Source organism: Schistocerca piceifrons, chromosome 3, assembly GCF_021461385.2.
Source record: "Schistocerca piceifrons isolate TAMUIC-IGC-003096 chromosome 3, iqSchPice1.1, whole genome shotgun sequence".
Classification (NCBI taxonomy): Eukaryota; Metazoa; Arthropoda; class Insecta; order Orthoptera; family Acrididae; genus Schistocerca; species Schistocerca piceifrons.
In genome coordinates this window covers 127,919,149-128,063,327 of record NC_060140.1, presented here as the reverse complement: position 1 = coordinate 128,063,327, position 144,179 = coordinate 127,919,149, and positions in this window count along the sequence as shown.

Sequence of the window (144,179 nt, the reverse complement as noted above, 5' to 3'; positions counted from 1 at the left end):
CATACGGGGAAGAATGCTCCCCATAGCACATTGTCTTCTTCTGTGGGTAATACGCGAACAATAGACATGCCTACACAGACACAGACATACATACATATTCAGCAATGAGAGACGAAAAACAATGGGCACAATTAATCGTATTAACGAACGGTATTTAAAAAACAACTTACGAAGGGTTCCTGTGGACACGACATAACAGACATCCCTATATGCAGCCGGCCTGGGTGGCCGATCGGTTCTAGACGCTATAGTCTGGAACCGCGCGACCGCTACGGTCACAGGTTCGAATCCTGCCTCGGGCATGGACGTGTGTGATGTCCTTAGGTTAGTTAGCTTTAAGTACTCTAAGTTCCAAGGGACTGATGACCTCAGAAGTTAAGTCCCATAGTGCTCAGAGCCATGCCTATATGCGACGTAACAACAATCTCCAGAGAATGGACACCGACACCCACAATAACAGTGAAAACATTGATAGTGAAGAGAAAGAGGGGGATGAGGAAGATGAGATGTACCAATAAATAAGACACCTAGAATTATGAATCAGATATAGCATGCCAAAAGGCACTGACAGAGTGTACGTACCAGTCAAACAATAGTAAAGGATAGCGAATGTCAGAGTAATATAATGTTGTACACGAATGAGTACCTGATGTTAGTGCAGAGGGTTAGCAGTACCATTTCTCTACTACCAACTATGAACTATTTTGTTGTGACTGGCGGTCAATAGCTCGAAGAAACGATTCCTGAGGTATTCACTGCCAGTCACAATCGGTGATGACACTAACAAATCTCTCCTCTATCGCATAATCTTCTTACAACGTTCTTAAAAACAAAACAAAATTTATGTTTTAGCCTCAAATTATTGTTATTTTTAAAAAGTACTATTCTTTGTCAAATGTTGCAGATAAAAAGCAAAACAAAAAACTATAAAAAGGCTGATAAACGGAAACTATAATATGTATGACCTGTTTTAAAATACCAGGTAAAGGGTACTTAAATTTGCAATAAATAAATACGGTGGTTTTGTGACAGAAGAAATGCACCGATTTCTGCGCAAATGAGCCTTGAATGTAACTACTACTACAACAACTCCCTGAACGTAAGTCTGCAAGTGCTAAGTAATGGCTTGTTTGTATTTTTGGCAAACGGGGAGTGAGCTAGAGAGTTTTGTGATACAGAGCAGATATAATGGAGTCAGCACACACCCTTGGACCTGATTGAGCAAATCAAACGGAAATAGTTTGTGCTCGTCACGAGGATGAATCAGTTGCTGATTCAGTGGTTTCAAGTGTTCACTGTCCTTTGAGTTCTTATGACTACGCCCGAGGTTCAGTTAATATTTCTTTTGCCATTCTCTTATTTGTGTGAACTTCCACACAGGTAGTTTTGCATAAGACGTTACTCGGACACAGACGACGGGAGATTGGTAGTGTTGTTCGTAGTTAGTGTCTTAGATGACCGGTCCGGTAGTAATACTAGAGCAAGGTGTGCTTACAGGCTATATTACTGATCTCTAGATAAGTTAGATATCCTTTGGCGTTGTTAGTTTTTTGTTGTTGTTTATACTGTAGCAGAGTGACAAAAATTTAAATGCATTTTGCCACCTGGTGAACCAGTTTATGACCAGATTGAATTTGTTCAATATCTAATTGTATTCCGTTTTTGTCAGAAGGTATGTTGTACATGGTTATTGTAGCCCTGCTTAAGTCTTTCGGACTATAGAGAATTATATACATTTTATTGTGTTTTCTGTTTAATTAATTGAAAGTTTTTATGATAAGTAACATAAAGAAAAGTAATTCGTAGCGGGCCGCATCAAACATGTCAAAAGACTGATGACCCAAAAAATATATTTTTTTAAATTTTCAGTTTCTCTGAGTGCTATTCGAGAAAGTAATGGTAGACAAATAATTCGAAATTCGTAGTATGGAAAGCGCCAAACACTCAAGTTTGTTTTGCGGAGAAGTCGTGTAGATGTAGATGTAGATATAGATGTTGACGTAGGCAACCGCACCTTCCAAATCACCCACTCGCCTCGCTCAGCAGTGTCGCGGGATATTAAAGTTGAATATTACCGTGTCCATTACGGCACAAATTATTCAGTACCGTGACCGTCACTGCATTTTTAATAATAAAACAAATAACGAACAATAATTTTTATGTTAAAGGCATAAAAAAAGGAGAAAGAGAGAAATTTATATTGATGTCCGCTAGTACTGGTCGGCAGTCTGAATCCGAAAGAATCGTTTCAGAGAAGTGCTTCATCACGTCGAGTGTCATACACTTGATCGCAATAGAGGGTTTAGTTTTCTACTTCTATTACCAACCTGTTGACACCACATATTTCACAACAGCAGCATTAATGATCCATTAACAATGAAGATACGTTACATGGAGTACTCAACGATCATGATTACTAACTTCCGCCTAGTACAATTATTGACACTGACACATTTTCTAAGCTGGCACGGAAAGTAAGAAGAGGTACAACAGACAAGAGACCATAGGTCGTAATATGTCAAAACTAAAGCCAACTATCAACCAGACTCAGTTTTGGATGGGTAGTATTAAGTACGTACGACCGGTATACTTGTCTAGCGTAGCGGTAGCAAAGACCTTCTTTGTGAATCATCCTGTTTGTGAAAACTGTATCAAAACTCCGAAATCAGTTCCTGAGATTACACTTCACATACAAACAGAGAAACTCGCCGGGGAACTTTTTAATTAATAATACGAGGGCCGTTCAGTAAGTAATGCAAAACCGTTTTATGAAAGCAGGTTGGTTTCATTCATTATTCAAATATATATATTATTTCACACACATCTGGCTACATCTACATCTACATGGCTACTCTACAAATCACATTTAAGAGCCTGACAGAGTGTTCCACCTCCACACTAATTCTCTATTATTATACCCTTGAAGAGCGCCCGTATAAAACGAAAACCTACTGTCTATCTTTCCGTGCGAGCTCTGAGTTCCATTATTCTGTTATGGTGTTTGTTTCTCCCTAGGATAGGTCGGCGTCGACAAAATATTTTGTCATTCATAGGAGAAAGTTCGTGATTAAAATTTCGTGAGAAGATCCCGCCGCAACCGGAAACGTCTTTATTTTAATAATTTCCAACCCAAATCCTGTATCATGCCCGTGACACTCTTTGACCTATTTCTCGAAAATACAATACGTGCCGTTCTTTGAAATTTCTCGATATACTCCGTTAATCCTATCTGGTAAGGCTCCTACACAGCGCGGTCGATGTCTCGCTTCCCGCGCGCGGGGTCCCGGGCTTGACTCCCGGCGGGGTCAGGAATTTTTTCTCCCTCGAGATGACTGGGTGTTGTTGTGTCGCCTTCATCATTATCATTCATCCCCATTACGGTTGGAGAAAGGCAATGGCAAACCACCTCCGCTAAGACCTTGCTAGTACGGCGGTGCGGGTCTCCCGCATCGTTCTCTACGCTCCTCGGAGTATGGGACCTCATCATCATCACTACTTCGAGGACATCTACTTCGAAGTTATTCATGCTGTCAGCTGTTCTTGATTCGAATTCTGGAATATTTACTTCGTATTCTTTGGTGAAGTTATTCCAGAGAGATGTGTTTAGTAATTCTGCTTAAGCAGCACTGCTATCTACAGTATTTCCTTTGCTATCACGTAAAGAAGATATTGATTGTGTCTTGTGGCTAGCACACTTTGCCTATAACCAAAATCTCTTAGGATTTTGTGCCAAGTTTACACACAAATTTTCGTGAAAACTACGGAAAGTCTGCGCTTCTGTAACAGATTTCCAGTCTCTGGTATTTAGCGTTCGTTTAAACTTAGCATGGTTTCCTCGTTGTTTCTGCAACAGTATTTAGACATATCTTGTGTGCCATGCAGGATGACCTCCGTCCTTTGTTAAATTATGTAGTATACATTTATCAATTGCTGTCGATATTATTTTCTTGAATTCAAGCCACGTCTGGTCTACACTTACATCGTTAATTAGGAAAGAGTGGAGGTTGTTTCTCTGGTAGGCATCAAGCGACATTTATTTCTTCTTCTTTGAACAGGTATATTATTCGTTTATTTTTGGCGATTTTAAGCGTTACGGTATTCAGTCTCGCTACGTCAACACTGTGTTCATTACCCCTAGTATCCGTTCTGACACTCATTACTAGCTCAGTATTATTTGTTTGCTAAGGGGTCAAGTGTGTTTTGCAACCGTTAACTATTCGAGTTGGCTCATGAACTAACTGCTCGAAATAATTTTCATAGAATGCGTTTAGCACAATTGCGGGTAATGTTGTATGTGTACCGCCAGATATACACACGTATTTTCGCCAACGTACTGAGGGTAAACTGGCGTCCCCACCAACTACAATGTATGAATCGGATACGTGTTTGGAATTAGACTCAAGTTTTCTTTGAATCTTCCAGCAATTATATCATCCGATTTGGGAGGTCGGTAAAAGGATACAATTATTATGCTATTGCGATTGCCAGGAATGACCTCTACCCGTACTAACTCACTGGAGCAATTTATTTCGACTGCGCTACAAGATAAACTACTAACAGCAACAAATACGTCACCACCAACTTTATGAACACCATTAGGTCCTTCACAAAAATTTCGATTTAATTTATCTCTGGTTGTAGTCAGTTTTCAGTGCTGGTAGTGATTTGAGCAGCAGTGTTTTGTATTACCACTTGTAGCTCTGGTGGTTTCACAATACAACTACGACAATTTACAACTGTTATATTGGTGGTTCTTGTGTTGGACCTCCACTCTTTGAGACTGAAGCCCTTTTTGTGTTCCATCGAGACCCTATAACCTAAAACCGCGCAGTAGATGCCACACAGCCGCCAGTACCCATGTAGGCGACTCCTGCATGTAATGTACTCTTGACGTGTTTAGCGGAACCCGAAATCCCACCACCCTATCGCGCAAGTCGAGGAATCTGCAGCCTACACTGTGGCAGAACCGACTGAGCCTTTGGTACAGACCCACCACTCGGCTCTGTACCAGCAGCGCGCAGTCGGTCCTGTCGACTATGCTGCGATTGTGAGCTCTAATTTAATCTCGCAATCGCGACTGGCAGCCTTTATCACTTCAGATAGCCGGTCGAAACCAGAGAGAAACTCTTCCAATCCAAAGCGACACATATCATTGGTACTGACGCGAGCCACCATGTGCTGCTGGCTGCACCCTGTGCTCTTCATGACATACGCAAAGACCCCTTCCACGTCTGGAATGATTCCACCTGATATGCACACTGTGAAAGTTCTTCATTGAAAAGAGTATGTCTGTATTTAAATTGCAGAATGTCTGAGAAGATGAAACTGCTACGTTATTTGATTCGGAAAAAGGTGAGTAAAACTGAACGTATCGAGCCCGTTTTCTCTTTACTTTTTCTTATGATGTTAACAGTGACCCACAATATTCTAGCGCAACGCAACCTGACTGCTCAAGGAAAGGATAACCTGACTTCCAATAATTAATACAAACGAATGGCCGTAACAAAAATAAATCTTAACAATAACCTATACATTTCATTAAGCACTTACCTCACAAAAATCTTCATTATGTAAACTACTGCACTACAGCGAGCATCAATACTGCCAGCTCAATAAAGGATTCTAACCACTAAAGCCACTAACTACTAATAGGCATGCGGCTAGCAAAGGAAAGATTTTGTTGCAAACCAAATAATGTATATTTACCTTAATAATGTGACATCCAGTTCAAACACGAATATAAATCGTCATTGACATACAGTACAAAGATATATAATATACTTCCAGTTCGTTAGCCTACGCTAATACTTCAGACCCTCCATCAATGCTAACTTCTCACATTTTACATCCATCACTGCTGGCTGTTCCCCTCCAACTGTCCAACAGTACTTCCATCACTGCTGGCGACTAACTTCCAAGTGCCCAACAGTACTGGCGATTAACTTCCAACAACGAGTCCGACCAGCCACAGAGTGTCTTACAAAGCGTAGTCAGAGATCCAATGCAAAGCGCTACACAGCGCTGCCGACACAGAAGCAGCTCACTTACGAGTGCACACTGGCGTCCTTGCCCTCCTTAGTGTGGATGTCCCTACGAGGTCGCATAACGCACGTAAGATTAGAGTTCTGAATTACCAATAATCTCACCCTTTGTGACTGCCTGAGTCTTTCAGACAGAGAGGTTTCCTGTCAAACAAGAGAAATGACTGCATCTCCCTGGAGCTGAGAGCAGTGTCACCAACTGAACTCGCATCTGCACACAGTAATCACAGTTCCTATCCATACTAAAGTCGGTGTAAAACCATACTACACAGACGAACAAACAACTATCAATATACCCCGTGGAACTCTGCTGTAGACACTGACGAAAACGCGAGAACCGTGTCTAGTAAATTAGATTAACATAGGGAGATTCAAAACTGAACTACCAAAGCACTCAAGTGAGACTCAGTATTTCGCTTCTGGTTAGGAACTCGAAAAATATCACAAAATCGGTTACTACACTGTTGCTGCTGTGGCTTGGCCAGTAGCTGCTGTCTGTCTGACCAGGCTACTGCCTATGAGCGACCCCTAACTTTCAAAACAGTCGCCTATCGACATGCACTGTGAAACTCTACTGTAGACATTGGTGAAAACGCAAGAATTGTGTCCTGTACGTTGGATTAACACTCGGAGATTCAAAGACTGAACTACCGAAACACACAGGTGAGACTCAGTAATTCGCTGCCCAGAATTATTCCGGGTTGTATGGACGTCGTCCATGGAACGCTTCTGTCCCTGACATTTCGTCCAAAGCTACGTTGGACATCTTCGGAAGTGCTCCTGGTTGTGCTGAGTCTTTCCGACTCGGCAAGACTTAGCGCAACCAGTAGCACCTCCGAAGATGTCCAACGTAGCTTTGGACGAAACGTCACGGATGGAAGAGTTCCATGGACGACGTCCATACAACCCGGAATAAATCTCGGCAGCTGAAACATCCGGTCGTGAAAGCCTTTATTGTATCAATAATTCGCTCCTGGTTAGGAACTTGTAAAATGTCGCAAAATCGGATACTTTCCGACACAAATGACAATACGAGAAATGTTTCTAGTAAATTAAGTTAACACGCAGAAATTGAAAACCAAAACCGACCAATCTCTCAGTTGAACCTTTATCACTCGCCACCAGTTGGGAACTCGTAAAACTTCGCAACATCTATTACTTCCCTGTTGCTGCTGTTGCTCGGCCAGTAGCTAGTATCCGTAATACCCTATTTTTCAACATAATCTCCGTTCAGTGTGACAGCCTTACGCCACATTGCTGACCACGCCTGGGCCTGCATGCCAGAATTGCACCAATCTACTGGTCGACATCGCTGCATCAGTAACCTCCCCGTCATCCACGTACTGTTTCCCGCAAAGTGCATCCTTCAATGGGCCAAACAGATAGTTTTTGAGATCCATTCGGTAGGGTTGATCAGGGAAAACAGTCCAACGAAGTTTTGGGAGGTCCTCTTGGCTGCACAGAGTTGTGTGAGCCCATGTGCTATCGTGGAGAAGGACAAGTTCTTTTGTATATTTCTGACCATGAACACGCTGAATTCATTTCTTCAACTCCCTGTAGCTAGCAGAATAAACTTCAGAGATGATCGTTGCACCACGAGGGAGGACATCAAACAAACCAACCCCTTCAGAGTCCCAGTCCTGGCTGAGATGCGGCTTTGAACTTTTTATGCGCAGGAGAGAAGTGCGGCATGACTCCATGGGTTTCTGTTCCTTTTTTTATCCACTTTGAAGTAAGAAATCTATCTTTCATTGCCTGTGACAATGTTCGATAAAAATAGACGTGATCAGCCTCGTAACACGCACAAACGGTCCTTTGTTGCCCCTTATGATCTTCAGTTACGCGGCGAGGAACCAGCAGGTACAGAACTTTTGAGTACTCCAACTGATGGACGAGTGTATCATCAATACCAGCAGAAACGTCCAGTTGTGCATCGAGGTGTTTGATCGTGATAGGTGAATCACATCGGATGAGAGTGCTCGCATGTTCCGACACTGCAGAAGTCACGGCTCCGTGCGGCCTGTAGGCCCGTTGAGGATTTGCGCGACCAGGTTGCCATGATCACAGACGCCTTCCCCTACCACTCACCATTCTTTTTTCTCACTGCCGGGTCTCCTTAGGCTTTCAGCAAGTCTCAATGAGAGCTGTCGGCTTGGAACACTGTGTATGGTATTGCCGCCTGTCGGAACCATGAAACTATAGGGGCTGAAGTTGGAATGCTCCACGCATTTTTCCACCTAAACTGGCCGAGAAAGAAAACTGTGTTGCGATACTTCCTGAATGCCATCCGTATATATATACAACGCTTATATGGATGTTCAGATTCAGCTCAAGTGTCATTGATCTCTGGAGCCGCGACGCATGTTTACTTTGCTCGTTTTCGTCCCAGATACCGCTTCCTCTCAGTCTGATCGACTCGTAACTCCCATCGTTGCCACAACTTGTCATTCAAAACGCCATTTACATATGGAGCAGATACCAATACATACATTACACGTTCATCATTTCTAGAATAATAACAAACATTCCTCGTGGGTCAGTCTATCAGTGGAAACAGAATCAAAGTCCGTATTGTACTTCCTTTTCACATAAAGAAAGAAAGAAAAAAAAACACAGGAGGGATATTTGAGTTTGTATTGTGTTCAGACTAGGCGTATCACACTGTTAGCATATTTGTGAAATAATATTTGTACAGCTTCTCTACTTCTCTAGATGGTCTCAGAGCATGCTGTGGAATCTCCGACTGTAGTGGGCGGGGGTTGGAAGTGTGAACTGGAAACAGCGGGCTTGGCGGGATGCCAGCCTGCCCCCTCCCCTTACCCCTTATCACCCACGGCTGACTTCTCTCGGACAAAGGCTGCCGAACACCAGCCACCAGCAGCTGCGAGACAGCAGACACCGGACAGCTGCCAGTTCTAATTTCTTTCGTGCCGGAAACGTTCTTCCCCAATCGACACACAATACCAGCACAACTGCATGACACTCTTCAGTCTTTCACTTTGTCTCTGGATGTCCTACATTCTACTGACTATTTATTTATCTGCTTTTTAGAGACACCTGAGTGCACGAGGATAGATAGCGCAGTTAATATTGTTTACTGCAGTTTTTGATATCTAAAAACTTACAACTTATTTGAAATTATTTACTAGTGATACACAAATCTGACTGAAGTGTAACATGCAGTTGCATAGACACCATTGTGTAGTGCAAGCTGACTACCAGATGTCACGACAGGCAGACTATCCAGAATAAATCAGTCTGAAATACTGTTTTGTCAGCAGAGCAGTAATAACGGCAGAGTGTGTAGCTCATCTTAAGATTGGAGCTGGATGTCAACTGAATAACAAATACATTATGTAAATTTTGACCCTTCTTAAAGCTGCCTAAATTGACTGTCGGCGATGGGATTGTCAAGTGTAACGAACAAGGAGCACCCAAAGCTAAACCAAGACCTAGCAGATATCATGTATTGACTGACACCCCAAGCCTCGAGCATTGCTTAGGGTGGTCATAAAATGTGGCATGAAATCAACCGAAGGAATCAGTTGTGGGTTCTCCAAGGGCTACCAGCAATGCAATGACCACAATGGCTGTGCTTAGGAAGTAAAAAGAAGTGAGTATAGTCGCCAAGCAATTCCACATAAGATACACTTTTCTGGAGTCAGTGACAACTAATGCTTGAAGTGATGTGTAAAGGGATCGATCGATTTCGGGCGATGAATCACGCTGTTCCCTGTGGCTAACCGATGGATGGATTCAGCTTTGCCGAATGCCTGTAGAATTTTACCTGCCATCATGTGTAGTAACAACAGCGAAGTATGGAAGACTTCGTGTTACGGTATGCGCGATTTTTCCGATACTTTCACTCGTTTAATTATTGGTTGTTATATTCAAATATGATTCCAGACTGTACGTCTAGAGGGGTAAAGTTTTACTAAAGCCGAAAAGATCATTCTTTTAATTATAACTTTGAAGTTATTAGTTTAATGAACTTAAGTCCATAGAACAATGAAATTACGATTGATAATGAAATTAATCTCATTGTTAAAATTATGCCGCTCATATGAAGAATGAATCTCGATCTGGGACTTAATTTTTGTTGATCATGAGTTCGTTAAGCTATGATTCACCTATTACGAAGATTGTATTATTGGTTCTCTGTTGTGGCTGGTAATTTGTTGATGGTTTGTTCTCTTTTAATTTGTTTGTTAATTAGGTTGCTTAGTTCGTTTGTCATTTGGGACTTGTAACCATTCTCTCTGGCTACTTTGTGTATTGTATTTAGTTCCTGTGTGTAGTTGTGTTTGTCCAGTGCAGTTCTGTTGAGCCTGTGTAGCATGTGTCTGAAACATGAGAGTTTGTGTGCTTGGGGGGTGGTTGGAGTTGATGTGAATGGTTGTACTTGTGGCTGTTTGTTTCCTGAATATTCCAAACTTACGTTTGTTGTTAATTCTGTGTATCGTAATGTCTAAGAAATGAACCTTCCTTTCCACTTCTGTCTGAATGGTGAATTTTATTTTTGGGGTGAAATGTATTTATGTCACTGTGTAATTGTTTTTTCAGGTATCTGTTTCATCAGTCAAGTAAATGATGTCATCTATATATCAGTTGTTGTTGTTGTGGTCTTCAGTCCTGAGACTGGTTTGATGCAGCTCTCCATGCTACTCTATCCTGTGCAAGCTTCTTCGTCTCCCAGTACCTACTGCAAACTACATCCTTCTGAATCTGCTTAGTGTATTCATCTCTTGGTCTCCCCCTACGATTTTTACCCTCCACGCTGTCCTCCAATACTAAATTGGTGATCCCTTGATGCCTCAGAACATGTCCTACCAGCCGATCCCTTCTTCTGGTCAAGTTGTGCCACAAACTTCTCCCCAATCCTATTCAATACTTCTTCATTAGTTATGTGATCTACCCATCTAATCTTCAGCATTCTTCTGTAGCACCACATTTCGAAAGCTTCTATTCTCTTCTTGTCCAAACTATTTATCGTACATGTTTCACTTCCATACATGCCTACACTCCATACAAATACTTTGAGAAATGACTTCCTGACGCTTAAATCTATACTCGATGTTAACAAATTTGTCTTCTTCAGAAACGCTTTCCTTGCCATTGCCAGTCTACATTTTATATCCTCTCTACTTCGACCATCATCAGCTATTTTGCTCCCCAAATAGCAAAACTCCTTTACTACTTTAAGTGTCTCATTTCCTAATCTAATACCCTCAACATCACCCGACATAATTCGAATACATTCCATTATCCTCGTTTTGCTTTTGTTGATGTTTTCTTATATCCTCCCTTCAAGACACCATCCATTCTGTTCAACTGCTCTTCCAAGTCCTTTGCTGTCTCTGACAGAATTACAATGTCATCGGCGAACCTCAAAGTTTTTATTTCTTCTCCATGGATTTTAATACCTACTCCGAATTTTTCTTTTGTTTCCTTTACTGCTTGCTTAATATATAGATTGAATAACATCGGGGAGAGGCTACAACCCTGTCTTACTCCCTTCCGAACCACTGCTTCCCTTTCATGTCCCTCGACTCTTATAACTGCCATCTGGTTTCTGTACAAATTGTAAATAGCCTTTCGCTCCCTGTATTTTACCCCTGCCACCTTTAGAATTTGAAAAAGAGTATTCCAGTCAACATTGTCAAAAGCTTTCTCTAAGTCTACAAATGCTAGAAACGTAGGTTTGCCTTTCCTTAATCTTTCTTCTAAGATAAGTCGTAAGGTCAGTATTGCCTCACGTGTTCCAGTATTTTTACGGGATCCAAACTGATCTTTCTAGAGATGGGCTTCTACTAGTTTTTCCATTCGTCTGTAAAGAATTCGTGTTAGTATTTTGCAGCTGTGGCTTATTAAACTGATTGTTCGGTAATTCTCACATCTGTCAACACCTGCTTTCTTTGGGATTGGAATTATTATATTCTTCTTGAAGTCTGAGGGTATTTCGCCTGTTTCATACATTTTGCTCACCAGATGGTAGAGTTTTGTCAGGACTGGCTCTCCCAAGGCCGTCAGTAGTTCCAATGGATTGTTGTCTACTCCGGGGGCCATGTTTCGGCTCAGGTCTTTCAGTGCTCTGTCAAACTCTTCACGCAGTATCGTATCTCTCATTTCATCTTCATCTACATCCTCTTCCATTTCCATAATATTGTCCTGAAGTACATCGCCCTTGTATAGACACTCTATATACTCCCTCCAGCTTTCTGCTCTCCCTTCTTTGCTTAGAACTGGGTTTCCATCAGAGCTCTTGATGTTCATACAAGTGGTTCTCTTATCTCCAAACGTCTCTTTAATTTTCCTGTAGGCAGTATCTATCTTACCCCTAGTGAGATAAGCCTCTACATCCTTACATTTGTCCTCTAGCCATCCCTGCTTAGCCATTCTGCACGTCCTGTCGATATCATTTTTGAGACGTTTGTATTAATTTTTACCTGCTTCATTTACTGCATTTTTACATTTTCTCCTTTCATCAATTAAATTCAATATTTCTTCTGTGACCCAAGGATTTCTACTAGCCCTCGTCTTTTTACCTACTTGATCCTCTGCTGCCTTCACTACTTCATCCCCCAAAGCTACCCATTCTTCTTCTGCTGTATTTCTTTCCCCCATTCCTGTCAATTGTTCCCTTATGCACTCCCTGAAACTCTGTACAACCTCTGGTTCTTTCAGTTTATCCACGTCCCATCTCCTTAAACTCCCACCTTTTTGCAGTATCTTCAGTTTTAATCTACAGGTCATAACCAATAGATTGTGGTCGGAGTCCACATCTGCCCCTGGAAATGTCTTACAATTTAAAACCTGGTTCCTAAATCTCTGTCTTACCATTATATAATCTATCTGATACCTTTTAGTATCTCCAGGGTTCTTCCATGTATACAACCTTCTATCATGATTCTCAAACCAAGTGTTAGCTATGATTAAGTTGTGCTCTGTGCAAAATTCTACCAGGCGGCTTCCTCTTTCATTTCTTCCCCCCAATCCATATTCACCTACTACGTTTCCTTCTTTCCCTTTTCCTACACTCGAATTCCAGTCACCCATGACTACTATATTTTCGTCTCCCTTCACTGTCTGAATAATTTCTTTTATTTCATCATACATTTCTTCAATTTCTTCGTCGTCTGCAGAGCTAGTTGGCATATAAACTTGTACTACTGTAGTAGGTGTGGGCTTCGTATCTATCTTGGCCACTATAATGCGTTCACTATGATGTTTGTAGTAGCTTACCCGCATTCCTATTTTCCTGTTCATCATTAAACCTACTCCTGCGTTACCCCTATTTCACTTTGTGTTTATGACCCTGTAGTCACCTGACCAGAAGTCTTGTTCCTCCTGCCACCGAACTTCACTAATTCCCACTATATCTAATTTTAACCTATCCATTTCCCTTTTTAAATTTTCTAACCTACCTGCCCGATTAAGGGATCTGACATTCCACGCTCCGATCCGTAGAACGCCAGTTTCCTTTCTTCTGATAACGACATCCTCTTGAGTAGTCCCCGCCCGGAGATCCGAATGGGGGACTCTTTTACCTCCGGAATATTTTACCCAAGAGGACGCCATCATCATTTAATCATACAGTAAAGCTGCATGCCCTCGGGAAAAATTACGGCCGTAGTTTCCCCTTGCTTTCAGCCGTTCGCAATACCAGCACAGCAAGGCCGTTTTGGTTAATGTTACAAGGCCAGATCAGTCAATCATCCAGACTGTTGCCCTTGCAACTACTGAAAAGACTGCTGCCCCTCTTCAGGAACCACATGTTTGTCTGGCCCCTCAATAGATACCCCTCCGTTGTGGTTGTACCTACGGTACGGCTACCTGTATCGTTGAGACACGCAAGCCTCCCCACCAACGGCAAGGTCCATGGTTCATGGGGGAGTACGTATCAGTACCAATACATAATTTTGTACTGTTTTGGATGTATGAATTCATTGAATAATTTTTTTTTCAGTGTGGTTTACAAATATGTTTCCAAGAAGAACATTGATGGGTGAGCCCAGAGGTAGGCCATCATTTTGCAGACATAACTCTTACTTGAAAGTGAAGTATTCAGTTCTGTTACTATCTGTAGGGTGGCTTCTACTTCATCTATGTGAGTATTGCCGGTCGTGGTGGCCGAGCGGTTCTAGGCGCTCAGTCCGGAACCGCGCGACTGCTACGGTCGCAGGTTCGAATCCTGCCTCGGGCATGGATGTATGTGATGTCCTTAGGTTAGTTAGGTTTAACTAGTTCTAAGTTCTAGGGGACTGATGACCACAGATGTTAAGTCCCATAGTGCTCAGAACCATGTGTGTATGTGAGTACTTGTTATGTCCATACTGTAGCTGTTTATTAACAATGGTAATTGTTTCTCCTACTGGCACATTTGTGTACATGGATGCAATGTCAAAAGACTCCAGGATTGCTGTTTTGATGGTTGTTTATATCTTTTATCTTTCTTTCAGTTCACTGTTATCTTTTAGGTTTCTGGTGTTTGTGAAAGTGTCTAATTTCTGTAATAATGTATGTAAGTGTCTAGCTAGGTGGCAAGATGGTGCATTTATGAAATTGATTATGGGCCTGACTGAACAGTTATTTTTACGTATCTTAAGCTTTGAAGCTCCTCTTTTCGATCTTCCATGTTATCGATTTAAAAACTGGGTGCTTTGCGATTCTTTTGTCATGTATTTTGCGCGAGTTTCCACAGAGTAACACTGAGGGTTTTTAAGAGTTTTTGAATGTTTCTTTGTTACCTCATGCTAGGATCATTGATTAATTTGATGATGTTGTTCTATTCTTGCTTGACTTGGCTTTGAAATACCTATTTATTAAGGCTTGAAGCTCCTCTTTTCGTTCTTCCGTGTTCCCGATTTAAAAACTGGGTTGTTATGGAAATCAGCCTAATGCAAACACAATTACTTTATATTTATATTTACCCAGACATGTTTCGGCACCAATGCGTCATCTTCTGTGGGTCAAATTTTTATTTATGTAAAGTGCAATATCACATTTGTAATAATTTAACTGCTGTAGGTCTAAGAAATACAATATTTGCTATTTGCTTCGTTTCGTTTAGACACTCTCCTTAAAATTACATTGTTCACTGAATTGTATTATTACACATCACTGCTGACAATTCATACCCAACTTCCATTAGTGCTGGCTGTTCACCTCCAACTGCTATCACTGCTGACTATACACCTCTAATAGCGAGTCTGACCAGTCACAGTGTCTCTTACACAGTGCACATGGCACTGTCAGAATTATTAATGGGAAACGCTACATAGCACTGCCAACGTACAAACACATAAACAGCCTACTTACAAAACTTGTGACACATTTCCACCAATGGCTGATTTTTGGTCAGTAATATTTCGTATCGCCAGCAATCAGTTTTGACGAGGTATTATACGTAGTGGTAGGGGATGTGTGACAGCTTTGCCTTAGACATCAGGCTTACAAAGTATGTGTTTGTATTCAGATATGTACAAAGGAAGGTTTGAATTTGACGTGGAATACTGTGATAGTAAAGGGAACATTAAGTCAGGTCATAAGAATGGTATAGATATTTCTATTTCCAGAGCCACAGCCGTCAGCAGGGTGTATTTCCGATACTTCGCTCATTGTCAAATGTCGTTCAATTTAGACCTTTATCATAACATTTAATTGTAAGTACAATGATAAAACATATATGTGAGCGGTTTTCTAGGATGATTCTGGCTATGGTACTTGCTATGCTGTGCCGGTGACGGAATGATTCACGTTTCCCGTTAACGGTAGGAGCTGTCCGAATGGAAAGGGTTGTTGGAGAGTAGGAATGTAGCTGACTTAACCGTGTAGTCCTCTAGACGCCTGAATAGCGAACTATTACTTAGTATGTGTTGGACAGCTTTAGTGATCGCTTGGAAATTTGAGAAGGTTCAATATGGACGTGTGTTTGCACTGGGCCATTTTTCCTGCCCATGTAAATTGCTCAGTTGACTGCCTCTTCACATTTCGCGTATTTATTTAGTTGCGAGAACATCGATTGTGGCGTGTGCATCTAGCAGGTAGAAGACACGTTTGCTGGTTCACTAGACATGAGAAAGACGTTATTTGTCTTTATAAATTATAGGGACGATTTGGAATCTGTTACATCACCGACATAGGTATTAGTGAGTGGAAATATCAGTTTACTCTATTTTTCTTTTGTCGAGTATTTTCACGTAAAGATCTTCTCAGACAGGGTAAGTTTCTACTTACTCTATGGTTTACAGGACGCTCCACCTAGCTAAGGTTTGAGGTTTCTAGGGGAATAATTTCTAGTCTATATCTTCAAAATTATATCGGGCGAGCAGTATTGCTATGTAAGTGATATTGATATGTGTTTGATATCGAGAAGTACCGCGAAAATGGTGTGATATTCTAGCAAACCATGCGAAATTGGATAAGTTATTGTAATCACAGAATCCGGGGATGTGTGTAGAAAAGCGAACAAGCAAGCAGGTTCGGACAAGAAACAGTAATGCATTTTGGCAGAGGGGGAAACGAGTAAGTCTTTGCAGAACAGTTCTGAGAGTGACTTTGATTCGCTCAGGGCCCTCTGGTCATGTGTTGGAATTGGATAATTGCCAGACCTTGCGGAAAATATCTAGTGCCGCGAGTATACCTACGGTACATGTGCTTATGTTGTATGTCTTTGCGATATATGTACGAATGATGTAAAAGGGGTGATTTTGTATGACACACAATACGAATTGTATATTTACTACATCGAAATGATACACGGTGATATATTGCTGGCTTGGAGATCGGTTTCACACTGTAATATTCAAGCTTTCGTCCTCAGTCTGATCGCAGTGTAATTGAGTAAGAGTGTATTCGTATTTGAATATGTAGGTCACTTTACAATGTTTAATTGTGGGTGCATTATGGCTATCTGTATAAAATTGTTTTTGCAGCTGATTGTCTCGTGTACAGAAAAGAAAAAAAAAGCAGACGGTGCTTCCACACCGGCGGTATCAGTAATTTGGCGGGTAAATTCGGTAAGAGCCAATCATAATCCCCCATTCGTTCACAAGACATCCTTTGTGCTGGGATACAGGAGTCTCTATATAGTGGGGAGAACGTTTGTGTATGTTGAAAGCAGGACGGGTAAGACGTGATGACCTTAGGCCCATCAGGAGGAATGCATACGGCGTTATTCCGCGCTATTTCCGTAAACAGATTCTGTTCGGCCAAGAATTTCCATGCGGACAAGCTGAGACACCATAAAAGCTCCTACAAAAGCGACCCTTATCTATTTCCGGGACACTATACAATTTCTGAGAGGTCGACTTGGCTCTTATTTTACATAGCCATGTGATGTCGGTGTAACACTGAAAACCTTTTAGATGGTCAGTCGCCTCGTGGACATTTTGCAGCGATACTTCAGTCACGCTGGGGCAAGTGAGCACAGCTAACTGCAGCTCGTATGTCCCGTTAGGATCGCTAGGGAGAAATCAGCCGGTGCTACTTTGGAACAGATTTCTGTACAGCGATCTGTGACGTCAGTATCCACGGGTATAGCTCCAGCAACAATAGCCACATGTGCTCCCCAGAGGCATTTCGCGTATGGAGTCGGTGTGAGCGCGCCTTGGACTTCTGTGGTGAAGTGGACAGGGGTGTGTGCTGTACCTCACGTGATCAGCGAGGACGTGACGCCAGAGGACGAGACGCTGCAGAGTCGGGCCGCTGCGAGCAGCCTGGTTGCTGCTGCCATAACCCGCTAGCCTGAGGGAAGGTCGCTCATGGAGGCCAGAACGATGCTGTGGCGGTCGCGGACAGGGCAGGGTCAGGGCTGGGGGCAGCGGCGGCGGCGGCGGAGGCGTGGGCGGCGGCAGCGGCGTCGGGAGTTGGGTGGAGGGATGTGTTTTTTACCAGCGGTCTATTGTTTATACTGTATTCCATCGATTTCACCGAACAATAGAATGCTGTGAATTAAAAGAACTACACCATACATGTGAAAAATATCGATTAAATTAATTTGCATACATTTCTTATATCACCGTGGTGCTAGCTGTAAGGAGAGGGTGTGTGTGAGCATGGGACGTGGAGCAGAACAGCAGATAAAATGCAGAACAATATGTTAATTGGCATATTTTTTAGTGCAAAAGGCAGTACAATAGTTTACCGAGGTGGGTGACAAAGGAGAATGCGTCAGAAATGGTGGTCAAAAGTGTGGTGTCACCGCCAGACACCACACTTGTTAGGTGGTAGCCTTTAAATCGGCCGCGGTCCGTTAGTATACGTCGGACCCGCGTGTCGCCACTATCAGTGATTGCAGACCGAGCACCGCCACACGGCAGGTCTAGAGAGACTTCCTAGCACTCGCCCCAATTGTACAACCGACTTTGCTAGCAATGGTTCACTGACAAACTACGCTCTCATTTGCCGAGACGATAGTTAGCATAGCCTTCAGCTACGTCATTTGCTACGACCTAGCAAGGCGCCATTACCAGTTACTATTGATACTGAATTATGTACAGTCAAGAGCGACGTTCATCATTAATGGATTAAAGTTAAGCATTCCACCAGCTACGTCCGTTTTTCTAAAGTCTAATTTCCTTGTCCTGTTCCAGAACTGACACCAGCCTGCGTGAGCTAAAACGCGTGCCTTTCGGCTTCCTCTAGTAATGCGGTGTTGGCTCTCCTGCCAACCCATAACAAAAAGCATATGAAATTCGAAAAGTGTACCAGAAAATGGTGGGACGACATAACTACTTACTTAATTTGGCATCAAAGCGGGTATAATAGTTTAAGGAAGTGGGAGTCACATGGAAAAGCATTTAACAGAATAATAAGTTAAGTGCCGACAAATGGCGGTGCAATAGTTTAAGGAAATTTTTCACCAGGACAGTGTTCGTCTACACATGGAATCAGCGTAATGCTGTGGTGCTCCAGAGGCCAAGTGGATTGCTAGATACGTCTCCGATACAGCATACGCGGGAACAGTTCGAACATCTATTCGGTCTCACTGCCATCACGCAACACGTCAATAACCCTTTACAATATTCGTGGGACAGCTTGCATCAGGAGAGTCCACGACAAATTTATCACAGCTTTCCAAACCAAATCAGCTCTTGCACCCAGGCCAGATGGGGGTGTAAAGTCCATTTGATAAATGGACCAGTATTTAGAAAAACGTTGTAAGTCCGTCTCAATTCTGCAAACACTGAATTAACATCACATCATTCTCAACCTTTGAATTTTCATTTCGGTCCCGCCTCTCCTTCTGGATGCTTTACTTTTTCAAAGGCGACGTATATTACGTAAGTGGTGATGTGCGGGACTTACGTGGAGTGGGGTTTGGGATGTGGCTGTGTAGAAGTGGGCTGAATCTGAATACCAACTTATTAAACATGGAAGGTATCAATGTACAAAATATAAATTGCTCTAGCAAAACAATCAAGTACTTTTTCGCTCAAATAAACGTTAGCATGGATCAAATGTAACATAAAATATCCCCTTAAGAATAGCAATATCCACTAGACAAAGTGTTTATAAGTGTCGATAATTCCATTGGTCACTGAGGACGGTAAGTGGAAGAATATTACATAAGTATTTATGTAATTTGCAGACTAAAAATTACAGATATTACAAGTTGTACGTAATTAGGTTAGTTAGTATCTCTAGGTACATATGGCAACAGCAAGCCAATCCTTTCCCTGCAATGGACATGAGTACTCCTCTTGTTCTGCCTTTTTCCGGGTGCTGTGAACGTGCATATGCGCGCCGCTTGGGTTCTGTAAAGTGCTATGAACGTTTGCATGAGTCCTGGGCTGCAGACCTCTCACTGCTGAAGACGAGTTACTTCCGCATATCGGTGAGTAAGAAAGTTTCGAATGATTATCACACAATGTATGTGCCTCACTGCGCGTACTATCACTTGCAAAAAGCCTCGTTTTGATATCTCGAATAGTTTATATGACGATTGTAATGACCACATTGTTATGCTTCTGGCACCACTTGTTAGCAGCAGACACAATGGCTGCGCCAAAGACTGAGACGGCGTGGAGTTTTACAATTATTTATTGAACTTTCTTTACAATTTCTCCCTCGTCGTCCCTGCCCAACACTGCGGATCCCTCCACCTTGGCTGCTGCTGTGTAGATTCTCCGACAATGCGTGCAACGCGCGCCGCTGATCGAACTCGGGAGCCTCAGGCCACCAGTGCTCCGCTGAAGCCAGGATGCCGTGTGGTGGAGATGAATTCGTCGTCGCTCGGTGCCCCTGTACGGGCACGCCGACGGAGTTGCGTCGCCGTGAGGTCAGATTCCGACGCCTGCTGCACTGGCAGCTGGGAAGCCGTCAGTCGCGATGTCCGCGTGGTCCCATCAGAGACGGACTACGTGCCGTAGTGCCGGGTTTCCATGAAGTCCGGGCGTCATTCCCCGGCGGCGCCTGTGACCAAGACCGCGCTGCGACCGGTCCTGCTGGAAGTTCTCGCTGTAGTTAGTCAGCCATAGTGCCGACCGAACTAGGGCCAACCTCCAGAGCAGGAGTTGACGTCTGGCGGCGAACGGATGACTCCTGCAAGCTGGAACAGACTTCCGGAACCGTCACCTACGAAGATTGAACATTCAGACACGGACCACATCCGTCCTCAGATCCAAACTGCTTCCTAATGGCTTCTGTCTGTCGCTGCCGGCGCTCCAATATTTATATCCGGCACGAGGACGTTTTATATCCTCAGTTGTAGCTTTTTGTTATTGCTCCCGCAGTATATGTCAGCGTAACTTGGCGTGCTGGCCTCAGTTCCCCTTACTCAGCACTCTCCAGGCTTCGCTCGGCGCTCGGTCTGTGTGCGCCCTTGCGTCAGCCTGTAGGTAGACTGCTGCTGTCAGCAAGGCTATCTGTGCCTACCTACTTCGCAACGCCTGTCTTGCCATTCTCCACTGTGTGAAGCAACACTTACTACATGTGGCCGCAACAACATGATTCGCGATGTGGAAGGACGTGAATGGGCGCGTCCCATGCAACCGTCCATTGTATAGAACGCAGTAACTCGAGAAAGAAGTGAGATATTGTTCTGCTCTCAATTTTTGATAAAGTTTCGATATCTCAGCTACTTATCATTCACTGCAATGTGTGAGCTATAATCCGCCATACCCAAAGTTTATGCAAGGCGCTTATACCTCTGCACTATCCTCAAAATTACGAGCATGTTTTGCTTAATTTGATGCTGCGCAGTAACTACGTCCTACAACGGAAGGGAATCCAGTTCTTTTATTGAGCGTAGAAGTCAGACTGCAAGTTGTGAAAACCCAATTGGTTTTTTAAAATCAGATGCCCAGTACTTCATATTGGCCGGAACGTCCTCTCTCCGCACAGGCACCAGCAGCATTGACCAGCAGTTCAGCCGTAACAAAAAGCAACACTCAGCACGGAATGCAGAGAGCACGTCTGTGGCAGCGGAAAGGTTAATGCTTAATTTCCCCTGGGCAGAAGTTCAGTTGTTGAAGTGCGGACGCATGGACGCGAAACGTAAGTCTATACTGGCAGGGGTACTTTACTTAGTACAGTACGACCGTACAGGAGACATCAGGTCGTAAAGCTTGGGACGTGTTGCGGAAAGACTGTACGATGCAGGAAAAGAAAAATCAATCAACACATTGATGTGTGTACGCATTAAGGTACCGCTAATAAAACTATCTGCGTTTATACCAGTTACAACCGATCAGGCGCTAAATCAGGCGATGGGTATAACATAACAAATAACAGTATATCGTCCTCGGTCCTCAGCAGTCGTGACAGTAGGAAGTCCTTATACTAGGAAACACATATCTAGGAGAGGAATTAAATGATAGTCCACTAATTACTCCGTACTGTATTACTACTGATACTGGTTACACACAGTCAACAAGACGTCAACTAGTACCTCTTCCCACAGTCCCCCACTTATGTACAAATGAACATTAATCTAGCTGCACGTGAGATAAATGAGTCGAAAGTGAAATTCTATGAACCGACTTGACATAAAATCCTAGGAAGTTCTGGTCTTACGTTAAATCAGTAAATGGATCGAAACAGCATATCCAGACACTCTGGGATGATAACGGCATTGAAACAGAGGATGACACGCGTAAGGCTGAAATACTAAACACCTTTTTCCAAAGCTGTTTCACAGAGGAAGACCGCACTGCAGTTCCTTCTCTAAATCCTTTCACGAATGAAAAAATGGCTGACATCGAAATAAGTGTCCAAGGAATAGAAAAGCAACTTAAATCACTCAACAGAGGAAAATCCACTGGACATGACGGGATACCATTTCGATTCTACACAGAGTACGCGAAAGAACTTGCCCCCTTCTAACAGCCATGCACGGCAAGTCTCTAGAGGAACGGAAGGTTCAAAATGATTGGAAAAGAGCACAGGTAGTTCCAGTTTTCAAGAAGGGTCGTCGAGCAGATGCGCAAAACTATGGGCCTATATCTCTGACGCCGATGTGTTGTAGAATTTTAGAACATGTCTTTTTATTGTGTATCATGTCATTCTTGAAAACCCAGAATCTACTCTGTAGGAATCAACATGGATTCCGGAAAGAGCGATCGTGTGAGACCCAACTCGCTTTATTTGTTCATGAGACCCAGATAATATTAGATACAGACTCCCAGGTAGATGCCATTTTCCTTGACTTCTGGAAGGCGTTCGATACAGTTCCGCACTGTCGCCTGATAAACGAAGTAAGAGCCTACGGAATATCAGACCAGCTGTGTGGCCGGATTGAAGAGTTTTTAGCAAACAGAGCACAGCATGTTGTTCTCAATGGAGAGATGTCTACAGACGTTAAAGTAACTTCTGGCGTCACAGGGGAGTGTTATGGGACCATTGCTTCTCACAAAATATATAAATGACGTAGTAGATAATGTCGGAAGTTCCATGTGGCTTTTCGCGGATGATGCTGTAGTATACAGAGAAGTTGCAGCACTAAAAAATTGCAGCAAAATAGAGGAAGATCTGCAGCGGATAGGCACTTGGTGCAGGGAGTGGAAACTGACCATTAACATAACCAAAAGTAATGTATTGTGAACACATAGAAAGAAGGATCCTTCATTGTATGATTATATGATAGCGGAACAACCACTGGTAGCAGCTACTTCTGTAAAATATCTGGGAGTATGCGTACGGAACGATTTGAAGTGCAATGATCATATAAAATTAATTGTTGGTAAGGCGAGTGCCAGGTTTAGATTCATTGGGAGAGTCCCTAGAAAATGTAGTCCATCAACAAAGGAGGTGTCTTACAAAACACTCGTTCAACCTATACTTGAGTACTGCTCATCAGTGTGGGATCTGTACCAGGTCAGGTTGACAGAGGAGATAGAGAAGATCCAAAGAAGAGCGGTGCTTTTCGTCACAGGGTTATTTGGTAAGCGTGATAGCGTTACGGAGATGTTTAGCAAACTCAACTGTCAGACTCTGGAAGAGAGGCGCTCTGGATCGCGGTGTAGTTTGCTGTCCAGGTTTCAAGAGGGTGAGTTTCTGGATGAGGTATCGAATATATTGCTTCCCCCTACTTATACCTCCCGAGGAGATCACAAATGTAAAATTACAGAGATTCGAGCGCGCACGGAGGCTTTCCGGCAGTCTTTCTTCCCGCGAACCATACGCGACTGGAACAGGAAAGGGAGTTAATGACAGTGGCACGTAAAGTGCCCTCCGCCACACACCGTTGGGTGGCTTGCGGAGTATAAATGTTGATGTAGATAAGACAATATAACAATTTTCAGTACACTTAAGTGAACCTCTGACTTGCTCGATATCTACAAATTGTCGATGGCTTCCGCACACTAGTAATAACCTCGTTTCGTCGTCCTAACGAAGCCGTTATCCCTTTGAGCGCTGCAGACGTGAAATACCGCCGCTCTACATCTTTCCGCAGGGGCTGCAGACGTTGTTAGCCGCTGCAGTGGTATTTCCCGTGGGCGCTGTGGACGGCATACACCGTCGCGGCCCGGCCGATACCTGAGCCCTAATTGACGGCGTCTACCGTCAGCCGGTTCCGTTAGCTGCGGTCCTCCGGACTTCTATAGCCGCTCAACGGTATTCACATTGGATTTCACAGTTGGTGTTCGACATTCATGCTAGCTGGTTAGTGTGATCATCTTCATTCCGCTTCTGTAATGTCGTTTAGCTTTCTGACTGTTCATCAGCATTTTTAAAGTTCTATCACTTTTGAGTTCCACAAGTAAATGGCACGTCGGCGTGCTTGCACTGACGAAGAGATACTGGAGATACTCACTAAGTATAACAGTGACAATGAGTGTGGCATCTTTAATGACTGCAGTGCTGATGATGATAAATCTTCACATAGTAATGAAGCAGCAAAATTTTGTCGACTAGAAGGCGAGTATGGGCGCAGTAGATCGCTCTGACAAGCCGTTAAGCTCAGTTGGATCTTTGCGTAAATCTGTTAAATGATTGTATATATGTTGTATGTTAAGCGGGGACCTGGAAACGACGCAGGGGCTCCGTCCCCGCCGCAACCGCAGTGGTCCACAACCCTGCGACGATTACCGCAGTCCACTTCACCGCCCCCCCCCCTCCCGCCTCCCCACACCGAACTCAGGGTTATTGTGCGGTTCGGCCCCCGCTGGACCCCCCTATGTTTGCGTGGTAGAGTAATGATGGTGTACGCGTACATGGAGAACTTGTTTGCGCAGCAAACATGGAATTGGTCCGCCTCTACCAGTCCATCGGTCACCGAATCTGTTGTTGAGAAGCGTACGAACACTTCGACTGAAATGTGCAGCAGCTCCATCCTGCATGAACCATATGTTGTGTCGTAATTGTAAAGGCACATGTTCTAGCAGCACAGGTAGAGTATCCCGTATGAAATCATGATAACGTGCTCCATCGAGCGTAGGTGGAAGAACATGGGGCCCAATCAAGACATCACCAACAATGCCTGCTCAAACGTTCACAGAAAGTCTGTGTTGATGTCGTGATTGCACAACTGCGTGCGGATTCTCGTCAGCCCACACATGTTGATTGTGAAAATTTACAATTTGATCACGTTGTAATGAAACCTCATCCGTAAAGAGAACACTTGCACTGAAATGAGGATTGACACATTGTTGGATGAACCTTTCGCAGAAGTTTACCCGTGGAGGCCAATCAGCTGCTGATAGTGCCTGCACACGATGTACATGGTACGGAAACAATTGGTTCCCCCGTAGCACTCTCCATGCAGTGACGTGGTCAACGTTACCTTGTACAGCAGCAACTTCTCTGACGCTGACATTAGGGTTATCGTCAACTGCACGAAGAATTGCCTCGTCCATTGCGGGTGTCCTCGTCGTTGTAGGTCTTCCCCAGTCGCGAGTCATAGGCTGGAATTTTCCGTGCTCCCTAAGACGCCGATCAATTGCTTCGAACGTCTTCCTGTCGGGACACCTTCGTTCTGGAAATCTGTCTCGATGCAAACGTACCGCGCCACGGCTATTGCCCCGTGCTAATCCATACATCAAATGGGCATCTGGCAACTCCGCATTTGTAAACATTGCACTGACTGCAAAACCACGTTCGTGATGAACACTAACCTGTTGATGCTACGTACTGATGTGCAATGAGTCGCATGTCAACACAAGCACCGAAGTCCACATTATCCTTCCTTCAATTGAACCAACTGGCGGTGAATCGAGGAAGTACAGTACATACTGACGAAACTAAAATGAGCTCTAACATGGAATTAAGCGTTTCCGGACACATGTCCACATAACATTTCTTTATTTGTGTGTGAGGAATGTTTCCTGAAAGTTTGGCCGTACCTTTTTGTAACACCCTGTATATCATTATGTGCTTTTCTCTTCGTATATATTTCCACGGCCGATTTTAGCTGTATGTTAACGCACAAAATAAACATATTGTTGTACACAGTTCCCGTACTGTACCGAAAGTCTTCGATGAATTTCGGAACCTGATACGCCTACCACAAGAAACGAATCACTGAACGTTGCTCTTCTTTGGTGTATGTAGACAGCGGAGCGCTCATGATTAACAGCACGGCAGCGATAACGAAACTAACCTAGCACCTTGAAAATTGCAAAGATATGACGACAAATAAACAAAGCATGCGTCATCAACGTAAAACGACCGTAGTACCAAAATAAACAAAAATATAACTAAATTGGGGATAATAATTGACTTACCCTCGTATACGATACTGTATGTAAGTTCTGTTGGAAGGTGATGTATCGAACATGAAATGCAGACTTGATAACTTCGTCGGGTATAAGGCGCTGAAACACCTAATCTGCTACTAAACTGAGAAATTGAGCAGCTATAAAGTTCTGAAACTTCCGTCTCTTAACTGTGTTGCAGAAAAGAGTAATACAATCACGAAATACAAATGTCCGACAGAATAGACATCACACATTCATCTAAATAGTTCACCTCGAGGGGCAGTCTTCAGTGTGGATATAGATTTGCATCTATGTCCAGCGGAGACCTAAAGTTAGAGAGGACGTTGGACGCGAACAGGGACTGCGAACAGTTGGCATTAGGTGGAAGTGTGAGTCGACCGCGAGGCGTGCCCGGATAGTCCACGCACTTCCCATAACCATTGTTTCCGGACGTCACAGTGGTTAACGCAACTGCCCAGTACGCAGAAAGTTACAGGCCTGGGTGCCGGTACGGCACACATTTTCATTCGTCGCCGCTCATTCTTGATGCAGCTGATATCATTAGTTCATTCCCTTTCCTTTATCTCCCCTCCCCCTTGAGTTTACATAAAATAATACGGCGCCATACGAGCTAAATCATATGTTAGATTATAAATTACGAGAAGGTTTTCGATACATTGTAATGTGATATGTTTCACCTCAGCCTTCCTCTTACTCGATATAATCTAACTTACAACAAGTACTAGCACATGAAATGTATTGGTAGTTGCGAATACGAAGAACCATCAGCTTTATAATGGAATGACGACAGTGCAAATTTGTATCGGAGTGGATTTACCGATTTACGTTGGCGATCGCCGTAACAACTTCGGCTACCCATGCACGACTCACGGCGATACCCAAACTTCTAGAAGTCGTCGATCCTGCGTCAAAACCTATAGTCGTACACAGATTATGTAATTCCTGTACAGGGGACGACATTTTAATTGAGTGTCGCTGTCTGTTGTGGGCAAGCATGCATGGATGCGTGTATGTCCGAAGGAACATCGCAACTTTCTTCTTAACAACACAGACACTGCAATATCGTAAATACTAGCACGTTCCTGATAATCTTGCGCACAGATTTCCCACTTCTGTGAAATGGCTGATTTTACTAGTATGAGCCGTTGTGCATCTTTCTCGAAAGTGTAACGCGGAGTGAGTATTTAATATCGTGCTTATTTGCCAAGAAATCGTGCAGTAGCGAAAGCAGAACGCGCTTTAGCAATCCACACTGTTGCGACTGACAGAATAGCTACTCTGACTCTCACGGAACGTAAAATTCGTTTGTGAAACTAAAAACAAATGATACAATTCTCTATTTGTGACATTTATTTTCAGCTCTACAAGTCACTCCTCAACTCAAGATAAAGCTACATTTGGCGTAGACTTTTATTTACAAGAAATATATCGAGCAATAAAATAATTTTACCGTTAGTACTTAACTAGAGCGAACTCTAAGGAAATGGCTGTAGCCTTGTAAATACAAGAAACTTTTTATTTTCGACTATTTTTACGTCTGTAATTACATATTTTTCTTTTCATCGCTACGAGGAATTAAACCACTCGGTTGAGACCTGCAGCTTGGTTTTATAGAGTTTTATTTTCAGTAAGTACCCAGTACTACTTGTAAAATTACATTAGCTCGTACCCCCTGAAATTATACTACGAAACCTAGGACTGTGTCCTAATTTGCCAGCGTTGTTTTACGATTGCCGTCCGACACTTAGGACGTCTGGCACATCTTTTCCGCCAGAATACGAGCCATTCTGCCTAGTGCAATTAGGGAGTTACGTCTCTGGCAAACTCGACCTTATGGCGATCACTTTTTGTCACAAACGACCCACTGTGCCAGACCGTAAATCGCGTTCTGTTCCTTCAGCGTAAAGGCGACGGCCGATTTATTGCCCCGCCGCCTGCATTTCTCTGAGACGGAGCTAAAGAGACGTGGCCCTTCCGTTGAGGATAGTTATCCGGGTCTTTACGGCGGCATCAAACCGCCCGTACGCGGCGGATTTGTGGCGGCGGCGGCGGCGTAGGCGGCGGCGGTGGTGTCTGTCTGCCCCCCAGGTGCATAGCTATACAGCGCCCGTTTACGATGGCAGCGGTTACGGCATCATTAAAAGGCGCGGCCGTTGCTGAGACCGTACAGAAAGAGTTCGGCGGCCGTAAATTCAGAATAGCGGGATTCAGAATAGCGGGAGCTCCCTGTTTAGGCAGTCCTGTTTCAATTCCTGGAAACGACCAAAGACGGTTGTGCGTCTTCAGCAAAGAGACTGCAGACGGCAGGGTTGTACTACTACTGGTATTCCGACGGCAGAATGGCAAGTAGTGCCTCGCCACGAACAGACAGCAGCACGGATCTTAGCACAGTCCTCGGAGTCGCTGCTGCCTACACATTTAAGCGGAACACGTTGATTAGATTATTTGCGTAGTCATCCACCACGTGACACAAATAGCACAAGACGAATATCGCGTTCTCGGAAACTTTTTTCGCTTCCTTGTTCGCCTGCCAGGTATAAATCGAATTTTGCAAGTCCAGTCAACTACATACTCTACTGGCCATTAAAATTGCTACACCACGAAGACGACATGCTACAGACGCGATATTTAACCGACAGGAAGAAGATGCTGGGATATGCAAATGATTAGCTTTTCAGAGCATTCACACAAGGTTGGCGCCGGTGGCGACACCTACAACGTGCTGACATGAGGAAAGTTTCCAACCGATTTCTCATACACAAACGGCAGTTGACAGGCGTTGCCTGGTGAAACGTTGTTGTGATGCCTCGTGTAAGGAGAAGATATGCGTACCATCACGTTTCCGACTTTGATAAAGGTCGGATTGTAGCCTATCGCGATTGCGGTTTATCGTATCACGACATTGTTGCTCGCGTTGGTCGACATCCAATGACTGTTGGAAGAATATGGAATCGGTGGGTTCAGGAGGGTAATACGCTACGCCGTGCTGGATCCCAAAGGCCTCGTAACACTAGCAGTCGAGATGACAGGCATCTTATCCGCATGGCTGTAACGGATCGTGAACCACGTCTCGATCCCTGAGTCAACGGATGGGAACGTTTGCAAGACAACAACCATCTGGACGAACAGTTCGACGACGTTTGCAGCATCATGTACTATCAGCTCGGAGACCACTGCTGCGGTTACCCTTGACGCTGCATCACAGTCAGGAGCGCCTACAATGGTGTACTGAACAACGAACCTGGGTGCACGAATGGCAAAACATCATTTTCTCGGATGAATCCAGGTTCTGTTTACAGCATCACGATGGTCGCATACATGTTTCACGACATCGTGGTGAACGCACATTGGAAGCGAGTATTTGTCATCGCCATACTGGCATATCACACGGCGTGATGGTATGGGGTGCCACGTCTCGGTCACCTCTTGTTGGCAATGACGGCACTTTCAACAGTGGGCGTTACATTTCAGATATACTACGACCCGTGGCTGTACCCTTCATTCGATCCCTGCGAAACCCTACATTCGAGCAGGATAATGCACGACCGTATGTTGCAGGTCCTGTACGGGCCTTTCTGGATACAGAAAATGTTCGACTGCTGCCCTGGATAGCACATTCTCCAGATCTCTCACCAATGGAAATCGTCTGGTCAATGGTGGCCGAGCAACTTCTTGTCACAATACGCCAGTCACTACTCTTGATGAACTGTGGTATGGTATTGAAGCTACATGGGCAGCTGTACCTATGCACGCCATCCAAGCTCTGTTTGTCTCAATACCCAGACGTATCAAGGCCGCTATTACGGCCAGAGGTGGTTGTTGTGGATACTGATTTCTCAGGATCTAAGCACCCAAATTGCGTGAACATGTAATCACATGTCAGTTCTAGTATAATATATTTGTCCAATGAATACCTGTTTATCATCTGCATTTCTTCTTGGTGTAGAAATTTTAATGGACAGTAGTGTAGATATCTCCGCGGAAAGTGAGTTCTTCACCCTGCCGACCACGCCCTGTGCTGAGTATTTCTGGAGCCAGGGCAGTCGCGACTGTCTGGCAGCCTGAGTTTCATCGCCGACGTTACAAATAAATATGTGGATACTTATCCCATAACTTTGAATCTGGAGATGGACTGCTCGACAGACATAATGAACATTGAAACTGCACATGCTGCTAACATGTAACTCCGCATCAAAGGCTTTCTTTCATTTGCAGTTTGTTCTTGCGAATCTTCATAAGGCCTCTGTATGAATCTGAGTTTTACTTGACATACTGACACTTGATTATCCGGGTTTTGTACGTTACATAGAATGTAAAATCAGGAGAATCCATAGCGATCAAATGTTGATGTTCGTCTGTACTGGAACAATAAATCGTCCACAAACCACTTCCGAGGGAAGCGTGTGTATGCCGAGACACGCTTTCGAAGCTAATCACTATATTTTGAGCTCATTAACTCAATAAATTATCCTCAGGGAAACTCAAAAGCCAAAAACGCAATGTTTCTGAATTCTTTTTATACGGCACGGAATTGTTATTATAGAGTAAAGATAAACGACGATGTGTATCTTTTGTTTAAGAATTCGATAAGGAATTACTACAGTTTCTACACTAACTAATTAAACGTAACCCTTTATTTCCAATGACTTTTGTGCGTCAGAAACGGGCGAGTGTGTGCAACTGACCATCGTCTAATGAAATTAACATTCACTGTGTTTTTATATGAACTGCAGGTGTGGTAGTCCCACTAAAACCAAAAAATGGCTTAACCGAGTTGGATGATTTTTTTTGTAGCGTTCATAAGTGTTAAGGCAAGAACTGCGTGAATCAAATGTTCAGAAAAGTCGCCTAGAAAATTGGAAAATTCTGGAAATACTGAAAGAGCGGTTCTCTATGGGATTTTCCCGAGTTTTGTTATTCACGATTGAAACGATCGATATGAATAATTATTTTTTTCTTTTGTTCATTATGGTGCTGGACTTGAAGCATATAACTTTTGTTTGTCAGCACAGTCTGAATGTAAAATTGTAGGGCAATCATATAATGTTACAAGTGTTTCGCCACAACAGAGTGTCTACGAATGGATTGAAAAATTCCGAAATGGTCACACGATGGAGGAGCCGGACAACCGTTTACCGCCACAAATGAAGAAACCATTGGGCGTTCACGTGAAATGAATCTCGTAGACAGACGATTAACTATTGACGAAGTGGCACATCGTCTGCAAATCAATCACGGCTCTACCTACGAAATCATCCATAAAAGGCTTGGGTTTCATAAAGTTTGTGCAAGATAGCTCCCAAAACAACTCACACAGTTGCATAAATAAACGCGATTGGATATTTGATAAAACCATTTGGATCGCTTTTGTAAAGAAGGGGACAACGTCTTAGACAGGATCATTACTGGTAACCAAACGTGGATCCATCATTACGAGCCGGACAGTAAACGGCAGAGTACAAACAAACATCCAAATTCGCAGTGCAAGAAAAAGTTCAGGACCAAACCGTCCGCAGAAAAACGGATGGTTATGGTTTTTCGGGACGCATAAGATCCAGTACTGGAACATTATGGGAAAAGGGGCACAACAATAAACAGTGTACGTTACAATGAGATACTTACTGCCAGGCTGAAGCCTGCAATTCGAAGCAAATGCCGAGGATAGCTGTCAAAACGTATTGTGTTGTTGCACTACAATGCCCGTACACATACTGCTGCCCACACTGCTGAAACACTCCAGAAACTCAAATCAGAAGTACTGGATCATCCTCCATATTGTCCCGATCTCGCCCCTTCTATCACTTGTTCGGTCCAATCAAACAGGAAGTAAGGGGCCGTCGATTTGCCTCGGACGAAGCAGTGAAAGAAGCGGCGCATTCCTGGCTCGCAGCTCAACCGAAAACCTTTTATGAGGGCATCAGAAAGCTTGTACAACGATGGACCAAGTGCGTTGAAACGCAAGGTGACTATGTCGAAAAATGGTGTTCTCGTAATTTTCCTATCTGATTACAACAAAATTTTATAACTATTTTGCGGATAATAATTGACTTACCCTCGTATTTCGTAAAATATTCTTGCGTTAAGTATTTGACACCTTAGGACCTCAAAACATAGTCCCTTTTTCTTAATCTCGATGTTTCTGCCCGTAAATGTAGTTTACGAAACTACACTGTCATTACTCTGTCAGTATTTCCTGTAGAATACAGTGTTTAACCAGTCCCCGTATGAGAACGGATAGTTTCTTTAATGCTAAATGTGAGATTAAAAGTACGGAACAATAACGTACGCTTTCACAATTCTTCTGCGTGTTCTAGACGTTGTAGAACGAAATGCAAGCATGGCTCATATGGAAGAAAACCGAATGAAGATAACTACTAGGCTTGCAGTGGTCGCTGATGCCTAACACCACATGTGAAAAGAACGAAATAGTCAACTGGATTAGAATTAGAATGGTACTGTTGAATCGCCTCTTATAATCAACTTCGAATTAGGCACATGTTTCCAGAAACATAGCGATATGGCACTTTTTCTCACTACTAGCACTTATGATTTTATGAAGTGAAAACGCAAATACTAATCATAAATCTTTCGTATCGGATACATAGCTAGGTAGAGAAATTCTGGAACCATCATAGCTCAATCAGTAAGTCACTTTGATATAAACAATCTATTACCAACAATATTTAATCAGGTGGAGGAATCTCTTACAAGGCATACAGGTATGTGTTTCAATTTACATTAATAAGCACAACATATTATTAGAAAATACGCATATCACTAACTAAATATGCCGATATCGGAGTTATTATAGTGAAGTTCAGAAAAGGTTTCGATAAATCAAGTGGCACAAAACACATTTAAGTGATTTCTGTTTCTGCTCTTAAGGTCCCTGGAGGTACCTTTCCATTCTTACAGATCACTCTATACAACCGTATATGTCCCTACGTCCATGATTGTACTGTGTCCCTTGCTAGCGTTTGATAATACGTATTGCTCCAATTTTTTGTAGTCATCTTTTTGATGTAACATTAGGCTTTTTTCTTTTTAATTGTAACATACACCTACATTTCCATTCATTACTCCTCAAGCCATCACACACTGTATGGTGGAAAATACCTTGCACCACAACTAGTCATTTGTTATCATTTTCCACTCGCAATTAGAGCGGGCCAAAAGCGTCTTACCATAATCTTTCATACCTACCCTAATCTCCCTTATCTTGCCCTTGTGGTCCTTAGGTGAAATGGACATTGGGAGCAGCAGAATCGTTCTGCAGTCAGTGGGAAATGTGAGTTCTCTAAATTGTCTCAACAGTGTTTCGCGAAAAGACTGTCGTCTTCTGTCTAGGGATTCTCTTTTTGATTCACAAAGTATCCGTAATACCCGCATTCTTATCAGGCAGATCGCTAAGAGATACAGCAGCACGCAAATGAAAATGCTTCAATCTCTTACTTTAATCCGATCATGTGGCGGTCCGAAGCATTTGGATCGTGCTTAAGAATGGACCGCACCAGTGTTCTATACACGATCCGCACTACAGATGAGCTACACTTTCGTAAAATTCTCCCAAGAAATCGAATGCAACACTTACTCTTCCCTACTACCTATTATTATGCCTGTTCCATTTCCTACCGCTGTGAACCCGAATGCCAACATATTTCATCGAAGCGACTGTGTCAAATAGCATACAGCGAATACTTTACTTAAATATTACGGGAATAATTTCCCTACTCATCTGCTTCCACTTATATTTTTCCATATTTTCAGCCAGCTCTCATTCATTACACGAACTAGAAATTCTGTATGAGTCATCCTGCATCCTTCTACAGTTACTCAATGCCGTTACTTTTCCGTACACTGCAGCATCATCGACAAACAATCACGGATTGCTGCTCATCCTGTCTGTGGTATATGATGAGTTGAAAATAAGTTCCGTATGTCAAATATTAACTCATTTCATGTAAAAGGTTCGTAATGTGCAACCAAACATTTGTTCTGAATTTCGAACTGTTAATAATTTTTATTTCGTTTATGTATTACCTCTTTTTCCAAACGAGTTTAGAAGGAAGTCAGATATTTACGTTTAGTAATCGTCCCTTTACAATATACAATTATTTATAACGTCCCTCTTCATACTCTTTTGACAGAAGAACTGGAATGACATACCTCCCTAAACTAAATGCAAGCCTCCGGGAGCCCTATGACCCGTAGATGATGTTATCCTCATGATAACATTAAGGATCGTAAATAAAAGACTTGCCGAAGAAGAATCTGGGTTTAGAAGAAATGAAGTAACGAGGGTTGCAACATGAATCTTACATTCTAAGAAAGTGGCGCTCCGAAGCATTTGGATCATGCTCAAGAATGTTCTATACACGATCCGCACTACAGATGAGCTACACTTTCGTAAAATTCTCCCAGCAGTAAAGGCATATAATATGTTTTCATAGACTCCGAGAAAGCTTTTGACAATATGAACTGCAGAAAGCTTGCGAATAAATTGCTGAATGAGCATGGAAAGTAGACTGCTTGGACATTCGTTGTATCTAAATCAGAACGTTACGGTAAGATTAAAAGGAGGCAATAACAAAGGAACAAAATTTGAGAAAGTTGTGGCACAAGGTTATTGCCTATCTCTTACATCAAAGCACGTTCGAAAAATATGATTTAGTTACATGCACTATGGTCAAAGTCGATGGTCGAAAAGCATGATGTTTTAAATTCGCAGACAATATTGTTGTTTTATCGATGTTTGAGAAAGATCTCCAAGAAAACATAGAGGAGATGAAAACTGCAATATGAAAATATTGTGGAAAATAAAAAACGGAAATAAAATAAAAATAGTGGCAATAATGAGAAGAGATAGAAGGATAAAGGGGCACCAACTTATCACTGTCTAAGGAATTCGTGGGCTGAAGACCAATTGACACCGTTGTTCCACAAATAGAGCGGACTCTGGGTACTATACGAATGTGGTCTTAAGTCGGTACTAAGAAAATTGAAGTTACACGCGTGTTTCGCACAGGTAATTATAGATTTCCTAACTTTTATAAACAGAAAAATGAACGACACAAACAGCAACAGTTTACAGTGAACGAACATCATTTAGCACGGAAAAACGAATACTTATAGCCATTTCTCGTGGATGTCGAGGTCAACAGAGACGGAGCATTAGGTCGGCAAAAACAGATGTGCCGAAAGGTGTCCATCTTAGTCTTGCTGAAGAATACCTTGCGATATTTTTTATTAGAAGACAGAAAAGCTAGAGGAAAATCTGAATCCTGATATATATAAAGGGATTTGAACTGAAATAAATGAAAAATGAGAGAATATGATGAATTTCAGACCCAGCTCTCCCCTCAAGACTAACACAGTAGAATTACATATGACAGAGGTGTCTAACAGCTAATTTGTTTCAAACGTTGTGCAGATTCAAGTTTCCATGTTGTCCAGACGTGCACATGCTCCATTATGTATTGCTCAGTTTCGTATCTGCTCGGTCCGTTACACAGAGCGAGGTGGCGCAGTGGTTAGCACACTGGAACCGCATTCGGGAGGACAACGGTTTTCCTAAATCGTACAGGCAAATGCCGGAATGATTCCTTTGGAAGGGCACGGTCGATTTTATTTCCCCTCCTTGACACAATCTGAGCTTGTGCTCCGCCTCTGATGACCTCGATGACGACGGGACGTTAAACCCAGTCTTCCTTCCTTTCTTCCTTCCGTTCGCTACATATCTTTCTAGTAGATAAGTGCTTTTTCATCCGTTCAATTTTTTACGAATTCCAAATGATGAAAAAATGAGCAAAATGTGCCTTACAAAAGATTGTTTATTACTCTACACACAGGGACAGTAAATCAGGTGGTTGAAGTAGCACCTATGGCGAAACACTTTAGCAGAAGATCGGAAAAGAAAAAGGGAGAGTAAAGGTATATGCGAGACACACTTTGACGGTAACAGCAGCAAAAAGAGGAACCGTAAATACTAAACGTAGCGAGCATAATCATGAACCTTCGGTGTGAATAATACGCAGAGATTAAGAAGACATCAATTGAACAAACTGGAATAAGGATGATATCAGAAGAAACTTTGGCGATTACAAAAGAATATGAATAATTAATTAAGATAGGAAAATTCATAACACAGTTTTCTATTTCAAGTTTCGAATATCTGAAGCCATCACTTGAGTAAACCAAGAACTGAAACTGCTGAGAAATTTTACTTTCTGCAATGGAGGAACCAACATGCCAAGATGAAACGCTGTCATAAGCTAAACATATTTATGACAGAAAAAATCTCTGTCTGATTAACTGTTAAATCGTTGTTATGAATATCGACGTTCAGAACTGAGTACGCGTTACCTGCCCTCGTATTAATAGTCGAAACTTATAACGGCAAAATAAAACAAATTCTAGGGAATGAGAACCTGAAACATATGTGAGATACTTTCAGTGTCCACAGGAACGAAAATTTTGTCTCACCTCTACGCTTTTTCTTTCATAGGCTTGATTCCTTCTACATTCACTATGTTATGTGGGTCAATATTGACCCACCATTTTTCGAATCGTTGGACTGTAATAGTTGAAGATATCTGTAAATACCAGAGGTGCCAGCAAATTAAACTTCACTGCTGTATGTAAAATGGATGACAAATCAATGCCTTAGTTTCTATCTTAATTTCGTATAACAATCGAGATACCGAAAACGATAAATAAATAATTAAACATGAGTAATTAACTTAATCGGCAATAAAGTCATGCAGCGTAATTGCTTTAAAAAAGGCGTGGAATAATTTCAGGTAAGACGAGTTCTTGGTAGATGAAAGGCGAATAAAACAAGTAGGATAAAATAAATAACACTGATTCGTACATCCATGGTGAGGCCATTCTCGTGGATGTTGAACTTGCCGGAAAAATAAAATAGAGAATATATGTTTCAGAGAAGAGTCGATACGATTAAATTTTAATTTCATTCTGTTGATGTTAGTGAAATGGACCTTTAGGATCTGGGAAAATGTAGAAATATCATTCAAACAAAATTCCATCCAGAAATGAAAGCAGTAATTTTTTCATGCAGATACCGTTAACATACTAATGCGCTTAAAACATTTGCTAGAGTATTGTAGCCAATATTCCTCATATGCAAACATCTACAACACTTAATAATACTGGTTATTATTATTATTATTCACGTTTGGGCCCTACTGGACCACGCGAAGTACAATCACGGGGCATTCAGTTATTTTCTTTTAGACTTTCTCTCTGCCCAAGTTGTTTTCATTCTCTCGGAATGAGCTCTTTTCCTTTCATCAGACCATGTGGTTCCAGTTTTCTTTGGTTTTTCAGCTTGACCAACTACCCAGTCATGAATTTTTTGCCCAAATAATTTTCTGTCTTGAATTTCATCTTGTTTTATATCTGCCTCTTTCATGTCCTCTTTTATAGCAGCAATCCATTTTATTGTCTCAAATTTAGCTTTACTTCGATTTTCGTAGAATTCCACTACTTGTTTAGTTAGTCTGGTAGCATCCATTCTTTTAATATGCCCATAAAATTTTAATCTGCGTTTTTTCATATCCGAATATATGCTGGTGTATTGTTGAATTTCACTATTTGCTCTTAGCCTGTATGTTCCTTCTTCAGTATATTTTGGACCTAGAATTTTTCTGATTACTTTTCTTTCTCTTTTTTGGATTTCTTGAATGTCCTTTTTTCTGTTTAAAATTAGCGTTTCTGCCCCATAAAGGCACTCTGGTTTTATGACCGTGTTGTAATGTCTCAATTTAGAGTACCTCGAGAGACATTTTTTGTTGTAGATGTCTTTTGTAAGTCTAAAAGCTGTCTCCATCTTTTGACAACGAATTTCATTTCCAATTTTTTCTAGACCAGTCTCTGAGATTGTTTCACCTAAATATTTGAATTGCGAAACTCTTTTGATTTTTCCATACTTAGTTTCCAAAAGTTTGGGTGCCAGTTTGTTGCTAGTCATATACTGTGTTTTTTCAAATGAGATTTGGAGACCTACTCTTTCTGCTGTTTCTTTAAGAATTTCTATTTGTTTCTGAGCAATTTGGATGTCCTGCGTTAGAATAACCAAGTCGTCTGCAAAGGCCAAACAGTCTATTCGAATATTTGTTCGTCCTAATTTCACTGGTTGGTCAATTTTGAACTACAATTTTCGTTCGCGCCACTCTTGTATTACTTTTTCTAGAACGCAGTTAAATAGCAACGGAGAGAGTCCATCACCTTGCCTCACGCCTGTTTTTATTTCAAAGGATTCTGAAATTTCTCCTCTGAACTTTACTTTTGATTTTGTACCAGTTAGCGTGTCTCTGATAATTGCCGTGGTTTTAGGATCCAGGCCTTGTTCTTTCACAATTTGGAAAAGAGATTCACGATCCACTGAGTCATAAGCCTTTCTAAAATCTACAAAGGTACAAACTAGTTTTTTATTGTAAATTTTTTGATGTCTGAGAATTAGTTTGAGGACTAGAATCTGTTCTGGGCAAGATCTATTTCGCCTGAAACCTGCTTGATATTCGCCAATTTTCCATTCAAGTTGTTGTTGTGCTCGGTTCAGAAGACATTGAGAGAGGATTTTGTATGTGACTGGAAGAAGAGAAATTCCTCTGTAATTATTAACATCAGTTTTGTCTCCCTTCTTATGAAGTGGGTGAATCAAGGCGGTTTTCCATTCATCAGGAATTTTTTCAGTTTGCCAAATGTTTTGCATGATTGAAGTAATTTCTTTAACGGTTTTTGGACCAGCTGCCTTTAAAAGTTCCGCAACAATTCCATCTTCACCAGATGCTTTGTTGTTTTTCAACCTATGAATTTCTTTAATGATTTCCTCTTCATTTGGTGCAAGTGAAACTGGATTGCATTGTTGGGGAATTTTTGGTGGAAATCTTTCTGTGGGCTCGGGGCAATTTAGAAGATTCTTAAAATATTTAGAAAGTTCTTTGCAATTTTCTTGGTTGTTAAGAGCCAACTGTCCATTTTCCTTCTTGAAGCAAAGATTCTGGGGTTGGTACCCCTTTATTTTGGTTTTAAAAGTTTTATAAAAATTTCTGGTATTGTATTTCTGAAAATCTTCTTCAATTTCTAAGAGTTGACTATTCTCATATTGTCTTTTTGTTTGTCTAATTAGTTTTGAAGTGTCTTTTCTAGTTGTCAGGAATGTATCATATGTGTCTTCTGTCTTGTTGCTATTCCATGCTTTAAATGTCTCTTGTCTGGCTTTGATTGCATGATCACAGTTTTCATTCCACCAAGCATGTTTCTTGTGTTTTCGTAAAGGAATTTGATCTTGAGCTGTTTTGATAATCTTGTGTTTGAGTTGTTCCCAATTTTGTGCACTTGTTTTGTCAAATTCGTCTGCTAATAATGATGGTTGGATTTTACTGGTGTCAAATTTGGGGATTAATGGTGTCCTTTTGTTGAAATTTTGGGGGTTTTAGCTTTAGTTTCACACGGGTTAAGTAATGGTCTGAGTCAATATTGGCGCCTTTACGAACTTGAACATTTAAAATTTCTTTGTGACATGGACACGAGATTGCAATATGGTCAATTTGGAATTCACCTATCTCCTTGTTAGGTGATCGCCATGTCTTTTGTTTTGAAGGTTTTTTCTTAAAATTACTTGACATAATTTTGAGATTGAAATTTCTGCAAAATTCTACCAGCCTCTTTCCATTTTGATTGGTCCATTTATGTGCAGGGAATTCACCGACCGTTTTTCTAAATTTTCTCTCTTTCTCTAACTGTGCATTAAAATCACCCATTAAAATCTTTACATAATTTTGAGGAATTTTGGAGACTGTATTCTCTAACACTTCCCATGACTTATTTACTTTTTCTGGATTTGTTTTATTCTCCTGGTTGATAGGCATGTGTGCGTTAATTAAACAGTACATTTTATTTGCACATTTCATGGAAATTGTCATTAGTCTGTTGTTTACTGGATTTACTTCGATTACGGAGCCAAGAATGTCTTGCGAAATTGCGAATGCAACACCCAGATGCGGAGTGTTTTTAAGAATTCTTTTGTCTGTTTTACTTTTAAACAATCGGTAGTTTCCAAAATCCATGGTATTCTCATCAGGCAACCTTGTTTCTTGCAGGGCTAAAATTCTGATATTTTGTTCTTTTAGTGTGTCTCCTAATTTATAGAGTTTTCCTAGTGTCAAGAGAGAGTTAATATTGATAGTTCCAAAAAATGTTTCGACCTTGGGCATGAGTCGGTCAAAAGACTTCGATTTCCTCTGGTTTGGGATATAGCGTTTCAGCCTAGTCTCCCCAGAATCCGATAGACTAGTTGCGCCACTGATGGCGGAGGATTTGTTACCACCTGGGGTAATTTTGTAATTACTAAAACGCTCCATAATAGTACTTAGAATCAAAGAGTTGAGCTCAGAAAAGCTCAGTGGTTAAGACTGGAGTGGTTAGTTCCAGAATTTGTATTACGGCCGCACCTCTGGTGAACAGACGCCGACCACAGTGCCGCTTGTTACAAGTCAGACGCAAGGTGGATTTATTGTATTATGTGCCTCTTCCGCTAGTTCCACCGTACCGAGATTCGTTCTCTCCGCCTTCACTACCGTTGAGGTCTTCGCTGTAACCCTAGCAAAGGGGCCCTGACAGAGTACTATCACCCGGGCCAGGTGAACTCTGGTTTTTTAAACGAGGTTGTTACTCCTCCCCCTCCTCCTTCCTCATCACTTGCATAATGAGGCCCCGGGCTTGGGACCGGTACAGCGGAGTTAATACTGGTTATACTGTATATATTAAACAATGAGCCTAATATGAGGTAGAATATTTTCCCATAGCAATAAATTTTGTTGGGAAATTCGACCTTAAAGTATAATTTGGCCATTAATAAAACATTCACTCTCTTCATAAACTGTATTTAGTTGGTAACTAAGTCTTTTGTGGTAGCTGTGTAATTTTATGTTAGTGTTATCGTCGAATGCGGGGTTCTATTCTTGTCTGTAGTAAATTTCTTACAGACTTTATGTTGAAAAGTATTATTACTAGAATGGATTTTTGTGATCTGAGCTGACAGATGGAACAAGGCAGATGCTAGTGAAAAGAAAGTTTACTTAGGGGCCGTTTCCAGAACAAATTACTCGATGACATTCTTAGCAAAAGTAATCCATGTAGCTGTCTTTCCTACTGATCAGACTTATCTTGAGAATGTGACAGTACAGAATGCAATTTACCAAGTATGTTACCCTGAACGTTTTATCGACGTGTATTTCTGAAGAATATCACACTGTAAATAACGATTTTTCCAGGCGTTCCACTACCATTATGAAATAGGAGTCACAGATTAATTTATTATCATGTAACAATTACAAGCATTTAAAATCGCTGATCCCTTCTATTTCCACATCATATTTTGTGGGTGTACTGAGAGGAAACCAACTAAAATTTAAGTATTCCATGTAGTGAGAGATTTAGAAGTTTAACTATATTAAACTTTATTTATTTATTACTTATTAGGTTCCATGAGACTATGCCGGCCGGTGGTACATTGTCACAGAAAGAGTTAGTATGTAGACCACTGAACGGGTATTAGAAAATGTGTAATTACAAGGAACTGCAGAATTACCAAAGCTTGGAAAAGAAAACAGTGACACATTAAAGATAAAAGTTCTCAACCACTCCCAGGAAATCCGGCACGGAACAGGAATGTGACGCAAGAAAACCAGAACTTGGCGTTATCATGTTTGTAGGACTGGTGGAAGTCTGCTGACGCCAAGTTTAAATCGTTTCTTCCGTCTCGTGTTCACCGAACGAATGTTACAGTTGTTCTCTCCAACAACAATGTCAACGATGGACTACACATACAGGAAGGGCAGAATCAAATTTATCAGAAATTTGAACAGCGGCCTATATGAAGTTTGTTAGTTGATATCACAAACCTGCGTTACCGGCCTTTTCTGGACTGACAGTATTTTTGCTGTGAACCATAGGTTGATGTGGAGTGAATTCTGGGTTAAGTGAGTGCAGTGTGACATTTCCAAAGATTTGTTACTTAAATTCACACAGCATATTTAATAAAACAGAGAAAGTGTCAATTAATAAGTTACATTAGGGAACCGTACATTTAAAGGAAATTTCTATGTTTCGGTTAATAGAGGTTCTGTTGAAAACATGTCACAAACAATTTCCACAAGACCGATTAATACACGCATGAACCATGATTTGGAGCAAAGCCGTTGTGACACAACCATACCAGTTTTGTTTGAGATTGGCAACAAAATACAAGTAATATGCCAACAGATTCTGTAAAGAGGATAATACTAGTATTTACAGATACAACAAATTACACAGCCTCGCACCAATTCGCTTAAACGAGCTTCACTTCCTTATTCTATGGTCACCCAATGCATGACTGAAAGAAAATTCCCCATTAACCTCAAATATATGACACTCTCATTACACTGTGGCGTCCAAGCCTTACAACAAAATGAAATTAAAATCCCTTTACGAAAACATTGACAATACTTACCTGAATTAATAACTGTAAAATCTGTTCACATGAGGTACCTCAGACACACACAAGGCAATCACCTAACACAGCAGATATAATAAGGACCAAGAAACTTACAGAATTAAGACTAAATTACAATGTGTGGCATAATGGCAACACATTACCGCTTACAGTACTGTCTCCCACCACAAGTAAAGCAATGGGCAATAAAATTATTAATGTAACAGTGACACGTATACACCCACGGAAGGAACCATATTACCAAATGCAGTCGCGGTGGTACTCGCTTGCTTCAGAACCAACTGAGTTTCTCATTGGTAGACTTCGTACTAGAACCATTAATTGAAGTTAGTATGCAGGAGCAAAAAAATATTATTCTAGTTAACCTAATCACACCAGTTCAGACATAACAAGAGTTAACACGTAACTTCAGTCTTATAAAGTGCTAAATTCCATATCCAGCCTAGTTTCATCCGTATCACTTTAGTTAAGAGAAAAGAAATATTGTTCAGTTTAACCCGGCGATTTCCAAGCCTAGAATTCTGACACCAGTGGCGTGTGAGGTGTAGTACACCCCACGTAGGTTTTGATATAGTTCGAATATGTTAACATTGAAGTTAGTCATTTAATAAGCTGTAAGTTATTATGCATTAATGTTATTGTATATTATCAATGTACAGTAACAAATACAAAACAGAAAAAATATTTTCTCAACAGCGATTGTTCTTACAGTGAAGACAAAGTCTTGAACGTTGTACGCGTACTTTCAAGGAATTCCTGTACCCTCAGTCCTAAGAATAGAAATGGTCGACTTCACTGATTGTTTGACCATAGTCAGAGAGAAATTTTGCTTTTACTAGAGTTCGGTCTCAGAAACAGTATGAAGTGTGTTTTGCTGCAGTTAAGCGTTGTCCAGTTGTCTGAAAGCATAGTGCTGAAATTACCGACTAACTTGTTATTTATCATAACATTTGTATCATCTACTAACAGAAAATGTTTTGAATCATCTGTCATGTTTAGTGTCAGCTAAAGCGTATTGATATTCATGTAAATTTCTTACCAATCAGACCCAAAACTAGGTTCTTTACAATTTGTTCAACATGTGTATCAAAAATGAATCTGGCTGAGCGTTCAGAAATTCATCTGATGAAACGAAATCAAACTGCACAACAATTGGAAAGAACTGAGAGGAGGAAAAAGTCTGAGTGATGCTACAATTACTGTAAAGGCTTCCCATTTGCATGAAAATATTTAATTTTGAGTTGATGGCTGACTCAGTGTCAGAGAGAATATTACAAAAGGTATCTACATTTCACTAATTCTAAACGGACAGATAAGACTGAAACACTATGCACTCAGGAGCGGATGTTGTACCGCGATAGAATCCGGCAGCAAACTTCTAGACCTTCGCTGCCATCTTGCGGTGGCTGATGGAAACACTTGCGGGCGGTAGCTAGTGGCTGTACTGTCGCGCCCTCAGCAGGGGATCTCGTAAGTTATTGAGAGCTTTTTATGTGACGCGCGCAAAATGCACCTCCCTCGCGATGTATATTCGCTGTTAGCAATCTAAAAGACGCCAGGGAGCGAATACAAAGAGAAGTGCCTCAATAAAACAGGCCACGTCATACCCACATCTGCTGTTCTGCGTTGAATTGTGCATATGATGAACTGTTACTGACATAGCAGTCACTTCAGTTTTAAATTTTTAGTCTTACGGGGAAAACAAAGAGACTATGATGGAATAAGTAGTACTAAATGAAAACATCAAAGATTGATTAAGCACGGAGTCTGGCTTTATCAGAAGATTCCGAGTTTCTTAAATGTGAAACGACCCTCTAATGAAAGAATTTAACACAGTAACAAGAGGCGTACAGACACTCCACATCCAGCAACTTGGTTTCATTGTATAGTTATAATGTTGTATAGGATTGACGATCCATACACAAATATCTCATGAAGATTGAACTTCTGTCAGAAAATAAAGCTAAAGTGACATTCATTTGCCAGTATTATTTGACTTTTTATAATGTTTGAAGTGTTTCTGTGACGGCATACAAGCAGTGCTTGATTTGCAGAAAGAGAGAGGTTCCGGTACTGTGACATTCCAAGGGGTATTTTTGAAATTTAGATTTCTTAAAACTCCATTTTAACACTTTTCTGAGCGTTTTAGAACTGTACATACAGCATTTGCTTTACTTCATTTCAACTGCAGAAAAAGTTATATCGTATCGCATCTCAAATTCTGCGGTTCTGATATTTTTTCGCCAGAGGTACCGTTAGGGCAAACTGTTGAGTATCGTCACAAACCATGCACTGCATACAAGCACCTTTCTTTATCCTTCGTTTGTCCCCTTTACTGCTGCGTTGTAGTAAAGACATCAGAAGGAAGAACAGCAGATACAGTTGAAAGGGGAAGCTAGAAGCAATTGCTGGCGACGTGTTTGGGAAAATACTTTACGCACTCTCTTGAAATGATCCCCGAGAATGGATGTTAACAAAAATTACGATTACCCAACAGTGGACGGAAATCACATTTTCTGGACAGAAAGTCAATGAATGAACTCTTGTGTTACACACTTCCATATGTAAATAAAAATACCTAATCGTTACAGAACATTAGTACAAACTGCAGTTTGAAGTCACGTTTTCTGGACAGGAAACAAATGAATAAACTCTGTGTTACACCTCTCCATACGTAAATCATCGTTTGCAGAACATCAGCACAATAGCGCCGTCAGTAAGTCATAAAATTTGTTCTTCTATTTTCTTTCTGTCGCTGCAACAATGCTGTCTGTCTTTAAAAAGACAGCTCCTTGCTTTCCAAACAAGGAGGTGTCTTCTCCACGCACACAAAGCATTAACACAAAGTAAACAGTCGTTCATTGACCAAATAAATATTGCAAACCGGATTCTATGTAAAATACCTAATGAAATTACATGAAAAAGAGAGGAGCTTTTTCTTTCCTTCACCCTTTTCCACATTCCCACCCAATTCTCCCCAACCCCCATCGCAATTTCATTTCACTTCTTGCTCCTCATCTTCTTCTCCAACTCAACTCCATCACATTACTATACATTTACAGTATGTCCATTCACCATGGCTTCTCCCTCCCCAAACCAAAAAAGGACTCCATCATTATTCCTTCACTACTCTTAAGCAGAATATAAATAGTAACATAATTAAACAGAATTACACACATACAACAAACTAGAGAAAATGGTGTGAATCAAAGACAAACTAGTGGCAATGTTATGTTGGCAACACTACAAAAGACAAACCACAATACATGCTTAGAACTATAAAAATAAACAGAAAACAGTGGTGTGAGAAAAAGGGTGCTGTGTAAAATATTAAAAAAATGCATAGTTCTACACAACAACTAACAGTTAGCCAACAAGTATCATTGTCTTCAGTGGGGTGATCTTCATACTTTTCGTCACAAATTAGGCAGTAATACTCATTTTCCATCGCAGCTTCTTCACTGCCCTTTTTCTTCTTGCGAGGTATGTCGTTTCCTTGAACCCTCATTTTGATGTTATCATCTGCAAATGCTCAAAGGTTCTTCAGATCTTTCTTACCTTTAGTGAAACGTACAGTTTTCTCACTTTTTTCATCTACTCCTTATTGTTTTTTCTTTCTCCTATTTATCCTATAACACCTTTTACAGGATCACTGGCTATTGTAGCTGAATGTCACATTTGCTATACTTTTCGGATGCGATGGTTTGGAAACATCAGGCCTAACGATATCTCAGTGTCGAACTGATTTGTGCAAAACTGCTACAGTGGTTACTGACCTCTGCTGCACATTTAATGTCGACCCTAGTCCAATCTGCGTATCAAGTGTCACTGCTCTTTGCGTATTTGACGTCACTTCTAGCCATGAGTCAGGTTCAAATGGCTCTGAGCACTATGGGACTTAACATCTGAGGTCTTCAGTCCCCTAGAACTTAGAACTACTTAAACCTAACTAACCTAAGGACATCACACACACCCATGCCCGAGGCAGGATTCGAACCTGCGACCGGAGCGGTCGCGCGGTTCCAGACTGTAGCGCCTAGAACCGCTCGGCCACACCGGCCGGCCATGAATCAGATGTCACTGATGTCACACCTACGAAATTTTCATCAAATTTAGTTGTATCTATTGGCCAAATACAGCTCCCCAGAAACCGTTTGATGCTATCTCTATATTGCATACGCGACTGAAGCCCTTCGTGACAAGTGTGACAAATTCATAGTGTGTAATTCGTCGGCTACATTTGAAGCCATCTGCAAGTCGCATTCTCTGTTATACGAAACCATGAGAGATCCAAAATATGTCCTGCCCACTGGTTGCGTAGTTGTGATGTGTAATATGAAAGGGGTAATTATATTATTCCATTCTGGCGCCTAAGCAGATACCAGGTAAGACTAATGTGACACTTGTGATTGTATAAAATAAGTACAAATGGTTTTGGAACAGTTGGCTTAGCATAGGAGATGAAGTGGTGGAGCCAATCTACGAACAAATTCTCGTTAATCCAATCCGAATCGATAATTGCAGCTAGCCTTACAGTATTACCTCCACGCTATAACCGAGCTCTCATTCGCTTCCTCTTAAAAATTAGAAATGGAGGAACACACTTTCTCTAGATGCGCAGAAAACTGTTGTTGTGGTGCTTCTTTCAACACTTGTTGCAGTGCCTGAAGTGACATCAGAAAGAAACTTATTTTACTACTTATGATTTATTAATAAACAAGGACATAATAACATATTATTAATTATACGTAATTTGAATTAATGAAGATTAGGTCGCTGCTGCTGACGCATTTGTTTTATATTTGTCGTCGGAGGAAACCTGTTTAAAAATTCGGGCCTAGTTTTCATGTAAGAATGGACCTTATCACATGATTTGTTGATGTTAAACTTGATAATCAAAATGGCTTTCAAAAGTGAGATATTTAACTGTGTTTTGTCACTTGCCCATATCTCATTCATTAGAGAAAAAACTCTTTCGACAGGTGCGTTACTTCCTCAAACATATATCCGCGCGGGATTAGCCGAGCGGTCTGGGCGCTGCAGTCATGGACTGTGAGGCTGGCCCCGGCGGGGGTTCGAGTCCTCCCTCGGGCATGGGTGTGTGTGTGTGTTTGTCCTTAGGATACTTTAGGTTAAGTAGTGTGTAAGCTTAGGGACTGATGACCGTAGCAGTTAAGTCCCATAATATTTCACACACATCTGAAGATTCCTCATAAACATAAAACGCATTCAATCATTATACGAAATTTCGTACAGTTCAGATTGTTGTCACGGAATTGTGTGAACAACTTCACCAAACGCTCTTCAGTAGCAACATTTTTAGCTTTCCAGCTTGTTATATTTTCATCTGTGACGTAGTTGTAAATAAGCGAAAACTTAGTTGCTGCTAACGAATCTTTGCAAATCAGCAAATCCGTCACATTCTGTATTTCTTCCCGCGTGGGTACTTTCGTCAAAGTCGCCCATTCAAACACTTCTAAGTCTGCATTGGACTGACACCAAGTATGCTTTGCTAATCTTATAAAATTCAGCCGCCGCCGTTTCTACATCCTGAACAACAGCGTCAGTTTTTTGTAATGTTGTTATTAGATTACGTACGATGTGGAGAAGAAAAAGAAACTTACTTTACGTGGCAAGTTATCTCGGAGACGCTTCGTTTCCTTTGTAGACACGCATTGTGCTTCAAGTTTTAACACTGTTTGCCACGCGGAATTAGCCGAGCGATCTAGGGCGCAGCAGTCATGGACTGTGCGGCTGATCCCGGCGGAGGTTCGAGTACTCCCTCGGGCAAGGGTGTGTGTGTTTGTTCTTAGGATAATTTGGTAAGTAGTGCGTAAGCTTAGGGACTGATGACCTTAGCAGTTAAGTCCCATAAGATTTCACACACATTTGAAAATTTAACACTGTTTGATGGAAAGTCGCTGCGTGTGCATGCAGAAAGTATTACCATAATTCAGAGGTGGGTTTTTCGGAAAATGTTTTTAAAATAGTTGAGCATTTGTCGATGCTCAGAAAATAACTTTTTTGGTGCTGAAATATTTTTAAAATTCTTTCAAGCGCCGGTATTAACGTGGGCCACCTGGTTTTCTGTAGCCCAGCAGTTACTGAAACCTGTGTCAATTGAATCATGCATCTACATCTACATCTACATGATTACTCTGCAATTCACATTTAAGTGCTTGGCAGAGGGTTCATCGAACCATAATCATACTATCTCTCTACCATTCCACTCCCGAACAGCGCGCTGGAAAAACAAACACCTAAACCTTTCTGTTCGACCTCTGATTTTTCTTATTTTATTTTGATGATCATTCCTACCTATGTAGGTTGGGCTCAACAAAATATTTTCGCATCCTGAAGAGAAAGTTGGTGACTGAAATTTCGTAAATAGATCTCGCCGCAACGAAGAACGTCTTTGCTTTAAAGACTTCCATCCCAACTCGCGTATCATATCTGCCACACTCTCTACCCTATTACGTGATAATACAAACCGAGCTGCCCTTTTTTGCACCATTTCGATGTCCTCCGTCAATCCCACCTGGTAAGAATCCCTCACCGCGCAGCAATGTTCTAACAGAGGACGAACGAGTGTAGTGTAAGCTGTCTCTTTAGTGGACTTGTTGCATCTTCTAAGTGTCCTGTCAATGAAACGAAACCTTTGGCTCGCCTTCCACACAATATTTTCTATGTGGTCTTTCCAACTGAAGTTGTTCGTAATTTTAACACCCAGGTACTTAGTTGAATTGACAGCCTTGAGAGTTGTACTATTTATCGAGTAATCGAATTCCAACGGATTTCTTTTGGAACTCATGTGGATCACCTCACACTTTTCGTTATTTAGCGTCAACTGCCACCTGCCACACCATACAGAAATCCTTTCTAAATCGCTTTGCAACTGATACTGGTCTTCGGATGACCTTACTAGACGGTAAATTACAGCATCATCTGCGAATAACCTAAGAGAGCTGCTCAGATTGTCACCCGGTCATTTATATAGATCAGGAACAGCAGAGGTCCCACGACGCTTCCCTGGGGAACACCTGATATCACTTCAGTTTTACTCGATGATTTGTCGTCTTCTACTCAAACGCTGTAGACGCAAAAAAAGAAGTAAATTTTCACAACGATAAATTCGACAATCTGTAGGTATTCTGATAGCGATGTGAACTATGTGGGCTCTACATCCAACCCCAATGAGCTGCCTTCCGAGTATTAGATTCAACTTTGCGAAAACATTATTATTTTCTTCTTTCCTCCAAAATTGCAGTTAATATTATCTCCACAAGATGCCACAATTTCCTTATTTAAATCATTGCACGACAATACCTCCTTCAAATGGTCGACAACAACATCCTATGTTTCACACGGCTGCTCTCGAAACTTGAAACACTTGACTTTCACACGTTCACAAGATAAAAAATATCGAATCAAAACAGGGAATAATTTTACTGAACCGTTATTTGAATCATCCGTTTGTAGAGATATGCGGTGGGCTTCACAAAGATGCTCTTGCAATTCATCCACCGCTATAGGTGCCAGAAAATTTACAACAATAGCCTAGGATTTTGTGCGAACACATGTACTGTTTTTTCTCAAAACATGTCTGAATTAAATTGGAAGCACAGTCACTGTGGTGTCACCGCCAGACACCACACTTGCTAGGTGGTAGCCTTTAAATCGGCCGCGGTTCGTCGTTAGTATTCGTCGGACCCGCGTGTCGCCACTATCAGTGATTGCAGACCGAGCGCCGCCACACGGCAAGTCTAGAGAGACTTCCTAGCACTCGCCCCAGTTGTACAACCGACATTGCTAGCGATGGTTCACTGACAAAATACGCTCTCAGTTGCCGAGACGATAGTTAGCATAGCCTTCAGGTACGTCATTTGCTACGACCTAGCAAGGCGCCATTACCAGTTACTATTGATACTGAATTATGTACAGTCAAGAGCGACGCTCCACATTAATGGATTAAAGTTAAGTATTCCACCCGCTACGTCCGTTTTTCTAAAGTCTAATTTCCTTGTCCTGTTCCAGACCTCACGCCAACCTGCGTGAGCTAAAACGCGTGCCTTTCGGCTTCCTCTAATAATACGGTGTTGGCTCTCCTGCCAACCCACAACAGTCACTTCAGAGGAATCTATGGTTATCTCGAACTGGGCGATGCGTTCTTGCACCTTCCGCTGCAGCTACATCCAAATCCTACAAAGTCGGCGAGTCGGTTCTTTTGAATGAAACAAGCATTAACGAGATGGAAGCAGCAGCTTGTTCGGAATGCCTGTGTTTTCCGATTTTAAATATTTCTCAGTATCGCTGGCACTGCCATGACGAATACTAAAATCAGTGGGACACTTTTTACACGTAACATCTGCTGCAGCACTTCTTTGTTTTGTAAATGGATACTTATTCTTGAAAGTAATATTAAAGGTACAGTTGCGTTTAGGCCTTTTTCTAATGTTACAGACACACAAACACGAAAATATTGAATGAGTTGTTTGACTGAAGACGTGTGCCCGAACATTGCAGTACAAACTAAAACTAAACAATGCTGCCGCACGTCAAGTTCGCAATAGCGCGATGTGACTGTTGGCTGAACTGAGCGGCAGCATCTATCTGTCTCGCCCTCGCATGTTACTCGCTCATCCCCACGCCGCCTGCGCTGCCGCCGTCACCCGTGCGTTTCGAAAGCAATAAACATAGGCAGCTAGTGGGTACGTCTATCAATTATCGTTTGATCTGTTGGGAAAAGCGGTTAGCGGCACTGGGACGGACGTCTGACAGCGGGACTGTACCGCTCAAAGCGGGACGTGTCGCCACTTTAGCCTTGCCCACTTGCTTCCGACCCTTTGGTGCTAAATCCTTGACCTTCTTTGGACATTAGAAATGCCTGTCTCGTTAACAATGTAAATACCGTGGCTATGATGGCTTTCCCGGCGTAATAATGTTCTCGGGTATGCAGCCGGATCATAACGTCTTCATGACACAATATTTCCGCGATCCAACTGGCCGCCATCTTCAGGTGAGAGTGCTGGTGCACGATCTCGCCGGAACTGACTTCCTAGCGCAAACTGCGGCCCCTATATAGGCAGCAGAAGACCCGCAACGCGCGCGCGAGAAGGTGCCGTAACTGCCCTCTAGCGCAGTAAACATACCGCGCCGCCATTGGTGGAAATAGGCGAAATCGAGATATCGCTGTCAAAAATTAAAAATTTTTTTATTCCGACGGCACCTTCTCGCGCACGCGTTCTGGGTCTTCTGCGGCCTATATAGGGGCCCCAGCTGGCGCTAGGAAGTCAGTTCCGGCGAGATCGTGCACCAGCACTCTCACCTTAAGATGGCGGCCAGTTGGACCGCGGAAATATTGTGTCATGAAGACGTTATGATCCGGCTGCATACCCGAGAAGAATATTATCAATTATTACGCCGGGAATTCCTTCGTAGCCACATCGGAAGCCTCTACGGGGTGGAGATGGTGGAACGTGTGAAGAAGTTTGATAAATTTCGTAAGAAGAAGGGCAAGTTGCTGAGTGCCATCGCCTTTTTGCTGAGATGCCACGATGGAAGAGTAATACCTAAGTTTGCTAGATTTGTGCATTCTATTGATACGAAAACGGCCAACAACATCAAAAAGCGTGCCAGTTTCGCCTTAGTCAAGGAGCGCATTCGCTTCACTCGAAGACAACTGGATCTCATATCCAAGGATTTACTTTTCTTGCACTTGGAGTTATCGTCGCTGCTGTCGGACGCATCCTGGGAATGGGTGGATGGTTCTTGGGCACTATAAGATTGGACGCATAGGAGCGCCGTCATGAAACAGTCTTCGAAGGTTCAACGGCTTTCTTCTCAACCCACGACATCTGATGACGACACCCGTCGACGGACAGTGATTAACCTCACGAGTAAAGAACTGGACGACGCCACGCTGTCAGTGTTGGAGAAAGGCCTGAATTTTGCCCTTACACCGAGGAATGTGCCTATCACCGAAATCATCTGCGCAGTCGAACAAGCAGTGTCCAGCTTTTCGGAGGACCAAGCTGAAGAGATTAGGCAAGAGGTCTCACATACTTTGCGGCGGGCGCGGACTCCACGGAGTAACATCTCCTCTCTCGAAAGGGCAGCCGTCCGGTCCATTAGAGAAGACGAAGATCTGATAGTTCTACCAGCAGACAAAGGCAACGCAACGGTTCTTCTGTCACGTGATGACTATCTGGGAAAGATGGATCTCTTACTTGAAGACTCAACATACAGAACATTGCTGGACGACCCAACTGAACGGATAAAACGGAAGACGAGTTCTTTACCTGACGACTTTCTCAAAAACTTCGTCCTGGTGCTGCCGTGCCACCGAGATTATACGGTCTACCCAAGATTCATAAGAAAGGGGTCCCGCTTCGTCCGATCGTGAGTAATTTGTGTGCTCCTATCTACAATCTAGCCAAGTATTTAGCATCTGTTCTTGGCCCTCACGTCGGTAAATGCGAACATCACATTTCCAATTCTATGGTGTTTATTCAGAGATTGAAGTCCTTGTCTCTTAGTCCCTCGGATTTACTTGTGAGCTTTGACGTCTTGTCGCTTTTTACCCGGGTTCCTCTGGAAGAATCCTTGGAATCAATTGGTGACAAACTGGATGAGGAAACAACCAGGCTTTGTCGCCACGTGCTGACGTCGACGTACTCTTTATTTAATGACAAATATTTTGAACAGACTGACGGAGCGGCTATGGGGAGCCCGTTGTCCCCGATAGTCGCCAATCTTTTTGTGGAAGATTTTGAGGACATGGTGCTGAAGACGGCGTCCTTAAAACCAACTTGTCTCTGGAGGTACGTTGACGATACGTTTATGGCGTGGTCTCATGGGAGAGAAGCTCTTGACCGCCTCCTAGATCATTTTAATTCCCTGCATCCTAGCATCAAGGTTACCATGGAGGTGGAAAGTGATGGAAAGCTTCCGTTTCTGGATGTTCTGGTGTACAGAAAGGATGATGGGACACTGGGACACAGTGTTTATCGAAAGCCAACGCACACGGACCGTTACCTGCATGCTTCTAGCTGTCATCCATCGTTCCAGCGTACAGGGGTCCTGTGGACGTTGGCGAGAAGAGCTCATGCCATTTCAGATGGAGAAAGCTTGACACAAGAATTGGACCATCTTAAGGTTGTGTTCAAGCAGAATGTCTATACAGATAAACCGATCCGTCGTGCTTTCCAGTTTGGACCAACGCCTGAACCACCAGAAGATACCTGCAAATCGGTGGATTTTCTGCCTTTTGCTGGGAGCATTTCCTCGAAGATAGGAAGAATTCTGAAAAGATACCATATCAAAAGTATTTCTCGTCCGTCAGCCAAGATTAGAGCGCTCCTTGGCTCTGTAAAGGATGACTTGGGTTTGAGGAAGCCCGGTGTGTACAAGATCCCTTGCCACTGTGGGAAGGCTTATATTGGGCAGACAATCCGGACCATTCAGGACCGATGTGTTGAGCATCAGTGGCACACACGGCTGCTTGAACCTGAGAAATCTTCAGTGGCGGAGCACTGTCTCACCGAGGGACACAGAATGCTCTATGACGAGACACTAATGGTTGCCCCTGCATCTCGCTATTGGGACTGTGTTTCAAAAGAATCCATAGAGATTCGTTTATCTCACAATTTTATTAATAGAGAAAAGGGCTATCCTTTAAGTAAGATTTGGGACCCGGTGTTATCTGACATCAAAAAACAACGGTCTGTGTTTCGATCGTCGGAATAAAAAAATTTTTAATTCTTTACAGCGATATCTCGATTTCGCCTCTTTCCACCACTGGCGGCGCGGTATGTTTACTGCGCTAGAGGGCAGCTACGGCACCTTCTCGCGCACGCGTTGCGGGTCTTCTGCGGCCTATATAGGGGCCGCAGCTTGCGCTAGGAAGTCAGTTCCGGCGAGATCGTGGACCAGCACTCTCACCTGAAGATGGCGGCCAGTTGGACCGCGGAAATATTGTGTCATGAAGACGTTATGATCCGGCTGCATACCCGAGAAGAATATTATCAATGTAAATACCATTAGCATCGAAGTAATATTTTTTATGCAAAGCTTGCGGGATGTTGAAGAACATCTTCACATTCGTTTAATTAAAACATTAATATCAGAAATTGAGTCCGCCTTGATGCAAAACACCTTTTTACTCGTTTATGTCTTTATTTTCCCAAACTAGTTTCGGTGTCAAATACCACCATCATCAGTGGGATTTTGAAGACGAATAGTAAAAATGTGATAATGTGTTACTGTGTTTGTATAACAATGCTATTTTCTGCTTGTTTTATATTTAAAAACCCCACTGATGATGGTGATATTTGTCACCGAAACTAGTTTGGGATAATAAAGAAATAAACGAATAACAAGGTGTTTTGCATCAAGGCGGACTTAATTTCTGATATTAATGTTTTCTAATGCAAACACGGACCAAATGGAACAGTTTCAAGATAAAATCATTGTTTCATTAAAAGCCATAGTTATACTGATGGAAGTGGACTAAGGTTTTCACAACGACATATTACGACGCTCCCCTTTTCTAAATTCGAAGAATTATTTTTCTTGCCATTTGGAATGTTTTGTCAAATTATGCTGCAAATTATTTACTTCAGAATATTTGAAAGCTATTTCCCGCAACATTTGCATCGTTAACCCATAAAACAATTTACTGCGCTTTGAGATATGTCCTTGTAATTCCCTTTCTTGTTCTTCGGAAAATGTACTCTTACGCCCAGGTTTCGGTTGCTGTATAGCTTCTTTCTTCAGATGGTCGTGTATCGTTCTTTTTGGAACGGAAAAAAAGCTGCCGCGGCTTGTCGTAGTGATTGCGTTTTGTTGTTGACGGCCGTAATGACTCTGTCGATGTCATCTGGTTTGTATTTGGTCTCCGTCTTTCTCTGGTAATTTCGTGACATCTGCAACAGATGTGATTAACTGCGTAGAGGTAATTACGGGAGGTCGGGATTACCCCACTCAAAATGTCCAGCATTACCCAACACAAACGGTAACGCAAAGCAAAGTTTTTATTTGAGGTTAAATCGCATGGTGCAGGCGGTGGTTATATTAAACATTAGTTCTCAAAAATGATACAGTGTTTCTATGTTACACCTAAAATATTATACACCTGTTTAGGCGCTCTCATCGTTATGTGCAATTATTGAAAAAATATACCCTGTCCAGTGAGAGAGGCGTCGATTCACAACTGTTTTTTCGGAGCCGGGTTCAGGCTCGACTCACGATTGCGCCACTGGAAATACCTTCGGTCCTTTGCTAACGTAGGCAAACACGTGTCCGCCATAACCGAACGGTCATCTTCCCCGTCTCTCCCCTATACATCATCTGGGGGGTATTTAAATCATTGGATTTGCAGTTCTGTGTGACAGGTACAGTGAACACCAACAGAGTGCATCAATGTCGTTTGTTTTTACCGTTGTTACAACGGCTGATGGAGTATTCAAGGGCCGTAAACAGCGTTAGATGTTGGGTGTGGAGATCAAAGATGAGCTCGCTTTAAAGTCGCCACCAAGTCGCTCAGAAAGAAGAGCGAGTACACGAGTCCTCAAGTATAACCACGGACTTGCGGCATTCCCGCTACACACGCTACCGTTTTGAAAGAAATTTCCGCCACTAAACTATAAATTACTATTAATTTACTTCACACAGTCAAGATTTTGGCTTTACAGACATGCGAAAGGGCAGGTTGAAAGCCACAAAATTTCTGCCCTGCCTTAATGTCAGAAGCCAGTTATATACAGTAAAACTTGCTCAGAACGGAATCAGATGGGGCTAAAATAATTTTACAAACTGAGCAAGATTCCAAATTACACAAAACTCACCAGGTTTCATAAACTTTCTTGGGTATGGTACACAAAGGTATTTATGTACATATTTACGTACCTTCACTCTTGCACAATAAATTTTTATTTACTGTATACTGTAGAACAGAACACAAGTGTATTGCTCTAATACATAAATAATACGGCATTCCTGCATTTTTAACCTTACTTTAAATTATTTTATTGTTGTATGTGAATACACGTTATTCCCGTGTTTATTTGCTCTACATTTCACTTCTTTCGTCACATATAAAGGATGGGAACCAGTCTGAATAATTTCATGTTCGAAATAGTTTTCTAATAAATTTTTTAAACTATACAACAGTTCCTACAGCCTGCGACAGTTTGTGTGTGCTGCAAATTGCATAACATCGGTTATGCACGCAATAGCTTCTTCAGCGTATTAATTTTTCTAGGGACATCATTTTGCTCCTAATCTTGTTGCTTTGGTTCTTCCTGATTAGCTTATGTATTGCAATTTCTGCTAAATCGGTTGCTACAATAAGAGTGAGTAGACAGAAAGGCATGACTTCGTATGTAGTCAAATGTTCTACGTGAAATGTTTCGCATTTAAATGAATGCAGCAACTGATGGTTAATTTTCTTGAGCTTCTATAGCCACAGCATTGTCTTGTTCTTGACGTCCAAACCCCGCTTTGTTGAAGCATTGGTAACAATTTCGGGATTCATTTCCGTTACTGCCAAGCCGACCCAATTTACTGCATCCAAGGCAGAAACTAACACTGCAAGAGCAAATGCGATTTCGGCTCCTTTAGCACTAAGTGTAAGAGACTGCGCCAGTAATCGCTTATAAAGAGACTTGAATGTGTAAATAACCGCCCGGTCCATGGGTTCTGTGTGTGAGGTGGTTTGAGCCTCTTTAATAACTTGACTTTCAGTCGACAAGTTACATTGTCTAGGAAAAGGAGAACCTGATAATATCCCTTATACATTTTGGCACTGAAATGGCTCAGCCTTCTACCATAAGACCACTCATCATCCTCGCCATTTTATTGCTTCGCCATGTGAGTGGAAGCTTGCTACGGTTTTCAAACAACGTGGTTTTGCCGTCTTACCAATCGCCTGTGGCTTCTACATTTCACCTAACATGTTTCCACACAGCTATACAGTGTGCCCTTCCTTCGAGATTTTTCCACCGGTGCACTTTTCACCCCCCAATTCATTTTGAAGCGAGTGCGCGATAAAACAGTCGCGTTTCATCGGCATTGAACACGTCTTTCCGATCGTGATTTTCAGAAGAATGGTCTTCCATTCTGTTGCTACACTTTGCCGCACATCCTTACCTTCCCCAAAAACTTAATTCCACTTGATGTAGTTCCTAGCTCTGAAACTGTCCAGACATTATCTGGGTGCCTTGAACTAGCCTCACTCTGCAACATGTGTTCAGACAAAGGCAAGATTTTTGTCCGCACACTTACGAATGATTGCACACTACCTCGTAAATTTTTTTCATTTCCCATCTTCTTCTCCTTTCTTTTCATTTGCCCATTCCCTTAATTCCATTCACCCCTTATCTTATCCTTATTCCTTTTAAGTATCATATATCTGTGTTTTACCGCGTTTGCAGGGCAGCACTATTTCGCGCACAGAGAGTTCGTCTTCCCACTTGCCTCTATTATCTTCTTGTTAAGTGAAACGAAGCACACTTTTCGTTTGACGTCATGTTAGCACTTAAAAAGCTACTAGTCAACTAAAAGAGGCCGAAAATGATGGAGGTAGTGCATTTCTTTGGAATGCTTGACCTTGCCAGGTAAAACCATTGTTCAACGGAACAACACCAACCTATTTCACTTAGCAGATTCCAGCAGTGTTCGCAAGCGCACAGCGAGTTCCAGTGTGGGCTCGCAAGCGTCACTTACGAGGGGGTATGGAAACCTTAAATTTGTAATAACAAATCGAAATTTCGCGCCGTTATCCTCTAAGTTGGTAAGCGTGCTACAAACAGCGTGAAGAACGGCCTGTAGGTGGCAGCATAGTGCAGATGCACACAAACCGTCGCAGTATCAGTATAAAGATGGCCGCCCCATTTGCGACTTGCACCAGGGAAGAACAGCGTTCTGCTATTCGGTTTTTGCGTAGTGAAGGTGTGAAACCTATTGAAATTCATCGACGAATCAAGGTTCAGTACGGTGATGCATATTTGGCACAGCAGCAAGTCTACGAGTGGAGCAGGAAGTTCGCAAATGGTGTGACTTCAGTGGAAGATGCTCCTCGTCCAGGTCAGTCACAAAGAGTTGTGCCTCCGCAGAACATTGCAGTAGTTGAACCCATAGTGAAGGAAAACCGCAGAGTGATACTGAATGACACTGCAGCATGTTTACAGATTAGTCGTGGGTCAACACACCACATTGTGCATGATGTGCTCCAGTTTCACAAAGGGTCTGCAAGATGGGTGCCACGGCAGCTGACTCCTGGAACGAGAGAACGACGTGTTGATGCTTGTGAAGAACTTCACGGCGCTTAGAACTGGAAGGTGATGGCTTCCTTGCAAGAATCGTTGCTGGGGACGAAACGTGGGTTCACTTCCACCAACGGGAAAAGAAGAGAACGAGCAACGAATGGCGTCATTCCTCGCCACCAAAACCAAAGAAGTTTCGAACAGAACCATCAGCAGGGAAGTTTATGCTGACTCTCTTTTGGGGCGAAGAAAGCGTCATTTTGGAGCATTGCGTGCCTAGAGGGACCACTGTCACCAGTGCATCATACACTGATCTCCTAAAAAATCATCTGCAGCCTGCAATCAAATCAAAGCGACGTGGATTGCTGTCAGCAGGTGTCCATTTGCAACATGACATTGCAAGGCCCCACACTGCCCGTACAACAGTTGCAATAATCACAGACCTGCATTTCGAGTGTCTTCCTCATCGACCATACTCACCAGACCTTGCCCCAAGTGATTTCCATATGTTTGAACCACTCAAAGACGCAATGGGAGCAAAGAAGTTCCCTTCTGATGAAGAGGTACACCACGCGGTGCATGAGTGGTTGCGCAGACTAGGAAAAGAATTTTTTTCTAAAGGAATTTATGCACTTTGTAAGCGCTGGAGGACTTGCATGGAGCGTGGGGGAGATTTTGATGAAAAGTGGTACAGCTTTGTACCACGTCTGCACAATAAATAATATTTTTAAAAAAAATATTTGAGGTTTTCATTTGACTCACCCTTGTATAATGGAAAACGAGAAGCACCGAAAAACAAGGCGCTCACACACGAATCATTTCGTTTGACATGCCGATACTGCGGGTAACTTGATCGTTGATGCAGACAGCGACGCGGTTTGAGGTCCAAACGCGCAGCGCCAAGCTGCGCCGAAATTATTTTCTTCATTTTGCGCCACTAAATAATATTGTAAGGACTGTACAGTCTTTATGTCAAAAGTAATGTCCTTGTAGAGTTGTCAGCAACTGATGTATACTGTAATACAGTAGTGCTGTATAAGCTCTTTTCCGCATTATACAGTGAATTATTACGTAAGTCTTGCTTTCCGTTTCCGCGATAATCAAGAAATTAGTATATATAGCTGAAGTGGATGGGTTAGGACTTCGCTTGTACGGTTTGCGCAATTTCCGAATCATACAGGCTTCGCTTTGATCAAGTTTCACTGTAGCAATATAACGACTGATCGGTTAGCAGTTATTAGTATTCTCTTTATACCTACGTTTATATAAACAGAACTTTTTCGAAGACGGCTGTAAGTTTATTTTAATATTTGACATTTACTCCGAGAATGTCGAACGATTACGTTGACATACACACTTTCCAGGCGTTACCGAGTGCGTGATGACAGTACCACGTAACGTGACGTATGGATTAACAGCAATCTCTAAACGGTGATAATTATTAAAATAAATAACGGAAATGAATGATAAGCTTCACAATTCGCTCTTAGTCCATAAACTCGAGATGCCATTACGAAACGAAGCAGCGCGTTTTCTTATCGCAGGCATATAACAATGACTTTGCTGCACACTCAGTTTTCGTTTGACGCAGCACATATGTTTCCTCGTGTGGAGGTGAAATAAACGAGAATAAAACCATTTTGTTTACAATGGACGAAATTTGTATCTGTCATCTCCTCTTCCACCACATCTATTAGAGCCAAGACGCGTAACTTTTACGGGTTGTGTCCCGCACACGTATTGTTAAACAGATCAGTTAGCTATTTCGCATTCTGTGTGTCGCTGCCTAACGTATTGTAATAAACTGATTCATTTTCTACATTTTTATCACGTGCTTTTTGATGTTTCAAAATCTCTGCAACAACTGAATTTTTAATATCACCTTACATTTCTGATCATGACTGCAAATGCAGAACATGTTATGTGTTCAAATAAATTGAGGTGTATCCGTTACTGTGAATGGTACGATTCATTTTTTATGACATGTTTTGGCAAACAGATAGCCACGTTCTGTCGTTCTTTTCATAGTAAGGAATAATTAACATCGAGTTTTATTCGTTACGCAATTTTCTAATACTTTTGAGATGATGATGTACTTAGGGGTTTTCACAAACCTATGCAGAATGGGGCGCTCAATGTAAACCATCTTATCATAACGCATCACTAGGTTCATAAGATTTCCGGAATTCAAGTGGAACTACATCTTTGTGATCTTTTAATATTTCAGATGCCAACCTGAATTACCGAGAAGTAAAGGGTTAGAGATTTATAAATGATTTTAAAATTTATAAGGTTGAATTTTATGAATGTTTAACATGCAATAAATTTGATTTTCATAGTTTTATAAGATTAAAAACAGGAAAATTAAATGGAAAAATTAAAACATTAAAACCACATTCAACAATAATTAAAATACGACGTAAAATAGTGATATAAAATCTACGTACTCCACTTTCGCTAATAGAGAAGGACGAGCACCTTGGAGAAGATGATCTGTTGTTGTAAAGAGACAGATGTTCGCTAGGCTAAGATTGTTTGGGTACTCTTGTAAGCCTGAGTAATATCTCTGGAGAAGGAGTGGATGTTGGGAAGACTAGAATGGAAGAGTAATGGGTAAGGTTATATTAAGAAAGGGAAACAGTGGTAGGAACGCTGGGGATGGAAGGGGAAAATGAGTAGGCAAAGATAGGGAGGGAAAGGAGAATGGTGAAGCACTGATGAGGTAGGTTGAATGGGCTTGAGCTATAGTCTGTAAGATGGGTAAATGTCAGGATTTCTTTGTCTAGTAGAGAGGGAATGTGGAAATTTTGTTACAGAACTGGTGTGGCTCTTGCGTAATGTATAACTCTTTAATTATGTTCTCGTGGAGTTATTTTTCTATCGCGTGTTTATATAAACTGTAATAGAAGACAGTATTACTCTGTGTTAGGTTTAAAAAGATGGGCCCACGTGGATAAGGATATCCAGTTGCGGTTCTCACATCCTTGAAACCCCGTTCAAATTAATCCCTCTCTCTGTTAAAAATTGGTAACCAGGATCTGTTGATCACATTAGTTGCTTACCGCTGTAGTAAAATTCAGAATTTGATAGGGTTTGTCTGTCATTTGAGGTGGTTTACAGGGTGCTATTAGGGCTGTCTGTCATGACTGTAACCAAAGTGTATGAATGTGTGGTGTTTGTTCCTCCGGACATGTAACAGTAGCGAGCATGGCGTTCATGGACAGCGACTGCAGATGGGTGGCGCTGGGTGGAAGTAGGGCTTGGCTGTGAGGCGTGCACAGGTAGGCCGCACAAAGTGCGATAGACAAAGAGTCCGGGCGGCTCTGCGATTAACGCAACTGCCTACTAAGCAGGAGATCCCGCGTTCTAATCTGGTCCCACACACAATTTCGGATGTAGCCGCTTATTCTGCACGAAGTCCTAATGAATTTGAAATCAATAGTTCCTTGACATTATTTTCCGTTATCCCCTCCCCCCTCCGTCATATGTAATCAGAGCACTTTAACCTCAGATCGCCTTTACAGAAAAATCATCTTTCGTCCATTTTGCCTCTGTGTGAGTATGAAACCACATAGCTTTGCGGTTCCACAGCTAGTACCGGCTTCTTCACGACTCTCCGTCCCATTTAACGGCTCTCTTGCTACACGCTTTATTTCTTTATTTCACCTCGCACTATGCTTTGTCATACGCATTACTTCCATTTACAAGGAATTGGGTCACTGATTTAAGTCTCGCTGGCAGCCACAGTCTGAGCAATCTTTTACATAATTTCATCGATAATTTTTAGGACTTCCAACTTCGTATTCCTGTACATGTACATTCCGGTTGCACAAACTGCAATGAGATTGTCACTGCCCAAGTTATCTCATGTTAAAGGGGCGAGTCTTTACGTGAGGATTCCATTAGCGTTGCAGACTTCTATGCGAATTACATAAAATCAGTTTCCTTCAGAAACACATCTGTGTAATCTACACAAATCATCTCGGTTCCGAGAGTTCCAGAACCTGAGCAGAAAATTGGAATAGTAATCAACATAAATATCATTGCCACCCATTTTATTGCTAATGGAAACCACACATGGCATGTTGTACCACCATACAGAGACACCTTCTGAGGTGATGATCCAAATTGCTGTACACACCGGTACTTCTGGTACCTAGTAAAATTTCCTCTTGCATTGTTGCATGCCTGTATTTGTCGTGGCATATTATCCACATGCTCATCAAGGCACTTTTGGTCCAGATTGTCCCACTGCTCAACGGCGACTCGGCGTAGATCCCTCAGAGTGGTTGGTGGGTCACGTCGTCCATAAACCGCCCTTTTCAATTTATCCCGGGTATGTTCGATACGTTTCATGTCTGGTAAACATGCTAGCCACTCTAGGTGAGCGATGTCGTTAACATGAATGAAGCCATTCACCAGATGTGCAAGGTGGGGGCGCGCATTCATGAAGACTAATGCTTCGCCAATATACTGCCGATATGGTTGCACTATCGGTCGGAGGACTGCGTTCGCGTATCGTACAGCCGTTACGGCGCCTTCCACGACCACCAGCGGCGGACGTCGGCCCCACATAACGGCACTCGAAAACGGCAGGTAACTTCCACCTTGCTGCACTCGCTGGACAGTATATCTAGGCAGGGCGTTCAGCCTGACCTGGTTGCCTCCAAAAACGTCTCTGACGATTGTCTCGTTGAAGGCATATGCGACACTTGATGCCAATCCTGAGCGGTCCATTCGGCATGTTGTTGGTCCCATCTGTACCGTGCTGCATGTTGTCGTGGTTGCGAAGATGGACCTCGCCATGGACGTCGGGAGTGAAGTTGCGCATCATGCTGCCTGTTGCGCACAGTTTGAGTCGTAACATTACGTCCTGTGGCTGCACTAAAAGCATTATTCAAAATGGTGGCGCTGCTGTCACGGTTCCTCCGAGCCATAATCCGTATCCACTGCAGTAGCAGCCCTTGGACGGCCCGAGAGAGGCGTGCACCGACAGTTTCTGTCTTTCTGTGTCTCCTCCATCGCTTTGTTTCACTCCGAGATGCTTGGAAACTTCCCTTGTTGAGAATCCTTCCTGGCACAAAGTAACAATAAGGACGCAATAGAACCGCAGTATTGAGCGTCTAGGTATGGTTGAACTACAGACAACACGAGCCGTGTACCTCCTTCCTGGTGGAATGACTGGAACTGATCGGCTGTCGGACCCCCTCCATCTAAAAGGCGCTGCTCATGCATGGTTGTTTACATCTCTGGGCGGTTTTAATCACAACTCTGAACTGTCAAAGGGACAGTGTCTGTGATACGGTATCCACAATCAACGTCTATCTTCAGGAGTTCTGGGAATCGTGTGATGCGAAACCTTTTTTGATGTGTGTACATTATGCTATTGAAAAATCAACCATTTGTTGTTAATACAGGAAATGTATTCGCAGTCACGACTACGGACAACAATCAGTTGTATAATGGAATGTCAACAATGAAAATTTGTGCCAGACTGGGACGCAAAACCGGTTTCCCACTTATCGCGAGTGGTCACCTTGCCACAGGGATATCCGAGGGCGACTCACAGGCGGACTCGTCAATCATGCGTCGTATACGTCGTTAAATCGTTTCGAGTCAAATAGCGTTATCACAAGGTTAGCGAGTGAGAAAAGGGCACAAAATTTCTTTTACAATTTCTGGGGGCATTTGAGTGAAGTTGCAACACAATGATTAGTTGTCAGTTGGATTAACCTGTTAGCTTTCTTTGCAACTTCGGCATCTCGTGATTACTCATACGTACATTACTCAATTTCACTGGAAATTGATTACCTATAAGTGTTAATCCTGTTAGGTTAGGTTTCAATGTTTACACTGCACGACAGACGACATGTTGAGTACAGCAATCAAGTTGCTTTAGCGTTTATATTGCGTGAGAGAGAACATGTTGAGTGTAACACATTTCATACTATAATAGAACATTTTAGAATTCATAGACTTTGCAGTTACGAAATACACAACTGAAAAAGATTAATGACTCATAGGTGGTCTGAAATAACACAATATCAATAGTGAGAAATAAAGTAACTAACACAGCTGGGTATTGTACAATGTAGTTCACAAAATTTTAAAAAACTGTCCAACAACGCCCACATAAAACATTTATAAACCCGTTTACTTGTGATGTAAGTATGTCTCTCAATCTCCAGGAAGTTAACTTAAAAATAATAACCAAAAAAATCTAGCGGATACACCTGGGTTCAGATCGTAGCTGCTGCTGTTTTGACTGCATTTGGTAGTCCCTTATAAATATCAACGTAAACGTAAATACTTATTGTGTTAACCGTTGTGCGCACGATAACTGGATTAAAACTTGGTAGGTAATGGATAAGCAGTAGTACTGCCACAATCCTTATGGGAACGAAGAGAACTTTACGAGTAGTGAATGCAGTGCGTACGAGTTGTTCAGTGCACGTTTTAAGGAATGAAGTGACACCAGTGAATACTGAATATACGTATTGACATTATCAAACGTCTTCTTCATGTGTGTGTGTGTGTGTGTGTGCGTGTGTGTGTGTGTGTTTGTGTGTGTGGAAAATTAATTCGAGAATGAGAGAACCTTCACTGTTACTAGCGCTGTAATCTGTTGGAATCTTTAGGGAGGTACTGTTGCGGCGTTGTTATTCATAAGATTTTTAATAATAGTTCACACGTTTTCAAGTGTCCTGACATAGTCGCCGAATTACTCGGATTGATCGCAATCGCAGACTTCGGATTTTGACAAAAATGCACAATATATTATGGCCTGTCTGAAGAAGCACTCCAAACCTGAGATCTATTGGAAAAAAGTGAAAGTGAAGGCCTAAGGTAATATTATTTATAGAAAGACAATGTTGTAGCTCGTTGCAACCTCTCAGACACTGTTTAATACAGGTAGATACGCGAAAGGTAGAATGCAATTGAATTTTTGGCTACTCGAACGTGGTAGTAATTACGTACGTATTGAGTGTTAAGAGTGTGGTACTGGAGTCACTGAACCGGTAGAAGTACGTAATTTTTAAATGAGTGTATCTTCACTCACTAAATAATAATTAGAAAGGTGAGCCCTCATTCCAACTGCTAACGCTTCACCTACAGTATTGTAGGGTGCACGCGTTGCATAAAGGGTGTCATTTGTGTACTTTCGACACCAGCGATCACGTGTGCACAGAGGAGGAGAATAGCGCAAACACAATTTCTGCGCGCTTACATTAATCACACTGCCAGTACGTATGCCACACTATCTCCAGTTTCGGTGTAACAAAGCAGCGGTTGCACAGATACATTTGGCATTCTGTTCATTTGCTGAGAAGTGATTGCTCACCGGCTATGAAGTATCAACGTACAGTCCGTTAACAATCCGCTAGCAGTAGCTTAGCCACACACGTCCTATTAACCTATCTGTTATATTAGAGAAGTGCTTATTGTAGGTATATGTTACTATCTAGTAGAGAACGTGTTTTTTATTGGGTAATATTGTTATTATTCAGACCCTTAGTCTGTCACAGACGGCAAAGAGATGATGGATTGAACTGCGTCGATATTGTGTAAACACTAATAAAGTTAGAAACCATAGTACTGGGTGTAGTATAATATCTGAGTATACTAATTTAGAAAATGAGACACTTAATGTAGTTTAGTATGTTGACACCAAAATAACCGATGGTGGCTGCAGTACTAAATCATAAAATGCATACTGGTAACAGTAGTAAAACATTTCCGAAAAGAAAAAAATGTGTATAAGATTTGACAGAAATTTGAGTACAGTCATGTGCTTTCCAACAGTTGTATTGCACGATGTTTGTGTTCCTGTTGGATAGCTGAATGGAGATATTGACTTGTGACATGTCGTTTGATAGCGGTTATGGTTCATTACTCACATCATTATCATGTCACAATACACAAGAAGACGGTCTGTTTATGACTGAAACGCGTTATGTAATGACTCGATGAACACACCACTGTGTTCAATCATGATTTTTCAATAGCTTTTACAAGTTGAGATTCATCGTTTTCTCAAAATAAAAGTGTCAACGCCGAATTTAAGGTTAGCATCAAGAATTTTTTTTCTGAAAGTTTTTTTCTCGAGCGTATCCTTGTAAGAAAATGAAACGATGGCAATAAACGCTTCAGAAACGGATAGGTGCTTTAGAAATATGGAATCAGAGAAGAATGCTATAGATTAGGTAGGTAGATCGTATAACTAGGGAAGAGGTACTGGATCAAATCAGGAAGAAAAGAAGAAGCGACAGATTCACAGACACATCACAAAGCTCGAAAGTGTTGTTAAATGCTGGTGCTGATTCCACATTTAACATTTGACGATGCCACTATGGCTGCAGTACATTAGGACTTTGTTTTTATGAAACAGATCTGATGATGGTCATTAAAGACCGAAACCGGTAATCTCTTAACAAAAAGTTTGTGACCATAGACGTAAATTAAAGGAAACTTATTACATATACGGGTCACTGTTTTTTCGCAACGATGTCGCAGCTTGTGATTTATGTATATGTTACATCAAACAGCGTGGTTGCACAGATAACACGTTACGTAAAAACAGGCAAAGAAATTCTACGGAATAAATATAGAGAACATCTATTCTGGTGTTACACACTGACCTGGATAACATGACATTCCAAATATAAAAAAGTTTTGTTAGTTCGGCAATGTACACTAACTGACAATAGTAACAAACAGAAAACTTCGCATGAACTCCCGAGGTTATGCGCCACACGACTGAACAGCGCAGGCTGAGAAGTCAACGTCAGCACGAAAGTATGTGTTATGGATATGGCCATTAAAATAGTTCTCATGTGTAAGCACTGTGCATATACCACCACTCGTCCACCTGCGGCGGCATTTATCTGGTCATCGCTAGTTTGTAGTTCCAAGAAAATGAATACTGAATTAATGACGAACAGCCCGCTGTTATAGACTCCAGTAAAAGGTTTCAAATCCGAACAAATCTTTAGTACCCGTTATGCAGACAAGCAGGTGTTCATTCTGTAGTATTTTCGTACTACGTACTCCAGTCCCTAAGTGTCTTTGTGTATGTTTCACTCCTATCTTACTGATTTTGGACACTCATAACATTTACAACAGTATCGTCTGTACCAGCGGAAACGTCATCGTATGAAATACCGATTTTCTGCAGACTGATAATTCTAAATTCCATGCTGTGGCTCCAGACTTTTCCTAGCGCCAGTCACAGAAGGAAAAAATAAATGATGAAAATTGTGGGTCCTCACTCTCAGAACTTTAATTTTCCGACAAATTCTCTGTATTGTTCACGACACTCTTCGAAAACTTGAAATTTAACTCTGGGAATAAAAACTGAGTATGTTTTGAACACGGGCGCTGATATGAAAAATTCTTGATGCAGATGATTTCGAAAATATGTCTACATTTCTACTTCTTTTCCTGTCTCTTTTCCCTCTCATGTTGAGTCGAAGGTATGGACAAATCTTCGTTGTTTTTGGTCTCAGACTTCTCTTTCTCTCTAAAATGCTCTCGTACACAATCCATTCATCACCTTCTTGGTCTTTCTCTGTCATCTTCCACTACCATTTCTACCCTTCTATTGCCAACAAATCTGTCATCCCATATCATGAAGTGTCCATACCATTGCAGTCTGCTCTCTTAAAGCTTCTTTGATATAACCGTCTGCCTCTTATACTCTCGTTTATGATCCTGCAAACTCTGATGACTACACAAATCTTCTCAACAATCTCATCTCAGATCGAGCTTCTGCATTTACCTTTTCTGATTTTCCAGCTTTTGCACCTCGTTCAAGCTTATGACGTTTCGTGCTCCTACTCGTAGACCGTTTTCCTTTCGTTTGTTATTAAGTCTTTTTCTCATGGTCACCTCCTCCTTGGCAGCTTGGCGGTCCCCTCCCGGATATCTGAAAGGGGAATTATTCCGAAATCTTTTGGTGATGAAGAGATCATCATGACATTTTTCATTACAACCTACATGTCCTGTCGATACACATTATGTGTCTTTAATGAAGTGGTTTCCATTGCCTTATACTTTCCCTTGTAGGTTCTCATACTCAATACGGGAATTCTGATCTCACAGTTGACTTATGCACCATCCTTTTAATCTTATGATTTATTCATCTGTCACACCTTTCCCATTTCGACTCATCTGCCTGCACTGTACCGGCTATTAACATAATTAAATTTCCATCACCAGACACCGTTGATAGCTATCTTCTTGTCCAACCAGCTGGATTACTTCTACCCGTTGTTCTCCTAGGTACACCGTTTTCTTCCTACTGATTTACGTTCCTCTGCCTTCCAAAACTTGTCTCCAACTTTCCGATATCATTCTTCGCACATCATTGTTGGTGTTACGTAACACCATTTCATCTGTGAACATCGTATACCATGAAGTGTGCGATCAGCTTCAGAGCATCAGTATGCCCAGTAACTAATTAAAGACGTACTTCTCTGTCTATGCAGCATGCTGACAGCATGTACCTAAATACACTGCGCACCAGAATTAAGTGATTACTTTTTGTCGTATTTCGTAAATTGTCTCCCATTGTGATGTATAAGTTTGAAGGTTTCTGAAAGGTGCATTTGTAACGTGTTCATCAAATGTGCCTGAGTGGTGCCGAGGGTGTTGCAGAAATGGGGGTCTTAGAGCGAAGGTTTTCTGTTTTATTGACGCACCTGTTAATGTTGCATTGCCACGTGATCGCGCGACGGAAGGGAGGAAAACACGAGTGTTTAAATAAAGTAAGTATCCTCTGCTGCTTCAGATCACGTTCATATTTCGCCCAATGGTTTCGAATAGTCCCTAGGGGCTCCAACCTGTGTGCGAGAGCAAAAATTGCTGTCGCGCTGCTCTCCAAACGGGTACGCGCACGTTCAATGAGGATACAGCCGCTCAACGTCCTTAGAGAAGGGTTGTTCGAGGGTGTAAAATTTTGTCAATAACAACGTTCGTGGCTAATTGCACTGTGAACTTTTTCGACCGCGAACCGTGTGGAAATCAGTGCCCTAGAGGAAAGTGTGGTTCCAACGATACCTTTCATGACACCCCTGACGCTTTTTTGTGTCGATTCTGAGCGGAGGTGTGGCTAAAAATATTTACCTCGGCCACCCTCGGTGTCGCAGCGTGTCGCGGTTCTGACCTAAATCGCAGAGATGCCAAAAGAAGGGTGAAATGTGGGTAAAAGGAGCTTCTCACAGTGTGATACCTTCACAGTGGCGTTGCGCACAATTGTGGCGAGATTTTGTGTCAATGTGACATCATTAACCCACTTTACAGTTCACGCGATCTTCTGAGCTCTGGCCTTTTCTCGCATGTGTTGACAGCCTGTTGTTTGTAGCATCGACGAGCCCAGGGGTGACGTCGTAGGGCGTCACGCTTTTGCACTATTATAGGGAAAGGGAAAGGTTGTAGGCGCCCTTGAGCCAAATTTCAAATTTTTGCCTGAGATAGGAGACAAAGAAATCCTTTAATTTCGTCGCACAGTGTAGCTGTTGTTAACAGTTAAGGTACAAAATAAAACAGTCATAGTCGCAAAACAAAATTTTTATTTTATCTTGCCGAAAGTAGCCTTACACTGGACTGGGACTGATATTAGCGTGGACTGATTGCTATCCAACACATGGTAGGACAAGGTAATCACAACTATAAAATGCCACCTGAAAAATAATGAACAACACATTTCTACACTGAAAATTAGTGTATTAGGTACTTGCGTAGACAACATAAGACTAAGTGTTAATCACTAGACATATGCTCTAGAAAAACCGATTCACGATGCATATTTCACTCTAGCAGCAAGATTTAATCACCAGAAAACACAACAGTCAAAACAGTACCAACTATATACGCCCAAAGTAGTGGCTCAAGACAATTCGTATTTCCGATATAAGCTGCCAGGTGAAACACTGTTTGATTCTAATTAACATACGTTTTTATTCAAATTCAATAAACATGTGAACAATTATCTTATATTTATATAAGTTGGCACTTCAGGTACTTTACCAGTAGCAGCCCAAATGCAATACTAGTTCCGGCTTTCTATTTGGTGTAAATTACGACGAAGACCCACATGTTTAGGCATCCCTGGATCTCTGCAATCGCAGTGAACTGTTACACGTCTTCCTATTCTGTGTAACTGGATGAGATGAGGACCATGTAAAGTAATGAAGTGTACCGCTCTCTTAATCAGGTCATCGGGCGCGATCGGAGTCTGTCTGTGACGTTTGGGAAATATTATACACAAGCCCGGCGATATTCCTATCGTTTCTGTCATCCTGTTCGCTCTGCTTGCATTTCTCATATGTTCTCATTTCGCCAAGTCTTCCGAGAACCTCTTTATCCTTACCTTATCTGTCGACTTAACTTTGAAATGCGTGTACAGCACCACTTTTGAATCGCGTCGCTTGTCAGCTTTTCCGGTTTTCTAACTGTCCGTGACTCATTACCACTCAGTGGTGGGCTCCAAATGTACATCCTCCGAAATCTCTTCCTCATATTACGACTTGTTATTTGATACTAGTAGCCTTTTTTTTGTTTACCAGAAATACCCTCTTTGCCTGAGACAGTTTGCACTTTATGTCCACCTTGATTTGTTCGTCATACGTTGTTTCCGAGGTAGCAGAATTCCGTCGCTTCGGCTACTCCTTGGTCACTTTTTTGTGCTAAGTTTGTCGCTAATCTCATTTCTGCTCTACCTATTTACTTTAGTATTTCTTCTATTTACTCTCAATCCATAGACTGTGCTACGCATTTCATTCAGCGGATCCTGCAATTCCTCCTTACTTTACCGACAAAGGTGGTGCAGTCGTTAGCACACTGGACTCGCATTCGGCAGGACGGCGGTGAAAACCCACTTCCGGCCATCCTGATTTAGATTTACCGTGATTTCTCTAAATCGCTTCAGGCAAATGCCAGGATGATTCCTATGAAAGAATACGGCCGACTTCCTTCCCCATCCTTCCCCAATACGGTGGGACTGATGGATTCTCTATTTTTACCCCTCCCGCAAATCAACCAACCAACCAATCTTCATTACTTTCACTGAGGATAGCAATGTCAGTGAATCTTATCATCGACATCCATTCACCGTCAATTTTATTCCCACTGCTGAAAGCTTCTGTTATTAATATTTGCTTCTCAGTCACTTGAAATCTCTCAAATCTGATTCGATTTAACCCTTTCAGACCGTTTGATTACAATTGCGTACTGAGTCTTAGCTGCAACAGAATTACTTTTTGCCATTCGAAATTTGAGGTACACATTTGTGAATGTTCAACCTTTTCATCATGCGCAAGTGCTGCAAAGTGTAGGGAATCACTATGAAAATATCAGCGACTCACTGTAGCAGCGCGCAGCAGCCCTCGACGGCAGAATATACGTATGTGGTTGGTTCATTGTATTCTAATTAACATACGTTTTTATTCAAATTCCTCTGTATGATTGGATATTGTTATTGTTATTTTGCATGGGAATTATTGAATAATCATTCTCTTATTCACTACAGTTCCGAATATTTCGTAATTAATTATTGTAGTCCATAAAATGAAGGCAAGTGCACAAAGCTTGTTTTGTAAACAGGTACATATTTTTGTATAAATCTTACATCGAAAATCGTTAAAAAAATCACCTAAGAGCTTTATCGCATAAAGAAAAAAATTCCTCCTTCCAGAAAAAAATTCAGGTCTCGAAGGGTTAATTAGTCGCTAGCTACCATATGTTGTACTAAATTAATACTATGCCGCCTGTCGCCAACACCTCACGGACCACCTTGCGGTCTTTAATCCAGTGCCGCACCGGCGGCCTGGCGTTCCGCAGGAGCCGCTTACGGCGCAGTCTGGGCTCCAGCAGGTGCAGCTAAGCCCCTGAACGGTGGATGCTGGGCCGACCTGATCGCGGCGGACTGTAGAGTCCTACATTATTCATACTAAGCGCACACACCAGCCGGGCCTGCAATTTTAATATCACATCAAAGCCCCGCCTAGAGCCCTACAGGTTTTACTTTGGCTTTGGGTAATCGTGTCGCTCTGAGAGGTCACCTGTTTGTTTACCTGCTGCAGTGTGCACCAGCTACGCTACACTCACCACCACAACATAGAGAGGCTATCACTCGATAGTCCCATCTGAAGCTAGGTGCTAGGAAAGAAAGAGCCCATCTGTCGGGTACAGGAAGGCGAGTACCCAGTGTGAAATACTAAATTCGAATAAAAACTATTTTAATATATGGGGGTGTAAAATGTTTACGTTGTTTCGCATAGCTATTATAAAAAAACGTTTTGAAATAAAGCCAGCAATGGTAACAAATATATTTTTTATTATTCTGTAACCAGTTTCTAAATTAAAGTTGTCGTATCGCAGACTAAATAGAAACAAAAAACTATGCAGTGGGTATGGTACACCCTGTGGCACATATCTGTACAAGATGATCACTGCGGCATTTAATATTGGGTCTTTGCAGTGTAGATACACTGACAAAGATGTTATACGTCTGTACGTTGTGCTTATACTCCGTGCGTAGTGTTTGGTTCTGTTGTGCTTTCATTAGCACACTGACAGTTCCCATTCACATTTACGTGACGAATAAGGGAGAAAATATACCAACTGCAACGTTTGTTCAAATGGTTCAAATGGCTCTAAACACTATGGGACTTAACTTCTGAGGTCTTCAGTCCCCTAGAACTTAGAACTACTTAAACCTAACTAACCTAACGACATCAAATGGCTCTGATCATTATGGGACTTAACATCTGTGGTCATCAGTCCCCTAGAACTTAGAACTACTTAAACCTAACTAACCTAATGACATCACACACATCCATGCCCGAGGCAGAATTCGAACCTGCGACCGTAGCAGTCGCGCGGTTCCGAACTGCGCACCTAGAACCGCTAGAGCACCGCGGCCGGCCCTAACGACATCACACACATCCATGCCCGAGGAAGGATTTGAACCTGCGACTGGACTGGTTGCGCTGTTCCAAACTGTAGCGCCTACAACTGTTCGGCAACCCCGGCCGGCGCGACGCCTGTTATAGAAAATGTGACTACTGCATGTGTTAAAATGTATTGTTTCCAGGAAATTTTAAGTGTTTTGACAAATTAGTAACTCCTATGAATCTTATTAAAAATGGCTCTGAGCACTATGGGACTTAACTTCTGAGGTCATCAGTCCACTAGAACTTAGAACTACTTAAACCTAAGTAACCTAAGGACATCACACACATCCATGCCCGGGGCAGGTTTCGAACCTGCGACCGTAGCGGTCGCGCGGTTCCAGTCTGTAGCGCCTAGATCCGCTCGGCCACCCCGGCCGGCACGAATCTTATAACTGGCCTATTTTCAGTCTTACCTTTGGTCACAGAACAGACGCTCGCCAGTCTAATATTTTTCAGGAATGTATAGTAGATTTGTATTTAGACAGTCTTTTTATTTCTTTTATGTATTTCAAGTCTTAATGTAAATGAAAACGTAAAGAAAAATTTTGTACGAGTTAGTAAAATTACCCTGTCGATGCTATTACACGTATTCTGAAGTCCATAGCGAACGTTTACGGAAAATTGTAAGTGTAGAAGTCACAAGTGAAAGAGCTGGTCTACATCAGCACTCAGAAGTGTGTAAGTGGACGGAAAAAAAATTAATTTTTGGTAAGATCTTATGGGACCAAACTGCTTAGGTCACTGGTCCATAAGCACTTCATTTGTGTTTTTATTTTGTATTTAACATACAAATTAAAAATTTTCTTTAAGAATTAGACTGTGTATAATTTTTTTGTTTTGAATTACTTTGTTTACACACTACTTAACCTAACTTGAACTAACTTACGCTATGGACTACATACATACCCATGCCGGAGGGAGGACTCGAACCTTCGACGGGGAGAGACGGGCTGACCGTGGCAAGACGCCCCTGACCGTGAGGCTACCCCGCGTGCCAAAGTGGATGGAGGTAGCTGTCTGCTAACTAGTAAAAAAATCAGTTGCATCTTGGAAGAAGCTATTATTTTGTGAAATTTTAAATTTTCCCGGCGATTTAAATGTTCAAATAGATTTCGGGCTTGCAGTCGGTTGGCGTAAACTTCGTTCTACGTTATTTCAACTGGACACCAGTCCGCCGTATATAGCGCGCTGATGGTATTGAAGCACATTCATCAGAGTCACGGTGACAGGAAGACCACACCATCCACGAGGCAGCATTTCAACAGATTATTTTATAAAAGATGTTGCTGTGGACATCCATTGAATGTCCATTGGAGATACAATGTTCCGCAAGCCAACTCGTCATCATCGTCCGTCGTGAGTCGTTGGAGTGACGCAGAGCCTGTGTGGTAACGCACTGTCATCATCGTCCTGGAACGCTTCCACCACAAACGCCAGAACCGGGAGGGACCCTGGTTAGCCGACAGCAGACAGCCACAGCCGGGGATGGTCGCTGAGACAAGGCACTATCCAACTACCGCCGCTGCAACGTCCCCCGGACGCGGTCACAACAGGAGCCTATGGCGCATGACTGCAGCCGCCGCAGTAGGACCCAGCACGGCCTGGCGCCACTGGCTAGGCAGAGGATTCCCGTTATGCCCCTGCAGCTACAGCCGCAGCAGCGCGGAAGCATGTGAGCGTCCGCCGGCCATCTTCGTCGTCGCCGGGAATATTACACGTGGAAGCAAATCTCACCCAGAGGGCCCACAAACAATATTTTGCAGTCGATCAATAAATGTTGTTATTCTGACCTCAGGAGCCATCCGTGGACGCACTCCCATCATACCCTCACCCACGCCCAGCAGGGAACCCACCATCGATTCCGGTGACGGGCAGTGGAGGCCCGTACCTGTTAACAAAGCACGTTTACAGTATAACTGTTTATAGGAATAATTCTCAGCGATGTACTCGCTCTTAATCAACACTGTATTGAAAAAACTTATTTTCTTATCCACAAAGACATTCTGAAGTGCAGTTGCGCTCAAAAGTATCCGAACGACCTGAATTGTATTTCGCCTGATTCGCATACAACTCTCATAACGCAGCTGTCTTGCAGGACCTCTAATTGCTCCTCGGTACAGTCGTTTGATTATTGAAAATGGTTCCAACAAATCACCACTGGAAAACACTGCTTTGTATCGCAAAAACTCAAGATCTACAGTTATACCACGATACTACAAATATCACGGAACACCTTATCACAGATAAGACTGTCCTTAAGTTTTGTAAGCTCACACTTATTACAATAAATGACATACTTTAAATGTTTCCACTCTCATTATTACGTCAGATAGGTAATCCACGTAGTAAGTTCGTCGTATTCATGATTTCCTTTACAAAGTAACATACCATACCTATTATTTAATACAAAATGGCTTAAAAATTTTAAGTTATACACGAGCTGCTAGTTGGGAATATGTATGAACTTCAAGTGACACGACGAACCGTCTCGTTCTGCATATGGATTCAAACCCAGGTCATGCAGACTAAGCAAAGATTTCGTGACTGACGGAAACTAACAGTCATTCCTGATTAGGCATACAGAGAATGATATACCTCAATTTTAGACAGTATCAATTAGCAAATACCAACTTTAAATTACATAACGCAAATATTTTTAACGGAAACGAATTCCTACCCAGCATCTATTGTCCCTGTTAACAAAGTACGAGAGATGTTAAATATTGCTTCTTCACAAGTAACTTACTTAGAATGCCGTGAGATAAAGCTTTGTGCCGGACAGGGATTCGAACCCGTAACCTAATCGGATTGTTATCGAAGCACAATCAACTGTGACATATCAGATTTTCTCGACAGTAGCAAGATGTTTTAACTGAAATGACGAGACGAAACATAATTTTTTTCCTTCCCAGGACTCCAACCCGGCACCTATCGCTGTTATATTGTAGAGAAAACGAATTAAATGTGTGTTTGTTACACCAGCAGCGACATGTGAGCATGTAATATGACGAAGAGCTCAGTGCTGACTGGTAATCGAACCCCACACATATCGTTGTTGACTACACACAAAGAGACGCCAACTACCGAACTTTTCTCCACCAGCAGCTCGGAATAACATCGTTAAACTTACAGTGATCTCGAAAATAGTTCTGTGTCTCACTGGGAGTCCAAAACGTCAGATATCGTTAGCGTTGACAACGAGTGAAAATACATTAATAATCAAAATTATTATCCACCAGCAGATAGGTGTTCTCATGCTAGGGCTTGATAATACATAATGAAAACTTTAGTGCCGGGCCAGGATTCGAACCTATTCAGGCGCAATATGTGTAGATTTTGAGGAATCTGCAGTTTTGAACAAACAACAAATTGTAGTCGAGCTGTATTGTCACGAAGGGATCAAATTCCGCGTTAAAGCCGGTCTGAGTTGCATTCCCAGTTCAGAACCAATTTTATCGACATACAGAAGCTCAAAAAAAAAAAAAAGATGAGAACCTCAAATAAAAGATGGAATAAGTGTCCTGTGACCCTACATAGCGTTTGTTTCGGCACTACAAATAAATAACTAGTATAAGAAAGGTTATTGGTGATAGAGTTTCTACACGGCGCCACTCCTGACTTTATTGTGTTTCAACCTAATGCCTACATGGTAGAAAAGCAGTATCATATTTAATGTGCATTTAAGACCAAAATGGTATTACACCGTCTTCATTTGGCGTAGCCAGTAGAGAATAGAATCTGTCTCTCCCTATCAAAAATCGTCGGTAGAATTTGGAATAGAACCCAGACCATGGGTATATGAATCTACCAGCAATCCAACAGACCATCTTTTCTTTTTTTTAATTACATTTTGTTCGCTTTTGTTCGTTGCATCTGCTCGGGGGGGACGTCGTAAGACATCCGTTTAAGTTCGTTGTTGATCGATTAACTCAGTTTTTTTGTTACAGAGGAGCAGCTAACCCTCTGACCGAACACGCTGAGCTACAGTGCCGGAGAGTAGAGAATACAATCTGTCTCTCCCTATCAAAAATCATCGGCAGATGTTGGAATCGAACCCAGACCACGAGTATATGAATCTATCAGCAATCCAACAGACCACCAAATCCACTTTTCTGCGCCACATTTTACTATTGTAACGCTGTTGCGCCCCACTGGATGAGAACTCTAACACAGACTCCCAGTAGTGGTTTTCAGCATGTTCAGTAGATTAATTTACTTGGTAGACCGAATCGCCATGAACTAACTGCCTCGGCTACCCAGTGCGTACATTCGTCTGCATTTTGTAATCACTGAAATAAAATCACGTACCTGCCATCTACATAGAACTGCCAACAGTGTAGGATGCAGAAATTTAAACAGGAAGTGTTCCTTTCCACTTGAGCTACTCTATTGCGCTATCTGTTTGTTGAAAACGTCGTGCAGCACAAAAGAAAAGCTGTAACTGTCTGTCTCTCAGAAGTCTACATCGGGCCTTATGCATTATCTCACAACACTGTGGAGTGCGGAAGATCAGGAGGAATTGTTCTTGACTTCTGGAGATGCTGTAGCTATGGTTCAGCTGTTCCCCAGTCAGCTTTCGGCCGGTGAGCGATGAGGACGTCTTGTTTACGTCCCGTCCGTAGGGTTGCGAGCGCGCGTAGTTTGTTTACTTCCTCGCCGTAGCTAATACTCGCGTCCATTGACATTGAGTCGCCATGGCTCATCCGTACGGAAAAGCTACCATCAAGATCAGCTTCCAGCCCGACTACACACGACCACGAGCCTTTGAAGTCGAACGATTCATCTGTGACGAAGTTCAAATACCAACACAGCACATCATCGGTATTCACCTATCCATCACAAGTAGCGTCGTTTACGTCACGCTGGTCGATGACGATTTCTGTCACGCAGTTGTGAACAGATGCGCGAACACTCTCAAGTTCAAACACTCCGATTGGCACATCGGGGAGGTTACCGTTGACCATGCTGGACTAGGATTACGCACACTAAGAGTCTTCTAACTCCCTTTTGAAGTGCCACCGGACGTAGTTACCGCAGCTTTCCGCCCTTATGGGACGGTAATTAGCCACGTGGCCGAAAAATGGAACACCTTCGAGACCTACCAGGTCCTCGACGGCATCCAACAATTGAAAGTTGAATCAAAGAAACATGTGTCAACCTACTTAGTCACAGGTCGCTGTCGAGCAATAGTAATATATGACGGACAACCTCGTACTTGTTCTGGTTGCGGCCAGGAGGATCATGTGCGCTCGGCGTGTATTCAACAACGTCAGGTTACACAAATTCCATTACATGACACAGCACCACCTCCTACGCTCACGGCCCTCCCCCTCAATTACGCAGAGGTGACACGATCGACCGCCATGACAGACGACAAATCGCTTGGCAGACAGGAAGCTTTAGAATGCACACCTGTCGCCAGTTCTGGATTGACCAACATCATTACGGTGTCCGCAGAGATTGAAGAACGACTCCACATGAAAATTCGGACGAAAGAATGATACTCGACGCTGGAGTTGTACCGACCTCTGCCTTTCTCCCTGAGGGGGATGCGGTAGGGGAACCACAAATTCTTTCGGACACAGAAACTCACGTCCGCAAACAAAGGTCTCGGAGAAAACATAAAAAGCGACGCCGCACACCCTCAGACGACTGCCTCCAGCGGACGTATTCTCCAGTTGACGACCGGACGGCCGACGAGCGGCGAGGAAAATGGATGACACAGGATCGCCCTCACCTGTCACTTTGTCTGATTTTGACAAACCCGATTCTACTCTCTCGGGCAAACAGATGCCAAGCACAGCGCCCGCCTTTGGTACACAACCAGAAGCAACTGAGGATTTACCCTTAGTCACTCAGCCCACAAGTGTTCTACCACAGCCGCCGTTAACTTACAGATCTCGGGCGGATGACATTGAAGACGATTCTCCCCCCGCTCTGGTGGATGAGGACATGGGTCTCTCCTCCCACACCTCGGCCCCTCCCGAGTAGCAGCAGATGACAGCGCAGACGCGGCCAGCAGATTATAGGTACCACCTTTTACGGCGACACTGACGGCGGCCCCCACCGTAGGAGACGATCTACAGACCTATCGCTTAACGACCATCAACATTAACACCATTCGGACACGTACGAAGTTGTCGCTGCTCCAAGACATGCTCAATGCAGCAGACGTTGACATTGTCTATCTCCCAGAAGTCTTCGTCGCCGATTTCCCGGGTATGTATGGCTAAACGGCTCATGTGTCCCACGCCTCGCCAACTAACAGTGGAGTCGCAGTTCTCCTCAGAGAGGGCCTCGAGGCGAACGATGTCCGATATCTACCCGACGTTAGAGGAATGGCCGTAACGGTGCAAGGCGTCCAGTTTATCAATGTGTACGCCCTTCCGGAACGAATTACCGTCGTGACCGATCGCTCTTCTTCGCAGAAGGAATAGACCGCTTTTTCAGGGCAGGCACGATGATTTGATGTTAGGGGGCGATTTCAATTGCACCCAAGCACCTAAAGATCAACTGCCACGCCATTCACCGTGGCCCGAACTTGGAACACTCATCGGCGATCTCCAGCTGGTACATACAAGGTAACATTTCCGAGGAAAGAGACCGGGATATACCCATTTCACGAGTCACTCGTCTAGTCGCATCGATAGGATTTACGCCTCCCGTTCTCTCGCGGCAACGGTGAGGGACGCGGAGGTGTGGCCCGTAGCCTTTTCTGATCATGAGGCCTATATATTGCCATCACCCCTCGTCGCCAACGGGTGTGGCGCAGCCGACATCCCTGGAAATTAAACCTTGCTCATCATGCTTCTCCGGATTTTCGACGAGCCATCGAAGACACGTGGAGTTTGTGCGTCCGCCGCCTCCCGACCTATCCTACGTCGATTAGTTGGTGGTGAAACTGCGCCAAGCCAGCCCTACGGAGAACCTTTATTACGTATGGTTGTGAGACTGCTGCTTAGAGGCAGCAGACCCTCGATTTTTATTTCACCGCCTTCGTGAATGTGCCTCCTTGCCACCCACACCGGAACGACAGTTGACAGTTCAGCGTGCGAAGGCACAGATCGTAGCCCATAAGCGCCGACACTTCGAAGGGACGATCGTCCGACGGCGAACACAAGAGAGACTCTCAACGGAACGACCCACCATGTACCACGTCACCCGAGAACGTACACAGCGACGACGGGCGCTGATACACGCCATCACAACTGAGGACAGCCGACATCACACCATGCAACGCGATATTGCTGCAGCCTTCTTCGACCATTACCTACTACTCTATTCTGCTCAATGTTCCGACCCGACGACGATGACAGCAGTCTCACAACTGGTTTACGGCATTGTCCCACAGGATTTACAAACTGAATTATTGAACGACACTACGGAAGACGAAGTTATCGACGCCATAGCTAAAGGAGTGGCGAATAAGTCTCCTGGCCCCGACGGGCTCCCTGTGGAGTTTTATAGAACTTTCCAGTATTTACTGGCTCCCAAGTTGACAGAAATCTGTCGGGAGCTTATGTACCCCGCGGTGCTGCTCCCTGCGACCTTCTTAGAAGGAATAATTATACCGGTTCACAAACCTAAAGGTGGGACTCGAATACAAGATTACCTTCCGCTAACACTCGTCAACTGCGACATGAAGATATTCACCAGACTACTAGCAAACCGTCTGCGACCGACCATACCTTACGTCATCTCACCAGATCAGACTTCCCTAGGGGTTCTCAACAACATCCACACAGCACTGTGTCGATACCGTGAGTTAATAGCTCTCGCCAGGGCACGCCGCATCCCGGGAGCTCTGGCATCACTAAATTTTAGCCAAGCTTTTAAACGAGTAGATAACGCGTACCTCAAGTCCGTTCTCCAGCACGTGCAGTACCCAAAGCAGTTCACAGACGTCGTGATGCGCCTCCTCCGAGGGGCGACTTCCAAAGTGCTCATCAACGGGCGTCTCTCGCAGTCCCTCCCGATTCTCCGCTCCGTGCGTCAAGGCTGCCCCTTGTCGACGCTACTATATGCTCTGGCACTGGAACCGCTCCTCCATGGCCTCCGTCAACGCGTGACGTCAGGTTTCGCTGTACAGCATATGCAGGCGACCTGGTTCTCGTGTTCCGCAATCGCGACGATGTCATCAGAGCACTAGAATGGACTACCACGTACGATGTGGCTTCCGGCAGCTGTCTCAACGTCGCCAAATCGGTCGCCATGGCCATGGGTTGACCCCAGCGTGTGTCGAACCACTACAGCTTCATGGCACTACCAAATGTCTCCAAATAGAGTTTCACGACGCACTGCGGCTCTTAACTGCCGCCGCTTATTACAACAAATTCGGGTCCAGATCTTCAGCCTTCGTCTGCGGACCCTCAACATTCTACAAAGGACACACTTTGTCAATGTTTACCTCGCATCGCGCCTTCCACACGTAGCGCGCGTTCTTCTAATACCGTTACTGTTAGCCCGACGTCTATTAGGGGCATTTGGAGCCTACGTCAGTACAGGCATGCTCTTCAAAGTTAGTTATGAGTCGCTGACCCTTCCCCCAGAAAAGGGAGGTCTTGGTCTCGTCCATGTCCACGACAGAGCTGTGGCCCTGTACGTCAGCTCACACATCAAGCTGTGGCGCCACCACCCGGAAAGTTTGACAGGTTTGCTGTTGGAGTCCTTAGCTCCACCCTCCATTATGCCCCCACTGACGACGCAAGACATACCCCCACCCTTCTACTACTTCGGTAACTTTAACACTGAACACAGCTATGTCCGTATCGCAGTGCCACCGACGAAACAGGCGTCGGCGGAAGATATATATCATGTCCTACAACAGAGACGCCCACCAAACATCGTGGAGACCAAAAGCCCTCAGGGTAATTGGAAGGTGGTGTGGAAGACGATTCACGCGGTTACACTGGACACAGACGTGGATCCACATGGTACATCACAGTCAATGGTAAACAGATCACCCGATCACGCCTCCACAAGACCAACATGACGGAAGCGCCTCTTTGTGTAGACTGCGGGGTGCCAGACACGGACGAACACCGTCTTACATGTAGCGCGGCAGAAGACGTATGGCGCTTGGTGCGACAAATTTTGTCGTATTTTCTACGAGTGACTCCGGAAAACATTACATCTCGGTTTCTATTATTTCCGGATCAACAGTATTTCCCACGCACCAAGACCAACGCTGTCATGTGGATCCGTGCGCATGCGGTACACTACTTATTTCACGATGGGCCTAAAGATGAATTCGACTTTTGGAACTACCTACAAGAACGTCATTGCAAGATCTACCGGAACCCAAAATACAGACAGTATTTTTCTAATTACTTAGGGAGTGCACTACGCGACCCTCCACGCAGCTGGATCATCAACAGATAGGAGAAGACACCCATTAAGTGAGTTAGATTTTCGGTGGAATAACATACGACATACGCGAAGACGTACCTGGATGATGAAGCGTAAGGAGAGTATTGACGCACCCGTCTGCATCGTGTACGCAGCATTTTATCTTTCCGTTTTCCGCATATACATTACTTCTGTGTAGGAACATGCCGAGATATTGTTTTCTACACTCAGAGCACGATGAGCTGCTAGGTACATTTATTTTTGTTGTGGTATAAAGTTAAATCAAATTAAGAATATATTAAAACAGTAAAAAAAAAAAAAAAAAAAAAAATGAAAGTTCCCACAAAAGATTTCCCCTTACCATCCATAATTCCTTGATTCCGTGACGGGCGAGGGGGACACTGTGGCCAGGCCTCGGGTTACGACCCTTAATCACTCTGCCCTCCCCGCCCACACCCCGCCCTCCAACAAAAAAATAATCGCATGTGGAAAAAGGGCCAGCTACTGCAAAATTTATTCTTTCAATAGACGGCCATGTAGCAGATGCATCTCTAAACTTTTGTATTATGTATGGGGAGAGAGCATCGTGCCAAAATAGGCCAGAAAAGAATTTTCTACATTAGCTGTCGTGTGGTAGTGGCATTTTATTCTTCTTCAAACCGTGCTTTCACTCAGAATAAGTTTTCTACATGCATGTAATCAATAAACTGCATTTGCATTGTCAGACTGTTATAGATAACATCAGACAATTCGCATATATTGTTGGTGATTAATTTCTCTCTCATGTTTAGTATTGTTTAAACATTACTAACAAAAACCCTACGAAAATTGTGCACTGTATTATAAGAAATGATATAAAACTACCCACGATAACCTTACGACGAAAGTCTGTTTTAATGAAGCTTATTATCTGTACACAAGCGTGCCTCTATAGAACCAAATTAGTATTAGGGATAAAAACGTCACAGTCAGCGAGACTGGAACTGCGAACCAGAGCAGACGCATATTTTACAGGTCAGCATGTTACCACAGAGCTAGTGAAGAGGTATGCGTCGAGGATTCCTGTTACGGGACTAATAGTGGCTAGAACTAGTAAATCGCTATTTAAAGGACAATATTAGTTGCGATTTCCACGTGCAATGACTTTTCTGGGCTGTAAACCGTAAATTTACAATCTTTTTTTACACCTCAAGCGATAATAACTCAGGTTATTCAATGGAAATGACAGGAAAAAACAAGTGAACTTTGAGGCTTAATTCCGTGCACACCAGGAAGTAACTCGTCGATCACAGAGTTGCCAAACATACCTTGCCTTGTTGCGAAATCTTAGTTACTGTACCAGCAGGAAAAAGACGAATCGATGTGTTCCTGCAAAGGGCTGGGAAGTGACCATAGGTGGCATCTCAAAGACGCGGCAGGCACGGCCTGGAATACTTAATGCGTCTGATTCGCATTTCTGTGACTAACTTTAGGGACTGGAGCGTAGTTACTAATAATACTCAGAACTGACTTGCCGATACTCGAGCACAACAAACAAATAAAAATAAAAAATAATGTTCGTGTGTGCGCGCGCGCGCGCGCGTGTGTGTGTGTGTGTGTGTGTGTGTGTGTGAAGAGAGAGAGAGAGAGAGAGAGAGAGACAGAGAGAGAGAGAGAGGGAGATAAATATAAAAAATATTGAGAGAGCAAATAATTGTTGCAATAAAATTACATCATGGTACGTAAAGAAACTTTTCATTAAAATGACACGTTCCACATCATTACGAAATGTCATATTCATGGTCTATGTAACAAATATTAATCTAATCTAATCATATTGCTGACTAGCCGTGAAGAGTCATGAATTACCGAAATTTTCGCCAAAATTAGTAACCAAATCTAAACTTGAAAATAAAAGACCACCGTTTTTGTAATAATCCGGGACTCCTATCAAGACCCTTTCGTCCACGTCAACTAACCACGAAACATGTTTGATATATCTCCATTCAGAAGTAACAAAATGAACTTGCATTTAAAGATGAAGCTCATGATGTGAAGTTCTGTGATGGAGATACGAACCCAACACGTAATCGGATTGTTAACTAAGTAAAATGAAATGTTATGTATCGGTTTTTCTTACCAGTTGCTAGATGTTTGAATCTAAACTAAGGATACATATATTTGTGCCTGAGGGACAATCGAACCGCATACCTACCATCCTTCTTTATCATCCACGAATATAACTTAAGTATCAATTGGTTACTCACCAGCAGTAAGATGTGTGCGTGTTTGACCAGAAATTGCGAATGTTGGCAACACATGAACAGACATTAAAAGTGCATGTTAATTTTCACTAGCAGGCTGGTGTGCACGTGATAGGGCTTGAAATGAAATTATTAATATTTTTATAGTGGATCAGTATTCGGACACACATACTTACCTTTGGAGGAGACCTAGAGAAGATTGCAGTCTTGGGAAAAGGGACGGAGTGACTGAACTATACTGTTCCGAGAGATTCAGATTCTCATAAGAGGAGATACGAATTCGAATCACAGTGCAGCACCAAATTTTTCAACGTCTGTAGTGCAATCAAGTACAAGTAAAATAAGAGCCCTGTTCCTTCTAACGGCTATCGGTTCATCAAATAAAAGAAAATTTTCTAATGTAATAAAGTTTATTGGCGACAGCATTTCTGTTTACCATGACTTCTGCCTGTGTCATTTCCAAACGTAAGCCGGCTCTGACCATTTGGTAATGAAGGAACGTGATGTTTAATGCGGATTCTGAATTATAACGTCTATTTCTTGAGATTCCCAGAGGTAAAGTTAAAGCCTGAACCCACGCATTGCACCAGTGATAGTTCGTTCCACCAGACCATTGTGGGTAGATTTCCCAGCCCCAGTGTGCTGTAACGGATCAGATGTTTAGCTTACAAAATTAGTCACGGTGGAAAAAATGCGAGTATATTAAATGGTCAAGTAGAAGCCAGCTTCTGACGCGGAGATTATGCTATTCTCATGTCAGCAGGATGTAAAGACTCTTCTAGGCGTCATAGCCTCGATGTGAAGCCATTTTGAAATTTTCACCAATTCAGCAAACTTCTTAGTTCGAGAAGATCCACTGTGAAGTGTAAAGTTACCGGATAATTCGATTATTACCATCATTATTACTATCATTTTCTTCATACCGCTGCACGAACACATGTGCTTGAACATCATTTAATGCCTTTTGGTCATTATAGAAGTATTTGCCCAAGAACAGGTTCTTTCCCTGTCTACGGAAATCTTTTCATGTTAATATCAAATATCAGCAATTACTCGTAGATTACATTAAAACTTAAGTAATTGATGAAGACGTCAGTTGATAACAAAAACGCGCTGTCTTTCTTCGTTTACTTGCTCCTAGAAATGGCTGTCGTATACTGCCAAAGCAAAAGCCAAGGGATCTTACTGCTTTCTGATGTACGTTGCTATCAGTTCTTCCATATGGTTTGCTCGACGTGACCTGTTTCAAGATGGGTATGACAGAGAATGTTTTATAAAATCAATTGTTTTCCTTAGCAATAAACAGAAAGATTTTCCTTCTAAGCTATCCAAGTTTAAAGTTTTCCAAGTATTAGTTCAAATTTAATATTCGCTTCTGTAACGTGGGAAAGTATTTCACAGTTGTAAAATCCGCATTCGACCCATTGATCTTACACTTAGTCACTGACCATAAATTCTAGCTCAGCGTGACACCAGTTTAAGTAACCTAATGTAGCGAAGACTGCCAGTGCTCTTTCTCACCGGAAAATACGCACGCAGTTAATCCATTGGGCTCCATAAGTACACTGTAACAGTAATTTCTGTGTGTTTGCAACGCATACCGTTTGTAGAATTTAGTGGTGCTCCCTCTTCCACTTCTGTATACAATATGGCTGATGTAAACGGGCCCTGAGCAGTGCAACATCATACTGACAACAGTAATGTGCTTTTACTGACTACCTCACTGTTCGCTTTACCAGATTTTGTAATCTATTAAAAAAAACATGATCTTCCAGTGTGCGTTTCTTCTCTTAAGGCGCATAATGGCAATGAAGACTGAGGCATCAAAGAGAGGTGATTTATGTTGTTTCATGTTTTTCCTTTTCTGTTTATGGCAACTTGAAGGCACTACATTCAATTCAGCGCTCTTTTCGTTGGTGCAGGGACGCGCAAGTGTCAACGCAGGAACAAACGAGAGATGACAAGCAGAATCAACATGGCGGCAAAGCGATAAATAGCAATACTATGAGTACAGAGGTCTCAGGTTCGAGCCCTGGTCAGTCCCACGAATTGTATCTCCCATTTTACACTTATTTCCCCTCTGGAAGTGTTTGTTGATATGAAAAATCCCGAACTGCACTGTGACCCGAAAGCCACGTTAAACTGTAGGGTCCCCTATTAACTATCTAGGCAAGTCAACTCAAAGGTTGGCATACCACCTCCAACAGGACCGTGCCTATTAAAGCAGTATGGTGTTCAAACCAATCTTCTAACTGATGACTGCTTTACTTTACTTTGGGTTCCAAAGTTAATAATCTTCAGGTTATTAACATTTTTGTGTTTTCATGCTGTAGCTTTGATACCAGTAAACGTAAGTAATCGGCCGAGCACTGTCACCGTTCGAGTTGTCGAGGTGGTAGACAACGATGCTGTCGACCCCAGATACAACCTTGTTCATGGCTATGTTTCAGTCGAATACCCCTTTGTGCCTTTCTGTGTATTTCAAGATATACTTTTATACACTTGGTATGCATCCATGTTTATATCTGATAGAGCTGTATTTAGCAACATGAATCAGATATGTTTTCCGAGCAATATATCAGACAATACGTCAGAGCAGCGAGATTTCGTTTGAATGTTGCGCATGGTGCAAGAAATATTTGTGTTTTGCTTGCTTCTGTCATAGGTTTGACCCCACTGAATGCGTGCAAGCTCACTAATAGACTATCAATGATTGGAATTACTCAATAATATACTTAAAAGGTGTATTTTTGCATTGTATAACCCGCTGAAAATAACTGTAAATACATTATATGCCTACTTGCTTATTACTCGCGTTTCTTAATGCTTTCGTCAAAAAAATACAAGAAAAATAAAAAGAACAGTAAAAAGAGAGAAAGAGAGAGAAAACATAAATGTATTTCAAATATCAGCTCGGTGACACCATGTTCGTCTCGTGACGTAAAGCAAGGATGGTTGATACATACTAGCGATATGTATGGCTACAGGGCTCTCTCCTTTCCCTCCGCAAACAACCAGAACAGAATTCAGTAACAAAATGGTAAGAACACCTATGCAGTGTGCAAATGAAACACTCAGCCTTTCTTGGTTACTTTTTAATCGTTAACAATTGTCTGTAATGCAGTAAACATCGTTCATTACTGATTTCTTATTACTATCTTTGTTATTGTAATTCGTCACTTCACAACAACTTCCCTGTCACTCATTGCTGCCGATGCATGTAACGAATGGATCAGGATGAAGGGAATGTGGGATGTTTCGTCACGAAGAATATACACATTTATCTCGGCATCTTGTGTTCAGTGTAATATGAGAATCTCAGTAAGAGAAGACAACAATGAGATGCCAGTGATGCAGGCAATAATACACAACTATTTCTGTCGACTTAACACCATGACGACAGACTAATTGGCGTTTCAGTGTATTTTGATTATACTTCGTTAGCCTTCTTGCGACCTCGTTGTAATACCTCGTGGGAGCAGGCATAATATTTTGCATTTTGAACAGCAAGAAATAACACACAAAGATAGTAGATGGAAGGATACAAAGCAACAATCAGACTGATGGGTGTGGATCCAGTTCATCATAAGAAGACTAAACAAGAGGGAAACATGACGAAAGCAATGAATACGCTGGTTAGTATACATTATTTGTATAGATCTTAAGCGCAGATCTGCACAATGCCCGCACCTGTACTTTAGTTTCTGTCTTAATGGATATAACTTTTAGTTTCTTCTGATTTTTCAAATGTATTGATTATTATGAGGCACAGAATAATTAGTTAACTGTGTTTCTTATAGCTTTCATTCCCACAACATTTTTCTACATTCTCGTGCAATTCATGAAATTCTACTTGTATGATCACAAGACTGCACATAGACGCAATCGACTTCGAGGTGCAAAGTGTTTGTTATCTTACTTTTCGTGACAGGTGGGCAAAGTTGATTCCCAAAGAGTTTTTATTGTACTGAAATAATCTTTTGTTACAAAGTAACAGGGTAAGTGTTTTATTCGTATATATTTTGTGGGAAACTGTAATTGTGATGGAAGTTTATACACCTGACTGTTTGGCACAACGGTAGTAGAAAACGCTGCATATTAACCAAACCCTGCACCTCCTCTCTGTATACTCTTATGACATGAGCACGGGACTCTCCTCGCATACCGCTACAGAGCTGTTCCTTGCACAACTGAGAATTGGCAACATCATCACAAAATTTTGGCAACACTGTGACAGTGCAATCATTTCCACGTATGGTACTCAATTGACTCGCTAAATTCACTTGATATTCCCTTTCCACTTGAATGACTCGTGCTATATAACCCCTAGACGCTGAGACAGAAATTTCAATTTTTTGGCTGAAGTAATGCTATTCTTCATGTAAGTGATAACTTCTATTATCGTTCAAAATGCATTTGAGGCTGATAAACCAATACCATGATGAGAGTGGCATGCTGGCAGCAGTGTGTCAGTAGCCTTATGCCCCCACCTGTATCTCGTGTCGCACCGGCTCAATGAGTCATCAGTTCTAACCGTGGCAGGGATCAGCGTTTGTGGGTTTATTTTTCTGATTTAGTTTATGGAGCTGCGAATTTCCAGAAAAAAATCTGTAACGAAATCGGAAGAAAACCTTTACACATCAAGTCCTCTTCGTAGCTTGGCACAACAAGTTGTGTTAATGGTGATAGATCTTGGCTTTCTGACTGCCAAGCTGCTTTACAATACAAGCGTCTCTGAAGACCGAATCGACCCTCAACGATACGAATTTCAGTATTGTTCTTCACTTGAGACTCACATGCCAGGGTGATAAGCATGAAGGAGATGAACCTCTTGGTTGCTATAGGGCCTCTATGCTAAATTTCCACAGTAGCAATTAGGAACTCTCTGTAGACATTTGCTAACAGTGGCTATAGAAACTTATCTTTTCTCTGGGTAGCTTCAAATATGGGCAATTTTGGCGCCTTAAATCCAACTGGATATTTTTAATCTCACTTTTGAATAGCGTTCACTTCTCCATTAATTAATGTATGGACCTCAAATCAAGCAATTTGCCTGAGTAGCTATGGAGCGGGTTCTAAAAGGTATTGACACAATGTTTCACATCCATTTACCATAGGGAATCAAAGAAAGCAACCAAACACATTATATTGCATTAAGTCTATGTGCCTTTACTAATGCATATGAATCCATGACAAAAATAAATTATTTGAAGAATCTCCTGTGAAAGGAAAAAGAACAGGATGTGATGCTTTAATTATAGCACACTGGATAAGGGACAATGAAATTAATTCTGTGCCACACTGATGTATTGCATACTAGTGTAATAAAATGCTCATAAAATAAAAACGGTTTTGTGCCTCCATTGCTATCGAGTGTGAAACACAAATCGTAGATTTTATGGGTCCCCACTCAACAACATTAAAGCATGTTACACTGTCGAGAGTGGGGAGTAAAGCAGATGTTGTCAGCAGAAGGCGAGGTAGGCAGCAAACGGGTCCCAGAGAACTCTGACGCATGCAGTGTTCAGAGGCAGATGGCCGGCCAAGAAATCTCTCGCCAAAATAGTGTTGAATCAAACTGTTTTTACCAATGTGACCGAAAGCGAAATATATTGTAGATTGGCTTGAATTACACTCTTAGCTTCAGCACCGGGAGGAAAGGGGAGATAAAACTTTTGTCGACGTGTGCTTTCTGTTGCCAGATGTCATGGTATCTAGTCTCGTGTTTTACCTCAAGACTACAGACGTAGTCAAGACTGATGTACTCACACTACAGTCAAGACTTACTCCATGAAGTGCTGTAGTCTACAATGTTGCCAGATCGAGCATATTGCCGGAAGTAGAATTCTGAGGGAATTTGATGAACTTATAGCCATGTAAAGGAACAGGACTCCTATTTTACTTGTACTTGATTGCACTACAGACGATTAAATATTTGGGGCTGCACTGTGATTTGAATTCGTATCTCCACTTTCGAGGATCTGAATCTCTTGGAACAGTATCGTTCAGCCATTTTGTTCCTTTTCCCAAGATTACAATCTTCTCTAGGTCCCCTCCAAAGGTAAGAATGTGTGTCCAAATACTAATACAGTACAAAAATATTATTAATTTCCTTTCAAGACCTATCACGTGCACACCGGCCTGCTAGTGAAGATTAACATGCATTTTTAATGTCTGTTCATGTGTTGCCAACATTCGCAATAGGTGTCGTTATTTCTGGTCAAACACGCACACATCTTACTGTTGGTGAGTAACCAATTGATACTTAAGTTACATTCGTGGATGATAAAGAGGGATGGTAGGTATGCGGTTCGATTGTCCCTCAGGCACAAATATATGTATCCTTAATTTAATTCAAACACCTATCAACTGGTAAGATAAACCGATACATGACATTTCATTTTACTTAGTTAACAATCCGATTACGTGTTGGGTTCGTATCTCCATCACAGAACTTCACATCATGAGCCACATCCTTAAATGCAAGCACACTTTGTTACTTCCGAATGGAGGTATATCAAACATATTTCGTGGTTAGTTGACGGGGACGAAAGGGTCTTGATAGGAGTCCCGGATTATTACAAAAACTGTGGTCTTTTATTTTCAAGTTTAGATTTGGTTACTAATTTTGGCGAAAATTTCGGTAATTCATGACTCGTCATGGCTAGTCAGCAATATGATTACATTAGATTAGATTAGATTAATATTTGTTACATAGATCATGAATATGACATTTGTTAATGATGTGGAACGTGTCATTTTAATGAAAGATTCCTTTATGTACCATGATGCAATTTTAATACAACAATTATTTACTCTCTCATTCTTTTTTATATTTATCTCACTGTCTCTCTCTCTCTCTCTCTCTCTCTTCACACACACACACACAACACACGCACACACACACACACACACACACACACACACACACACACACACACACACACACACACACACACACAAACATTATTTTTTTTATTTTTAAAGGCGCTTCAGTCTGGAACCGCGTGACCGCTACTGTCGCGGGTTCGAATCCTGCCTCGGGCATGGATGTGTGTGATGTCCTTAGGTTAGTTAGGTTTAATTAGTTGTAAGTTCTAGGCGACTGAGGACCTCAGAAGTTAAGTCGCATAGTGCTCAGAGCCATTTGAACCATTTTATTTTTATTTGTTTGTTGTGCTCGAGTATCGGCAAGTTTCTTAGTTTTGAGAGCACTTACGAAAGAAGTGGAAAAACAACTACTAGACTTACTGAACAGTGATGCTTAGTTTACAATCAGTTCTGAGTATTATTAGTAACTACACTCCAGTTCAAAAATGGTTCAAATGGCTCTGAGCACTATGGGACTCAACATATGTGGTCATGAGTCCCCCAGAACCTAGAACTACTTAAACCTAACTAACCTAAGGACAGCACACACAGCCATGCCCGAGGCAGGATTCGAACCCGTGACCGTAGCAGTCTCGCGGCTCCGGACTGAGCGCCTAGAACCGCTAGACCACCGCGGCCGGCTACGCTCCACTCCCTATATTTAGACACAGACATGCGAATCAGACGCATTACGTATTTCAGGCCGTTCCAGCCGCGTCTTTGAGATGCCAGCTATGGTCACTTCCCAGCCCTTTGTAGGAACACATCGGTTCGTCTTCTTCCAGCTGGTACAGTAACTAAGATTTCGCAACAAGGCAAGACATGTTTGGCAACTCTGTGATCGACGATTTACTTCCTGGTGCGCACGGAATTAAGCCTCACAGTTCACTTGTTTTTTCCTGTCATTTCCATTGAATAACCTGAGTTATTATCGCTTGAGGTGTAAAAAAAGATTCTAAATTTACGATTTCCAGCCCAGAAAAGTCATTGCACGTGGAAATCGCAACTAATATTGTCCTTTAAATAGCGATTTACTAGTTCTAGACACTATTAGTCTCGTAATAGGAAGCTCGACACATACCTATTCACTAGCTCTATGGTAACATGCTGACCTGTTCTGGTGAGCGGTTCCAGTCTCGCTGTGACGTTTTTATCCCTTAGCTGAAAGAGCTACTAGCAGTCAGCTCAAACATCGATAAGGAAAACTATATTTATGAAATGCCACATTTGCATACCCCTTGAGTATGACACAGCATACCAATTAAACACAGAACCAATCGAAATCTAAATGAAAGCATTTTACTAATTTTGTTTGATAGAGGCACGCTTGTATACAGATAATCAGCTTTATTAAAACAGACTTTCGTCGTAAGGTTATCGTGGGTAGTTTTATTTCATTTCTTATAATACAGTGCACAATTTTCGTAGAGTTTCCTTTAGTGTTGTTTAAAGAATAGTAAACTTGAGAGAGAAATTAATCCTCAACGACGTAAGCGAATTCTCTGATGTTATCTGTAACAGTCTGACAATGCACATGCTGTTTATTGATTACATGCACGTAGAAAACTAGTTCTGAGTGAAAGCTGTCAGACAAGGTTTGAAGAAGAACACGACAGCTAATGCAGAAAATACTTTTCTGCCGTATTTTGGCACGATGCGCACTCCCCATACGTAATACAAAAGTTTAGAGGTGCATCTGGTGCATGGCCGTCTATTAAACCTGAAAAGAACAAATTTTGCAGTAGTTGGCCCTTTTTCCACATGCGACTATTTTGGGTTGAGAAATGAAAGGAATTATATTCAAAGTTCCATTAGATTGATAACTTCAGCAGACAGCAGAATTGCGTTTTAAAAAACGTAGCAGGGATTGTATCTGAACTCGCGGCGTTTTGTCTACGGTGCACTACTAGCTGAACCGCAGCTACAGCAGCTCCAGAAGTCAAGAACAATTCCTCCAGATCTTCCGCATTCCACAGTGTTGTGAGATAATGCCGGCCGGTATGGCCGTGCGGTTCTAAGCGCGTGAGATTGGAACCGCGTGACCGCTACGGTCGCAGGTTCGAATCATGCCTCGGGCATGGATGTATGTGATGTCCTTAGGTTAGTTAGGTTTCAGTAGTTCGAAGTTCTAGGGGACTGATGACCTCAGTAGTTAAGTCCCATAGTGCTCAGAGACATTTGAATTTTTGTGAGATAATGCATAAGGCCGGATGCAGAGAGACAGACAGATACAGCTTTTCTTTTGCACTGCACGACGTTTTCAACAAACAGATAGAGCAATAGAGTAGCTCAAGTGGAAAGGAACACTTCCTATTTAAATTTCTGCGTCCTGCACTGTTGGCAGTTCTGTGTAGGTGGCAGTTACGTGATTTTATTTCAGTGATTACAAAATGGAGTCGAATGTATGCACTGGGTAGCCGACGCAGTTAGTTCATGGCGATTCGGTCAACCAAGTAAATGAATCTACTGACCATGCTGAAAACCTCTACTGGGAGCCTGTGTTAGAGTCCTCATCCAGTGTGGCCCAACAGCGTTACAATAGTAAAAGTGGATTTGGTGGTCTGCTGGATTGCTGGTAGATTCATATACTCGTGGTCTGGGTTCGATTCCAACATCTGCCGATGATTTTTGATAGGGAGAGACAGATTGTATTCTCTACTCGCCGGCACTGTAGCTCAGCGTGTTCGGTCAGAGGGCTAGCTGCTCCTCTGTAATAAAAAAAAAACTGAGTTCATCGATCAACAACGAACTTAAACGGATGACTCTTGTCTACTGGCTACACCAAGTGAATAAGGTATAATGGCATTGTGGTCTTAAATGCACATTAAACATGATATTCCTTTTCTACCAAGTAGGCATTAGGTTGAAACACAATAAAGTCAGGAGTGGAGACGTGTAGAAATTCTATCACCAGTAACCTTTCTTATACTAGTTATTTATTTGTAGTGTCGAAACCAACGCTATGTAGGGTCACAGGACACTTATTCCATCTTTTATTTGAGCTTCTCATCTTTTATTTGAGCTTCTGTATGTCGATAAAATTGGTTCTGAACTGGGAATGCAACTCAGACCCCCTTTAACGCGGAATTTGATCCCTTCGTGACAATACAGCTCGACTACAATTTGTTGTTTGTTGAAAACTGCAGATTCCTCAACATCTAGACATATTGCGCGTGAATGGGTTCCAATCCTGAGACGGTACTAAAGTTTTCATTATGTATTATCAAGCTCTAGCATGAGAACACCTATCTGCTGGTGGATAATAATTTTGATTTTTAGGGTATTTTCACTCGTTGTCAACGCTAACGATATCTGACGTTTTCGACTCCCAGTGAGACACAGAACTATTTTGGAGATCACTGTAAGTTTAAGGATGTTATTCCGAGCTGCTGGTGGAGAAAAATTCGATAGCTGACGTCTCTTTGTGTGTAGTCAACAACGATATGTGTTGGATTCGATTACCAGTCAGCACTGAGCTGTTCGTCATAATACTTCTAGTTCAAACATGCTCACATGTCGCTGCTGGTGTAACAAACACAAATTTAATTCGTTTTCTCTACAATGTAACAGCGATAGGTGCCGGGTTGGAGTCCTGGGAAGGAAAAAATTAATGTTTCGTCTCGTCATTTCAGTTAAAATATCTTGCTACTGCCAAGAAAATCCGATATGTCATAGTTGATTGTGCTTCGATAACAATCCGATTAGGTTCTGGGTTTGGATCCCCGTCCAGCACAAAGCTTTATCTCATGGCTTTCCATGTAAGTTACTTGTTAAGAAGCAATATTTAACATCTCTCGTACTTTGTTAACAGGGACAATAGATGCTGGGTAGGAATTCGCGTCCGTTAAAAATATTAACGTTATGTAATTTAAAATTTATATTTCCTAACTGATTCTGTCTATAATCGAGGTATATTACTCTCTGTATACCACGTCAGGAATGACTGTTAGTTTCCGTCAGTCACGAAATCTTTGCTTAATCTGCATGACCTGGGTTTGAATCCATATGCAGAACGAGACGGTTCGTCGTGTCACTTGAAGTTCATACATATTGTCAACTAGCAGCTCGTGAATAACTAAAATTTTTCAAGCCATTTTGTGTTAAATAAGAAGTATGGTATGTTACTTTGTAAAGGAAATCATGAATACGACGAACTTACTACGTGCATTACCTATCTGACGTAATAATGAGAGTGGTAACATTTAAAGTATGTCATTTATTGTAATAAGTGTGTGCTTACAAGCCTTAAGGACAGTCTTATCTGTGATAAGGTGTTCCGTGATATTTGTAGTATCGTGGTATAACTTTAGATCTTGAGTTTTTGCGATACAGAGCAGTGTTTTCTAGTGGTGATTTGTTGGAACCATTTTCAATAGTCAAACGACTGTACCGAGGAACAATCAGAAGACCTGCAAGACAGCTGCGTTATAAGGGTAGTATGCGAATCAGGCGAAATTCAATTCAGGTCGTTCGGATACTTTTGAGCACGAGTATACATATATTCACATTTAATTGTGTTTGTTATTTTGTAAGAGTGCATGAGAGCGTGTAGGAGTGCTACTTTACTCATCGCAAACTGACGTAGGATCAACGCTATGCACGAGCCTATTCTGTAGGTGATTTCGTCAGCACTGAAGCATCGAGTTTTAAGAAGATTCTAGCTAAGCCGGATGGTGGTGAGGGAAAGGGGGGGGGGGGGGGAGTGTTGACGTACTGTGACTTCAGTTGTGTTCTCGTTGTGCCCTGGTGTACTAAATATTTGTGGCGGTACACCATGACGCGTCGACAGTTGAAGTAGATAATTAACAACAATCAGATAAATAGAAAATGGTAACTCATTAATAAGTTTATTTACACTAGCTGCAGTTAATAGTTGGGATATACGTAATTTTGAAGTGCTGTAAGTGTTTCAGTGGTGCTGAATTATTTAAAAGAGGTTTATGTTCTTCATCGGTCTCGAATGCTAAAGAGCTAAAGAAGTCTGCAAATATTTGTAAAGCTAATGCACTGTGAGCCGTGCTGCGGCTCGCGTTGGTGCTGTTTGTAGGTTCCCGTCCTCTGTTGCAGGCCAGACCGTATCCTTAATTGACATGGTTGCAGTTGTTTGTCTTGTTCTCGTGCTGACTGGCGTCACTTGGTTTTGCTAGCGCTGCCTGTCCGCTAGTGGCAGCAGCGGCGGTTATCGATTTGTAGTAACTGTGGCCCTATCTTTGGGGCGACATCGTTGTTCTTCCGGGTGGTGTCAGTGTGCAGTTCGATAGGGGGACTCCGGAGGAGTGAGGTCCAAGCAGTGTGAGAACGCGCCGCGACCGCTCGCGCCTCGCATGGATTGCCGGATCGAAGGCCTGTTGTCACGAGGGTGCACGACCTCGTCGTAAACCGGATACTGCTAGCTTTAGATTGAGTGCATTTGGATTTGAGAAACATCCACCGTTGCGAGATATTGCGATTCTTCAGTGACTTGGGTTCGTATTGCTGCTCATAGTGTTGCTCAGGCAAAGAGGAGCGATTTGAGTGCTTTGGAAAGGCGGATCCGGTTAGCTTTCCTGGACTTCTAATTACTATTTATTGCGTTCAGTTTGTTGCTACTTCTTAAGTTCAACGGTGTCTTTCCTGCCTCGTGGCCGCTAACGCCCCAGTTACCTGCCTTGAGGTTAGTGTGTGTAACGACAGTGTACGTTTCCTCTCCTTGCCGCTGCTGTCCGGTGAGGCGTGTAGTTGACAGCCTTCTTGGCATTAGAGCAGTTTTAAATGATTGTGCTACCAAGTGTACCATCATTTTGTCCCACCTGTTAGGTAATCAGTTGCTTGTCCTTTAAACATTTCTGCTGTATTTGCTGTTTTACTGTATGTTTTTTTAATTTTTTTATATAATTGCCATTCTCTGCGTTACAGCCGGATTAAAAGGTTGTGTTACCAAGTTTACCATCACTTTGTCTCACCCGTTTGGTTATCAGTTGCCTGTATTTTTAAATTAGCCTCGCTATTGCATTGCTGTTTTACAGTATGTTTGTTAAATTTTTAATAATTGCCGTTCTTGGAGTTAAAGGCCTTCAGCCGTGACTGTGGTTACTTGCCTTAAAATTCTAATTGGGTTCACATTAGCTTCTTTTTAAAACATTATTCTCTTTGTCTGTATTTTATATTCATTTGGTAAATTGTAGCGCACTGAAAGCACTATTTATTACTCAATTGTTTATTCTTTCATTGATAACTTGTGATATCTTATTTATAGCTGAGTCTGGAATTGCCGTTTTAAAATAAATGTGTGTAATTGCAAAAGGGAAGCAACAGTAACTGATTGCGGCCGCGTCGCACTGCTGTTCTAAATCGACGTAACATCCTCACTAAGCCTTCCATACGAATGCCGACAAATATATAGATGCAACAGATCTGCGGCGGAGCTCTGAATGTAGCTGCTTAAAAAATATACGCGATGACTCCATTCATTCGAGGACAGTGAGTGATAGAAGATTGTGATCGTGTGGTGAGTTGCTGACGAGAAATTTAAATACGCAGCCCCCCGCGAATCTGCGAGTGGCGTGCGGTGTGCCGGATGTGGTCGAAGAACTGAACTCTTATAATCTTGGAGCGTTACAGTCAATGAAGTGGTACTACTGGGTTTCGTTATCTTGTTCAGCTATAGTAGGACGTATTTTGGCTCACGTCAACGGCTTGCAAGTTACCAAATTAGCTGGCAACCACCTTACCTAGTATAGTTCAGCTTGGAACTAGCCGTGAAGGGCTTGATGAAGAGCCGGCAGTTGTGGCAGAGCGGTTCTAGGCGCTTCAGTCTGGAGCCGCGTGACCGCTGCGGTCGCAGGTTCGAATTCTGCCTCTGGCATGGAAGTGTGTGATGTCGTTATGTTAGTTAGGTTTAAGTAATTCTAAGCTCTAGATGACTGATGACTTCAGATTTTAAGTCCCATAGTGCTCAGAGCCATTTGAACCATGATCAAAAGTAAGATCAAGACTGTTTCTATCTGGTGCTCACAGTGATCTGTTACTCAGTGTATTGCCCCAACAACTTGTGCTTGTATAGTTTTTCTTTTATTTTTAATATTCGTTAAGTTTCCAACATCGATTGTGAACAAATTCAGAGCTGTACTAACAAATGACATTTAGAGGTTGTCGAGAAAACACATCCCTACATTTCTTATTCAGTTTTAGACGTCGAAGCTACGATACTTCTCTTACCAGAATAATTAATCGAGTAAAAAACTGATAGAGGCATCTTCTTATTTCAACACGAAAAGTGAAAATAAATACAGGACACTCATCTCTTTTTATCTGCTCTCGTAGTTAGAAGTGTGGTAACACCAACATACGTGGTTCATTCAGCTAAACTGTTGACTTCAGATATTTCCAGAACCGTTTAAGAAATCGTAACTCAGTTTGCCAGCAAAATAAATGTGAAAACAGTCCTCACTAAACGACGCATACTCAGTCTCGTCTCATAACTATGTTATTTGCAGAGATTTCGGTACCAGATTTACATTTTCAAATGTAATTAGAATCTCTGCTCTTAGTATTGTAGACGAGGCTCGTTTTATTTTTGAAAGCCTAATGAACTTCCTGGACATTGAATAAGCGTGTGACAGTGCACGTACAAGCAAAGTGTTGAAAGCCCTGAAGAACAGAGGAGTAGTTACACAGATTATTTATAGGATAAGGGAACTGTTCAAAAATGGTTCAAATGGCTCTGAGCACTATGGGACTTAACATCTAAGGTCATCAGTCCCCTAGAACTTAGAACTACTTAAACCTAACTAACCTAAGGACAACACACACATCCATGCCCGAGGCAGGATTCGAACCTGCGACCGTAGCAGTCCCGCGGTTCCAGACTGCAGCGCCTAGAACCGCAAGACCACCGCGGCCGGCATAAGGGAACTGTACCATGGAAGTGTGACCTGTGTGAAAGTGGGAGGTCAGCTTGGACTGAACAGAAGAATGGCTTGACGGAGGGAAGTGGTGAAAGGAAGATGCAAGCTATGGTGTTTGCAGATGAAATGATTTTGGGGAATAAGGAGAAGGAAGTACAAGAGCAGTTGGATGTATGGGAACGAACAGTACAAGAATACTGGATGATTATCAAAACAAGAAAGGGGGAGAGACCGACAACTGGAATAACAGTTTTTGCGATCGACTGGGGAGAGTGGAGAGTTTCAAGTACCTGTAAAGCCCGATACAGGAAGATGGAATAAACGACAGAGAAATGAACGAGTGAGGGAAAAAAGCAGAAGCATTTCGGAAGAGAATCAGTATCCTGATATGGAGCAAGGACGTACCCCAAATCACTAAAAAGGTTATATGCCGGTCAGAGTATGTCCCGATCCTGACATATGGATCAGAGACCTGGGTTATGAAAGCTAGTGAGATGAAATTCGAGAGAAACAGTATTGGAGTGACAAAGGCAGACAGGTTCAGAAATGAGAGGATCATAAAGTTATTGAAGGTGGAAACGTTACACGAGGAGATAGAGAAATCAAGGCTGAGATGGTATGGACACGTTAAGAGAATGGAGGAGAGGAGAATACCCAGGAGGATTTACGAGATGAAACTGGAAGGAAAGACACCAAGAGGAGGACCGAGAGACAATGGCTGAAAGGAGTGGAGGAATGCGCCCAGAAGAAAGGAGAAGAATGGACAAGGGTGAATACGGAGAGACGGTGGCAAGACAGAAGATGATGGAGAGGCCTATGTTCCTTACAGACCCGGCCAGAGGCTGGAAACTGTCCAAGATGATGATGATGATGAGTATTGTAGACGAATTAAACAGCGTTTCATTCTTTAAAATCCGATTGGCAATTTAAGAGGAATTACCGTATTTACAAGTTAGGATATGTTTGGTTTGATCATAAAGCCGATTGCTGTGTTATGGGGAAGTTCGTCTTGTTAAGCGGAACTATCGTGTAAGGCTGATGGGGCCTCTTGACGCAGCTAAGAGAATCTGAGTACAAAATCAAAATTCTGGACATAAGTTAAAATTTATACCAATAACAATTGCCTACATGTAGTCGGAAAGACACACCAGCTGGAAGGCAAAGGTGGTGAATCTAAGGATGATTCTGCGGTTAACTACGCCAACGGTTCTGATCTTGCTTGTTTTCAGAGGCTTGACAGAAATGTGCACATGAAAATTATAATTGATTGAAAATTCCTGGCAGATTAAAACTGTGTGCCCGGCAGAGACTCGAACTCGGGACCTTCGCATTCGCAGGAGAGCTTCTGTAATGATTGGAAGGTAGGAGACGAGGTACTGGAAGAAGTACAGCTGTGAGTATCGGGCGTGAGTCGTGCTTCGGTAGCTCAGATGGTAGAGCACTTGCTCGCGAAAGGCAAAGGTCCCAAGTTCGAGTCTCGGTCGGGCACACAGTTTTAATCTGCCAGGAATTTTCATATCAGCGCACACTCCGCTGCAGAGTGAAAATCTCATTCTGGGAACATCCCCAGGCTGTGGCTAAGCCATGTCTCCGCAATATCCTTTCTTTCAGGAGTGCTAGTTCTGCAAGGTTCGCAGGAGAGCTTCTGTAAAGTTTGGAAGGTAGGAGACGAGGTACTGGCAGATGTAAAGCTGTGAGTACCGGGCGTGAGTCGTGCTTCGGTAGCTCAGATGGTAGAGCACTTGCCCGCGAAAGGCAAGGGTCCCGAGTTCGAGTCTCGATCGGGCACACAGTTTTAATCTGCCAGGAAGTTTCATATCAGCGCACACTCCGCTGCAGAGTGAAAATCTCATTCTTATAATTGATTGTCAAAATAGGCGACTTCGATGTAAAATTGTCAAATAATAACTTTGCATCTTGTGTTTAATGACCAGACATACAGCTACAACTCAGAATTATATCAAGTTACAACTCAGAATTATATCAAGAACGGCATCAAAAAATAAAATAAAATATAGTACAGTCATTAACATTTCCTATAACTCCATTCGTGTTTTCAAGGGATCGAAATGTCCACCGCGTATTGCGATACATGACTGCAGGCGGTAATGCAAGAACTTCTGTGTTGACCGGAAAGAGAGCTTTGATATCATTGCGCATGCGGCAACAGTGCGACGTTTGTTACTCGTGATCGATTACATGTTCAAGTAAATACGACAGAAGGGGAGTCCAGTGGTGTCAAGTGTGAGAACTCAGGCCAACTGATTATGACTTCACATCTCATCCATTCGGTCGTCTGGGCGAGAACTTCCCTATCCTCAAACGAGCAATGACTTTGGCGCGCATCCTGTTGACATCAGGCACCTCCACGTATGTACAGTGGCACTTCTTCTGCGACACCAGGTAACATTTCGGTTAGAATCTTAAATGGCTCCAAGCACAATGGGACTTAACATCTGAGATCATCAATCCCCTTAAACCTAACTAACCTAAGGACATCACACACATCCATGCCAGAGGCAGGATTCGAACCTGCGACCGTAGTTGTCGCGCTGTTCCGGACGGAAGTGCCTAGAACTGCTCGGCCACAATGACCGGGTATTTCGGTTAGAAACTGTGGGTATATTTTACCCGTCGATGTTTCTCGTTGAACTGAAGACCAACCACTTTGATAGCAATATTTCTGCAATTTATACATCTATGAAGAGAGGGAGGTGAAGAAAATAGCTGAACCGCCCTGTATTATCATGTGACTGACACATCATCCATACAATCTAGCAACTGAACACATCACATTTTAGATCCAATGTACCACTGGTCGTGACTGGGGCTTAGTTCATTAAAAAATTCAAATGGCTCTGAGCACTGTGGGACTTAACATCTGAGGTCATCAGTCCCCTAGAACATAGAACTACTTAAACCTAACTAACCTAAAGACATCACACACATCCATGCCCGAGGCAGGATTCGAACCTGTGACCGTAGCTGCCGCGCGGTTCCGGACCGAAGCGCCTAGAACACCTCGCCTACCGCGGCCGGCCTTAGTTCATTAACATAGTTGGCCAGGACGAATGACGGGAATCCCCGCTGCTTACCTCTCGAGCGCCAAGTATTCGCACTCCCACTTACAAAAGTGGTACCTACATGAACGGAGACGATTTACACTTGCTACAAAAATGATCGTCCTTATTGTTTTGTGCATCCTACTTCTCAGCGTTTGGTGTAAGAGTTTTACAGCTACAGGGTGATAAATGTCTGATTAATTTCTGGGTGTGAACCCAAATCACTGTCCATAGCATTAAGATAAATCATTTACATTTGTTCGTTGGGCAACACGTTTCAGGTCAGCACCTTTTCATGCATCATGCTCCTTCGAAAATTACTTTACAAACTACATTTTGCGTATGGGTACTTAGGGAATGGTACACTAAAGGTCTTTAGTGATGCAGTGAAATTTGTATTTAACACTATATAAATCAATAAATAAAAACCCTACATTAAATATTACATGTACGTTGGTTTATCCACAGGAGTTCGACATTTGCGGGCATAATAATCGTGCACCTGGTTATTATATGCAACATGCATCTTATAACCGGATAAGCTATGATGCTTTCGCTGCGGCAAGTCTTTGCGGCATTTATCGTTCGAGACGCTGTTAGCGAATGAATGTATTGAACTCCAAGCTAAGGTCGGTTCATATATATGCAAACATACGTTGTTATTCGGCCCAAGGAATCTCCATGCGGTGTTTTATCGTATAAGAATATAACAAGCTTCATACTTACTTGAAAATGTTTTCATTTTCTACTTGTCATCAAATCTCATATTTAGTTGCATTACTAACTCATACTCTGTTCAAAGCACTAGTTGTTTAGTGATGTTAATTTTCTAATATGTCAGTGGTTCAAAGAGTTTTAGACAGGGAAAGTGTGAGTCTACGGCTGAGTCAACGGACATACCCCTGTGTGTATCTTACCTATAAACTGATGGCTTCCCTTAGGATGATATGAAAATAATTAGCGGTGACGCTCAACAGATGACTTAATGGACTTAATGAATTGAATTTTTTGAACAGGGGGGGGGGGGGCGGAGCTAGCATACGTGAAATATAGGTGCTGTAGCTCACAAGATGATAAAATGCTATTTATTACAGCTTCCTGTAAAGTTCAAGTTAAATGCAAGTGCACAAAGAGAGGAAACTGTTGCATTCATTATTAACATGGAAAGAAAATATGCATACCTTGGCAAATATAGGGTCTGTATCGAGATGAGTACGTTAGAGTCAACCCTAACTTTGAGGAAACACCTAAGTTCGCAGAGGTCACACAGTGACTGCCGAATGTTAATCAGAGAGGAAAGAAAGAAGTACAGAAACCATCATGCGTATCCCCACAATCTCGGTTCAGCACATTTTGAGTTCGCGATTCGTAATAAAGGTACCAGAATTTCAAATGTGAAAGCCATACTATTGGTCTGAAGTTTTGCGTTTTAAAGAGTACCTCTACTCTTTTCCACGACTAGTACTACGCTGGGGAGCCTCAAAATACTGAAGAGGGCTCTTCTTAAGGGACTTACGGATCTCCACTCTTTACCCATCAGCTACCCGTTTCGTATCAGTTACTGTTATACGACCAGCTGTCCCATGTCTCTACTGGCCGGCTGATGCACGTGCAGTTATGATGCCCATCTCTTTCACTTATTGTTATCTTGGCCATAAATTAACTGAAAAATCCAAATAGTGCTACGGATAACATGTTGGCCACAAACTGTATCAACTGCATCCACGTAACTGCTACAAACGTACTTCGTGAGTAGCTCAAATTTAATCTCTTCATTTAATTCAGAAGGGACTTACACTTGTCCCATAGCCAGCTGAATAACTGTGACAGCCTTCGTTTCTGATTACTTGTTATTATGAAAGTCAGTGGAAATATTGGTGGTTCAAAATGGTTCAAATGACTCTGAGCACTATGGGACTTAACATCTGAGGACATCAGTCCCCTAGACCTTAGAACTACTTAAACCTAACTAACCTAAGGCACCACACATATCCATGTCCGAGGCAGTATTCAAACCTGCGACCGTAGAGGTCGCGCGGTCCCAGACTGAAGCGCCTAGAACCTCTCTGTCACAACGGTCGGCATAGTGGTAGTGATGCCGGGTATTAAACAGTGTTATCCATCTAAATTGTCGTTCGTTACAATGTTTGATCAATCTCACTAACTTAACAGATTTTGCACTGAAGTACCAAAGAAATTGGTACGCCTGAATAATATCGTGTAGGGCCCCCGCGAGCACGCTGAAGTTCCGCAATACGACGTGGCATGTACTCGACTGAGTGCTGGAGGGATCTGACATAATGAATCCTGCACGCGTGTACATAAATCCGTAAAATTACGAGGGAGTGGTAGTCTCTTCAGAACAGCACGTTGCAACGCGTTCCAGATATAGTCAATAATGTTCATGTCTTGGGAGTTTGGTGGCCAGCGGCAGTGTTTAAGCTCAGAAGAGTGTTCCTGGAGTCAGTCTGTATCAATTCTCGACATGTGGGGTGACGCGTTGCCCTGCTGGAATGGCCCATGTCTGTCGGAATGCACAATGGATATGAATGGATGCAGGTGATGAGATAGGACCCTTACGTACGTGCCATCTGACAGAGTCCTATCTGGACGTATCAGGGGTCCCATATCACTCCAACTGCACAAGCCCCACACCATTTTCCTGCCAAGGTCGGGCAGCAGCCCAATCACTGAGTCCATGCCTGAAATGTGGCTTCCGTTCTGGCGTAACTACAACTGCCAGCACTAAGGAGAAGATCACAAGAAGGCGTTGTGATAACGTCAGCCAATACTCCACTGACTAGGACTGCTCGATAATAAGAGCGGCCTCTGCAAGAAGAGAATATAAGCACCGCTCCTGCCAGCCTCGGCCAGACAGTAATCGGACAGTACTATGAGAGTCCTCAAGGAGTCACACCTAGTGAGTACGTGGCTGGCGACCACGGGGCCCCGAGCTGATTCCTGGCATTGCTTCCACTTAATTTTGCCAGGCTCCTCACTTTTACCTTTCCTATCTGGCCACTCTCGGCCATAGTATGAAGGCTTTCACGACCGGATGACTCTCGGCTAGTTACTGTTCTTTTCCGCTCCTGACGCTATTACGTTTCGAGAGCTAGGGGTCTTTCATTTTTCAACCTATACTTGTCATGCAGCGTCTGACCCGGAGCAGGCAGCCGGCCAGTGTGGCCGAGCGGTTCTAGGCGTTTCAGTCTGGAATCGTGCGACCGCTATGGTCGCAGATTCGAATCCTGCCTCGGGCATGGATGTGTGTGGTCTCCTTAGGTTAGTTAGGTTTAAGTAGCTCTAAGTTCTAGGGGACTTATGACCTCAGATGTTAAGTCCCATAGTGCTCAGAGCCATTTGAACTGGAGCAGGTGGCTGTGAAAGGCGTCTGCATCCCGTGTTAGGGGCGGCCTCCAGAACTGCGGAAGGCAACGGAATACCAATACAGAAAATCTTCCTTGCATAATGTAGTCTACATCTTTTGCTCAAAAATGGCTTCATGTTAAAACAGAATCTGGAGGTAAAACAGTGCCCTATTCGGATCTCTCGGGGAGACAAGTTGAAAGGAGGCAAAATATTAAAACGAGAATTGGTACGTGAAATATTAGATCTCTGCTACAAGCAGCAAAACAAGAAAGCCTTAATAGAGAGATGGAAAAGAATCATATGGACCTCGTACTAGTTACTGAGGTAAGATGGAATGAATGTAGAGAGTTACAGTCAGATGAATATGTATTGTACTACTCAGGAGGAGAAATAAAAGGAATGAATCAATGGAGTCTGAATGATTAAGACAAAGGAATTGGCTAAATGTGTGGATTGTATGGACTATGCAAATGCCTGGGATATTGCTGTAATGCTGAAAGGTGCACAAAAAGATTTACTGATTGTCCACGTGTAAATGCCAGAACATAGTGACCAAATTGTAGAGGAAACGTACAATGTAATACAATAATGGACGAAAATAAAAAATGCTGTAAAATAGTAATGGGGGACTGGAACGTCATTGTGGGAAAAGGGAAAGAGGGAAATATAGTAGGCAGTCATGATCTTGGAAAGAGAAATGATAGAGACGAATGGGTAATTAACTTTTGCAGGGAAATGCAGCTGATAGTGGCAAACACATGGTTCAAGAACCACAAGAGGAGGCTCTACACTTGGAAATCACCAAGGGATAAATACAGAGAGCAAATCGGTTTTATACTGGTAGAAGAAAGATACAGGAATGGAGTCATGAAGGTGCACACATTACCACGTGCAGATATTAATAGCGACCACAACTTACTTATGGCAGAAATAGAAATAAGAATGAAAAACTTGAAGAAGGTGACTATGGTGAAGAAGTGGGATCTAGAGAAGCTAAGATTCAACAAAGAAAAAATTACAGAAATGGTGTCGCGTGAATTTCTAAATACATTACGAGACAAAGAATCACCTGATAATGCCAACGAGTACTGGAATATGATGAAAGAAGGAATCCTTAAATCGGGACAGCTAAGTATAGGATATGTAAAAGGGAAAACGGCTAAAAACCATGGATCACACAAGAAATGATTTTCCAGATTAAGGAGAGAAGAAAATTTAAAAACAAGAACACAGAAGATTCAAGAAAGATGTGCCGAAGGTTCAATAATGAAATGCGAAGAGAAACAGAGCAGGCTAGGAAAAAATGGCTAAATGAGGAATGTGATGCAACTGAAGCACTGGATAGGAAGAGAAGATGCGACTTACTATACAACAGAGTAAAGACTATGACATGGAATCGAAACAGAGCAGAAAGAGGTACTATGGAAACTTCGAGGTAGTGTACAAAGATCATGACGATGTCCTCCAGAGGTGGGAAGGATATCTAAAAGAGCTATATGACACAGATCGCAAAGCTGAAACTCTGGAAGTTGAATCACTCAACAGTGTTAGTGACGGCGAGAAAGGACCAACAACCATAATAGAAGAATTGAAGTCTGCCACAGCTGCAATGAAAATGGCAAAGCAGTAGGTATAGATACGATACCGGGAGAAGTATTAAAACGCTTGAACCAAGGTATAATTGGAGAAATATTGAGGTTATGTAATAAAATATATGACGGTAGTGAATGGCTTGAGGACTTTCTGACAACAGCAATGATTCGATTACCGAAAAAACAAGGAACCAAGAAATGCAGTGAACACGTGACAATCAGCTTCATTTCACATGCAGCCAAAGTGATGTTATGAATAAATAATAACGGACTTCAAAAAGAAGTGGAGGAGAATCTTGGCGAGGAAAAGTTTGGCTTTAGACGGAATACGGGCACCAGAGATGCAATAGGGCTCCTACGAATTTTGGGAGTATGGTTTATGGAAAAAGTAAGAGACCCATATATGTGCTTCATCGCTTTAGAAAAGGCGTTTGACAATGTGAGTTGGGACAAGCTGGCAACAATAATGAGGGAAAAGAGAGTGGCCTGGAAAACCAGAAGACTTCTGAACTCATTATATCTTAATCAAGAAACCTCAGTTTAAAGTGAGAGGAAAAAGTACAAACTGGGTCACACTAGGAATAAGAGTAAGACAAGGATGCTGTCTATCACCTTACCTTTTCAAACTCTACTTGGAAAATATGATTGACCAACGTTCATTAGATGACAAAGGAGTAGTAATTGGAGGAAGAAGAGTAGGGTGTTTTGTTTGCTGATGACATGGTCCTTCTAGCCACAGGGGAAAAAGCATTACGGGATTTGGTGGACACCATTGAAGCTAACGGTAAAATTATAGAATGAAAACTAACACAAAGAAAACAAAAGTAGAGGCACTAGGAGGAAGTAAAGAAATAAAAATTATGTTGAATGGAGACGTATTAGAACAGGTGCAAAATTTTAGGTCTCTAGGAAGCAGGATAGACACCGATTGGAAATGCACCACAGAAATTAAAACAAGGATAGCAATGGCAGAAGAGGCATTTTATAACAAAAGGAGGAATTTTCTGCAGCGGTCTGGCCGGAGAACTCAGGAAGATGCAACTCCCTGGCAGATTAAAACTGTGTGCCGGGCCGAGACTCGAACTCGGGACCTTTGCCTTTCGCGGGCAACTGCTCTACCAACTGAGCTGCCCATGCACGACTCACGCCCCGTTCTCACAGCTTTACTTCTGCCAGTACCTCGTCTCCTACCTTCCAAACTTTACAGAAGCTCTCCTGCGAACCTTGCAGAACTAGCACTCCTGAAAGATAGGATATTGCGGAGTCATGGCTTAGCCACAGCCTGGGGAACAAGCTGCTATACCACTTTCTCAACAGTTTTGTGACCCAGAAGAACAATGGCTCGGGTGGTTGGGCCATTTTGAAGCGCATGTCATCGTTTAGAATGTGCCAGGTAGTGTAAGACTTCCCTATTTATTATCAACAGTAGGGCGTGCAGTGTTTTGGCTCCTACAATGACTTTTCAGCTGCCGCTTGTGGCCGAGCAGTTCTAGGCGCTTCACTTCGGAACCGCGCGACTGCTACGGCCGCAGGTTCGAATCCTGCCTCGGCCATGGATGTGTGTGATGTCCTTAGGTTAGTTAGGTTTAATTAGTTCTAAGTTCTTGGGGACTGATGACCTCAGATGTTAAGTCCCATAGTGGTCAGAGCCATTTGAACCTTTTTTTGAATGACTTTTCGTTAAGAACAGGTGATACAGTCTGTAACTGACATTTATGACCAACAACTGAATGTGGTAGCAGCTAGATATCAACTCTTTAACTGCAAAAAACGGTCAGAACAAACTTATCAAGAGGGGGTAATAGATTTGCAGGCTATGATAAGGATATGCAAATTAGAATGTGCTTGCGGTCATTTATGTTTCGATGTTATGTTGCGTGATGTGATTGTGTACAATGTACCTGACGTGAAACTCAGAGAAAAGGTCTGAAAATAGTCTGATCCATCGTAGATTTCATAGATTTGAGCTGCCAGCTATTGGTTGGGTTGAGTCCTTCGGTTGCGATTGCCCCGTTGTGCACCAGCGGCGTGTGCTATCCTCGCCGAGTAAACAACGCTGCAAGCCACGTAAGCAGTTCGCTGGACTTGTAACAACACAGGCGAACTGAATTAAATCTTGCCTTCAATGTTATTCACGACACAAACGCCAAGACTGCCTCTGCCGACAAGGTCAGTGTTACGCTTGTGGTAGGGAAGGACACGTGCAATCAATATGTTTGCAACGGAAGAAACATAAGACTTCGGTTCACTCACAGAAATCTCGTCACAAGTCCCATGTCATTAATGCAGTATATTCAAAGTCTGCAACGAGCATTAGCAAAACTAAAAAGCTTGCCGTTTCTACAGTGATACGCCAGTCAAACAAACTTTTTGTTCATTTCAGTTGGACACGCGTGCCTGTGTCACATTGCTCAATCGTCACACATATGAACCGTTAGGCTTCCCACGCCTATGTAAAACTAGCATGCAGCTGACGGCTTATAATGGACAAGACATTCCCATTCTTGGAACATGTACTTTGCCTGCTATGTATCGCTCGCAAATGAGAACAGTGACTTTGACAGTGCTACAATCACGCGAATGTGAGAAGATATTTGGTATTGATTCTTTTTATTCGTTTGGCTTTAACATTCAGGACAATATCTTGTAAATGTCTGCATTCAATGTAAAAGACAGTGTCACTAGCTTGCTAAAAGAATTCCCGGAACTCTTTTCTGAAGGTTTGGCAAGGCTAACAATTTTGTTGCACATATTACTCTCAAAGCTAATGCTGAGCAGAAATTCTGCCGGGACAGAAAGGTTCCCATTGAATTACGGGACAAAGTCGCTGCTGATCTTGAATTGCAAGATGGCGGACATATTGCGCCCATATAAGCTAGTCAACGGGGAAGTCCACTGGTTTTGCTCCCCAACCCTTCAGTTCGCATTCGCCTCTGTGTTGACATTGCCACGTCCAGAGGCCTCATGGACAAATTGGGCGCTGGTCAGTACTTTTCAAAAATTAATATACGCAACGCATATCTTCAAATACCGCTCGATGAAGAGTCTCAAAAAGTTTGTGTAGTAAATACTCATCTGATATTGTTTAAATATTTGCATTTGCCTTTTGGGAGTGCTTCCGCACCCGACATTCTCCATCGGTAGAGCTGACTGCACAAGTGCCAAACTGTTAAAACTATTTGGACGAAATTGTCGTAGCAGGTCGTAAACCTGAAGAACAATTGCAGATTAACGTGCTTTGTTTCGTGTGTTAATCTGATGCAGGGCTAAAGTGTAGTCTGGACAAGTGGGATTTCTCTAAACATGAATTGCAGTAGCTTAGTCATGTCATAAACAGTCAAGGTGTACATCCACTTCTGTCACATTTATTAGTCATACGAGATTTGCCAGTTCCTCGAAATGTCACAGAATTACAGTCAGTGTTAGGGAAAAGGAACTACACTCCTGGAAATGGAAAAAAGAACACATTGACACCGGTGTGTCAGACCCACCATACTTGCTCCGGACACTGCGAGAGGGCTGTACAAGCAATGATCACACGCACGGCACAGCGGACACACCAGGAACCGCGGTGTTGGCCGTCGAATGGCGCTAGCTGCGCAGCATTTGTGCACCGCCGCCGTCAGTGTCAGCCAGTTTGCCGTGGCGTACGGAGCTCCATCGCAGTCTTTAACACTGGTAGCATGCCGCGACAGCGTGGACGTGAACCGTATGTGCAGTTGACGGACTTTGAGCGAGGGCGTATAGTGGGCATGCGGGAGGCCGGGTGGACGTACCGCCGAATTGCTCAACACGTGGGGCGTGAGGTCTCCACAGTACATCGATGTTGTCGCCAGTGGTCGGCGGAAGGTGCACGTGCCCGTCGACCTGGGACCGGACCGCAGCGACGCACGGATGCACGCCAAGACCGTAGGATCCTACGCAGTGCCGTAGAGGACCACACCGCCACTTCCCAGCAAATTAGGGACACTGTTGCTCCTGGGGTATCGGCGAGGACCATTCGCAACCGTCTCCATGAAGCTGGGCTACGGTCCCGCACACCGTTATGCCGTCTTCCGCTCACGCCCCAACATCGTGCAGCCCGCCTCCAGTGGTGTCGCGACAGGCGTGAATGGAGGGACGAATGGAGACGTGTCGTCTTCAGCGATGAGAGTCGCTTCTGCCTTGGTGCCAATGATGGTCGTATGCGTGTTTGGCGCCGTGCAGGTGAGCGCCACAATCAGGACTGCATACGACCGAGGCACACAGGGCCAACACCCGGCATCATGGTGTGGGGAGCGATCTTCTACACTGGCCGTACACCACTGGTGATCGTCGAGGGGACACTGAATAGTACACGGTACATCCAAACCGTCATCGAACCCATCGTTCTACCATTCCTAGACCAGCAAGGGAACTTGCTGTTCCAACAGGACAATGCACGTCCGCATGTATCCCGTGTCACCCAACGTGCTCTAGAAGGTGTAAGTCAACTACCCTGGCCAGCAAGATCTCCGGATCTGTCCCCCATTGAGCATGTTTGGGACTGGATGAAGCGTCGTCTCACGCGGTCTGCACGTCCAGCACGAACGCTGGTCCAACTGAGGTGCCAGGTGGAAATGCCATGGCAAGCCGTTCCACAGGACTATATCCAGCATCTCTACGATCGTCTCCATGGGAGAATAGCAGCCTGCATTGCTGCGAAAGGTGGATATACACTGTACTAGTGCCGACATTGTGCATGCTCTGTTGCCTGTGTCTATGTGCCTGTGGTTCTGTCAGTGTGATCATGTGATGTATCTGACCCCAGGAATGTGTAAATAAAGTTTCCCCTTCCTGGGACAATGAATTCAGGGTGTTCTTATTTCAATTTCCAGGAGTGTATTATCTTCGGTTCACACCGAATGCTGCACAAATCGCGGTCCCATTCAATCGCTTGCGTCGCAAGAACATCCTATTTGTTTGGACATATGAGAGCCAAAAAGCGATTAAAAATCCTAAAGTAGCATTGGTCAGTGACTGAAGTTTGGTTGTGTTGCAAGTTGACGCTTCCTCCTAAGGAATCGGTGCAGTGCTCTCGCACAGAATTTGTGATAAAGATAGGCGTATCGCTTTCGCATCGATAGTGTTCTCCAAGGCTCAGTGTCACTATTCAGAAGTAGAGAAAGGGGTATATTCTACTTAGTAACGTATCAAAGGCTCTGCAGTCCTTGTTTCATCCGAAGAAACGGGTTCCTCTACGGACTGCCCAAAAATTGCCGAGATGGGCTTTGTTGTTGTCTCAATACCAGTACGAGATTGTGTATCGCCCGACGGCTCAATATGGTAATGCGGACGCACTTTCACGTCTTCCCATTGGCCCTGTTACTTTGACGCTGCTACTGCACTTGCTGCCACATCGATGCTCAGGTTACTGAATTGTTTCAGTTTTTTCCGCTGAACTACAAGGAAATTGCACAGGCCACGGAAGCTGATCCAGATTTGAAAGTTTTGCTAGCCAACATTCGCACATCTCGGCCTCACTCACTGCACAGCATAAAGAACTCTATAGTGCGCTGATTCTTTGCACCTCGGCAAAGCCTCGCTGTACAGAAAGGTGTGATTCTTGTTCAGAATGACAGTGGACAGCCACGTGTGCTGATCTCTAAAGCTATGCAAAATGGTGTGTTGCAATTACTTCACTAAGGACCCTGGGTGATTGTTCGTGCGAAACAGTTAGCACATCGACACTGTACTTGGCAGGGTATGGACGCCCGAATAGAACAGATGTCACAGTGTCACGCAGGTACGGAAAATCAGTCCGCTCCGCCACAAAAATTCTCTGCTTGGCGTAAGTCGCAATCGCCATGGCAACGTGCGCACAGGGACTTTGCAGGACCTTCTTGGAACACTCGCTCGTTGATTGTGGTTGACTCGTATAGCAAGTTTCCTTTTGCTGTGCCAATGAACTCGACAACGTCGCGTAGCACAATTCAGGTGTTGTCATCCATTTTTTGCCTGGAACGCTTACCTGAACAGCACTCTGTTCACGTCAAATGAATTTTAAACATTCTGTGAACGAAATGGCGTACAGCATCTAACTAGTGCACCGTTCCATCCACAGTCAAACGGCGGAGCGGAACGTTTTGTCAGAACCTTCAAGCAGCAGATGGCCAAACTTCGTTCCGCACACAGCAGGGGTCAAGCATTGCGGCTGTTTCTCCCCTCTACCTCTCGCACCCACGCGATGGATCATCGCTGGCGGAATTGCTTCACGGCTGCCGCCAACGGACACTGCACCACCTGCCCCCACCTTCCTTAGCATCCAGCGCCGAAGGAAGGCCGCAAGTATCGCTTCGTGCTGCGTGTTATTGTTTTCTACAGTGCCTTCAGCGGCAGCAGACGGTGGGCACGAGGCGAGATCGTCAGTCGACTTGGCGCTTGCATGTATCTTCTTTCAGGTCCAGATGGCATGCAGCGCCGCCATGAAAATCAACTTCGCCTCTGTCAGTCTCTATTCCCTTAGATTAACGGAACCCGAGGACGGCGCACCCACGGCAGTCGCCTGAGTGTGTCATCACGACACCGCGGGCGACCCCATGGAGACGGAGCCTTCGCCTCCTCCATCCCCTCTCCTCCTACCGATAGAACTGGGCCCGCCCACACCGCAGCAGCCACCACCATCTTCATCTGGTTCATGGCGGCAGGAAGTGGACGCGTACCCTTCTGGTCCTTTTCCAGGGAACGTTTCCGCCAGAGTGCAGGCCGGATGGCGGAGTACGACCAGAAGCTTGACGTCCCCTGTAGCCATAGCTTCCGCCCCACCAATGCACCCACACTCCTGCCTCCCCACTGTGATCACATTCCCTACACGAAGACGGTCCGTCGCTTTGGGGGGGGGGGGGTGGAGGGGGGGGGGGGAGGAACGGTGTGACGCGACGTTAGCCAATAGCCCAATGACTAGGACTGCACGACAACAGGAGTGGCCTCTACAAGAAGAGAACATAAGCCCCGCTCCTGCCAGTATTCGGGCAGTACTAGGAGAGCACTGTTATAGCAGTGACGTGGGATCCATACCAATTGATTCCATGGACCTTGTATACAGCAAAGGACTCTGACTTGTTTGCATGTCGCCCATCGCTAGCATCCTTTAGGCACCGTGTAAAAGACGTGTGGGCATGACCCCCCCAGCTTCCGCATTGTCCCGTAGTCTGTCCCAGATTCTATCGCAGAGGATTTGACGGATGGGGCAGGAGGAAGCAGTGTGTCACTACCTGCACTAGATACTAGACACATACGTCCCTACTTTAGCTCAAGGCAACTTCTCTGAATCTCCTGTGTGACTGTGTGATGTTAAGTTGGTACCACTAAACTGCTCTCTGGCTCTGACGGAGAGTATTTGAAATGTTCATGAAGTCTTGATCACTAATTTCACTTTCATACAGAATGATAAAGAAGGTGAGGAAAAATAAATGAAGTTGGACGAGTGTATTCTCCTTCACCACGGGCTGAGTGACTAATCTCCATTAGTATAAAAAATTACAATTACCTAAAATTATCCGCTGGTATCGGACAGTGGCATATATTGCACATAAACTACCTAAACACCATGAAAGTCGGACTAATTCTCCCTTTTCAGGTTTTTCCCTATGAGTGTTGGCGAATGATGCATTGGCTGACCACACGAGTGGTGTTCAAAGAGAAGCTATAATACCTCTATTGCTTATTGCACAACATTTTAAGCACTGTCCGCCTAAAAATAATCCTCTCTGCAGTTCCCATAATTTCTTCCACTTCAGGAAATCCTCTTGATATGCATTTTTTGGAATGGTGTTCAGTTCTCTTATAGCATTGTCCTGAATCTCCCCTGTGGTTTCGAAACGACACAATTTCAGCGTTATTGTAAATTGGCGAAACAGAAAAAGTCTGCTTTCGGTACGTCCAGAGAATACGGTGAATGGAGCCCAACGAGAATTAAATGTTTTTTTTTTTTTTTTAGATAGCTGAAGACAAGGAGTCCCGCGTGAGCCGTTTCATTGTCACGGTGCAACTTCCAAGTCCTGTTTTTCCCACAAGTGAGGCGCTTCCTGTTGGCAACGTCCAATATGCCGTCTAGTATTCGCCAGCAACGTCTCGGCCAGTTACCAACGACTTCTCTCAATCACAGCACGAACTCTCTCGACAAGGTCATCAGCTGTTGTTATGAATGCTGTCCACGCTTGGGATTGTCACCGACCGATATCCTGCCCTGTTTAAAACGCTTAAACCGTTCATAGCACTACGTGCGATTCATACAGTCCTCAACGTATGCTTGGAGAAACAAGTTTTGCCAATTTGTTGCAAAATTTCAGACGTACACACATAGACATACACATGAGTTGGTCTTCAAGCTCTTTCATTGTCGCTTTGGCACTAATCTAACCAGCAGCTTGTACGGGGGATCACTTCAACGACTATAGATCGCTTACTAGAAATCAGAGCGAAACGTGGTAAACGGCTGCTTTTTGTCTAAACCTAACGCCACGTGCGTTCAGAAACCGCAGCGCTCTCCCTCCAGCGTTTGGGCGCTGTTTCAAAAGTTCGGTTTCGTTTTGAACACATCTCGTGCTTAGAATTACCAGAGCCCGTAAGTGGTTTCTTTAGTGGTTGCTGAAGCCTGAGTCATCTGGATAGCTGCAATGCCTGATCTTCCTTAGAGCCCTGATTCGAAATCCCTCTCTTGGCTAAGCATCGCCTGGGCGTCTCGGGTGGAAGTAAAGTTTACAGAGTACTCCCATCGAGAAGAAGAATTTTTACGGTATCTTTTTTTTAGTGTGAGCCTTGGGCATCATTTTGACCAATAGTGAGAGCAAATCTTCCAATCGCCAAACAATCGGAGCTTCTGTAAAATCGGACATGTTCAAACGAGCAGTAGTTTCCCTACCGTACGCAATTTTAATAATAACAAAGGATCTTGGAAGTTTCTAGTACTGGAGCTTAGAAACAGGCAACCTGTGACTCCCACAAGTGGGATGTGTTCTCCCTATGTAGAATTACTGGCCTATTCAATATTAGCTACACTTACCATATCTTTGCTGAGTGAATAACAATTCAAATAACATGGCGCCTGCCTCACAAGTGCAGTGAGAATTCACAAAAGAATCGGATGGTCTCTTCTCCAACTCTACTTGGCAAATCTTATCTTTGCACGACCCTAGACCGAACGGCTCCAGAATGTGGGCTTTGTGCAGGGCGCAGGGCGTTGCATACTGCACGTTCCATCGTCGTTAGCTCACAACGTGCCACGATGGTGCCAGCGGACACACTGCATTAAACACAGTACTTACCTGTGCTCCGTCACTTAGGGCGCAAACACGGACATTGCCTCTCGTGGAGCTTAGCCCACAAGCAACATACTGGTCTAGCTTTTACCTGGTTTCTGCTCCCTCTGTCGTACTGGCAGTACCTGTCGTACTGCAGCCACCTGACGTCTGGACGCTCACTTTCCCCTGAAGTGCTGTCCTGCATTCAACTGGTAGTCAACAGGATTCCCAACTACGCATTGATCATACTTCCATAATACTGTTGACACACACAGTGGTTACGGTTACTACAAACCACACCACAAGTTGGGAAACGGGGCCAAATTTCTAGTAGTTTACTGTCGAGTTGAGATTTTCACATATGTTTTATTCGTATCTTACATAAACTAGTAGTACGGCAATAAACAGCCTTTTAAACGCGTCGCTAACGGCAATCAAGTAATTTATAGCAACACAACAATTTAATTTTTTTTTAACACAGAAGCTAGCAGTACGGCAATAAGCTACCTTTTAAAACGCGCCACTAAAGCCAATCAAAGTAATTTATAGCAATACAAAAATTTAAAAAAATTTAAAGAACATTGGTAAACAGGGTACTAAAGTAAATACAGAACTTTGTTAATAAAGTACGATGAGGTAGCGAAGCTACCAACACTGCCATTAAAAAATTTAAACAAGTATCAGCAAACACACGATTAATGGCAATAAAAGGAATTCACAAACTTGGAGGAATTAAAAAAAAAAATTAAACAAAATTATCCTGGAATATCATTAGAACATAACAGATATGACGGACCCGTGTAAGGCGGCCGCAAATCACCGACTCAGGGATGCTCAGGCTATACAGAATACTGACCAATTTAAATACGCCCGTAAACACAATCGCCACTCTCAGGCTGATCACTGCACCGACTTTTAGCCACCGTAAACTTGTTATAAGATGGCTTAACTTGCTGACAGAATTAGAGCTAACCTCATGCCAGGAAATATTATACCACACAGTCCTGAATGAGCGACCACATGATCAACCAGCAAGAAGCATGAATTTACTCATAACCCACGACAGAATAGCGAAAAAATTTAACTGCCAAAACTACACCTCCCATCGGACAGTAACGAGAGGAGGAGGCAAGATCACTGTCTTCAATTACCCCGGTGCCAGGGACAGGGAACCCGGTCGCCGGAGGCCTCAAGGCAGAAGAGACGCTGCTTACACAAAATTATTACTTAATGATTAAACCTTCCACGAACTTGAACTTGCAATTATGCTCGAACAGGCAGTACACGACCTCCGATGGCAAGGATCCACACATCCGACCGCGCACGCGTCGCCAGCCAGCGTACCCAACACGCCACGGTCACGCGACAACACGCTCTGTCACCGGAGTTCACGTCTTCTCTGCAACGTTGACGGGTAGTGACTGCTCCTTCATGTTAGGTGTCTCCTTTTAAACTTCAGTGTTGAGACAGAGGATTTAAAAAAGATTGTTAACGTCCCACCAAGGCGAAATGAACAGCAACTACTCGTGGGGCGATTCTGTATACAACCAAAACGCGGGGAGCTCTTCCGTCAACTCGACCAGCTCGTTACACACAGCCGACATCCATAACGTGACGACTCGGTACAACCGACCACGCCTGCTTCGCGCTGGAGAGCCACACTGCCCTGCCGTGTCCACCACACTCTCTCCGCCCCCCCCCCCCCCCCCCTGCTTCCGCGCCAACGCACGAGGTTACAGCCGGTCAAATGTCTCACTTCCTCCGTAGCAGTTTCCCGGAAGCAAAAACGCAGATATCGCTAGCGGACGGAAAAGACAACCAAGCAGCCACAATGACAGACATCATATCAAACAAACATGTCAGGGGAAGAAAAGGAAAACCAATGCAATCTAAACACAAGGAGTAGCACAAGTCGATACACGGATCAACTGTATTCTCATTTTTGACTAGGAATCAATTTATATCTCATGGAGTTATCAATTTAATGGAGTTTGAATATGATAAGTGGCACTTTTGACAAACACTGTCCCAAAACATCACACCTCCTTTCCTTAGTTCAAAGTTTGTGCTTACATATTTACACTTACACTTCTCATGGGGCAATCACATCAAGGAAATGGGCATTTATCGGCGTTCCTAACGTATGGTATAAATCTTAAATAAGATGCCTCTTCAAACAGCCTCTTGAAGTAGCCACCCTACTGGCCCCAACCATTTGCCCACAACCGCATCACTCTGCTCTGACATAAAGTACTCACATCTACACAGAACACGGTTATGTCCACCACTGACATTTGCATAGGTAGCTTCCGTAGTCAAATACAACAGTGCAACCCTCAGTCTTGGCAAGCGTCTGCATTTAGGGGTTCAAGCGTACATTTCTCACGACGTTTCCATAATTTTCTTTGTCCCCTGTGGCTGACTCTGCCACTGCATCTGTGAATAACACTATGGTTTTAAAATGAAAATAACTCTTAATACAATATTAACTTACACTGTGACAATAACTGAGTTCATAAACCTTCGGCCCTTAAACCATGTACAATCTCTCTTTGCATGCCCTGACTCCCCACAGTTCCAAAAAGTTATTTTTTGACCGCCTTTCTCTTTGTATCCTTGTGAACTACATACATATCCCCTCCCTCCTTCGGTGGAAAGCTATCCCCTCATTTCCTGATCTATACCTCTCATTATTTTTGCAACCTTCCTTTATGACCTTCCAGCCCCTTCACGAATCAACGAATTTAACAACGTAAATTTCGCGGACTACCTCTTCTAAATGAAAAATACGGTTTTAGAGACCGCGGAAAATACGGCACTTTGTCTATTGTCAAATGTGACATGATGTACCACTCGTTCTTCACTCTGCGAGAGATCCAAAGATCTCACCGCTGATTGCTGAGTTCCTTGTTCAAGACTATGTTGGTTATAGACTATCTGTTCAGCAACTTCTATCCCGAAATTGCTTTAAAGATTTACTTTTCTGCATGGCCTGTAGTACCTCTTCAGACGAACCATCCTTCACCTTTACTGGTATCAATCTTTACACTTCCAAATCCCTCACTGCCATAGTGGGTCCTCTTTTCTTAAATTCAACAATAAAATACGAAAACTTAATTATCTGATGTACAGAATTTAAAAGAGCACTAGTTACCTAAAATATCAGTAAGCAATTTTGAATTTTTGTAAACAGAGATTCAGGAAAGGCTCGCTCCCCACCAGGACTTCGATCGGTCTGTCTGGCCTCATTTCTATGTTGGATTAACTTCCTATTGTAAATGTGAAACCATTCAGCAATATTGTTTAATGCTAGTTTCGAAAGATTGTTTCTGGGTTTCATCCGCGCTCAAAACGTCACCCATTCTGTCTAGAAAATGACTGATACATGCCTGCAAGCTCCGTTCTTGATTCGGCGCACAACCTCATTTCCCATGGCCTCCAAATCTTCCTCAAAGGCGGCTCATACCGTGGCAGTGGTCAAACATACTTCTCTTGGCTTGGTGCTGTGTTGTACGAGAGATGTGTAACTATTCCACCGTACTTGCTCAACTTGATCCCGAACGGTCACCTCCGGTTCTGTGCTCCTTCTTTGTAATTGACAAATGAGTTCTCCATTACAAAAATAAGCTGAGTTTCTCATATCAACAGGTATTATGAAAAATATGAAGCAATTGTAGCATCCGAAAGTAACTCCCCTAACAACGAAGACACTGTGCTTTGGCAGAAGAAAAGAAGGCTAGGACCGACTGGTTGAGTTACTAGTTACAAATCTTGCACATTTATTCAGATAACAAGACAACCTGTAAAACACATAACTTCATCTCGAGTAACTATGCCTTAAAACACCACAGGAAAAACAAAGCTCACACATTGTTTACTTACACCTCTCGACAGTAAAAAAAAAAAAAAAAAAAAAAAAAAAAAAAAAGAGCTTAACAACTTGAAAACACTGTGCAGAAGTCAGAGCTTATTAAAATTTAGCTTAATAGTTATAAAATAAATATTTAAGCAGAACATGAAAATAATAACAGTAGCTGACAAATGGGGTGGCGTCCCTCACTGAAATTCAATTATTCTGAATTTAGGTGTCACCCGAAAATACTCAAACCTGCTTCTTTTAAACCTCCAACTGGTTTCAAGACCCATGTTTCATAATATTGGCTCAACATCATTCATCCGCATCATGTATCAAAGGAATCATTTTTCAAAGCATTCACTGAAACAGTTCAGTATTAGAAATAGGACATAACAATACGTTTAATGTACCCCTTTCTGAATATGTCATGTAGCTTAAGTAGAACAGGAAACTTTCACAAAGAAGTACGTTTTAGAACAACACGTAATAAGTCAGAAACAGCCTCACTTGCCACGGGGATCTAATTCAAATTAGCAACATCCCTTAACAGGCCAAAAAAATTATACTCACTGTTGCATGTAATCTGATAAATAATGGCCAGTTTATCTACAAACGGATTACCCACAAGAATTGAGTCAGTCCACGTAAGCGAAGGCAGCATTAGTAGACACCAGTTTACTGTGTTTGGTCCAAAATCAATCTTCCACAGCACCGCTTAACTCAAAGACCGCTGGGTCACACAATTAAATCTTCAAAATGTCTGACTTCTCAGCCACGTCCGCCCACATAACACCAGCGATCTACAAGTGGAAAACATTCCCGATATGTACTCTAGGCTCCACTGTCGGCGCCTGTTGCTGCTCGGACTCCACAGACAACAAAACTCTCGTCTGTTCACAGCAAAGACCATCATCACCGCCTGGATCCACGAGATATCAATCATCCCACTAGAGGGAGCAAACATTTCTTTTCCCAGCGATTCAAAAACAAACTCGTGGCGCTCTTGGGACAGCACCTTTTGCTGTCAAACGTCAAAATATATTACTTATTCATTCAGGACGACTCTCCTTCCTGTGTTAATAACAGCTTCATGCACTAGGTTCATTTCGTATGTAGCAATGCATGACACAAAACTCATCCAACGTACACTGGCCAGCAACGACATTTTTCAGAGCAAAACATTCTAAATAAGTGCGGTAGTGACTTAATTTCGAGATATGTAAATAACTATAGTCTATACCGTAAAGAGATCCAGTTCATTATCAAGCTGCTATGTGAAAGCATGAGGTGGGCTGGAATCTGTTCTTTTTATCAAATAGTTTACTCAGAATCTAATGAGGAAATTTGCATAGTGGAGAACATACACACTGATTTTAGTTTTTACATGCAAAGTAAAGACTTAATTGGGAAAAAATAATCATTAAGTGCAGCTAATTTGGCTTCATTTACACACAACATTACCTAAGTCGACTAAAGCCAGAACACCTTCATCATCCTAAGAAGACTTAGTGCCACGTAATTAATGTGGTCGTAAAGTAACGTGCATTCCGTATTATTGCCATGTATCTCCCACGTGATAGGCCAGTTGTCACGCTACCTCGGTTACCACTTTACCTGAAGGCACAATAGAACATCACGGATAGGCTGTGTCCTCATGTGTTACCTCCCTAGCGACGCTATCGTGGCGCAGTTGTCAGGAACGGCTCGTCCACATATGGCAGGGGTGTCTATGAACTGTCCCAATTCACGTTGAGATACTCCTGAGGCCAGCAATATTCCCAGATCTATCCCGATAGAACTTGTGTGGGACCAGCTCTGACGTCAACTCCTTGCCAGAACCAGTAACCGCGATATCAAGAACCATTCCCAACAGTCGTGGAACAGTTTGGCTCGGGAGAGGATACAACGGATTAATGTCACCCTTCCCAACCGAATCAGTGCATGTATCAAGACCAGAGGGCGTACATCGTCTTACTGACGGATGGGCTCACACTGCGAAGGTCTTTGCAAATCTGGCGTGATTTTGAAATCACAACAACAACGTCGCACATACAGTCAAACAGTTTTGTTTGTGCCTCCCTTTCTAGGTGCTTCACATTTTTTGTCAGGCTGTGTGTATTTAGTACATACTAAGGATAATTCCTTCACAGGAGCGTAACGTTCAGGCCAGCAGGCGTGCAGTGCGGGTGGGCCCGGTACTGTAGGAGCCTGAAGGAAAGAAAAATTTTAGTTATTGCCACTAGCATTTAAAATGAGCATGAAATCCGGATAAGTGCGAGAAGTACTTCCGTACCGAAGCGTCCGTACAAAATTATGCATAGAGGTGATTTATTCATCCAAGGAATCAAGAACCACGACGGTTTTTCCCTATTATCGATACAGAAACAAACAAGATATAGCACTACTCATGCCTGACGAAAGGGTCTTAACAGACGGAAAGACAGTTGGATAACAAATGACGAAAAAAATAATTTTTTGTTTGACATAATTACAAATCAACTATTTTCTATTTTTTTTCCTTTGTTTGTATTGTAAAACCTTGCTTCATGCGAAATTTCATGATTCTACTTCGTCGGAAAGCATCCTACAGGTTATGCGTTTGCGAGTATCAAAGAATGTGACAAAAAGGCTCTATGTTTCGACTGCATTGGCTTAGAAGGTTAAATTTCTTACAGCGCTAAGGAACCGTTCACCTTAGTATGTGAAATAAATTTTAAGTTGAAACCTCCAACCCTTCGCGAGAGAAGGGGTTGCTGACAGATGGAAGGATTTACAGTCGGACAACAAATAAGAAAAAAAAATTTTTTTCAGGTAATATAGTTACAGTTTGACAGTCTTCAGATTTCTCCCTTTAGTTATACTATGAAAATTTGATTCTTGCAAAATTTCATGCTTCCAGTTCAACAAAAAGTACCACACTGGTTACGATTCAGTTTACGACTATCAATAAATATTACGTATATGGCTGCAACTTTTGACTGTATCGACTGGGAGGTTAAATTTGTTACACCGCCAAGGGACGGTATACCCTAAGACGAACATAAATCTCAACTTGATACTTCCAGCCATTCCTGAGAAAAAGGTGTCTTAACAGTCAGGTAACAAACAACTAAAAAAATTTTTTTTTGTGTATGAAGCCATCTGGGGATAGTGTATCTGCAGTGAGAAATCCTTCGTCCAGTATCCCGAGGGTCTCAGCACGGCCTTCAGAGACAAGTACCATCCTCCAGACCTATTCGGCAAACAGATCTCTCGTGCCATTTCCGCTCACAGCCCCATTCCTCCCACCATGCCCAAGAAATAGTTAGAACGTAGTACCCCTTTCGTCACCCAATACCACCCCAGACTGGGACAAATGAAGCACATCATTCTTCAGGGCTTTGATTACCTGTCATCTTGCCCTGAAATGAGGGACATACTACCTAGGATCTTCCCCACCGAAACATCCTTGTCCACCACTGTGTCACCCCCAGTCCCAACCTCTTGCCACAGGGATGATACCCTTGAGGAAGACACGTGTGGAAGACTTGCCCTATCCACTCAGCCAGCACTTCCAATCCTGGCACAGACTTATGAGACCCCATCAGGAACGAGCCAGCTATGAAAGCAGCTATGTCATATACCAGAACTGTAGCAATCATTGTACCGTGTTTTACATTGCTATGACTATGAACCAGATGTCCACCAGAATGAAGGGTCACAGCCAAATTGTGGCCAAGAGCAAAGGAGACCATCCTTTGGCACAACATTCAGATGAACATAACATGCTTGTTTTCATTGCCTGGCTTCACTGCCAAAGCCATCTCCCCTCCAACACCAAGTTTTATTTCTGATTCGCAAGGACAGGAGTTATCCTTACAACGCATTCTCCACTCCTGAAACGATCCGGCCTCTGCCTACAGTAACCTACTGTCCCCACTCCCTCCACCCAACACTTTCCACCTTCTCCGCCCTGTCACCTCCTTTCTTCTCTAGCCTTCCAACCTCCTTTTGTGTCAACCTCTCTCAATTCAATGCACCCACCCATCTTTCCATCCTCGTCTCTTTTCTCGCTTTCTATCACCCCACTCTCACCCCCCCCTCCCCCCAAATCAACCCTAGCTGCCAGCTATCCCACATTGCCATATTGGCAGTCTAGTTTGTGAAAATTTTTCCACACAGCACTCTTCTCTTCCCGCACAAGTACCCTGCTGTCCTTTCCCCTTGCCTGGACCCTCCAGATTGCAGCTTCCATTCAACATGACAGTTGCATTCCAGACTGAGCTGCCAGAGAAGGCGGTCATGTGTGCATGAGGTGTTGTTGTTGTGTGAAAGAAAGTATGTGTGTTACCCTTGCTGACAAAGGGGTTGACCATAAAAAACTAAAGCGCCTTTTCGCTGTGCCTGTCTACAACGCTACGTCCATTTTTATGGTGACGGGAATATATCTTTTCCTTAGATTGTTAATATTCCAACCTCGAGTATCCATGTTTTTCTTGAGATGTAATAATAAAAGATGGGAATTTATAGTATCTTCTTGTACATTAAAAAAGCTTTGTCCAGCATACTGATCTTCGAAATACCAGACTGTTATAGACCATCGTTAAGTTTGTGTCTATGTATTTAAGTCTCTTTCAAAAATATAACTAAAAACAGAAAGATAGGAACCTGTTCTTTTGAAAAACCAATTATAAAAAAATGAGTTCATTTTTTCAGGTAGTTCTGCAACTAAAGTTTCTCTAATGCACATCCCAAATTATAGAATCGGAAATTATACAGCTTGATGAAGCGTGTTGTTTGTTCAGAATGCATCGAAAAATTTATCGTGCTATCCAAACAATTTTGGAGAAGGAATTCCATGAGCTACATCTTTGGCAAAGGAATGGGACATTTCATCACAATTTGAAAGTAAAAAGACTTCGAAAAATTAAAAAAAAATATTTTCATGAATTGTGTCAGGACAAACGCCTAGTGGATTATAATACGCATTTCAGAACCATTGTTTACAATGGCTGAACTTTACTGTAGCCCTGTTAAAAAGCAGGTTTGAGGACAAGCGTAACGTTGATGATTTCCTCAACATAATTTTTACAAAGTTTTTAAATTCTGAGCCCGATGAAGATATTCACAATGCAGCAGTAAATCGTGGAAATGAATATGAGGAGGATTTATCCACTGAATTCTCAGACCAGGTAATAGGTTTCAACAACGCTCTGAGAATACAAATAGCTTCGTTACCCTCTGTAGTTGATGTAACAAAACTACTAGTAATAGAGAATTTAGGTGCAGTTGCTAGCTTTCCAAGCTTATGCACAGCTTTTTCCCTATTTTCAACTATTCCTGTTACTATTTCTTCGTCTGAACGCTCATTTTTTTAGCTGAATTTAATAAAGCACTTCCTGCGGAATTCTATGATCCAAGACAAACTTGGTAAACTTCTTCTCCTCATTTCGAAGGTAAAACTGCTAGACCTCCTCATTTCGAAAGTAAAACCGCTAGAGCCACTGATGTCAGCGAAATCATTAAGACCTTCGTACCACCGAAAGCACTACAAATGGTCCTGTTTCATTAGAGATCAAGGTGTAAACAGTGATGTTTTATAACTACACGTACATCAAACAACAAATGGAAGAATCGGCTTATACTTATTGATGCTAAGTGTGAGTCACTTTAATGTACTTAAATTTTAATATCATTTAGCGGTTTTAATAATTTTGTCTAATATTTCGAAAATAGTAAACTACTAATGCCTTTATCTGTATTATATGGGATTATGCTACAAATTGCTACATTTATACTTCTATCTGCTGTAACTTGAGTTTAGTTTGTTACTGATAGATTACTGATTTTATATTACGGGGCCCGGAAATTTTATAGGCGGGCCCGTATCGCGTACGCTACGCATCTAAACGTTTTTGCGTACAAGTACGCAACCATAAGGAATCACCAGCAGGCATGGATAAATAGATACGAAATAATTGTTTGTGGAATGGTACGGCCGGCGGGCTGCGGCAAAAGCGGACAGCGTGGATGAACTCGCAGCACTGTCGCTAGCGACTGCTCCATTGTGACGAAACAATCGAACAGAGTCATTCAAAGCGGAGTGGAGATCTGTGACGGCATGTCACTCGCCGAAAGCCGCCAACGGTTCTCTGAGCTTCTGTCTGCTCGCCGACACACTCGCTGTTGAGCACAGCATGAAAGCTTCTGGACGCATTATCGACGAACATCTCTTAAAGTGCTGAATGAAATGCCAAGTCCTCTTATCCATCTGTAAGGAAGACTTTCACCTGTTTTATGGCCAGCAAATCACAGAATATCGTTGAACAATAAACGCACCAAGCCAGTTCTATTCAAATAACATGTAGCACGGTATTAAGTCAGTAAACAATGGTTTAATTTAATTCTGAAGTGAACAAAAAATACTCCTTGATTGCACTGATTTCAGTTCTGTTATTAATGTTTTTCTGTATGTACTTTTTTTGGTAACACGGAGTAGTTGAACACACGTGTCACAACCAACTGGCTGTTATTTCGGAACTTACTCATTCTTGATATAGATTATATTTGTACTGTTAAATGTGGTTTTGTAGTTCTCAGAAATGAATTCCCGCAAGTGTTTGAATAACCCTGACTTATTCCGTTTTGTATGTGGTAGCTACGTAACAGCTAAGCAAAGACAGGGCTTTAGTAGTTTCTTGAAAAATATCTACGACGCTAACATTGGTATAAGAATTGGTCATCGACACAAAAGATGTACACTGCGCAAGGTATGCCGTACATGGGTTCAGGGAATGAGAGTGTGCAAAAATGAGAAGAAAAAATCAATGCCTTTTGCAAGTCCCATGGTTTGGATGATGTAGACGATTCTTATTTTTGAAAGGTTGACAATGAAGGTCATAACGTAAAAAGTAACAAAGAAACAAAATATCCTAAAATCTCTCCGGTCTTCCGACCAGTTATGAATTATAAATCTCTCCCTACTCTTCAGCCCATTCAAGATTTGCAACAGGAGAGCAGCACAGAAAGCAAATGCGATGATGCTGAAAGCAGGAAGAAGTTTCCGCAGCAGAAAGTCAAAACAAACTCCGTGATTTAACTCGTGGCTTGAATCTGAAAACGGATGCCACCGAATTTCTGGAATCAAAATTGAAAAGAAAACCTCTTCCCCTATCGAAGCATCATTCTCTTGGTAGACGAACAAAGAAAAGCAGTTAATAAAACTCATTAATGAAGGAAACCACGTAGATTTTTACTGTGGTAATCAGAGTTTACTGGAATTTTTAAGGTCACTTACGCACCAAGTCAGTGGAATGTTGTTTACAGACTCGTCAAAACGTAGACTGAAAGGTGTACTTGTAAGTAACGGAAATTCTTTTTGGCTCAGTAGCTGTTGTGCTTTCCGTACACCATAAGGAGACGTATGGAATATTCAAAGTTGAAATAGGTAAAAGTTGTGGTTTGAAAGTAGGTGGTATATTATTTGGTCAAAAATATCACTACACAGATAAGCAGTGTTTCAGTTGTGAGTGAGACAGCCGAGCCAAAGACAATGACTGGAAGGTAAGTATCTGACCCAAGAGATGAACCATCCCATCAAGTTCACATACTATAACGGATGAACCAACTGTTCAACCAAGCGAGAGACTATTACCGCCTCTTGAAACCAGCTTGGATTAATGAAACAATTCACTAAATCACTTCCAAAAGATGGTGACTGCATCCAGAACTTGGAAACAGATTTCCGAAAAGTATCTTATCATCTGCCGTCCGGTGACACCTCAGTGGCGTCGTGCGTGAAATGGCGGACTACTGCCGGCGACGCCACTGTGGTGTTTTGTGCATAGTATCGCGCAGTGGCCGGCGGCAGCACTTTAGTATTTTTTACATTCTGTCAGTCTTTTATTTAGGTAACAATAAGTTACACACATCAACAAGTTTTTCGTTTTTATAATTGCTTGTGTTCTCTCATCATGGCAGACGAAAGAGACGAAACGATTACTTACGATGAATGAGCAGAGCAAAACTTGGAAGTTGACAGGCACGTCCCATCACGATCCGGTTGACAGACTTTCCGGCCACATAAAGCAGCACCAACTAATAGGCCTACTTATTTTCGAAACGAATAAACGAAAACGATGAAACAATCATGTATGTTCCAAAAACAAAATAAAACAGAACAACAAACTTAATGTGCGAGTCTTGTGGAGTTGCGTTACATCTTGGAGACTGTTTTGCTGGATATCATATTAAAGAGAAATGCTAAACTACTGGCCATTAAAATAACTACACCAAGGAGAAATGCAGATGATAAACAGGTATTCATTAGACAAATATATTATACTACAACTGACATGTGATTACATTTTCACCCAATTTGGGTGCATAGATCCTGAGAACTCAGTATCCAGAATAACCACCTCTGGCGTAGTAACAGCCTTGATACGCCTGGGCATTGAGTCAAACAGAGCTTGGGTGGCCTGTACAGGTACTGCTGCCCATGCAGGTTCAACACTACACCATAGTTCATCAAGAGTAGTGACTGGCGTATTGTGACGAGCCAGTTGCTCGGCCACCATTGACCAGACGTTTTCAGTTGGTGAGAGATCTGGAGAATGTGCTGGCCAGGGCAGCAGTCGAACATTTTCTATATCCAGAAAGGCCAGTAAAGGACCTGCAACATGCGGTCGTGCATTTTCCTGCTGAAATGTAGGGTTTCGCAGGGATTGAATGAAATGTAACGTCCACTGTTCAAAGTGCCGTCAGTGCGAACAAGAGGTGAGCGAGACGTGTAACCAATGGCAGTCCATACCATCACGCCGGGTGATACGCCAATATGGCGATGACGAATGCATGCTTCCAATGTGCGTTCACCGCGATGTCGCCAAACACGGATGCGACCATCATGATGCTGTAAACAGAACCTGGATTCATCCGAAAAAACGACGAGTAGCCATTCGTGCACCCAGGTTCGTCGTTGAGTACACCATCGCAGGCGCTCCTGTTTGTGATGCAGCGTCAAGGGTAACCGCAGCCATGGTCTTCTAGTTGATAGCCCATGCTGCTGCAAACGTCGTCGAACTGCTCGTGCAGATGGTTGATGTCTTGCAAACGTCCCCATCTGTTGACTCAGGGATCGAAACGTGGCTGCACGATCCGTTACAGCCATGCGGATAAGATGCCTGTCATCTCGACTGCTAGTGACACGAGGCCGTTGGGATCCAGCACGGCGTTCCATTTTACCCTCCTGAACCCACCGATTCCATATTCTGCATACAGTCATTGGATCTCGACCAACGCGAGCAGCAGTGTCGCGATACGATAAACCGCAATCGCGATGGGCTACAATACGACCTTTATCAAAGTCGGAAGCGTGATAGTACGCATTTATCCTCCTTACACGAGGCATCACAACAATGTTTCACCAGGCAACGCCGGTCAACTGCTGTTTGCGTATGAGAAATCGGTTGGAAGCTTTCCTCATGTCAGCACATTGTAGGGGTCGCCCCCGGCGCCAACCTTGTGTGAATGCTCTGAAAAGGTAATCATTGGCATATCACAGCAATTTCTCCCTGTCGGTTAAATTTCGCGTCTGTAGCACGTCATCTTCGTGGTGTAGCATTTTTATGGCCAGTAGCGTAAGTACCAAAGACAATGCAAATAAACAAATACATGGAACAAACAAATTTTGTATTTATTTATATATATCTTAAAAATTTCGTGAAAGTAGGGGAACAGGGTTGAGAACTTATGAGAACTAACGATGAGAGTAGTAAAACGTCACAATTTTTAATCTCCCGATAACGTCAAGAACGGCCGGCGACAAGCCAAGTACTCTGATTCAGCGCTGCAGGCGCCAAGCGAATGAATTTCTACGAGACGAGCGGACGGCATTGTGATAAGAAAAATTTCTAGAAGGGATCTTCGTGGAGCCTTAGATCAGACATTAAATGAAACATAGTTTGTCTGGAAGTTGAATCCGATGGAAAAAAAAGGTTTTGTTTCTTTAAAGAAATAGCGGCCGACTAAATGTTCAAATGTGTGTGAATTCGTAGGGGACCAACTGCTGAGGTCATCGATCCCTAGACTTACACACTACTTAAACTGACTTATACTAAGAACAACACACACACCCATGCGCGGTGGAGGACTCGAACCCCCGGCGGGAGGGACCGCACTATCCGTAACATGCCGCCTCAAACCAGCGGCCAGCTGTTTTGCCAACAACAGACGTTCAAATTATGAAACTGTGGTTAAAACAATGTTGCAGAATATCATGACAGGATTTAACTCGAGTATGACGCTTCATTTTCTGTATTCACATACCGATTTTCTACCTGTGATTTTCCGCAATATCGGTAACTCACAAGGAGAACGATTCAACGAATACATCTACGAGATGGAAAAGTAGAGGTTAAATGAATATAAACATGATGACTGAGCAGAGTACATTTATATGCTAAACAGCGGTGGTACTGTTGAAGGAACACAGTCCATTTCAGAAAGAAATGGATGCAGGGAAATCAGAAAAGGGAGACTAAATTGTCCTACATGTATTTTGTTTTTGTAAAAATTATTAAAATTTTTAAGTGAACATGTACCATTCTCTACTCCAATGCAGTATTTAGTTATACTACACAAGACTAAAAAGTAAATAATTTATTTTTACTGCAATTAAAAATTCCTTGTTAGAAAAAAAGATTATTCGATCTAAAACTACGTAAGTGACTTGTAGAAAACTCTATCTTGATACAGGAAAACCAAATTCAGTGTTGAAATCAGCACGAAAAATACTTTTAAATATCACGCTACAATGAAACCGTCGTTCCACAAGTTTTAAAATGCAGCTTAGTGTCATAACTGCAGTAAAGGTGGCCTGGAGCAACTATAACCACGTTAATCTAGAACGAATACAAAGCATAGACTGACTAATACAGTGCCCAAATTTTCTTCTATCTGTGAGAGAACGGCAGGCGGTGGATTTCTGTCGTTTTAGATTATTGTTTAGCACCTCCATTGCGTTTAAATGTCTCCTGAGTACCGAATTCTGTGGAACTCTTAACCGTGGTGGCGTCTCCGACGTTCTTATAATGAAATAAAATTTTCGCAAATTTACTAAAAGCGATTTCTCTCTTATTGTCATTATCCCATCATCTCATGAAAACCTGCCGAAGGAATGGATTGTTTGGTAAACGTACTTATTTTTCCCACAGGTCTTATAGCTGATGTCTAAATTAATAGGAACCCCATGCCAGAATCCCTACAGTATGTGCAACCGAAAATAATAAGAAACGTGTGGCTAATGCTTGATGGCCAATCAGCTTCTCTTGTTGTTATTTTGTTAGATGTGCGTCACATGAAATGTTGATTTCACCACCTCCTGGGCCACTTAAATTAGGGGCGGTCAACCTTTCTTACGTGCCGCCCACTTTTGTATCTCTGTTAGTAGCAAAATTTTCTAACAGCTCACCATTTCCACAGCACTGGTGATTTATAAAGTAGGTAAGTAACATTATGTAACTTGTAAAGCAAATTTACTGCAATTTAAAGCATATATTAATTACTTACCAAATACTTCGTGCCAAAATTTTATGAAAATCTAATGAAAATGTCCCTTCTGCCTGCTGTCCACCTTGAAATCTCCAATTATCATTAGTGAGCGGCATTTACCAGATTGACCATCAGTGATTTTAATGAACTGAGTTATGCGGCAGGCACCCTATTGTAGAGACAAAAGCAAAATCTTATGTCGTTAGGAACTTTCACCTTGGGTGGATGGTGTCATTTGCAATGAAAAGGAAGGAAAAAAGTAGCCATAGCAAATAGTATCTTATGAAAAAATAAGTAAATGAGAAAACATTGAAAGCGATATCCTCAACGTTCAGTACATGGCTCAATCCACTGGACCTACTGAAATGGCTTACGACAGTCGTCATACTAATGTTCAGTAATTCTGCTGTTTGGCCGGCCGGTGTGGCCGTGCGGTTCTAGGCGCTTCAGTCAGGAACCGCGTGACCGCTACCGCCGTAGGTTCGAATCCTGCCTCGGGCATGGATGTATGGGATGTCCTTAGTTTAGTTCGGTTTAATTAGTTCTAACAAGGAAACCTCCCCATCGCACCCCCCTCACATTTAGTTATAAGATGGCACAGTGGATAGGCCTTGAAAAACTGAACACAGATCAATCGAGAAAACAGGAAGAAGTTGTGTGGAACTATTAAAAAATAAGGAAAATATACAAACTGAATAGCCCGTGCGCAAGATAGGCAACATCAAGGATAGTGTGAATTCGGGAGCGCCGTGGTCCCGTGGGTAGCGTGAGCAGCTGCGAAACGAAAGGTTCTGGGTTCAAGTCTTCTCTCGAGTGTAAATTCTACTTTCTTTATTTTCGCAAAGTTATCATCTGTCCGTTCGTTCATTGACGTCTCTGTTCACTGTAATAAGTTTAGTGTCTGTGTTTTGCGACCGCACCGCAGTACTGTGCGATTAGTAGACGAAAGGACGTGCCTCTCCAACGGGAACCGAAAACATTTGATCGCAAGGTCATAGGTCAACCGATTCCTCCACAGGAAAACACGTCTGATATATTCTATACGACACTGGTGACGGCATGTGCGTCACACGACAGGAATATGTTGTCGACCCACCTAACTTATACACTTCGCGAATGGGTAAAAAGATTCTTCTACCTTGCCCGATTTAGGTTTTCTTGTGGATGTGATAGTCACTCCCAAAAAAGTGACGAAAACATAAGAGTTTGTCATGTAAACCGAAAATAAAAAATTAAAATCTTTATTCGAGGGAAGACTTGAACCAAGGACCTTCCGTTCCGCAGCAGCTCAAGCAAACCACGTGACCACGGCGTTCCTCTGTTCACATTTGCCTAGATATTGCCTATCTTGCGCATGGACTACTCGGTTTGTATATTTTGCTTATTTTTTCATAGTTCCACACAACTTCTTCCTGTTTTCTCGATCGATCTGTGTTCAGTTTTTCAAGGCCTATCCACTGTGCCAACTTATAACTAAATCTGAGGGGGGTGCGATGGGGAGGTTCCCATGTAAGTTCTTGGCGACTGATGACCTCAGAAGTTAAGTCGCATAGTGCTCAGAGCCATTTACACCATTTGACCAATTGTGCTGTTTACTTCTGGCACAAGTTGACTGATAAAGGACTTAGACACCTCCAATCTAGACACAGCGAGGACAATAATGGAAGTGGCTTACAACTGGTTCACAGCAAACATCATAATACTGAATATTATGCGGACTCTCATTCCGAAGTCCGAAAGAAACTGGAATGCTTTGCAGGTACCAAAAGTATAGATCAGTGGGTATTCGCTACATAAATATCTTTACATGAAATTCTAGGTATCCTGACGGATAATAAACTGAGGCGGTTACTTAGCTTTCAGTGACTTGAATATCTCTGACATTTTCACAACAGGAGAAAGCAGTCTTAATCTGTAAAATTATAAAAATTTTAAGAACTTTCTGTAAAACTTGAAAAAACTTTCAAAATTTTCTATATATTGCCTCAATCGAATTTGACATTAAACATTTCTTTATAAAATGATGACCGATGTCGGTAGCTTATCTATCATCTTCAAATCTGAGAACAGACAAACCAAAAGAATAAGTTCCCTAAGCAACGTTGAACCACTTCTAGTGCCTGGCGACTCCTCACATCGTTGAAAGGTGTAGGCTGGATTAAAGGAGAACTGAAAATATCCGTAGTCCGAATTGAATTCAGTTTCCCGACCTCATGGTGTCCAGGCGCGCCCTTCGCCACTGGATTACCAGGCCCGACCACTGGATTACCAGGCCCGACCACTGGATTACCAGGCCCGACACCTCAGCAATGTAACAGTACTACCCGTAATTGTCAACATAGGTACACTAGCATCAGCCGTGTCTGCCCCCGGTAGCTGAGTGGCAGCAACTCAGCGTGTTCGGTCAGAGGGTTAGCTGCCCTCTGTAATAAAAAAAACTGAGTAAATGGATCAACGACGAACTGAAACGGATGTCTTGTGAGATCCGCCCCGAGCAGATGCAACGAACGAAAACGAAGAAAATGAGATTACAAAAAAAAAAAAAAAAAGTAGTCACCGTGGCAGCATGTCAATCCTAAGGGCCCGAGTTCGATTCCCGGCTGGGTCGGATATATTCTCCGCTCAGGGACTGGGTGTTGTGTTGTCCTAATTATCATCATTTCATCCCCATCGACGCGCAAGTCGCCGAAGTGGCGTAAAATCGAAAAACTTGCACCAGGCGAACGGTCTACCCGACGGGAGGCCCTAGTCACACGACATTGGTATTATTAGCATCATTCGTAATTTGTGACTGCAGTGGTTTGGTTATGCTTTTAATGTGTAGTTCACTCGTCCCACATCCATAGAGCCTCTCCACCCTGATGTCTTTTTACGAAGTACGATTTGAGACTGACAAGGGGCGGCCGCCAATTGTGAAATTCAGTTTCGGTTCATACTGCGTATAAGAAAAGCTCATGGCCAGAGGTGTAATGTGGCAAAGCACCAACATGCACTTCTCAGCCGTTGTCGAGAAAATCGACAGTTAAAAGAAACCGTTGCGGCGAAATACTCTCTACGATTAATAATTTTCTACAGCTTCGTGGCGCAGCGGTAAGCGCTCTCGTTCGTAATCCGAAGGTCGCCGGATCGAATCTCGCGCCATGAAATTTTTTTTATTATTAGTTTTTTGTAATTCTGTATATATATACTATTAATGAATTGCTTATGCATACTGGTGAAGGCGGATCGCTCTCCAATTGTACCGCCTCCATTTTTCCGTTTTTTTAACAGGGTGTACCAAAGCTCTCCCGTCTGCGCTGATTTTCGACGATGTTATAAGTTGCGCTATGGACCGCATCTACCTTCTTTCGAAGTTAGCAGGCAACTACGCTGTTATGCGGCGGCTCGTTTCGGCCCATTCAACATCTGTCCTTCAAGTGTAACGAGCGAGTAACGGAGTTTATATTTGATACATGCCGCAGCAAATTTGTGTTCGTGGGGTCTCTATTGTAATTCGAACGTTTGACTTACGCTACACGTATTCGTTTCGGAATACCGTTTCTACGTCTTCCGTCAACTATACGTGGTTAACATTATGAAGACAATTAAAAACATTTGTGAGATACAACTATGTTTGCGGAAAACATAATGATGTTCGAAGTCGCCAGTTTTTGCACGACAAACGACTTTCAACAACTTATTATATGCATAATTGTTGCAACTGATTGCCGGGAATTATATATATATATATATATATATATATATATGGATTACAAAAACAAATACAAAAAAAAGAGTTGCATGGCGCGAGATTCGATCTGGCGACCATCAGATTACGAACCCGAGCGCTTACCGCTGCGCCACGAAGCTGTAGAAAATTGTTAATCGTAGCGAGTATTTCACCGGAACGGTTTCTTTTAACTGTCGATTTTCTCGACAACGGCTGAGAAGTGCATCTTGGTGCTTTGCCACATTACACCTCTGGCCATGAGCTTTTCTTATGCGCAGTATGAATCGAATCTGAATTTCACAATTGGCGGCCTCCCCTTGTGAGTGAATGACTAAGTTTAGTCCTTGTAATGCTAAGTGGAGCAATATACTGCACAAACTATCTTTGCCCAATTACAGTCGAAAATTCGTTCCTTTGGCCAGAAAGGCGTAGAGACTGATAAATTTTACTTTTGATGATTGTATTATCTCGTACACACTTTCATGGACACATACATAAGTTTAGTTTGTTGCTGAAAGACTTAATGCGTCTTACAGTCTTTTTCTGTGCGCCACTGTTTAATCAAAAGACCGGAGGCGATCAGTGTGTGTCTATGCTAACAGTCTGCGCCAGTTAACAGCATTTTACTGCGCTGATGCCAGATTTTATGCGACCTGTTACGGACAAAGCCCGCGACCACACAGAAGGTAGCGAGGTCTGAGCGTGCTTCGCCAACGGTCTCATCTAAATGCTAATCCCAGGACACCGACTTCAGTGCGCCAGCCAATCTCGCAGGCTTTGTGCTTTATGGCAAATACTGCTCCCAGTGTTGACTGCGGCGGACCTCAGGTCTCCCCATTACCCGAACATTGAAAACAACCTTCCAAATTTAGTCGGATTATCTCGTATTCAAGCACTGCAGATTTGAGTGTGACACGTGACCATTCGACTTCTGTAATAACATCTTCTTCGTTGGTCCCTACTTAGTTTTACAAATTCATTCACGAATGCAGGACAGTGTGTCTTCTAAAGCATGTAGATATGTTGCTATATTTTTGTTGTTACCTTATTTATGGGTAACATTTAACATTTGGGGGCGTAAGTTTCTTAAGGTCGAATTACTATTTAGTTCTGATTACTATTTTGTTATCTTATTATTCCGTACTGGGGAACACCAAATTTCAGGCATTACCTCTCACCCCGAACAAGTCAGTGACTGACGTTCTTCACTCACCGATCGAGAGCTGCCGCGTTTGCGTATATGTGTCAATGCTAACAGACAAGCAACACTGCGTGAAATAACTGCAGAAATCAATTTGAAAAGTACGACTAACGTGTCCGTTAGCACAATGCGACGAAATTTTGGCGTCAAGGGTATGGCAGTAGACGATATATCCAAATGGCTTTGATAACGGCACGATATGGCCTACAGTGCTCTACTGGACTGGTGACCATATCGGTCGGACCGTAGGCGACTGGAAAATCGTACCATTGAGGATCCCGATTTCTGCTGCTAGGAGGCTATGGTATGGTTAGTGTGTTGCGCAGACACCACGCAACCATGAAACCAGATTGTTGGCTGCTTGGAGACGATTTGCAGCCATTCATGGACTTCACGCCCCGAAATAGTGATGGAATTTTTATGCATGACAATAAACCATGTCACAGGGGCCAAAATTGTTCGCCATTTGTTTGAAAAACACACTGGACAGTTCTAGTGAATGATCTGACCACCCACATCGCTCGACGTGAATATCATCGAACACTTATAGGACATAATCTAGAGGTCGGTTCGTGCACTAAATCCTTCACTGGCAACACTGTCGAAGTTATGGACGGCTAGAAAAACAGCATGGCTCAATATTTCTCCAGGGGACTTCAAACGACTTGTTGAGTCCATGCCACGTGGAGCTGTTGCACTACGTCGGGCAAAATGAGGTCCGACACGAAATAATGAGGTATCCAATGATGTTTGTCACTTCACTGTATTTCATTTCACTATATTTTCGTTTATTTTACTCAATTTTGTTCTATTTTCATTTCAATTTATTTTGGTTATCGTGGCCTTCAGAAGTGATCGATACCTCACTGAAGCAGAAATAATAAACTGTGATTCAATTTACAATGCAGTGTCAGATGATCAAGAGTATATTGATAACTATATTTTTATCACCGTATGTCCCTCTGCCGTAGCCTTTTTGACTGATGAAGAAGAGAGTCCGGATGATATTGTTGAAACTGTAGAGGTCTCTGATGTGCCAGCGGTTACTGAATCACATTATGAAACACCAGATAACAGTGAAGAAACTGTACGTGAAACTTCACTTCCTAATAAATCGAAGAAGAGACAGCCTACAGTTAAGAAAAGCATCTGGATGTCGACAACTGAAATTTATTCGAAGCTGCCACAAACTACTGAGGTCGGCATCAGAATAAAGAGAGACAAACTGAAGGAACAGCTCTCATACTTGCCTACGAAGGATATGTTCGAAAAACTGAAGAACGAAAGCATATACGAGTTTATAGTGAAAATAACTTTAAGATATACAGAAAATATGAAAAGTATGCAAGATTAAATACTCACAACTGAAGAAGTGAAGATCTTAGTTGGATTTCTTGTCTTTGCTGGCTACCATACTCTCCCTGCTGTGAAACTATACTGGTAAGAAGTCGAAGTGTTGATACAGAAATTATAAAGAAGCCAATGTCAAGCAACAAACATCGGAAGTTAAAAACTCTGGCTCATTTCGCGGATAATGACTTAGCCAATGGAAATAAACCTGATCTCTGATTCAAAATTAGATCTCTCTTGAATATGATACGGAATGATAGTAAAATACTATGGACGAAGTGGTCTGGATCATTTTATTTGAGACAAACTATAAGACCTCTCTATACGTTATGGTCCCTTTATGAACCACGAGGGTACTGTTTGAAATTTGATTTGTGCCATGGAAAAGATCCAACAGATACTGAAAGGGTTTACCTGCTGTTGGGGTCGAGAGTAGTCATAATCATGCTGAATTGTAATCAAAAGCGAAACACCCATTATGTGTAATTTGACAATTTCTTCACCAGTAGACATCACCCGATTTATCTCAGAAATCTGGTTTATCGTACACCTGGGACTGTCAGAGAGTATCAAGTTAGCGACTGTCCTCTCCACAGCAGATAAAAACTGAAAAAGGGAGCTCAATCTGATTATGACTATCAGATCGACAGGAATGGTTAAGTCTTACTTGTTAGATGGCGCAACAACAGGTGTGTTACAATTGTAAAAAATTTGACAAACATGAATTTTTGGGAACATCTACCTGCTACAGCAAACAAGCACATAATAAACCCCAAGTGCAGCAACCTGCCGTTTTGAACTCGCATAATGTGTACGTGGGAAGAACTGGCCACCATTAGTGGTTAGTGGCAAAGTATGCAACAGGAATCAGGGGTGGAAAATGTTGTTTGGTCCTATTTACATGTATGCTGGAAATGAATCCCATAAATTCCTCGCATCTCTACAAACTGGTACGTGGGAAAAATGAACTGAATTTACTGGATTTCAGGCGTGCTGTTATAGTTACACGCTTGAAACTGGGTATTGGAAGCAAAAATTACTTAGTTGATAGCGATATCGGACATCAGGTTTGATGGAATCGGTCATCTAATTGATCAAAGAAACACGTAAATAAGATGTGTAGGACTTGAATGCAAAGGGAAACCAAACCATTTTGTGTTAAATGCCATATGACACGGTGTATGAAGTGCTTTGTTCCATATAATAAAAAATTAGCAGTTCAGATTTGAATAATAACATATCGTAGTGTTTTATTTTGAGGATAGCCATTATATCAGTACCTACAAATATTCTTAGGCTATTTTTTACTATTTTGATTTTTGCAGCATAGATATTATAAATTAAGAATAAAAATTTCAAATTTTAAAAATATTTTTGGAACTTAATTGGTTATGATCGAAAGTGGTGGACATATTAGCCTTTTGAAACTACGAAAAGGAGGATTGAAAATCCAGTAATGGAACAGACTGAAAGACTGTTTTCTTAGTGAGTACACAGTATTCAACCGTAGCCTGTAATCTGCCTTGAGGTTACGGAGCAAAAGATGTGGGAGACGAGTATGGAGACTTAGATGATTTAATCACTCTTTCCCGCAGCACTTCATCCACAGCGTCGTTTAACAACACGAATGGTGATAACCGGAACTGTATCACCTAGTCCTATTTGACAAACCCCAATCTTTATCAGCACTAACTGCTAATGAAATCATCCTTAAATTCCTCACAAAATTCCTCATACATTTTCCACTGCACAGGGCTCAAATTACGGGACTGGCAGTCACGTATTATTCTTGTAGTGCCAGACATTCGTGGTGCCACTAAAGCGGATTCTAGCAAGCCTAGGTCTGCCTCGATAGCTGAGTGGTCAGCGCGGCAGTCTGTCACACTAAGGGGCCTGGGTTCGATTCCCGGCTGGGTCGGAGATTTTCTCCGTTCAGGGACTGGGTGTTGTGTTGTCCTCATTATCGTTTCAGTATCATCAGTGGGAAGCAACGGTAGACCACCACTGACGAGGCTTCCCCCATGGCAAGACCTGCCGTACGGCAGAGCGCAAAGTTTTTTTTAAGCAAGCCTAGATTTACTTCTGGAGGAGGGTGAGTGGTTACTACAACAAACACAGAATATAGAAAATACTTAACTTGTGAAGAACCCATGTTCGCAGTAGAGTATATGTATTTGTTTGTCTCGCTGAACACGAATTTATCACTTGATAAAACACAGAACGATAATCTCTTCTCCCCATTTACATGTGAACATCGATACAGTTCTGACTTCTAATACATCTCCCACTGATGGGTCTGAAGCCAGTCGATACTGTTGTCATAAGCGCTTTGACGTAAATATTCTTCCGGCAGTGACGGCATATGGAACCTCTTGAGAGCGTGCCTATGCCTACGTCTCTCATTAGTCGCTACGCCAGGCAGCGACTGCCGCTACGTGCGGTTCTGTCGTGAGATACCTCATTTTTCGGACGTCACCTCAATTCTAGCATCATCATTACCAACCACCACGGACGCACTGACTTACGCAACATAACTGCAAAATTGATATTCCCCAACAAAGCTATTTCACTTAAATTAGTCAGCTTACATGAGACCCTCTCCCCGATAGAGATCCAAATTTATGAATTTCTTTATGGATGTTATGAAATTTTAAAGGCACATTTGCATGCTGAGCTTTTTTTAGCAGAAAACGTAATTAAAAAGAAAGAAATAATTTGAGCCAGACACATAGTCCACCGCTGTATAAATATTGTATGCAGCCGCTGGAATAATCTGAAGATTTTTGATCGTCAGATGATTAGCAGAATTAGATGTACCTTTTGTTTTCTACGTCTTGTCCAGATCGGTCGTATTTCGGCACACCGCCATTAATACTACAGCATTTTATTCATACATTCACGGGTTGCAATGAAACGGCACTCGTAATTGCATGATATAAGACTCATTGTAAGTGTGGTAATTTATTTCTGTTATACTTCAGAACATACTGTTATTACTAACCTATGTATCTCAAGGAACTCCCCATATCAGCTACAGTCTGGAACCGCGCGACCGCTACGCCGCAGGTTCGAATACCTGCTACAGATCAGTTCACGAAATTGCGTAGACGGTAATGCTTTTTCTCCATTGATTCCCGTAAAGCCTGTTCTAAATGACCCCAGGTCATTGGTACCAGAAACTGACAAAACTGGAATTCCTTTAATCCTACCACCTCTCCTTGATTCTGTAAATCTAGAATAAACTTAAGGTATGTTCAATTTGCTCGTTTCTTTTAACTGATAGCATCTTTCCTTGACTTAATAATCCTATTAAGGGTTTAGGCAACCTTGTAAATTATCCAGAGATATGTTCAACGTGCCTAAATGCCACGCTTTCCACATTTTCCATCTTATTCCCATAATATCTTTCACTTTTCACCAAATGTTCCAAAATATTACTCAGCAGTGCTTCAGTACGATGTTGCAAACATATCACCTGATTCTGTAACGAACAGATAAATTTATCAGATTTGGCCACTTCCTTGGTGCTACTACACAAATCCTCGAATATTTTCATGTAATTGAACCCTCGCGACCATATGCTACGACCCTCATAACATGATCGTTCACTGATTTCTTACACCCCAATTACTGCAACTAGCTCGGCCAATGCCAACTGACTGAGAATGACATTCGCCGGCCGAAGTGGCCGAGCGGTTGGCGCTGCAGTTTAGAACCGCGCGACCGCTACGGTCGCAGGTTCGAATCCTGCCTCGGGCATGGATGTGTGTGATGTCCTTAGGTTAGTTAGGTTTAAGCAGTTCTAAGTTCTATGTGACCGATGACCTCAGAGGTTAAGTCCCATAGTGCTCAGACCCATTTGAACTATTTAAGAATGACATTCGCACTTACCTCCACCAGCTGCATGTCTAGGGGTCACCAGACCATTGAGTATCTCTTTCAGCTGCACATCCGATTGTATCTGTGCTCCTGATCTGGACTGCATACTTGAGTTCATACACGTATAGGTTCACCATCCCCGTCACCTCCACTCTGGCCGCACTAAAACTGAGCAGCAAGCAGAGCAGTATGCGGCATAGGGAAAGAACCCAAACAGGTAAAGCAAAAACAGTCTCTAAGCTAGTTCTATTCCTCCCAGCTGAACATCCCAAAACCACTCTGTTATATTGTTACATCACAGGAAGAGACAGGGCTGAATTGTATTTCTGACGTTTTTATGTCATACGTTTTTATGTAACATGGCAGACATTTTATATTACAACCGATCTCAAACAAAATCTGTAAGAGTAATGTGTTAAAGTCCAACAGCAAGTGGCTGAATAACTAAAGGTACTCAGTAATAGACTAATGCCGTCTCAGTCAAGGCAAAATCACAGAAACCTTACTATTAATTAAAGTCCAAGACTTGGTAACTCATTCCTTGCTAAACGAACCAGAGTGGTAGTTACAACAGCACTGGATCAAAGTCGCAGAAAGATGCCAAGAGGTTGCTTTTTCTTACGCATGGTTACGTCATTTCTCAAAACATTCTGTAACATAGCCTGGTGGTTCACTGAGTACATTCACAACGTGTCAAAATACAATTATTCAAAATCTGGGGTAATGTGCTGCAAAAATGCTCAACAAGCATGTGACAATAAACAGTCACCCTTGCAAAGACCTGTGTACACACTGTCTGCTCTGTCAGTCATGTAATGAAGAGAATCAACAACAACTGACACCAGGAATAAGGAAGCGCTGTATGACAGGACACGCACACAGCACATGACGTTATCCGAATGCATGCTTTTCAGGAACTGCCAGAAACAGATCACTCTGTTGCAAACAGTACTATGCATGACGTCCTTCCACTGTTCCGACAGCACTCTCTTTTTATCGACCGCCGACTAGACCACCACTAAGCAGGCTTCCGATCTAATACGTCCTGTAAGGCAGAGCTGTTGTTCCCTACGCTTCGCTCTCATATTAC